At 51.7% G+C, this 124,627-nt stretch overlaps 3 protein-coding genes and 1 long non-coding RNA gene across 9 annotated transcripts; 1 reads left to right on the plus strand and 3 right to left on the minus strand.

Annotated features, from left to right (window-relative positions):
* Nucleotides 1–19,877: 19,877 nt before the first annotated feature.
* MYOM3 (myomesin 3) lies at nt 19,878–68,142 on the minus strand. 4 transcript variants are annotated; one of them, XM_053208940.1, is made up of 38 exons: nt 67,649–68,142; nt 66,368–66,449; nt 63,889–64,070; nt 63,247–63,327; nt 62,496–62,655; nt 61,592–61,749; nt 57,366–57,461; nt 55,655–55,743; nt 53,614–53,658; nt 53,008–53,148; nt 51,682–51,843; nt 50,886–51,027; nt 50,128–50,327; nt 49,084–49,137; nt 48,572–48,699; nt 45,742–45,925; nt 44,174–44,348; nt 40,960–41,081; nt 40,365–40,552; nt 39,978–40,104; nt 38,783–38,961; nt 35,724–35,838; nt 34,583–34,739; nt 33,772–33,881; nt 32,499–32,543; nt 31,430–31,566; nt 29,409–29,553; nt 29,236–29,295; nt 28,759–28,826; nt 27,856–27,966; nt 26,020–26,107; nt 25,445–25,483; nt 25,087–25,195; nt 23,746–23,909; nt 23,477–23,513; nt 23,265–23,287; nt 22,493–22,548; nt 19,878–21,297 (listed from the first exon to the last, which is right to left on the minus strand). In XM_053208940.1, the coding sequence occupies exons 3-38, from the start codon at nt 64,050–64,052 to the stop codon at nt 21,004–21,006; spliced, it is 4,353 nt and encodes a 1,450-aa protein (XP_053064915.1). In that variant the 5' UTR covers nt 64,053–64,070; nt 66,368–66,449; nt 67,649–68,142; the 3' UTR covers nt 19,878–21,003. The 4 variants fall into 4 exon arrangements, with proteins under 4 accessions (XP_053064915.1, XP_026915886.1, XP_026915887.1 ...); XM_027060085.2 differs by lacking the exon at nt 66,368–66,449 and having other exon boundaries at nt 67,649–68,141; XM_027060086.2 differs by lacking the exons at nt 61,592–61,749; nt 62,496–62,655; nt 63,247–63,327; ... (1 more) ...; nt 66,368–66,449; nt 67,649–68,142 and adding an exon at nt 59,754–59,805.
* A 1,560-nt stretch (nt 68,143–69,702) lies between these two features.
* IL22RA1 (interleukin 22 receptor subunit alpha 1) lies at nt 69,703–90,112 on the minus strand. 2 transcript variants are annotated; one of them, XR_008293005.1, is made up of 8 exons: nt 89,832–90,112; nt 86,613–86,745; nt 85,531–85,709; nt 83,694–83,869; nt 79,504–79,642; nt 75,355–75,476; nt 73,282–74,345; nt 69,703–72,594 (listed from the first exon to the last, which is right to left on the minus strand). XR_008293005.1 is itself a non-coding variant. In XM_027060084.2 (7 exons), exons 1-7 carry the CDS (start codon nt 89,872–89,874, stop codon nt 73,392–73,394), a joined length of 1,746 nt encoding a protein of 581 aa, XP_026915885.2. In that variant the 5' UTR covers nt 89,875–90,112; the 3' UTR covers nt 69,703–73,391. The 2 variants fall into 2 exon arrangements, 1 of the variants encoding a protein (XP_026915885.2); XM_027060084.2 differs by having other exon boundaries at nt 69,703–74,345.
* Nucleotides 90,113–99,152: 9,040 nt separating this feature from the next.
* On the minus strand, nt 99,153–114,558 carry IFNLR1 (interferon lambda receptor 1). 2 transcript variants are annotated; one of them, XM_053208982.1, is made up of 7 exons: nt 114,356–114,558; nt 114,131–114,274; nt 106,632–106,816; nt 104,115–104,257; nt 101,905–102,064; nt 101,451–101,584; nt 99,153–100,473 (listed from the first exon to the last, which is right to left on the minus strand). In XM_053208982.1, the coding sequence occupies exons 1-7, from the start codon at nt 114,376–114,378 to the stop codon at nt 99,703–99,705; spliced, it is 1,560 nt and encodes a 519-aa protein (XP_053064957.1). In that variant the 5' UTR covers nt 114,379–114,558; the 3' UTR covers nt 99,153–99,702. The 2 variants fall into 2 exon arrangements, with proteins under 2 accessions (XP_053064957.1, XP_053064959.1); XM_053208984.1 differs by having other exon boundaries at nt 99,154–100,473; nt 114,131–114,254.
* A 2,121-nt stretch (nt 114,559–116,679) lies between these two features.
* LOC128312966 (uncharacterized) lies at nt 116,680–121,132 on the plus strand. Its single transcript, XR_008293006.1, has 3 exons — nt 116,680–117,462; nt 119,281–119,410; nt 120,152–121,132. It is a non-coding gene; the product is annotated as an uncharacterized LOC128312966 (long non-coding RNA).
* The last annotated feature ends 3,495 nt before the right edge of the window (nt 121,133–124,627 follow it).

Raw genomic sequence — 124,627 nt, forward strand, 5'->3', positions numbered from 1 at the left:
ATGAATCTAAAAAAAGTTTTCCTTTAGCAGTCCTGCAAATGGATCTATCAACCAGGGTATAAATTGATGGCAGAGACAGGGAAGGATATATGGAATTGTGCTGTAGTGCTGTGAATAATATTTCACAAAACCCATAAAAACTCGGCAGGAACTTACAACTCTATGAGTGCTTTTGAAGGTCTTTGTTTGTTTGTTTGTTTGTTTGTGTTTTTGCTTTCTTTTTTAATGATAAGGGTAAGCCAGGGTTATTTTTTATGGGTCTTCTGACAAGAGGGCATGAGCTCAGATTAATTTACCTGTTGGAGTTTCTGCAATATTTATTAGCCAACGGGAAGCAATTTAGGCCATTTGATATTCGTCATGGCAAGTATTTTGGCTAAACTTGTCTTTAAGGAAAAAAAATTAAATTTCTTCTGAACTCTGAGGATCATAGGGACAATATAACCTATGTTGAATCACAAAGAATTTTGAGATTTTTGGAAACAATCTTCTGGGACGCCTGGGTGGCTCAGTCGGTTAGACTTCGGCTCAGGTCACGATCTCACGGTTCATGGGTTTGGGTCCCACATCAGGCTCTGTGCTGACAGCTCAGAGCCTGGAGCCTGCTTTGGATTCTGTGTCTCCCTCTCTCTCTGCCCCTCCCCTGTTTGTTCTCTCTCTCTCTCTCTCTCTCTCTCAAAAATAAATAAAACATTAAAAAAAATTTTATTTATTTATTTATTTTTTAATTTTTTTTTCAACGTTTATTTATTTTTGGGACAGAGAGAGACAGAGCATGAACAGGGGAGGGTCAGAGAGAGAGGGAGACACAGAATCGGAAACAGGCTCCAGGCTCTGAGCCATCAGCCCAGAGCCTGACGCGGGGCTCGAACTCACGGACCGCGAGATCGTGACCTGGCTGAAGTCGGACGCTTAGCCGACTGCGCCACCCAGGCGCCCCTAAAAAAAATTTTAAAACAATCTTCCAAGTGCAATGAGTACCTCTATTACTTGAAATGGAGAGGGTTGGTCTCCTGTAGGCGTTAATATTAAAAAAAATCTTAATAACAAAGGCAGAGACAATATTTGTACATAGGAGGGCTTTAATTCTTCTGGGGGAAAAAAACCCCACCTCATTTAATTATGAAAGAGATTGATAGGAATCCGCCTTAGGAAATTGAATAAATGTCATTTGGAGGTGCAGGAAGGGACCAAGAGGCATTATCTCTATGGGCTTAGCCTCATCGTGGGTTTGGCAGATGGGTAATAAAAAGTCTAGTCCAGTCCGATACAAAAACTGCAGACTCTTGTCCAATTTAAAGTTTCTCTTTTCCCAGGCTTGCAATCCTGCAGAGTGGGCAAGGATGTCTGGTAGGCATCTTCTCTCTTTCGTCTCCCACTTCCTTCCTGTTCGCTGGCTGCTGGTTTGGGTCTCTGTATGGTTGGAGCAGGGAGGGGGGAAGGTCTTTCATCTGGAGTTGGTGCCTTTGGGCGGAAGTCCAAAGAGAACTGTCTTGCGAGGTGATTTTGTGGACATTGTTTGAGGTTCTCCATCTACAGTTCCGTGGAGAGGAGAACGCCCCCTCTGGCTCGCCACCCCAGCTTGGCTTCCATGTTTGATAGTCCAATATCCAGCCTCTTTCTGCCAATGACACCTGGTTCTGGCAGGAAACTCTGTCGGTCAGATTTCCTTTTGGGCACCTCGCCCCTGGCAGTCCCCTTGGGGTCTGCCCATGGAAAGCATGCCCCTTTACCCTGCTGTACGTTAAATTTCTCTCCTTGGAGATCAATACTTTGTCAGCTTCTTTTCTGTCCTTCTAAGGACAGCCTGTGTTAGCGTTTGTGATGCCAGTTAACGATTTATTGTGTCTTAGCACGAAACCCACCCTTTAACGCCCTGCTTTGTGTTACTGAAGCCGGAACCCTGCAACTATTTCTCCTTTGCTGGTGGCCATCATGTGAAGCCTTGTCTGTAGAGCATACTGGAGGGACACTGCCGGGGGAAGGGGACTTCTCGTCCCGATTCCTGTGTTCTTCTTTTCTTGCTCCTGTGATGCATAATGGGCAGCAGTGTTTAGTGGCCACTGGCGTGTGGGACAACCAGGGCTGCTTATGCCTAGTGAGTTTTAGAGTCACCTCCGTGGGCTTCCCAGTGAGTTTCAGGGGCATCTTAAGTGAGTTCTATTGGCACCTAGCAGGCAGCTTCCCAATGGTTCTTCTCGACAAGTAGTTTCCCCCCGGGGTTTTGTTGATGCTCAAGAGGGCAGATTTCCACTTGCCAGCCCCGGCCTGTGTCACGTCAACGAACTTCTCTGCCATCTAGTGGGCCAAGCCACATCTTCTCCAATGGGGTCTGAATCTCTTTCAAATTCGATCATTACCTATAGTAATGCCGGTCTCCTAGGTCAGCTCTTGTTTCATTCTTTCGAGTTCTCTTTACCACTTAGTTACTAACCCCCTGTTATTACTTACTGAGCTTTCCCTGTTCAAATTACTGTGTGGCTTCTGTCTCCTGACCAGACCCTGACTAATACATTTGTCTATTTCCTCCTGATCTTTGGTAATTTTTTGTATATTCTGAATCTTAATGCTATGTTATATATCTGTCATGTATCTTTCCCCAGACTCTCATTTATATAAAAAGTACACATACGTATAATTTAATTTTTTTTTAATTTATTTTTTATTTTTAAAAATTTACATCCAAATTAGTTAGCATGTAGTGCAACAATGATTTCAGGAGTAGATTCCTTAGTGCCCCTTCCCCATTTAGCCCATCCCCCCTCCCACAACCCCTCCAGTAACCCTCAGTTTGTTCTCCATATTTATGAGTCTCTTCTGTTTGGTCCCCCTCCCTGTTTTTATATTCTTTTTGTTTCCCTTCCCTTATGTTCATCTGTTTTGTCTCTTAAAGTCCTCAGATAAGTGAAGTCATATGATTTTTGTCTTTCTCCAACTAATTTTGCTTAGCATAATACCCTCCAGTTCCATCCACGTAGTTGCAAATGGCAAGATTTCATTCTTTTTGATTGCCGAGTAATACTCCATTGTATGTATATCCCACATCTTCTTTATCCATTCATCCATCGGTGGACATTTGGGCTCTTTCCATACTTTGGCTATTGTTGATAGTGCGGCTATAAACATGGGGGTGCATGTGTCCCTTCGAAACAGCACACCTGTATCCCATGGATCAATGCCTAGTAGTGCAATTGCTGGGTTGTAGGGTAGTTCTATTTTTAGTTTTTTGAGGAACCTCCATACTGTCTTCCAGAGTGGCTGCACGAGCTTGCATTCCCACCAACAACGCAAAAGAGATCCTCTTTCTCCGCATCCTCGCCAACATCTGTTGTTGCTTGAGTTGTTAGTGTTTATAATTTACTTATTTATTTATTTCAACGTTTATTTATTTTTGGGACAGAGAGAGACAGAGCATGAACAGGGGAGGGGCAGAGAGAGAGGGAGACACAGAATCGGAAACAGGCTCCAGGCTCTGAGCCATCAGCCCAGAGCCCGACGCGGGGCTCGAACTCACGGACCGCGAGATCGTGACCTGGCTGAAGTCGGACGCTTAACCGACTGCGCCACCCAGGCGCCCCAGTAGTGTTTATGATTTAATTCTTAACTGTAGAGACAACTCTTGTGTATCTTCCTACCCTAAGTCAAGAAGTACAACATTGTAAGCACCCCAAAATTCCTCAGCATGCCCCCTCCCATTCACAATTCCGTCTTGCTCTCCCTCCCTCCCGCTCCAGACAACTACTACCTGTATTTATTTATTTATTTAAAGGTTTATTTATTTATTTGTTTTGAGAGAGTATGCACACGACTGTGTATGTGACCTGCGTGCGAGGGTGGGGGAGGGGCAGAGAGAGAGAGAGAGAGAGAGAGAGAGAGAGAGAGAGAATCCTAAGCAGGCTCCATGCTTGGAGGAGAACCTGACATAGGGCTCAGTCTCACGAACTGTGAGATCATGGCCTGAGCCAAAATCAAGAGTCAGACACCGAACTGACTGAGCCACCCAGGCGCCCCTGGCCTGACTTTTATAATGATAATATCCTTGCTTTTCTCTGTCGCTTTAGTACATGTTTGCATCCTCAAACGATGTAATCATGTCTATTTTTAATCCTCTATGAACACCGTCTTACTCGATGTGTTCTTCTATAACTTCTGTTTGTGAATTCATTGGCCTCATTGTGTATAGCTCTAACTAGTTTTTTTATGTTGCTGTAGAGTATTTCATCGTGTGAATAGATAACATAGAGTGTATCCGTTTTACTGGTGGTGGACCACAGCCTTGTCCACAGTTTTTGGCTGTTAGGAACTATGCAACTAGGAATGTTTTTGAACAGGTCTCCAGGTATGGCTGGGAAAGCTTTTCTACAGTACATACTTAGAAGTGGAGTCAAAGGAATAGAATATCTTCAACTTCATAAGATAATTCCTCTTTTCCAAACTGGTTGCACCAGTTTACATTTCCACCAAAAAAGTAGGTGACATTTCTCTTCCTCTACAACCACACCAATACTTGTTATTACCAGATTAAATTTTGTTGTTGTTGTTATTATTATTATTATTATTATTATATTTTTGGCTATTTTGGAAAGTATGTAAATAGTATCTCATGGTTTTAACTGGCATTGCTCTGATTACTAATGAGACTGAGACCCTTTTAATGTGTTTATTGGCCATTTGTATTGCCTTTTTGTGTGTGTGTGACATTGTATGAAAAGCTCTTACCTATTTTTCTCCTGGGGTTGTCTGTCATTTTCGTATTGATTTGTGGGATGTATTCATTTATTCTGTGTCCTAGTCTTTGGTGTGTTTTTTTTGTATTTCAAACACCTTTTTCACCTGTGGCTTGTCTTTTCACTCCCTGTATTATACGATTTGACAAACAGAAGCTTTACATTTTAGTGTTATCAGATTTATCCATTTTTTTCTTTATGGCTATTGCTCCTTGTGTGTTTTTTAAAGGAATCCTTCATGACCCTGAGGTCATGAAGATATTCTTTCTAAAATCTTTTTCTTTTTTTAAAGGTTTTATTTTTAAGTTGTCTTTACCGCCAGCATAGGGCTCAAATTCACAACCCCGAGATTGAGAGTCATATGCTCTACCAACTGAGCTAGCCAGCTAGCCAGGAACTAAAATCCTTATACTGTTTATTTTTCATACTTAGACTTTTTATGAATGCCGTACAGACAGTCAATTGTCTAGCACCATTTATTGAAAGACTGTCTTCCCACTGATGTGGGTTGTCACTTTGTCATCTATTAAGGCTATATGGAAGTTCAAGTATGTTTCCAGGCTCTATAATCTGTTCCATTGATATGTTTGTCTGTTCATGTAGCATCAGTTTGTAAATTTTCATTTTCTTATCTTTTTCTTAAAGTATGGTTTATACCCAACGCAGGGCTCAAACTCACAACCCTGAGATCGAGAGCCACATGTTCTACCAACTGAGCCAGCCAGGTGCCCCCAAATGGATTTTTGTATATGTATTTTCTATCCAGAGACTTTGCTAAACTTTCTGATTGACTTGAGTAGTTTATTGGAGGTCATTTTGAATTTTCTATGTATTTACAATGTAGACAAATAGACCAATGGAATGGTTTAGAGATCCCAGAAACAGACCTAAGCTTTTATGGACCCTTGATATATGACAGGATTGACAATTTCCAGTCCTTATAACTCCTATTTCCCTGTTCTGCCTAATTGGCTTACTGCGTTAGCTAAGACCTTCAGTACATCGCTGAAAGGAAATGGTCATCCTGGGCCTCTTGGCCTTCTTCCTGATCTCAAACTTTTCACCGTTGCATATGATTTATGCTGTGGGTTGTGTTTTAAAATAGATATCCACAATCAGATTAAACAAATTGCCTTTTATCATAGTCTGCTAAGAATTTTTACCGTGAAAAGATGTTGACTTTTACCAAATGTATTTTCTGCACCTATTGAGATGATCATATGACCCCCCCCTCCCAACACACACACACAAACTTACTACTTTTTGTACTTCTAGTGCCTAGTAGAGGGCCTGGCACAGAGTGGATATTGAGAAAAATGATATTTGAGTGAAGTAATGAAATACTTGCTGAATAAATTAGGGGACTTGCGACAAGTAAGTAACAGAGCCTTAAGATCTAGGATTTTGGATTTTTAGTCCCAATATACTTTTTCAACCCCTACCCCCGTCACCACGATTTTCCCGAGGCCTCTCATATCAACCTCCCAGCTGGGAAAAATTGTTAGAAAGGTGACTTTCTAACATGGTCTTAATACTGTGCTCAAAAACCAGTCTAGCCTCAGGAGTCATGATACTAAGCTTACCATGGATGATTGGCAAGGCTTTCCTGCTCATATGGTTGCTGTATTTCACTGCAATCTACTTGGTGACTATGAGATCGATGACAGTTGGTGACCCCAAGAAGCTTTATGTCTTCACAGAGAATCTGAAGTTATTTACATAGAGTGTGGGACCTCATGAGGCACGCGGAAAATTATTAATTAAGGAACAATCGGTAAATGACTTTTTAGAAATGGCTAAATTACTTGTAGTTCATTGTGTTTTATGGAAAGATCATCTGGGTTACTTTTCCATTTGTGCCTCAACCCCTGCAGTTTATGATTAGGTTAGATTTTGGATGTAAAGTCGCCAGTTATATTTATCTCGGCATATTTCCTTTACCACAAGCCGTGCTGTCACTCAAGGCTCCTCTGTGCTCATGGTACTAGGGCCAGTCAGTTGGCCTAGAACTTGGCCGTAGATACTGTGGATGCCCAACTCATGTTCTGGGCCCAACGTGGAGATGATCTGTAAACCATTACTGCAGGATAAATGGCTTCCTATTTCCCCCACGCCTGAAGATGCCCTCAGGCCTCGGGAACTTGCTTGGCTTGTGCACAGGAATACTAGAAATGGTGGAGAGTTAGTGCCCAAGATGAGGGATGCCCTGGTTAATAAGGGATGGAGTTGGGATGAATACCCCAGCCTTGCCCTTTGGGTGGACAACTCTGTGTGCTACGTAGTCTCTCAGAGGATCTCTCAGAGGGTCCCCGGGTCGGTCCCCACCTGGCCACAGCAGCAACCTGCTCCTTAACGCACCCTTTCTTGGCTTCCTCCCTTCCCTCTCTCACTTGCCCACTCCCCTACTGGTGCTTCCTGCCATCACCTCTCAACTAAACCACTTATACCCAAATTCTTGTCTCAGGGGCTGCCTTTGAGGGAACTCAAACTAAGACAAACGTCGTTTGGTCCTTTCCTTCTGCCACTCATGAAACTGCATTGGCTCCTTCCCATCCACCGAGTAGAGTCCAAACTCTGCTCCCTGGGGTTGGATGCCATTTGTGATTGGCCACCTAATGTCGCTTTCAACACTCACGCACCCCATTCTCCAGTTCAACCGCTGATCCCTACCCATGCTGTGCGTGTGCCCATCTATGTGCCGGAGCTTTCTCTTATTCCTCGAGGGATGCCTTTTAATCACCTGCCAGTGTTCTCTTCTCTGTCCCGCTGGACCAGCACATAGTAGGTATGAAAAGGATTTGTAGAACAAATCCGTTAACGATTGAGATGTCATTTTTAGCCCGTTAGACTACTAAACTATTACAGAGTTTGATAATAACAATGATTGGTTATTGGTGTTGGGATGTACATATATCCTGTGCTGCAGTAGGGGTATAAATTCGTAACTCTTTCTTAAAGGACATGCGGCAGTATCCGTCAGAAATGTAAATATGCCTAACATTCAACACAACCGTTCCAGAAATACTTTATCCTGCAGAAATACTCTATTCCTTAGAAATATTGCACGTGAGCCCAATGGTGTGTGAATGAGGGTCACACACCGTGTCTATCATCATGGTTTGTAAAGATGAAAAAATAAGAAGCTGCCTAAGTGTCACTGATAAAAGAATGGCTGTACATTGTTGAGTTCATGGTATAAAATACTCTACCTCAGTTAAAAAGGATGAGGAACGGTCATTAAAAATCTTTGACACTTATGTTCAAAAAGCAAGTAGAAGATGCATAGCATGATTCTATTTATATAAAAAGAAAGGTACACATGGGCATATTTATATATATATACACATATATATAACATGGGTATATTATATATATGTATATATTATATATTTATATGAATGTACAAAAAGACTGGACAGATACACTCCAAACTGTTAACAGCGTTTACCTCTGGCAAGGGAAGTCTTGCGTGTGTGACCCTGGACAGGGGATTGAAGGGGAGACTTCTGCTTTGAATTTTAGGCATTTTTGTTCTGTTTGCATTTTTTACAGCAAGAACATAGTTTTTCCATTTACAGTTACAGCAGCGGGCCTATAACCTATCTCTTTTAGCCAAGACCCTTGGTGGGACGAAAAAAGATCTCCACTCAGATCCCCTTTGCAAACATTCTAGTAACCAGAGCTTCTGCTAAGCAAACAAATGGTATTTACTTGTGGAAGGATAATAGTCTTTATCTCTAAAATGCATTTCGATCTGCCTAGATGGTTTATTGTGAATAAACCCGGGATTTATGGGTTTACGAGGGCATAGCTTGGTGGAAAATGTTACCCATGCTGTGTAATTAATGGGTCATAAAAAGAAGATGCTGCATAACCAATATGCTCCCTCACGTAAGTGATGGCACGTGCAATTGCTTAATTGCTTAAGCCTTACATGTGAAATCCAAATCACAATGTGTGCCTTGTGGGAGAGGAAGAATTTATGGGGAGCTATGGAGGTGGTCTCAGACTTCTCCAAGGAAGGGATGTTTTGCCAATGTCTTTCAACTGCTGTAGACTTTGAAATAGTAGTGTTTGGTCCTGAGTAGGCTCTGCGGTGCATGTGAATCTGATTTATAAATCGGCAGATGGAAGTTGGATAACATCAGCAAATAAATGCACTTTAAGGTCACGGAGCTTGGGAGAATAATCTGGGCTGAGGGCATGGATAGGAGAGAGAAGATCTTAGACCACCGGGATAGCCTCTAACCTGGTCTCCTGGCCTCAGGGCTCTTGACCTCTCCCCAACTCATTCTCCACTGCCTGACGTCACCCTTTGAAACTTGGCAGTAGTTTGCCAACACCTTCGGAATAAATACAAAATCCTCACCATGCAAACAGGCTTCTGGTGACTTCTTGGGCTCAACTCCTGGTGCTTACCCCTTGTGTGCCAGTGGCCCCGCTAGCCTGGCCTCCCTCAACTGCCAGAGAGCCTCTCTCTGGCGTTGCCTCTGCCCGCAGGATCCTTCCCCTGGGACATTCTCTGTGTGGCTGGCATCTCTCATGTTTCAAGTCTCAGTTCCAATGTCACCCTCTCGAGACTTGCCTTGATAGGCAACCTAAAATAGCTCCCTTCTCGGCCCCAGTCTCTCATCGCCACACCGCTTTCACAGGCTGCTATCTGAAATGGTTGTGGCTTTTGGACAGATTTTTTTTTTATTGTGGTAAACTCTATATAACATCAAATTTACCATTTTCATCACTTTTAAGTCACAGTTCATGGGCGTCATATGTAACATTCACAGTGTTATGTAACCCAACACCACTATTTCCAGAACTGTTTTCATCCTCCCCAGCGGAAACTCTGCACCCCATAAACAATAACTTCCCATTTCCTCCTCCTCCCAAGTCTCTGGCCACCTCTAGCCCACTTTTTGATTTTACGATTGCCTATTCTAGGTTCCTCCTGTAAGTGGAGTCATCCAATACTTGTCCTAGCTTACAAGACTCATCTATGTTGTAACAGGTGTCAGAATTTCCTTCCTTTCAAAGCTTGAAGAATATTCCATTGTATGGATAGACCATATCCTGTTTATCCATTCACCTGTTGACGGGCACTCGGGTTCTCTCTACCTTTCAGGTGTCATGAATACTGCTGCTATGAGGCGTACAGGTGTCTGTTTGAGTCCTTGTTTTCTATTGTCTTGGGTATCTACTCAGGAGTGGAATTGGCGGTTTATTATTGTTTATTTGTTCACTTGTTCATTGTCTCCTTTCCACTAGAATACAGACCCCCCCCTCCCCCCCACTGCCCGGAACAGTGCCTGACCCACAGGAGGAGTTTAATACATATTTTCAAAAGGGACATATTTCTCAGGTAAACTGAACAGGGAATCATAATCATCACCTACTTCATAGAGCTGTTAAGAGGATGAAATGTAGACACTCACGTCCTAGCACAGGGCCCCAGCACCTTGTCACAGTTCGGGGTATGGTGGCTGTAAATGAACACTTCACAGCTTAAGTTCCTGACCTTCATAACTGCTATTTTGGCTCCGATTTATCTTCCCGTGGCCAGCAAAGTGTTTTTTTTTTTTTTTTTTTTGACATTCTCCAGCTGCCCAATGCCATGAAGGCACTAAACATCACAAGGATCAAGATCTCGCCCCTGTCCTCAAGCAGCTTATAATCTAATTAAACTCAGAATATAGCCTTAAAAGCGGGCACTGGAGGAAACGTTTCGTGGAGCGAAGCGGCTTGTGTTTCAAATCGAATCCAATTAGTTTCATAATTGACGTGACCTGGGAGTCCTATCCAAAATGGGTGAAAAGAAACCGAGAACGAAAAGTCGCCCCCGTGTTTATACGCTTCTGCCGTGTATGATGATCCCAGCAGGACCTGAAGTTCTGGGCTAGAAGCGGGCACCCGCCCTTCAGGTTTTCTCTTCACCTGTTGCGTGTCGGGGGGCAGGAAGCTGCTTAAACGTTCGCCAGCCTATACTCTCATTTCATGCTTCTTGGAATTGTAATATGTGAATCTTTGGGGGCAAGTGGAGAGAGGAAGGAAAAGGACGCGGGAGCTGTTAGTAATGGACTTGAAACAAATATCAAACCACCAGAGGGTTCTTATTAAGTGCTGGCTATGTGCTTCTTACAGTGCAGTGAGAATAGGGGTGGGGGCAGAGGGGAGTTAATTTACTGTCACTTTGTCCTCACAGAGGTTATAGTCAGGAAGGGGCAGGTAGAACTCCTGGCTGAGAAACCCCCACCAGACAGAGTCGTAAGTGCTGAGAGATAAGGGGGTTACGGGTACAAACTTAGACTGTCAAGATGGAAGGGCTCATTGAAATAACGAGCTTGTCCCTCATTTTAGAGGGGAGAAACCGAGACTCAGAGAGGGTAAGTGATTTGCTTAAGGCCACACAGCTAGATGATGTCAAAGGGAAGACTTGAAACTCGGGTCCCCCAACTTCTCCACCACAGGGTTTTTTTCTGTTGCGCCACCGATGACTCAGTGGAACAGTCAAGCTCGGCCGTGTCCAAGTTCTGTAACATGAGCCATATATAGAATTCTAAAATTTTAATGTGGCCACATTAAAAAAAATTACAAAGAGACAGGCAATTTTCATAATATTTTGTTTAACCCAATGTACTTGAAATATTATCATTTCATGTACAAACAATATACAATTATTAAATGAGATATTTTATAATCTCATTGTACTAAGTCTGAGAGATTGATGTATGCTTTACGTTTTAGTGCATCTTTATTTGGACGAGCCACATGCCAAGTGTATCATAGCCACATGTGGTGAGTGGCTGTTGTGTTGGCCAGGGTTAGCTAGCTATTTGAATTTGCTGATTGATGTGTGACGTTTTCAGGGGAAACATTGAAGAATGTGGAAGGCGTTATGTAGACATCAAGGTGTATAGACGAAAGAGTCTTAAAGTTGGCAGCCTGGGGTTTGGATCTCGATTTAACCTCTGAGGAGCGATGTAGACTCTTGGCAAATCACTGAACCTCCTTGATCTCCCTTTCCCTAATTGGTTTCTACGCGTCAAAGGGCAATTGTAAAGATCTGTTGAGCAGCATATACGACATATACATGAAAATTATTCGCTAGTATGGCATCTGGTACTCAGAGTATTATTTTTATTCCCCTAGAATACAAACGATTTTGGAATGCTGTCATGTGGTGAAACAATTTGATCAAGCCTCTTTAGTATCCTGTGAAATCAGTCCAGAAGCAAGTGGGAAGCAACTAAAGATGTCACAGGATGTTGAGCTGGAAAAGCCAGCTCATCCGGTCAAAGTCAGGAGGTGGCAATCTCTCTGAGTCCCCGGTCTGTTTGCCTCCTGGGCCCAACATCTGACCCCCAGATGACAGCCTGTGGAGTTACCACGGTCAGGGAGATCTGAGCTCTTGGGCCGGCAAACCGAATGCTTTTGTAATCTGCTATGTTAACATAGTCACTTAAATTTAGGATGCAGAATTAGATGGGGAAAGTTCTGCTAGAAGCTGAACTGCCTGAGAGCACAGTCCCAAGCCATTCTCCGATACCGGAGAGCACCCCGGTTATCCAGGTAGGTAAGCATGTTTTCATCACCACTTGGCCCATGAAAATACTGAGTTCTGGAAATTCAGAAAATATTGAGTTCCGCGGTGATTAGGCCAAAACAAACAAGCTGAGATTTGAAGCCAGGTAGCCTGCCCCGGAGGCTGCGTTAGGGACCAGAGATGGGTATTAGAGAAATACTAGATAAACTGAATGTGGCGAGTGGCCTTCCCTTCTTCTGAAAGCAATCTGGAGGCACCGCTTTAGTTTTATTTTCTCTTTTTTGACTTTTAATTAATTAATGAATTCTTTTTTTACCCTAAATGTAACTTATCGCCAAGTTAGCTAACATACAGTGTATACAGAGTGCTTTTGGCTTCGGGAGTAGGTTCCCAGGATTCAATGCTTCCATACAACACCCCGTGCTCATCCCAACAGGTGCCCTCCTCAATGCCCATCACCCATTTCCCCCTCTCGCCCGCACCCCCATCCACTCTTAGTTTGTTCTCTGTATTTAAGAGTCTCTTATGGTTTGCCTCCCTCTCTCTTTGAAACTATTTTTTTCCCCTTCCCTTCCCCCATGGTCTTCTGTTAAGTTTCTCGAATTCCACATATGAGTGAAAACATATGGTGTCTCCCTTTCTCTGACTGACTTATTTCACTTAGCATAATACCCTCCGGTTCCATCCACGTTGTTGCAAATGGCAGGATTTCGTTCTTTCTCATCGCTGAGTCGTATTCCGTCGTATATGTAAACAACATCGTCTTTATCCATTCATCAGTCGATGGACATTTGGGCTCTTTCCATAATTTGGCTATTGTCGATAACGCTGCAATACACATTGGGGTACGTGTGGAGGTACCACTATAAATGGGTCTGTTTTTAGTTCGTTAGTGGCTACCCGTATACCTCTAAAGATAGGTTTGTGTGGTTATTTCTCAATGTATTAATTTTAGACATTCCTATTGACTTCCCATTGTGGGTTATACAACCTCCTTTCCTTCCTTCTCGTTCTTGTGTTGATGCATTACATGCATTTAAGCTTCATAAACCTCTTTCCTTTTCCTCCAGCTTTCCGCGGTTACCTTTGGCTTCCAGTAAACAGAGTTTACATATCATCGTCGTGTAAGTAGAGCCCAGTAATGTTCTGACATGGCATTTCCTCCTCTATTAACTTAATGCCCCCGGAGTCAATTTCAAAAGGATTCCTCTTTCATACACATCGCCAATTGTTTAAAATCATGACATGTTTTACTTTTGGATTATGTCTTTCCCATACCATTTCTTCCCCCTGGCATTTCTGAGCCTCTGTTTTCTTGTTGGGAGCAGCTAGTAAAGATTACTAATCTTTTTTGAGCAATGACATGCTACACACATTACTGAGTGCTCTACACGTAATAATTTAATCCTTGCAGGTACCCAAAGGGGAAGGTGTGAGAGGCCTGAGAAAATTGAAACTTAAAAGCTTAAGTTACGGGAAACTGAAACCTAACCAAGCTTAACCAGCTTGTTCCGCTTCTGTACAATTGCTTGGCGCGCCCATGTATTCCTGATCAATCATTATTGCCTGGCACATCCGTATATTCTTGATCAACCATTGTTACTTGGCACATCCGTGTACTCCTGATCAATCATTGTTGCTTGGCACATCCGTGTATTCCTGATCAATCATTGTGATACCCGTACCCCCGGTTGTGGTCTGACCTAAAGGCAGGAACCAATCGAATACTGTTAAGTGTCCAACTTTAAACACCAACCAATCGCAGCTCTGTAACTGTGGAAAATTCCTGATTTCCCCATGACTTGTTTGTACCTGTCTATAAAAGGGGTGTAAAAACCTCTCTCAGGGCCTCTTGGCGTCACCGGCAACGGGGGTGCAGAGGTCCAGGTTCGAACCTGCAATAAATGACCCTTGCTGCTTAGCTTTGACTCTGGACTCTGGTGGTTCGTTTTTGGGGGTCTCTTAGACTCTGGGCGTTTCAGGTGCAAGAACGTCCCCATTTTACAGATGAGGAAAGTGAACCACAAAGACGTTAAGAGATGGAGCTGGGATTTAATGCAGACGGCCTGGCTTTATATGCCTAACGCTACACTCTTCTCAAGGGACACATGCCACTGTCACCACCTCCCTACTCCATTCTCGCCCCCTACTCCTTCTGTGACTTGCTTCCTTGTCTTAATCTAGATCTGTTTGCTTGCATTTAGACCATGTCTTTCTTGTCCAAGTATTACAGCTTATTTCAAATAGACATCTTTGGGAGTCCATTGCTTTGTTTCCCATACCTGCAGAAGAGGTCCATGTAGGTCCTGGAAGTGAGTTTGGAGACTTTCGGTCAGGGAATTCTGGTTTCTGGATACTGGGTGCATAGTTTACAAAAGAGGGATGTCACAGGCTCTGTGTGGCCATGTTCCCTTGGCTCAAAGGACTCCTTGACCCATAGAGAAGGGTGTAGCCAGCAGAGGGTCAGAGTAGTCACTAAAAAAGCATGGGGCCCACAAAGGAGACCCTCTTGCCTGGGTCTAAGGCCAATACTTTTTTCCCCAAGAGGTTTTTAACAGCTTTGGAAAATAAACCTATCCTCAAAGCTCAGTGATTCACTACCACTGAAATGATTCAAGAGAATGTACCCTAAGTTCTGACTGTCCAGTTGTGGGTGGCCATTTGAGGTCAGACCTGCTAGACAATCTCTCCAGCGCCAAGGCAAAGGGTGCCCAACCCGATCCCAAATCTGTGTTGCAGATCGAAAGGCAGATGTCAGAAATCCCTGGGGCATTTCCCAGAAGGAAGGGCTGCCCTGAGAGGCATGTCCTCTTGGCCATGTGGGCTCATCACCTAGAAGGGGCTACTGAAGACTGAAGAAAGGCCAGCAAGTCACAATGAGGAGCTGCACTTACGGTATGCCCAAGGAAGCTCTAACTAGACTGATGCTCCTGCAGACGGCAGCTATTAACTTCTGCTCTGTGTACCTCGTCCCCACCCCCCCGCCCCCCATTTACCTGAAGCCCTGGAGAATAAGCAAAAACAGGCAGATCCAGGAAAGAAGTTAACACTTGGAAGAAACGAGTGACACAGGATGAGTTTCTAATTATTTTATGGCTTTCAGCATACTGCAGTCAGCACGCTTCAAGGATGGCTAACATCCTTGCCTGGGTGGCTGAAGTCAGTTGACTTCAGCTCAACTCATAGTCTTGTGGTTTGTGGGTTTGAGCCCCACATCGAGCTCTGTGCTGACAGCTCGGAGCCTGGTGCCTGCTTAGGATTCAGTATGTCCTTCCCTCTCTGCCCCTCCCTTGCTGCACTCTGTCTCTCTCAAAAATAGATAGACATTGAAAAACAAAGCCCACAAAAACCCAGCTACCATCTCCTTGGATAGCCATCTGTTAAACGGCATTTCCCACGCGGGCAGGCTCCTTGTCTGGTTTGTTCATCACCGTATTGATAGCACCTAGCACATCGCCTGGAGTGAAATAGCTGCTCAATAAAAACATATGTTGGCTGATCAACTAACTTCTAACCTGTGCCCCTGAGGGGAAGGCCCTGGGTACCATCACTGTTTGCTGGCTTGCATTCTTGCCGTGTGGCTAGTCTGTTTTTGATCCAATAACTTATGCTCTTTGACCAAGCGATTCCTCTTCTAGAATCTGTCTTAAATCTTTTAGAGATGTAGGCAAAGATTTATACATAAGGATGTCCATCCGAATTTTATTTATAAGAGGGAAAATTGAAACAGTTTCCATGAAATGGAAATATGGGAATGACACATAACTACATGATGGATAAACACAAATATGGGGTTTTAGAGTGCTTTTTGATAATGTGAAAAAATCCTCACAACGTAATGGCATATGAAAAGCCCAGGATGTAAAATCATAAGATTTCCCAACTCTGTTAAGACTAGCAGGAAAGATACCAAAAAAATATTAACAAATGGTATGTGAATTGGGAAGGCTTTCATCTCTAAGGAACTCAAATCCTGATGTATGGTGCCTTAAACACAGAGGAGTTTATTTTTCTCTTATAAGCGGTCTAGAGGTTTGAGGAAGTGGAGTTAGCAGTGTGGTGATGTTAGGTATGGCATCCTGTGATTTTTTTTTTTTTCTTTATGGTCACAAGATGGCTGCCACAGCTCCAGGCATCACGTCTACATTTGAGGCAGGCAGGAAGAAGGGGAGTAGCCTGGTGCCTGCAGTCTCTGTCCCTTTTATCAGGTACATCTAGAACCCATTGAGGTGCCCCAGCAGATTTTTGCTTAGGTCTCTTTGACCAGAATTGGGTCCTGTGGCTGTCCCCCATCTACAAGGAAGCCCGGGACGGGGAATATTTAGCTTCCAAGTCTCCAGAGTGGAGGCTGCAATGGGGAAGGAGTAAGGATATCTGTTATGTTAATAAACAGTGTCTTTTACGCTGCTTATTTCTGGTTGGTGGGCTTATGGACCTTTTTACTTCTTTTCGTGGTTCTTTTATGTCTTGTCCAACTTTTCAATGACCAGCCTTTATAATTTTTATCATTGTCAAAAAATACAACAGACGCTACTTTAGAAATCCCTTGTGTGTACAGAAAGCATCTGTATTGTCATCAGTCACAAACGTGCAGAAGCAACTGTTGAATTCTGTGGGAGCTGGGCTGACCCATCTATTGTCCCCCCCGGCAGACTGTGACCCGCCACCCCCCTTTCCCTCCTCCAAATTAGACACTGTGCTAGTTACTCGGCAAGCATCCCTTCACCTAATGCTCACAGCAGCCACCTTTTCCAGAGGAGATGCAGGAAGGTTAAATAATTAAGTCACACAGACTAAAGCAAAGCTGGGTCTCAGAAGATGGCACCGAGCTTTAATTTTGTATGTTCCTGCCACGCCGCAAGCTCAGTAAAGATTGTGTTGAATGAATGCAGAGCAGATGAATCATGGGCATGTGCAATTTTTTAAAAAGATGTTTAATGTTTATTTTTGAGAGAGAGAGAGAGAGCACGAGCAGGGGAGGGGCAGAGAGAGAGAGGGAGACATAGAATCCGGAGCAGGCTCCGGGCTCTGAGCTGTCAGCACAGAGCCTGACATGGGGCGCAAACCCACAGACCGTGAGATCGTGACCTGAGCGGAAGTCGGAGGCTTAACCAGCTGAGCCACCCAGGCGCCCCTGGATGTGCAATTTTTTTCAATTACAGCTATTACTTGATAATTATTTCTTGTAGTGCATCTATGTTATCACTAGCTCTAGCGTGATCGAAAAATAACGGGCTGTTACAAACTGCCTGCAAGAGAGGAGCTCTGCTCATTACCCTGTATTGAATACCCTTGCCTGAATAGCTGGATAAATAACTTGGTATGACTCCAGGTGAAAAGTCAGCTGAGGATTTATTTCTCGTGGAGGCTTTAAAGATTTTTATCATGACACATTTCAAACATAAACAAAAGTAGAGAGAATGGGAATTGAACTGCATGTGCCTAGCACCCAACTTCAAGAATCATCGTTTTGCCAACTTTTTCATTTATCTTCCTCCTTCTACTTACAACAAGACAAAACTGGAGGATTTTATTTTATTTTTTAGTTTTAGTTTTAGTTTTTACTTTTTTAAAACTTACATCCAAATTAGTTAGCCTATAGTGCAACAATGATTTCAGGAGTAGATTCCTTAGTGCCCCTTACCCATTTAGCCCATCCCCCCTCCCACAGCCCCTCCAGGAATCCTCAGTTTGTTCGCCATATTTATGAGTCTCTTCTGTTTTGTCCCCCTTCCTGTTTTTATATTGTTTCCCTTCCCTTATGTTCATCTGTTTTGTCTCTTAAAGTCCTCATATGAGTGAAGCCATATGATTTTTGTCTTTCTCTAATTTCACTAAGTATAATACCCTCTAGTTCCATCCACGTAGTTGCAAATGGCAAGATTTCATTCTTTTTGATTGCCGAGTAATACTCCATTGTATATATATCCCACATCTTCTTTATCCATTCATCCATCGATGGATATTTGGGCTGTTTCCATACTTTGGCTATTGTTGATAGTGTGGCTATAAACACGGGGGTGCATGTGTCCTTTCGAAACAGCACACCCATATCCCGTGGATCAATGCCTAGTAGTGCAATTGCTGGGTCGTAGGGTAGTTCTATTTTTAGTTTTTCAAGGAACCTCCAGACTGTTTTCCAGAGTCGCTGCACCAGCTTGCATTCCCCAAAACCGGAGTATTTTAAAGCAAACCCAAAGGTTCATTTTATCATGAACATGTCTATAATTGGAATACAAAGGCTTCTGGGTGACCTCGTGTTTCTCTTTCTTTAGATCTGCTCACATAGGAAGCAGTGACATGAATCTCAGCCAGCCTAATGACATTGAAGGGGCCCAGGAGGGACACATTCCTTCCAGGCTGTGCAATTTGCTTTCCCTCCAACCCAGGCCACTCCTTTGCTGAAACTCCTCTGGCCTCAAGATTTATACTTTTCTCAAATGCTGAAAATATCTGGCTTCCTCTAGCTAGAGACATCTGGGGAGTGTGGCTTCTGAAAGTATTTTTGGCATGAAAATGTCACCCAAGTTGCTGGAAGTGATTTGGAAATTTTAAGGTATTGAAAGCATCTGACTGGTGTGGTGGCTGAGGCCGAGTGGGGAGAGGTTAATTGTAATAATGGGCAGTCATTTCTCTTTAGGGCCCTTGCTGCCTATGCTCTCCCTGTTTACAGCTCTTAAAAATAAAAGTTTTTTTAATGTTTATTTTTGAGAGAGAGAGAGAGAGAGAGAGAGAGAGAGGGAATGAGCAGGGGAGGGGCAGAGAGAAAGGGAGACAGAGTTCCAGGCTCCAGGCTCTGAGCTGTCCGCACAGAGCCCGACGTGGGGCTCGAACTCACGAACCGCGAGATCATGATTGGAGCCAAAGTCGGGCGCTTAACCGACAGAGCCACCCAGGTGCCCCTGAAGCATGGTGTGCGTGTGACCATCGTGATCTCCGCCTACCTCCTCCCTGTGTTGGGCTGATCTCGTGAAGGAGTGCTTTGTGTCATGACCCAGTACATACATAAGCAAATGCGAGGCTGTCACAGCTCTAAGCAGAAAGTGCATGGACACTGTGCTTTCTGATTTCTTTGAAGCAGGTGACATTTTGCAGTGACACGTGAAAGAACCCAAGTCCCCTCTCCAAGTACAAGAGTGGGAGCAGGGGCTAGCATACAGCCTTCTTTTCCACCAGTCACGGGGAAAGCAAAGCCAAAGGGAGTTAAGTTCTGGGAGGTAATACAACTCTTAGTGTCAGCCAGAAGGCCTTCAAAAGTGATCTTTCAGCTTTCTCGTGTTACAGATGGGACGCAGAGAGAGGCCCAGAGAAAGGGAAAGAATCGCCCAAGGGCACATGGCGAGCCTGTGGTTTCAAGCCTGGGCGTGTTTGCCTCCAAGATCCGCACAATCCCGATACTCGTTCCCAGCCAGGGACAGTCGCGTTCCCCCCACACCCCGTTCCCCCCGGCTCCCCTTGCCGAACACCCGTTCTGATCGCACCACGGAGCCTGGAATGCGAGTCTCTGGGGGGGTATAAGTTAAGCCACCTGCGTGCATGTGTAGGTAGTGGATGGAGGGGTGATTCGTTTCATCCTGAACTTCAGAAGCCATTTCAGAAATCGGAGGCGGGAGTTATCTCCTGCTGTTGGGAGTGCTGATGATTTTTATTTTCTCCTCTATCATTTTCAGGGTTTTTCCAAAATATTACAACAAGCATCTATCATTTTATAAACCCCACTCCCTCCACATCTCATTTTTAAAAAAGAAGGAGATTGGAGCGCGGCGACACGACCGGCTCTGTGCTGAGGTCCAGCCGACAAGGCCAACCAGTATGGGCCGCGCCAGGCAGAGGCCCCAAGCTGGAGGAGGTCCCGAGGTTCTCCACCTCTCCAGCCTGGAGGCCAAGGCCACCGAGGCAGCGTCATCCTGAAATGTCCTCCTCTCAATACCGTGGCCAAATTGGACTCACTTTCCAGTGTCCAACTCCAATTCCGCTAGTCCTGTGAAGGTGTTTTAAAGCCCACCTTCCCCCACTGGGACGAACACCTATCTCCCTCCTCTGACCTCTGGGGGCACTTTCTTTGGATCTGTTTTGTCATCCTTCTCTGCCTTGTCCTGGAGTCTTTTATATCCAGGTCTGTCTCTCCTGCTGGGCTAAAGCCTCGAGGGCAGGGCCTGCATCTCAACTATCTTTGTGTTTCCTGGGATATTCTCAGCCTGGCACATAGGGACCTCAGAAGAGTGTTTGTTGAACTTCAGTGAATTGAAACTATAGACCCCTAAGGGGGGACGTGGCGATCTATGGGTTTATGGCAGGACTCATGAACCTTGGCACCACTGTCCTTTGGGGTCTGATAATTCTATGTGGGGGGGGGGGGGCGGCTGTGGTTTAGCAGCGTCCTTGGCCTCTACCTACTAGATGCCAACAGACGCCCCCGGTTGTGACAACCATAAAGCGTTTTCATAAACAATCCCTCGGAGTAGGAGTTCCCATTTAGCAGATGAGATAGGCAAGGTGCACGGCGAGTTTGGACTTGGAGTGGGGTCTTGTGTGTAATTCTCCACTCCAAGTCCAGTGCCCATCTCGCTACCCCGAGACCCCTCGGGACCCCAGCAAGGTCTTGGCCTCTGCGCTTTAGTGTACCCACCGCACTCTCACCCCCCGTCCTGGGTTCCACCCTGTCCCCTTCCCCCCTGCCCGGCCCAGGGGCCTGTGCCAGGCTGTGACCCACAGGTTGACCCTCCCGGGCCATGCACACTAGGCCTCAGGCTGTGTCTGAACACGCTCTCTCATTGTCTCTAGCACCTTGGCCTCCTCCCCATGTTTAAACACGCTGATGGTGACCTGGCCCGTCTCGGAGCCATACTTGTTCTTGACGAAGACGCCGTAACGCCCACTGTCCTCACTGTTGACTCTTTCGATGGTGATGGTGACCTCTGACCCCTTCACCACCATGTGGTAGCGGTCAAGGAAGGTGACAGGCTGGTCGTTCTTCAGCCAAGAGATTTCAGGGGTGGGGTCTCCCGAGATGACACAGGTCAGGCACAGGGTCTGGCGGAAAGCACAGGAAGGGAACACTCAGTCTGGCCTCCCCATACTAACACTTGGCGTTCATCTTCACTAACCACCCCCCCCCACCAGAGAGCTCCCAGTACGTTTCTCTTGGTGATAAATGTGTTACATGTGTTCTCTTGTGATCCTTAAAAGGACAACAGTAAAATGGGAGAGGCAATGTATTTTAATTCCGCATCCTTCATCCCTCAAGTTTTCTACAGGCACATTTACTTGTTAGAATTTCAGACCATTGTTACCCTAGCAAATCTGCCCCAGATTGGCCTGAATTTTGCTTTATTGTTTTTTGTTGCATATCTGCCGTTAGGATTTTACCATGTAAAGAAGACTATACTGCTTTAATACAAAGATTTATGAATTGGCTTTGAAACTTCTTTTTGTTTTTAAATGTTTATTTGTTTATTTTGGGGGGGGAGAGGGAGAGAGAGAGAGAGAGAGAGAGAGAGAGAGAGGGAGAGAATGAATCAGCGTGGGACTTGATGTCTCAACTTTGAGACCATGACCTGAGGCAGAATCAGGAATTGGACACTCACTCAGCCAGGCGCCCCTGAAATTCCTTGAACAAGCTCTAACACAGAGCGCTACAGTTTAACAGTCAAACACTCAGTGGGGAGCTGGGCACACATGCAGACTCTGAATCTCAGCCCTGCCCCTTCGAGCCGTGTAACCTTAGGAGAGTCCCTTAACCTCTCTGGGCTTCAGTTTCCTCAGCTACAAAGAGGGACTAGGAATAATCCCGTTTCATGTGGTTGCCTTGATGGTTAAACAGACTGAAGTACGTGCACGTAACGGAACAGTGCGTGGCACAAAGTAAGCACCATGCAAACATTAATGATCATTTTCTAGAACACTAGACTTGGGTATTTTCAGGTCTAGAGGGGTTTTTAGGGATCATCAAGTAGAACTATGGAAACGGAAGTTCACTGACAGAAGGCTGTGACGCCCAGGGCCACCCAGAGAGGTGGGGTGAGCACCCCCACGGGCCCGACACTAGGCTCAGTGTCTCTCCTTTATACTACACGTGCCCAGTGACTGTGGTCACTCGGCCAGACTCGGGTGGATCCGGCTCCTTCGGCTCTTGAATCCACGGTGCTACCTTGTATCAAGATCTGTAATGGATATGAGAGGGGGCATAGCGTGGGACTGCGGGCCACAGGCGGGGGCTGGTCAGTACCTTATCTTCCATGATGGTGGCTACATCTGGCAAGCCCCTCACCACCTTGGCACGATCTGGAAGGGAAAAGAGAGACCCTCGGTGATGAATGCTTTCCTGCCAGCCGCTTCCCGGGATCAGGTTCCATTTTAAGCAATGTTTCTTTTCTCTATTTTCATCATTTCGGGTAGAAATCTTTAAGTCTGTATTACGTGTTTCTTTGCCTTCACAAACAGAAGACAGGGACACGCTGTGCTTCTGTTACTGACTTGAAGTCACCCTTATGACCGGTGGTGCCTGAAGGTGACAGTGAGGTGCCCCTCCCCCTCCAGAACTGGGGCGGAGGAACGGGCCGGCCGGGGTCACCTGATGAAGGTAACGTGTGTGGACTTGGTGGTGGCATCCTTGCTGCTCAGAGGCCAATTCACGTCCCTCTGGGGTTGGGGCTGTGTCCTGGGCTGCAGGAGGCCCCAGTGCCCCAACAGGCAGAACCAGCTTCGGCTTTAAGGCCGTCCCCTCCCCAGCCCTCACCCCTCACCCGGAAAGCCTGCCCAGCCTCCCTCCTGTCTATCCCTGCCTTTCAGGCCCCGGCTGCTGCACCTGCTCAGTCCACACCCACACATCAGGCGTCCATGGACCCCTTATCCATCCATCTTCCGTCGTGTCCCTGCCGCCCACAGCCACACAGACCCCATGGGGAGCTGGGACCTCAGAGCCCTGCCAGGAGGCACGAACTCACGGGAAGCTGCCCCAAACTCAGACGTGAAAATAACAGAAATACGAGTGGACTTACTCTTCTCGATGATGGCCAAGGCTCTGAAAAACAGAAATGGGGAAAAGGCTTGAGTTCCATTTGTTAAAGGACAGGCTTGCCCGGGGTGGGGGTGAGGGGGCGATGAGGGAAAGGCAGAGCTGGCTGAGGCTCCCAGGAAGGGGTCCTGTACCCAGCTTGTGCCAGACCCCAAGGGGCCGATGGTTCACACAAGAAATGCAGGGGGCACTTACTTCAGCCTCTGGTGCTCAGCCAAGGCGTCGTCAAAAGCTGCCAGAAGGAAAGAGAGGGAGGTGGGGGTGGGGGGGAGCGTCAGAGCCTCGGCCCCTGTGACCTGCAGGTTACAGGGCTTAGCGCTGCCTGTTCCTCCACCGTCTTCCCATCCCTGTGTTCTCTCGGGGCAGTGCCAGGATTGGGTGGCGAGATGGGAGTCCCCTGCCCCCAAAAGACCACAGGATTTTCTAAACAGGTTTCTCTGCAGACAGACGGATGGACAGCTCACCTTGTCCCGAGAGATCAGTTGAGAGCTGCCGGGTATCCTTCCCGGCGGCTATCTCCAGGGTGTATTTGCCCTTGTCTGAGTCCTTGGGGTCCAGGATGTGGAGCCAGATCTCATCCAGGGTGGTGCCAGCCCTCACCCGATCACCACTCTCCAGGCGTTTTTCTCTGGATATGAGGGCAAAGAAATGTTGAACACAGCTCAGCCCGTCAGTGCTGCCCTGCTCGTCAGTGCTGGCTGGCTAGGGGTCTACAGGCAACCCCCCCCCCCCCCCCCCGCTCCCGCAAACTCCTCTCCTGGGGTTTTGTTTCCAGATCTGTGGGCTGACCATCATTCATTCATTCATTTGTTCATTCATTCATTCAGCAAATTCATGGCACATCAACCATGTTCCAGTGCTGAGTCTGTATTTGTGATATGTCCTTCAGCCTGGGACCTTAAAGAAACGGGGCTCTGGGGTCAGTGATTCCCACGTCCTCCACCCCCGGGGATCACTTCCTCACCTCTTCATTTTCCTCAGCTTAAACCCTCCCAGCGTGTCTTCCCACCATCATCCTTCCCTAGTCCTTAAAAACCACATCGACTCCTTCCCTTCTTTACTTGTATTTCATTCCTGGAGATGCCCGGTCCATGTCCTCAATGTTGTGTTGCAGAAGTGACACCTGTGGACCTGGTCACAGGGCTCAGAAACTCTGGCTAGGAAAGGAGCCCTTGGCTTTGACTCTCACTCATTTGACAAACTTGACCAAGTCAGTCTAGCCTTCTCCATAGGATGAGTGCAGCAATGTCTGCTCCGCAAGGCTGAGGCATGCAAATGGTAAGCAGCACCGGGAAAATAATGCTCTCAAACTGTCTGCAGTCCCTTAGCTCCCGGCTGAGTTTCTGTGGGTAACTTACCCACCCTGCCTTCTGGCCCTGGCACGCAGTCCGTTGTCAGCCCCACACATCCCTCTGCCTGCACCTATCCCCTCAGCCTGGCTGCCTGAGTTTGCTAAGGCTGCAAAGACCCACAAAGGCGCCGTGACCCACCCGACCATCTGGTCCTCCCTCATTCTGCATCCTTCCAAGATGCTTCTCTAAGACAATGATGCTTCTGTGGCCATGGATGTGCTAGAAAAATGGGTTTACCACCAGGGTTCCTACCTTCCCTGGGGAACCTCCCTTCTGTACCTTTCATTGCTCTTCCCTATCCCTGATTCTCTGTGCACAGCGTGACTAGTGAGAGACCCTGTCTCTGCCAACCCCGTGGGATTGGGCTCTGGGACAGATGCTGTCTGTCTTCCCCCACCCTCTACTCCCCCACCCCCAGAGCTGGGCTAGGGCTCTAGGGAAAGGCCAACTTACTTGTGGAACCAGGTGGTTTTCATGTACTGGATATTGTAGTACTTGACCTTGCTGAAGATCCGGATCCCCTCTTCAGTCCCCTGGATTTTCAGCGGGGTTGCAGAGAGGGCTGGGGAGGCAAAGGAGAAGGCCAAGGCCCTTTGGGCAGCACATCTGGGTGCCAGCCAGCTCCCCCCCCCGCCCCTGCTCTACACGTGCGGCGGGGGAAATGCAGCATTGTGAGGAGGTACGAACTTCTCCGTCGATCTTTGAGGTTGGAAACTAAACCCATGCCTGGCAGCCAAGGCTGGCTGGAGGTGCGTTGGAGGCTATTTGGCATCAGGACAGGGCTGAAAAAAGGGTGGGGGGGCTTGCTTACCACCAATCCTGCCCAGCTCAGTGTAGATGGCATCCAGGGCTGGAGGGAGACAGAGAGATGGTCAGCTGACATAGGGTCCTTCGAGGGATGTGCCAGGGGTAGGCATGTCCCTGGGAAAGCCTGGTGGACCTCATAAACAGCTCAGGGTACAGGGAGCTCCACAGGATGTCCCCTCACTGGCTTGGGTCTGGGGCACTCACTGATTGATGGGACGGGGGGCACCACGGATGGAGGACAAATAGGGCAGCCTGACAATTTTCTTGGAGGCTGAGTCAACCAGCCTGATGGTTGACTGAGCCTGGGGCTCGGTAAGGGGTGTGGAGGGGTGAACTCCGGCTTCAGGTCTTGAAGCCTAGGCTCACGGCGGTATGCTGCAGAGAACCCAGATTTCGGTATCGCAGACCAGGTCCCTGCCACCCGCCCGCTGTGCAGCCTTGGGCAGGTCCCTTAGCTTCTCTATTGCCCCAAGTGATATGGTGATCTCATAAATTTTACCCTACAGGTCGTATCACATCTTGTGGTTCTGTGTGATCCCTGGGTCCTCCTGGCCCATCTCTCACATCGCCAGCTCCTACCTTCACCTGTGAGGTCCAGTATGGTGTCATCCTCCCCTCGATTGTCAGAAACCGTTGCTCTATAAATTCCCTTGTCCTCTTTGGACAGCTGGAAAGAAGCATGAGAGCATGAGGGTATTGGCATAGGTTCTGGAAGGAGTGCCAATCAGCCTGGGCTCCAGGCCTGCCCCTAACTCTCTGTGTGATCGCAGGCAAAAACTCTTCTTCTCTCTGGGCCTCAGTTTACCCATCTGGAATGGGTGATTTCTAAGGTTTCTTCTACCTCTGGAGCTCTTTGATTCCAAGTTTAGGGCTGGTCTGGGCCGGGGGGCAGGTAGCGGGAGGTGGGGGGGAACTGAGGGCAGAAGCAGACACCCCACCTTTAGATTCACAGGCAGCTGCACCGAGAAGGACATGAGGACCTCTCTTTGCAGGGTTACCTGAGCTGCCCTGCTCCCTGGAGGCCCCGGCTGGAGGGACCCCTCTGCCCTTCTCCAGAAGGAAGCGTGCTATCTTTTGGCCAGGACAAGGGGCTCCTTTCTGGCGCGTGCTCGTCAACCCCAAATGAAGCCCGAACTGACACTCAGCAAAGCAAGAGCCTGGGTTGGGCTCCTGAAGCAAGGTCCAGCTGTCACAAGTGACCTCTCCTTGCACAGCATCTCCTTCGGGCCCTGGGAGAACTATCTGCTTCCCTGCCCTCCCTCAAAGGGTCTCTCCCACTCTGACCATCTCTCCATAGTGTGTTTTGAGGCAGAATCCAAGGCAGAGACAACCCTTAACCTGGGGATTGGAGAGCTGAACCCCAACAGACCTCTCCTGCTTGGCCCCCTCCTCCCCCACTGGAGGCTCCAAAGTCCCAGCCAAACCGGGGGCGGGGGAGGGTGATCGTGTCTTTGCACTTAACCCCTCGGAGCCTCCATTTACTCGCCTGTGAGATGGTGGCATAATCCTCGCCCTGGCCATGGGCTGTCGCTACAAAGGGCGGTAACTCTTTGGAAGCCAGAAAGCCAAAGATAATCCAACCGATTATTACAACAAGCCTCGCGAGCTACGAAGCGCCTACTTGCCACCGAGCCCTGTGCCAGGAGCTTGCGCTGTGGCGACAAAGGCCGGTTGTGGCATCATCCCGGCTGGGATTTGGGGGAAGACCCTGAAGTCATTGTTCCCTTCCTGGTCAGCAAACTCACATTTGCTCCAGTCCTCCGTGGCACCCCGTGAGGCTGCAGAAACCAGCCTTAGGGCAGAGAAGCATCGAAGGTTTGAGCACAGGCCTTGTGTTTCCATCTTAACCAGGCCACCCACCCTCTGAAGGCCAAGTGGGCTGGAGAACGAAGCCTCAGGCCTGCTCTGCTCTGCCCAGACCCGCCTCACATAGCGATCGCCTTCCGGCCCTGAATCCTACACTCTTGGTCTTTGACTGAGCGTCCCTTCTGACCCATTCGTGTTACAGACGAACGCTGAGCTCAGAGGACAATGACTAGCCCAAGGTCACACCGCTAGTGGCGGGGCCACTAGTGGCGGGGCCAGAAATGCAATCCAAACAAAAGGAAATATTAGTATCGCTGTTCCTGCCTTTACTTAAAATGTTTCTATTTTCCCCTCCATGGACTTTTTTTTTCCTTGCATTAATTTTGGTTCAAAAAATACTGCGTGAAATGTTATTTATCTTGATTGCTGAGTTTTTAGTGCCCCTTAAATTCTGCGCTCGAAGTGAGTGTCTCACTGGCCTCATCCTGGTCCCAGCCCCGCTCCTGACTCCGTGCCCAGTGCTCTTGACTGCGTGCCCAGTGCTCCTGACTCCGGTGCCCAGTGCTCCTGGTGCTGCCTGGAGGGTGTGAGACCTGGGGTTGCACTTACTTCCTCGATGCACAGGATTCCCACTCCAGTCTGTGGGTCGTACTGACCGTCCGGTGTCTCTTTCTTCTGGAAGAACCACTGGAAGCAGGTTTCCTTCTTGGTGTTGGTTGCCTGAAGAAGGCAGGGAATGAAGAGACTCTCTCAGGCTTTCTCTTTTTAAGTAAGAACTCAACTCATCAGATCTCTCCCTCTCTTTTTTTTTCCTACAAACTTGCGTCTCCCTCACCCCCATACTCGCTCGTAGCTAATTCCTTCTTAGATCTCAACTAGTCCTTCCTTCACACCGCATGTCCTCTGCTCGTTCCACATTCTGGATTTGATCTCTTCTCTCCTCTATGTTTCCTTGTAAGCGTCTGTGCGTCTTACAGATCCTACCCTTCTCCGGGCATCTAAAGAGGCCGCAGGGTGCTGAGAAGGAGCACCACCCTTGGAGTCAGACTGCGTTAAAACCACGCTCCAGACTTCACCTCCAACCCCGTGGTCTTGAGCTGTTTCTCTACTTGTTCTCCGACCCACGCCTGTCTCACAGATGATTGTGAGGCAGATGGGTGTTGAGCACAGGGTCTGGCAAGGCTACTAACAAACATTAGGGAATCCCCCTCCATATATAGACCCCTCACTTGCTCCTGGCCCCCCTGGCCCCACAGAACCCCTTCCTGGAACAGCTGGGAGATCTAGCTGAAGGCTGATGGGACCCCCACTAATTTGGCTCCTGGGGCTCTTCCAGGGAGTAGCTTTGTTTTCTAGTTACATTGGTCCTCCTGGGGCTACTTCTCCTTGGGATCAGCCAAGCACAGGAATTTGGGAAAGTGGCAAGGACAGCCACCGGGCTGGGGGGGACGAGCCACATGCTCCCCGCACTGGGGAGGGGGGGCAGGGCTGGAGGCAGGGGCGGGGATTTGCCTTGCATGTCAGCAGCACTTGGCAGTCCTCCGTGACCTTCCACTGCAAGGGCTCCTCGAAATAGGGACCTGCGAGCACAAAACAAACACGCCCACCGTCAGAGCTCCAGGCTCCGCCAGGGCGCCACCTGGTGGTGAGATGGGGGGCAGCCCGCGGGGGAGGGGCAGCTAGAGACCACAGGTCCCTCAGATTCTGCCGCCACCAAGGCAGGGACGGAGGTGAGGCAGGAGAGGTGCCTGGTGCGCCAAATTTAAGGAGGTGTCACTCTCAGGGTTGGGCTTGACCCTCAGGGGTGTTGCTCTGTGTCTTGTTCTTGCACCGGGACAGAGCTGCATTGAATTGCAGTGGCCCTCCCTCGGACCCAGTGGGGCTGAGGGACCTGTTAGCCCACCCGTCCCGCAGGTCCCTAGCAGGTCCCCAGCACTGACCGCTGGCTTGGTGGCCACGGCCTCTGAATTTCACCCCAGCAGTTCTTACCCTGTTTTCTCTTCCAGTCTCTCTTCTTAGCGTCCGCTTTCCGCAGAAGTTTGTCAAAATCTGTGAACACATCGGGAGGAAGAGTTGTGAGCCGGGAGGAGCGTGGGGATGGACACAGGCCCCGGAGCTGAGAGGCCAGGTTGGGCGTGTGGGGCGGGCAGGGCGCCGCTGACCGTCATCCACCAGTGCCAGGGTGATCTGGTTTTTGGCTTTTCCATCCTGGAGCTGAGCAGTATAGGATCCTTTGTCATCCTCCGACAAGTTCTGGATGATCACTTCCACCAGGCCCTTCGCTCGGTCAAAATTGATTTTGCGGTTCTGGGGAGAATAAAGCCGGAGAATCTTTTTCCTATCCCAGGGAATTGGTACTGTGGGACACAAATCAGGGCGTACCTGGACTTGAAGGGGTGGGGGGTGCCATATGTGCAGAGTTAGATGCCTTCAGAGACTGGGGAGGAGGCCCTGGGTAACTCTGCTTCTCCTATAGACCCGGGCTGTGTCACACCGGCCCCGGGAACACCCTGGGGCCCAGCGGGCACAGGAGAGTCTTGGGTACTTGAGTTAACGGCAATTAATAATAAGCCCAAACCCCCTGTGCCACATTTTCTACAAATCCCCATACAAGTTTAAAGGATAACATAAAAAATGCCTGTGTGCTTGCTACCCAGAATTAACACTCATTTACATTTTGTCACGTTCTAACAGTTTTTAAAAGTTTTATTTTCCACATTTAGGACTGTCTTCTCTCTGGACTTATTTGTATGTATGATTTGAGGGAGCCATCTAGTTTTATTTTTTTTATAATTTTTTTAATGTCTATTTATGTTTTTGAGAGAGAAAGAGACAGAGGGTGAGTAGGGGAGAGGCAGAGAGAGAGGGAGACACAGAATCTGAAGCAGGCTCCAGGCTCTGAGCTGTCAGCACAGAGCCGGATGCGGGGCTCAAACTCACGGAGTGTGAGATCATGGCCTGAGCGGAAGTCGGACGCTTAACCACTGAGCCGCCCAGGGGCTTCCCCCGCCCTTTCTTCTAAGTTTATTTTGAGAGACAGCAAATGCAAGCAGGGGAGGGGCAGACAGAGAGAGAAGCAGAAGCAGGCCCTGCACACTGTAAGTGTAGAGTCCCACTCTACACGCGGAGCTCGATCTCACGAATAGTTTCATTTTTTTGTAGGGACAACCAATAGTCCCAATGCCATGCACTCAAGAGGGCAGACTTTTTCACACTTCCTCTACCATGTGCCAAGGTCGCTGTTAATCTTTGTGTAGAACTTTCATGTCTATTTTCTCGTTTGCTTCTTCTGATCCCGGGACAACCAGCCCCGTTGTACAGATACAGAAACGGAGGCACAGAGAGGTGCAGAGGCCTGCCCAAGGGCACACAGCCCACAGGTAGGAGTCCCGACATCCAGCCCTGAGCAGATTCTCCTCTGTCAGAACCAGTGCTCCTTTCTGTAACACATATTGTCTGATGCCCACTTTGCCATCTGAAAATGCAATTTGCAAACAATATGGCAGCATGATCGAATCTCTCCTGAGACTGAAATTGCCATGTTTGTAAAAACAGTTGACTGTGGGCAACTCATGCTTCAATCTAATACAATCTATCGACAGGCATGATTTTTTTTTATACCACAACTGTAACGCGAAGAAGAAATAAAAATCATATGCATTTCAATAGTAGATGCTCAGTGATAATCTGTCTTGTTGCACTGATTTATGATGAACTGGTTTGAATTTAAGAGAAGTTCGGTAAAGCAAAAAGATCAAAAGCCATTTTGTACAAAAAAGAACAGGAAAATGAACGAAAGAGTGTAGGGTCAGGTGGCTAACGGAGTAACTTGTCTATTCGGTGTATATTAAAACTGCACAAATACTTTGTATCACAAGGTGAGGGTCTAGGTTCAGAGAACTGTAAGCGTGAATGTAGGTTTTTAATCTTAAGAATGTCTAGTAGGACAGTCAAAAGTTGTGGGGGGGGGGGGGGATGGAGAGTCTTTATCCGTGGGAGTGTTTCTCGCACTGGCGGGCCCTAGCCACCAGGTGTCCCCACCCCCATCTCATCGCTGTGACAAAGCATGTGGCCGTTCCTGAAATGTCCACTAGGGGGTGCTGTTGGCCCTGCCAGACGCCGCGTCCCGGACGGGAGGGGAGGGGGGGGGCACCTCCCCTAAGAAGTCTGAGCCCCCGGTTACCGGTGAGCTGAAGATCTCCTTCTCGTTGAAGATTAGATGCAGCTCAGCGGCGGGAGATAATTTTTCCACTTCCAGCCACAGGCGCACCTCTCCTTGCTCGAGGATGTCAACGTTCCAGCCAGAGATCAGCTTGATCACTGGAAGGCGGAGGACACGAAGGGGGTGGGTGGGGCACCCGGTGGGGCACCCGTCTCCCCTCTCCACTCCCGACCAGCCCCACCGTGAGCACACCCTGGCCATTTAACAGGCAAAGCGCTTCAAGAGTCTGAGGGCCACGCCGCTGGGATGGGGGTCCGGGAACGGTTTCCACATTCAGTCCCTCTAGATGCAATTCATCTCAGAGAAGCGTCCCATCTCCCTAGGGATCTGAGGCCACGGTTCTCACCCTGGCCGGGCACTGGATCCCTGAGGATTTTTTAAATTTTTTTTTTTTAATTTTTTTTAACCTTTATTTATTTTTGAGACAGAGAGAGACAGAGCATGAATGGGGGAGGGGCAGAGAGAGAGGGAGACACAGAATCGGAAGCAGGCTCCAGGCTCTGAGCCATCAGCCCAGAGCCCGACGCGGGGCTCGAACTCACGGACCGCGAGATCATGACCTGAGCTGCAGTCGGACGCTTAACCGACCCGAGCCACCCAGGCGCCCCACCCTGAGGATTTTTAAAAAGGCGAATGTCTGGCTCCAGCCCCAGAGGTTCTGATTTGTCTAGGGCACGGCCTGGACACTGGGGCTTTAAAAGTTATCAGGGTGACTCCCAGGTGCACCCAGGTGTGTGACCCCTGCTCCGGGGAACACACGCTACTGCTAAGCAACGGAAGGGGGCAGAGGTTGAGATGATCCAAAGTCCACAGGACGGAAGAGCCAATTATAACAATTACAAGAGGACGAAGCCATCTATTCTGCCCTCCTTTGCATTCCCTTCCCGCCCTGCTGGCCGCCCTTTTCTCCTTTGCGGACCGCAGACTCCCCGGGCCTCTAACCCTGCAGCCCCGTGATGCTCCTGTCCTCTGTCCCCTCTGCTGGGCCCCAGTCAGCTCTGCTCCAGACACCCCCGAGGGCCCAGCCTACCTGGGTTTCTGATCTCATGGCTCAACTTCTTCAGCTTGTTCAACTCTGGGACCGGGAGGCGCAAGGAGAAACAAAACAAGGAGAGTGAAGTGCCCGGGGCCAGTGGGTTCATGGGAGCCATCCTATAGCGTCCCGTGCTGGGTGAAAGTCCCAAGAGACCCCCCCCCCCCCACCCCCAGCCTGGAGTCACTCGCTACACAGGAGGTGAGGGTGAGGGACAGTGTTGTAGGCCACCTGAGGCATGCTACCTCCTCGGGGAAGTTTTACCCTGTGCCGGGCTCCGCGTGCCCTCACCCGTCCTCACACAGCGCTGTGGGGTGAGCACTACTGTCCCCTCTGACCGCTACAGGCCCACTGGTGGCCGGGGTGGGGCCCACACTTCATTTTCCCTTGTAAGCCCCAGAGCCCTGAGTATGCTGAGTCTCGATTCATGGCAAAGTGAAAACCAAATAAAATGAAAACCAGAAACGTGGCTTTAGTTTGCAGACCGTCAATCACCTGACTGTATCCGCATAACATTGTTTCTGCTGGGACAGCCCCGGGGATTATAATCTCCCTTTGCAGATGAGCCAACCGAGGTCCAGAGAGGCGACGTGGCTTGCTCCACATCAAGCAGCCGGCAGATTATGGAAGTGGACTCGGAACCTGAGCCTGTGTGGCTTCTGCATCGTAACAAAATCAGAGGGCCTCACGAGCAAGCACTCAGCCGGGGAGACGGCGGCCTGTCGCCCCTCATACTCTGGGGACAGCGGAGCCGGAGTCTTGTCCGTCAACAGCACTGGCTCCAGTTCTGTCTAAGCCATCAAACGTGGCTGACCCTTGAGACACAGCATCCCCTCTCTGGTTTGCCACAGTCCCCGCTGCTCCCTATTGTCCTGGTTCCTCAGACCAGCGGCCATTTGCAATTTGCCCTCACCCTGCACTGTGGTATTTCTGGGGCGACAGAAGGAGGTGAAATAATTCTGGTACCTTTGCTTTTTATCAAAAGTAGAAAAGGGAAAGAGAGACAAGAAGAACGTGAACTCTGCCGAGCAGGGATTTTTGACTGTTGAGTTCGCAGTGCCCAGGACAGTGTCTGGAGTATGGCAGGTGCTCCACAGATACTCGTCAATGGACTGGCTGACTGAATGGGTGGGTGACGGCCTACTTCTCCGGAAATCGCTGCTTTATCAGTTTTTGTTGCTCCTTGCCAGCCTCTGGGGACATTTGTGTTCGGGACTCTTGATGTGGGCCTGTCTCTCTGGGGGAGGTGGCAGTGGGGCAGGGGCATTACCTTCCTCAGTCAGCGTGTGGCTGGCCGAGATGTCTTCGTCAGCATCGGTGACCACTACTGAGTAGGTGCCCAAATCCTCAAGGCCAGGCTCTTTCAGGATGACCTTGGACCTGGTGGAGAGAGGAGAGCAGAGACTCGGTGAGGAGCCTTGTGCCCTGGAGGCCTGAGAACTGCAGGCCCGGCACCCCAGCCCCACCCCTGGCCACGCCTCCTTACACACACACACACACACACACACACACACACACACACACCCCGGAGTGCCCTGCCCAGGGTAGCTCTGGCCTGGCACCTTCAATGGCCCCGTTAGCCAGGCTCTCTGGCACAGGGTCTTCCTACTGGCCACACTGCCCTCTCTCTTGCCCCCCAGGGCTCAAGCCATCATCTGGACAGGGCCGAAGCCAGAGCTGCTGGGGGTGGGCGAGTGAGACATGGGGACATTTGACCTCTGGTCCCAACCCCTCTTTTTACACGTGAGGACGCTGAGCCCAGAGAACTTTCGAGAGCAAGCCGTTGGCACCCAGGCTAGAAACCACGTGCTTAGCGTCTCCTTGGCAGCGCAATTCCTTGCAGAAGAAGAATCTTTAGTGAATGTTGCCATTTTTGCCCTTAAATGCATCGTCCCCTCATTTCTACCTAAGGTGGCAGCCGGCGTCCTTGGTGAGAGACCAAGCAGCCCCAGCCAGGCCCACTATCGTGAGTCCCCCCCCCCCCCCCCCCCCCCGTGGCCTTGCCCCTGAACTTCTCCCCACTCACCTGACAGCCTTTGGGACCTGTGGACTAGTTACACCGCCCCTCTGCCCTCACTTACTTGTTAGCTTTCTCCTCGATCTTGACCCTCTGGGGGTCTGGCGGGCCCTTGTAGTCCTTGGACCACTGAAACTCTGACGAGTCAGGGGCCTCGGGGGCTTCGAAAGCCAAGTAGATAAAGCCCTCTTCATCCACACCAACCTCGATCTCTCGGGCATCTGAGGGCAGGACCCAAGGCAGGGCACCAGACGTTGAGAAGCAATAAACCCAAGTCACTCGCCTTCCTGCTTAACCCTTTCCACGGCTGCCCATTTGCGCTCGAATAAAATGATAAACCCCAGTCTCCTTGCCCGGGTCTCCAAGGCCTTGTGTGATCAGCTCCCTCTCAGCTCTAATGTCACACCTCCTCAGAGAGGCCCTCCCTGACCACCCTGGCTAAAGTAAGCCCCGCCCCACCCCATCCCCCTGTTCATTTCCTTTACAGCACTTACCACCCCTTTAAGTCATCACCTTCGCATAATCCTTTCCTTGTTTACATCCGTCCGGCCCCTCCCCCATGCTAGGGCAGGGGCCCTGTGTCCCCAGTGCAGTGTGGGCATCACCAAATATTTGTGGAATGAACGGAGAATTGAAAGACTGGAAAAAGAATGTGGCTTATAGGCCGCAGAGATAAGTGACTCCGTCATGTGCTAGCTGCGCGACCGAACCGGTTAACTTCTGAGCCACGGCAGAGTCAGTTGTGAGTGGGGGCAATGATCCCTCGCCCAGGGGCCTGTTGGGAGGGCCGGGCCGTGTGAGGACCTAGCGTAGCACCTGGCGTGTGTGGCAGGAGGGGACCTCGGGAGCTGTGGTTGCAAGAGCGACAAAGCCTCGTGTGGTATCTGGGATGGAGCTGGGTGTTAAATATCCACGAGGAGTTTTGGGAGTTTATGCATACGGCACGTGAAAGAATGGAAAACCCCATCGAATAGGAAGCAAACATATGTTCGTATCTTGGGGTCCCACAGAAATGAGCAGGAGTGGGGAGTGGGCGAGAAACGGGCAAGAAGGAAAGGCGGAGCCGGATGATGTGCAGGGTGGCGGTGGGAGGGGGGCCCTTCCTGCCGCACATCTGCATGCTCCTCCTGACCCTCCGCTCACCTCTGCCTGTCCCTGATGGCACAGCCCGGCCTCGTGGTGCCCGCGCCTCCCCCTGCCCTTACCTGGCTTGTCTTCCAGGAGTATGGGGTCGGTGGGCATGGATGGCTGTCCCGGACCCGCTGAATTCACGGCCTGAACCTGGAACCTGTACCTCTTTCCCGCCTGCAAGTCAGAGACCTGGGGGAGGTGGAGGGGTGGGCCAGGGTGAGCACTGAGGACAGCAAAGACTCGCCCTGGGGTGGGGGGCAGGCCAGGAGCACCCCACTCTCCCGAGTCCCAGTCTGCAGTGGCTTCCTGCACTGGGATTACTTCCCATGCCTGTGGCACGTGGAATTCTGCCCACTTAACTCATCACCCGCCTCAACAAGAAAGCACCCCATCTCTTCTCCATCCATCACCCCAGAGAGAAGCCTGGGGATCATCTTTGACATCTTTCTCTTGAGCCCTACACTTCTCATCACTGAGTTCACACTTCCCCAACATTTCTTGAACGTGGCTACTCTTCTCCACGTCCCAGCCGTGGCCCTGATTGAGGCTTTATTTCTCCTCACCTGGATTAGTCCAACAGTTCCCTGAATGGTGTCCCTGACTCTAGATCCTTCTTCCCAGACTTCCCCTCTGCCAGTCCTTCCAAGATGCCGGTCTGATCATGCTTAGCATGCTTAGCGCAACATCTTCCTAATCTGGCCCTAGCCTTCTGTGTCTTCTGTGTTCTTGCCGTTCCGTGTGGCCCCTTCACTCCATGACTCCTTCCGGGTGCCCAGATTCACCTGATCGGTTTCCCGTTTCACGTCTTCCTGCCTTTGTCCTTGCTGAGCCCTGTGCCTGCAAAGCCCTCCCCTTGTTCTTGGTCTAGCCAACGCCAATTCATCCTTGACCACTCAGCTCAGCTCAGGCAGATTTGAGGACTCCAGGAAGGGTCTCTTACCTTCCTCCTTGGAACTCCCAGAATCCCTTTGGGCCTCCCCCTCAATCATACAATACACGGTAAGGTAACTGCTTGCTGCCCAGAGACCGCGGCTTATTTCGCTCTTTACGTCTAGGATCCGGTTCCAGACCTGGCACTAAGAAGGCACCAAGAGGTGTTCAGGAAAAGGCCAACCACCCACAATGCAAAAATGGTGCCAAGTCACCAGGGCCTGCCCAGCCTGGCCTGGGCCAAGCTACGTGGGGAGGCAGAAGGACCGTCCCTCTCGTGTGGCTCTCTGGGACCAGCTGTTCGGCGCTGGCCGACTCTACTGCAGGGGGCCTGACCCCGTGGGGCAGAAACTGCAGAATCGCAGAGCATTCCACTGGCCAAGGCCTGTCCTCCCCGCTCGTTTCCAGTGGCCTTACGGTTATTGTTTCAAAATGAAAGGTTTTAACTGTTTTGATTCTAAAAGAAAGACACACTTGCTGGGAAAATATTAAAGCAATAGAGAAGAATGTAAAATGAAGGGTTAAGCTCTCTTGACAGTCCCATCCCCAGACGACCAGAAATAACAATTTTTTTTTCCCCAAAACAAATCTGGCTTTACTTTCCAGCGGAAGCCGATCCTAGATCTAACACTGCACAAGGTTTCTTGGACGATGACCAGAGAGAAGTCCCTTTACACTGCCTCGCTTTGCCAGAGAATCCCCATGGAAGGCTTCGCCAATCTGCATGTTGTCCTCGTGCTGGGACCATTGCTCATCTTCTCTGACGGTCCCAATTTTAGTATAGGTGCTGCCCAAGCGAGCACCAGAAATAACAACTCTGTAACACTCCGTTTGGGCTTTGATATGCACATAAACCATGTAGAAACACGACAGGCGCCACGTTTGTTAGTTTCGCATTCTTTCCACATTGTTTGGGGCATCGTGAACGTGCCTTCCTCTCTCTTGGTGCTAACTGATGGGACGCTAATGTGTGGTCTTGAAAAGTGAGCTGGGGAAGACACATTCCTCCTTTCCCTAGAGCTCCAGAAAATAGAATCTAGTCCACGTCACAGGACTATCCTCACAAATGTTCCTCAAACACAGGCGGCCCCGGGGGGACTTGGTGGCTGCAGAGATGGGCGCTGGGTGTGTGGAAACAGCCTCAGGCACCGGGAAGTCTGGGATTCTGACGGATTGTCTAAGGCAGTGATTTGTGCCCACTGAGAACGCTTCCTTGACACTTTGTTTTCTGGCCTGTCCAATATTGGCCAGTTGGTGGAAGTTCCAATGACCATCACAGGTGAATAAAACCAATGATTCTGCTAGATTTCTTATTTATCCAAAAAGTTTAGAGTTTGTTTCTCATTTAAATTAGGAAATACTGGGGCGCCTGGGTGGCTCAGTCGGCTAGGCATCCCACTTTGGCTTAGGTCATGATCTTGCGGTCTGTGGGTTCGAGGCCTGCCTCGGGCTCTGTGCTGACAGCTCAGAAGCCTGGAGCCTGCTTTGGATGCTGTGTCTCCCTCTCTCTGCCCCTCCCCCATGTGCACTCTGTCTACGAAAAATAAACATTAAAAAAAAGAGAAATATATATCTATGTATATGTTTGTTAATGTATAATATTATATATATACATAGTATGTTATTGAACATATATTCTACTTTGTATTCTGCTTTTCTTAGCCACAGATGATGGATCTATTTTCAGTACATACATGTAGGTACACCTCATTTTTTGTACTATTGTCACTCCTTAAACTATCATCGCCTTTCTACTACCTGGCACAGGATTACACGCTAAGGATACACTGATTGATTTAAGCAAACCCCCTACCAATGGACATTTAAGTTGTTTCCAACTTTTGCCTGTATAGGTCTTTGTGCACTTGCTTAATTATTTCTCTGCAATCCAATCCCAGGGCAGAATTCCTGGCTCAAGGGAAAAGGCCTATCCAATGCTGACATACCTAGATGACTGTGAGTGAGGGTTTAGGGAGGAGTCTGCCCAGCTTGGAGCAGTTTAAGGCAACCAGCCAGCGGGTCAGACTGCCAACTTGCTGTGTGACCCTGGGTATGCCACTCCCCGTCTCTGGTCCTGTGCTGACATTAAGTGAGAGCAGTGATCTCTGAGGGTCATCCCAGCTCCGGCGTTCTGTAGTCCTGCTATGTTCAGTGGCAGGGAAGGCTCGGGGTGGGGCAGGGGGTGAAGGGGCAGGGGACTCACCCTCAGGTGGGTGCCAGAGATGCGGTCTGGGGTGACTGGCTGCCACTGTTCAGAGCCTTCTTCCTGGACACTGACGAGGTAGCCTGTGACCGGCCCAGCCCCGGTGTAAAGGGGGGGCTCCCACTTCAGCATCAGGGAGGCAGCCCGCACCTCAAACGCCTGCACGTCATACGGGGGGCCTGTGGGAGGTGGGGTAGAGGAGGAGTCGGCCAGCCAGCCAGCTAGGCAGCGAGCCGGGCGGTCTGTCATCAACCTTGTCAATCTGGAAGCGCCTGCTCTGGGCATAGTGGGGACCTGGTAGGACTTGGCTTTGTGACAAACTTGGTCTTGGTCTGGGCCTGAGAGAGCGTTAACTTTCCAAAATGTGCTCAGCATCACTTCTTCCGGAAGCATCCACGATCTTCTCCCTCCCTATCCCAGGCAGCAGTAACCCTTCTAATGTCTTTGCTATTTCAGTGATTAGTGTAGGGGCTACGGCATGACCCCCAGAGTCAGATCCCCGGGGTTCGGGCCCCAGCTTCAGGCTTTGGGGCCTCTGCTCAAGTTCCTCAACCCCTATGTTCCTGTCTCCTCATCTATAAAATACAGATAATGGCAATTATTATAATCTAGTGTTGCTGTGAGCATGAATGGCATGACTTGTGGGATCTGTCCACACATGGTAAGGACCCAATAAATATCAGTTGTTCATAATTACTGTCTAAAGCATCACGCATACTAATTATCTACCATTTAGTTAAAAATAAAAACCAGCACTGAGCTGAACAGCATGATGGAAGGTTGCGATCCTTCCTTCCTGGGGAGGAGGTGGGGGCTCATCTGAGAGAAAGTTAACGGGGTTGTGGGGAACGGCGTGCAGGGTGTCAGTCACCTTAACAGCGTGCTCCTGGGGTCTGACATTGGCCTGCGGCCAAAATCAGAGCTCAGATGGTGTGCTGAGCTAGGGGATAGTTCATGCGGAGGGTGCAGAGCCAGTTGATGGCCAAGGTCAGGGGTCCTCTAAGGTAAGGTTAAGACTGTCTGTGTCAGAGATTATAGGGTTTGTTGGTGGAAGGGACCAGGGGTCTGAGGTCTGGGGCCAACAGAGCAAGCTTGGATGCACAGAAAGCTTGGTGACACCCATCCCATCTACTGGTTGGATTTGGGGGACGGGGTGAAGGCAGGTGCTGGGCTTCGGCATCTTTAGACCCCTCACCTGGTTGGGGCATCGTCCACTCTTTGCACTCAAACAGGCTGCTGGGCGCCGACAGCTCGCCAACACCTGCCCAGTTTGCCGCCCGGGCACGGAACTCATAGAAGTGGCCTTCACGAAGGTTACTGATCTTGAAGAGCAGAAACAGACAGTGAAAGCCAAGGCTGAGGCAAAAGGGAAAGGGGTGTGGCAGGGGCAGCACGGAGGTCAGAGCAGGAAGTCCCTGGGGCCTTAAACAAGGTTGGTCAAGTGAGTCTGCATTTGAAAATTAGCCAGATTATTGAGTCCAGGGAACCTGAGGCCTTCTTGGCTTCAGGACCTCTAACAGTGACCTCTGGTCTCCACCGGCACAGGCCAGGACACGAGGCGGTGGCCACATTCCAGGCTTACCTTGCAGACCCGGGTGGGGATGGGCTGCTGGTTGACCGGGTGCCAGTCCAGCTCCTCTGAGTCGTGCTGGTCCAGGAAGTAGCCCAGGATCTTGCCGCCTCCACGACGCTTGGGGGGCTTCCACCCAATGACCATGTCATTTTTCCCACAGCTCAGGAGCGCGAAATCATATGGGGCAGATGGCGTGGCTACGGGGAGGAGGGAGGTGAGGACAGCCGCTTCCTTAGGGGCGGCCACATTGGGCAGTGGGGCCCGAGGGAGCCAACATGCGTCCTCCAGTGGATGCCCACCTTACTTTGGGGTACTAATTTAGCCAACAGCATTTGCCGGTAATCCTGACTCCACTCCCTAAAGGGCAGCTGGGCCTCAGAGCTGGTGAGACCTTTGCCCCATGGCCTCAGGCCATTGTCATTTCCTCCCCAAAGGAAAGGCAGGGAGGTGCTCGGGGGTCAGCTTTAGTTCCCCTCAGAGGACTTATGCCCCCTTGGTCTCTGGGACTAGACCCTCCAAGATGTGGTCGATAAGCCCCCACTCTCTGCCCCACTCAGGGCTGCCCCCAGGAGACATGCAGACTGGACCTGCCCTTTGGACTTACCCAGAGCCTGCTTGACCCTGATGGGTTCGGTGGTCGCTGAGCTCTCACCTACCCCAGCCTCGCTGACTGATCGGACACAAAACTCGTACTCTTTCCCTGTCCTCAGCCCAGGGACCGTAAACCTGGAAGAGAAATGTGTAAGCTTTCAGGGAGGGTCAAACAACTTGCAGATGTCCCTGAACTTTCTAGAACAATCTTGTGGGCTAAGTGGCCACCAGAGGTAGGATTTGAGGTTTTGGGCCAGTTCTTTGTTTGTTTTTTTTTTAATTTTTTAAAGTTTATTTTATTTTATTAAAAAATTTTTTTCAATGTTTATTTTTGAGAGAGAGAGAGACAGAGTGTGAATGGGGGAAAGGCAGAGAGAGAGGGAGACACAGAAGCTAAAACAGTCTCCTGGCTCTGAGCTGTCAGCACAGAGCCTAACGCGGGGCTTGAACTCACGAACTGTGACATCATGACCTGAGCCAAAGTTGGACGCTTAACTGACTGAGTCATCCAGGTGCCCCTTAAGCATACTTTTTATTGATTTTGAGAGAGAGGCAGAGAGAGCGAGTGGGAGGGGGTAGAGAGAGAGGGAGAGAAAGGATCCCAAATAGGCTCCGCACTGTTAGCACAGAACCCAATGCAGGGCTCGAACCCACGGATTGTGAGATCACGACCTGAGCCGAAATCAAGAGTCGGACGCTTAACTTACTGAGCCACCCCGGCTCCCCTAGGGCCAGTTCATGCCTAAAGATTATTGCCTCTGCCTCCAGAGTGATGCCCGCACCCTGGATGGTGAGTTATTGAGATTTTTAAAGGTTGGAGGAAGGTGGTCAAAAGGTACAAACTTCCAGTTATAAAGTAAATCAGTACTCGGGATGTAATACACAATGTGGGGACCACAGTTATTACCACTGTGTGATATACAGGAAAGTTGTTAAGAGAGTAGGTCCTAAGAGTTCTCATCACAACGAGAAAAATGATTTTTCTTTTTATTGTACCTATAGAAGATGATGGATGTTAACTAAGCCTATGGTGGCAATCATTTCATAACATACGTAAATAAAACCACCATGCTGTCTACCTTGAACTTACACAGACAGTCACGTATGTCTGTTATCTCTCAATAAAACTGGGGGAAAAAAAGATGTTAAAGGGTGTGGCTCTTCCGGAGTCCACCATTAAAATGCAGGATATGCTGGGAAAGCTACCCCCCGAAGGCCCAGGCAGCCAACCCCTGAACTGTGCTATCTGGTGTATGTCCAGGACTTTGGGCCTCGTCCTTGAAATACAGCAGTGGTTCATATTATCTGCATGGATTCTGTGATTCTAAAACACAGAATCCTTTCAAAGACCCAGAAAGAGAATTGTCATCTAGAGACATACATCCAGAGACACTCTGGTTTAGACAAAAATGCCCCTTCCTGATAAAACCCAAATGGCAGACCCCTTTTTCTATCTTTCCACTTATCGACCGTTTCCTGTAGCAAATCTTGCTCTACAGGGAGCTTCTCTCAGTCAGCTGTCCCCGATGAGACCTGAGGACCTCAGTCAAGTGTTGACAGCTGACACAGCAGTAAGTTCCCTGCTCAGGGACATGCATGTCTCATGGGGAGCACACCTCAATGAGAGGGATGGAGCATGGAGGGGGGGATGTTGCTCAGGGAGCACCTGATCAGGGGAGGCTGGGGGTGGCTCCCAGGACCAGCCCCTGCTGACAACAGATGGTGACCATGACAGCAATGACGGCAGCCACGCACGCAGGTCTAGCCCTGGCTTTCCCTATAATCTACGTAATCGCAGGCTCTTGTCACAGCACCCTCAGAGGAAGGTACTGTTCTTACCCCTGTTTTGGAGGTACGGATGAAGTTGAATGTCAGAATGTGGAGGGGCCCTTACGGATCAAAGGGTCCAGTTTCTGCACTTTCCCGGTGGGGAGGGCCTCCCCCAGAAGGAAAGAGGAGAGCCAAGGGCACCCGGCCAATTAGAAACACCACCTGGACCATAGCCCAGGCCTCCTGAGTCCCAGAGCAGAGCCTGCCCATTCGTTAGTCATCCGTTAGGACATTCAGACATGGAGCATACAATGAGCCGGGTTCTGTGGGGCCCGGCGGTATGGCAGACCGGACCCCCACAGTCCAGCGGGGCTCCCTTTATGCCATCACACAAGGCAGCACTCCTGGGCAGTGGTGGTTAGCCTCTTTCCAGCCATGACATATGTAACCGTCAGCACGCACACGTGTGATGAGTTCTCTGGACGTTCCAGAAGAGTGTGCCACCCCTCATGTGTGACGTGTGTCCCAGATGTGCCAATACCTTGAGTAACTCTCTCACCGCCCTTGCCTCCCCTCAGGGAAGCACATCAAATGCAAGTTGAAGGAGAGATATTATTCTAGGGACAATCTGGTCACATTTGTCAAAAATCTGATGATTCTCCAACTTGGGAAGTTTTAGCCATAATGAATTATGAGTGACCCCTCACAGCTGACCACGAGATACCAAAGACTTGTGGGGGTCCCAGGTCCTGTCCCTTTTTCTGGGTAATATAATCAAGGGGCTGGTGGCCAAGGGGAGCCCAGCCAGGTGTGCTCAGAGCCCCCAGGCAGTCATCTGATGGAAAAGGAGGGGAGCCCCTGACCCCACAGAACCTCAAAACCGACAGAAGTCAGGAGCTCAGAAGCTTCGAGGTTCACTGCGACTGCCAGGACCAGGGCCACCGAGTGAGGAGGGAGCCTCCGCGGAGAGGAGAGTCTGGTCCTACCTGCCCAGATGATGGATGAGGAACCCAGCCTCAGAAGAACGAGTACCATGCCCGAGCACCAGGCAAGTGAGGGGTGCGTGCAGAATCCGAACCCAGGCCTCCCGGGCTGCACCCTCTGCCTCTCTCTGTCTCTAAGCTCCCGGACAGACGAGACCCAGTCTGTCACCTCTGCAGGCAGCAAGCCCTCAGCCAGCGTTTGCTGAGTAAGAGCCCATCCGGTCAAGTTCCAGTTTTCCACTACTAGCTAAGGGACTTTGACAAGTTACTTAAGAGCTCTATGCCTCAGTTTCTTCATCTGCATAGTGATGAGAAAAACAACAGTCCTAAACTCGGGGCATTGCAGTTAGAATGAACTGACCTAATATAGGAAAAGAGCTTGGAATAGTGCCCAGCGCCCAGTGCCATATTGTGAAACAGCAGGTGCCACAGTCCTTATGGCCCCTCCTTGCAGGAAGGCTGGGGCAAACTCACTTGTTGCCCTGGATGGGTTTGTTGTTAACCGTTTGCCACTCAGATGATCCTGCCTCCCGGGAGTAGATGTAATAGCCCAGGAGCTCTGGGTGGCCTTTCACCGGGTCCCAGGTCAGGGACACAGAGGTCTGCGTGTCTCGGAACGCTTGAACTTGAGCTGGAGGAGGCAGAGTAGCTAAAAAACAGAAACGTGGGTGATGTGATGCTGCGGGGGAGGGGAGGGATGTGGGGAAAGGCTGGGAGGAGCCCCCACCACAATCAAGAGTAGCAGGGGGGTGGCAGTCATGCCCTGGGGCTTTGGGTATTCCCTCCTGGGCTCAGGGGCAGCCCCAGACTATTATTCTCAAGTTCCCTCCCTTACCTCCAAACATCTCTGCTTTCTCATGAAAGCCTCCATTCATTAATCCTTAGTCTCCGTTCCCTCCCTCCCTCACCACTGTCTCTCTCTTTGGCGTGCGTGCGTGCGTGTGTGTGTGTGTGTGTGTGTGTGTGTGTCTTCTCATTTGGTATAATAATTTAACTTTTACAATACAGACAAATGCTTTTTTTTCTTCCTCCCTTCCCTCCCCTTCTCCCCTCTTTTTCTCTCCTCGCCTTTTCTGAACTATGCAGGAACTTTGCCCTGACACTGCCTTCTGGTCCAGAGACTGCCCACATCTGATCACAAACCGCTCACTGGCCAGACTCTGAATCATGTCTACATGTTAACTGGGTCACGATTAAAGAAAAACACCACTTGTCCACCAATCCATCCATACTTGCTATGAGTGTGTGTGTGTGTGTGTGTGTGTATACACACACACACACACACACACACACACACACACACACACATATATATATACTTCCTAAATTAGTGAAACACATCAAATCTAGGACTTTGCTATCTTCCCCAAAGGGGCCCTGCAGCACTTCAGGCTTTTCTTGGATAGGGCGTGCTGCAGCTGGGTTCCTTAAAGGGCTAGTCAGTCGCGACAGCTGCAGGGAACCTTCTGATCTTATCAAAACCAAAGAACCCCAGAATCCGGGGGCCTCAGAAGAGGGAGGGGCCCTGCGAGGTTGGGACCAGGATGGAGACGCAGCTGGGAGACTCTGAAAGGGGCCGGAGGCGGGAGCGGTACCCAGGCTTTCAGAACACCAGGTTTGGCAGGTGAGGACGCCAAGGCTTGCGGCTAGGAAATGACTTGCCCAGGCCCGTGCTGTGTTGCTGATGAGAGGCGCCCTACCTGGGGAGCCAGAGCTTGGAGTGGGACAGTGTTAGAACTGAGGGACCACTTGTTCACACTCAGCTCCTGTGCTGGACCAGCTGGATTCTGCAACCTGTGAATTGCTGATCTGGAAAAAGTCTCCATACTCTCACGAGCTCCCCACCCAGAGAAACGTTGATCCCTGATGTTCTGAGATCAGGGCTGAGATCATGCTGCTTGTCAGCTTCGTGATAGGCAGAAGGGGTCAGGGACAGGGACCCTGGAGCATGGCTTTGTCTCTGCAGCGGTGGAGTCCCCGCTCTGGATGCTGACGGCCTGGCCTGGCTTGGTCTGCCCCCCTCTCCTGCATCACATGGGTACCTGGCTTCCCCTTCAAGGCGATGGGCTCGCTGGGCTCCGATGGATCACTCATGCCATACTGGTTTATTGATCGCACTCTGAAGACATAGGACTTCCCTTTCTCCAGATCCAAAAGGGCGAATCTTGGAGATTTCACAGGAGTTTCTGAGCTGATGGCCTCCCAGGTGCCACTACCTATGACCGACTGTGACAAAGGAAAGAAACCCACATTAGTTAAGCAGTTGCTTGGGACCGGGCTCTGTGCCCACACAGCTCTCATTAACTTCTAACCCCCGGCCCAGGCTGCCCCTGAACACTGAGTTCTGGATCCCTTATCCCCTCAACATCTCTGCCTGGATGCCTACTGAGCATCTGACCTTCAACATGTCTAGAACTTGACTCTGGATCTTGCCCCCAAACCCGCCCATATTTGGTTGGTGGGACCCATCCTTCTAATTGCTCAGGCCCAAATCCCTGAAGCCATTCTAGGCTCCTTCCCTCTGACCCTCACGTCCCAAATAGGCTCTATCAACAAATTCAGTTGGCTCCCCCTTCAGAATCTATCCAGAAACCAACATGGTGTATCACCTTATTGACCCCTGCTACAGCCTCGATCCAAGCCATCAACATCATCATCATCATCATCACCACCATCATCTCTCACCTGAGCTACGTCACTCTTTTCTCTAAATGACAATCAGAAGGATCCTTTCAGAACACAAGTCAGATCACATCCCCATCTGTCCATCTGACATCTCCCTCAGGGTGGAAGCTTCTTCATGGCCTGACCCCTGCTACCCATCTGGCCACATCCACTTCTCCCTTCTCCCTGAGCCTCCCTGATCTTCCGGATGGCAACAGACCCAACTCTTGCCTCTGGGCCTTTGCACTTGCTGGTGTCTTTGCCTGGGATGTTCTTCCCTCCAGAAATCTCTGCTAGTCTCCTCATTTCTTTTAGGCTTTTATTCAAAACTCACCTTCTCAGAGAGGACTCCCCAGCTCCCCATCCAAAAAGTCAGCCAACCCTCCCCCAAATACTTCAACCCCTCTCCCTGCTGTCTTTCTCCCTAGCACCTACCACTAGTTAATGTGCTAAGTATTTTCCTGATTTATCTTCTTTACCGCCCATCCTGCACCCCCTACTCGAATCTCAGCTCCACGAGCCAGGGGTTTGTCTGTTTTATCCACTGCCAAACCCCCAGGGCCCAGAACAGCACTGGTACATGGGAGGTGCTCAATCTATGTTTGTGGGACCAACAAGTGAGGCAATGAATACATTCTCACAATAACCCTGCAAGGTACGTGTTAATTTCCCCACCAATGAGAAAACTTGGGTTCAGGGAGTTTTGGTCACTTGACTGAAAGTCACGCATCTAATAACTGGTGAGTTTGGTATTTAAGCTCAGGTGTGGGTGCCTCCAACCTGCTTCCTCTTCACAGCATAAGGCTCCCAAAAGGCAGCCATAGATGCTGCGTCTCTGGGCAGATAAAGGGTGAAGGGCTGAGGGGGGCGGCAGGTGAGTAAGACGCCCAGAGGCCACTACCGCTGGGTATGGCAGTTAAAACCCGGAAGCACTGGGGGAGCTCACTGACCCTGCCCTCTCTGTGCTTTCCCCTCCCAAGGCCCACCTGCCTGTCAGTAGTCCAGAACCCAGCTAGGGGAAAGAAAATCACAATAAAAACCAGGCAATGTTGCTGAGCACCTACTGTGGGCCAGGTTCTATTCTAGTCCTCATGTACTTTAATTAATTTGATCCTCATATTGGTTCTCTAAGGTGCGTACGGTTATTAGCTCTCTTTTATGGAAGAAGAAACTGAGGCACAGAGAGACTAACTAACTTGCCCAAGGTCACACAGCTAGTAAGTAACAGAGACCAGATTTGAACCCAGGCAATCTGACCCCAACATTTGAACCATCACATGGCTGGAGCCTCACAAAGCAAGTCCTCAACGATGCATGGCTTTCCTATGTGGGAAAGACAGGATCACCCGTGCGCATGCAAAGAGAGGCCCATTTGAACAACCCGAACTTTCGCTAACCCTGTGCTGTCCCCCTACTACGTGCCGGGCCGTGTGCAGCAAGTAATGAGAAGGTAACTCTGGTCTCTTCCTTCGGGGGAGTCGGAGTCAAGAACGTGTCCCCAGGACGTGTCTACAGGCCCAGAGCTGCGGGCCCAGCTGTGTGCTGCGTCTTATTTCACCCTCTGTTTGATGCCGGAGGAAACTGAGGCTCAGGGAGCTCAGGAAACTGGCTCACACAGCAGAAGTCAGGATTTGAGTTGATCTTAACACCACGCTGTTTTCCACTCTGCCAGCTGCCTCCCCTCCACTGTGAAATCCACTCCCGATGAGCTGCCCGCATCCCCAGACACCTGCCCCCACTTTGTCTGGCTGAGAACTGCCTCCAGCGTTACCCGCCCCCGCCCCCCCTGCTGAGTGAGTGCGGCTGGCCGTGACCCTGGCTCCAGGGTACCCTCCCCGTGTGGCCCTGGCCAGGAAGAGGGGCTTGACTGGATGTGTGACTCCATGCCAGCCAGACTTGGGGGCGGGGAGCTACCCCGGAAATGGTGGATTGTACTTCTGTTATTGTGGTCTGTGTCCCTTAATTCTGTGTATTTCCATGAACGGCCTCGGGAGCTGCCGCCAGTAACTGGCCTGGGAGGGCTGAGGTCACCTCAAAAGGTCTGCCCCGGTGTAGGGCCAATCTCAGCCCTTCCAGGCAGGGATTCCCTTCTAGGGGACACTGCCTGTGGTCTCTCGGTGCTCCTCCCAGCTCCCCCACACCTCCCCGGGTGACAGCATGCCTACTCTTCAGCCTAGCCTGGGGCTGGGGCCCTTGGAGTCTCCATACCTTCTCCAGAGAGTATGTCAGTGGGGCTTTGCCCCGAGGCCTTGGCTCATCCCAGCCCAGAACCACGTAGGCATCACGGATCTCACTGGCGTGGACATTGGTCGGAGGTAAGGGGATGGTCACAAAGTCTGGAATCAGAGTCATCAAGGGGCGGAGATGGGTGGGCCGTCAGAGACCCCTCGTTTCACAGAGGAGGAAACGGGCCCAGAGAGGGGTAGAAACTTGCTCCAGGTCACCCAGCAAGGCCAGGCACAGCCAGGGCGAGAAGCCAGGTCTCCCAATATCCTCCCCAGGACTTTCCCCAACGTGCTACCTCCTCTACAAGGGGCACAGCAAGATGGGCCACCGTCACCTGAGAACATTGGCCTCCTCCGACTGGACCTCACCGCCCTCCCCTCCCCACACCCCACACGTGGACAGCTTCTGCCTCTCTGCCAGTTTGTGTCCCAGAGTTTCCAGAACCAAAAGGAAGCTGGAATCGTGAGGCAAAGGGTTAGGAGGTTCACACGTACCTTCAAAATCATCTGTGCTGACCGTGATCTTGTTTCCCAGGTCAAAGGGGATCTCTAGGGTGGAGAATGGAGCACGTTGGGGAATGGAACATGTTGGGGGAGAAGTAGGGGGTGCAGAGGTTGTGTGTGGCGGGGGGCTAGGGCAGGAGAGGTCAGGGCAGGACCTGCCAACCCTGGGAGCTGATTCCTCGCCCTGTTCCCAGTCCTGGCTTCTGAGCTCCTCCCTGTTTGACCTCAAGCAGGTGCTGTCTGACCCCCAGACTCTCAGGGGTCTAAAGCAGAACACTGCTGTTCTAGACCCTGAGAGGTGCTCTGTCTTCTTGGGGCAAATGGGGACAGAAGGGAAGTAATGTGTCTGGGGTCGGATGCCTAGGGCACGGCGGAGCTGGAGGCAAACCCAAGTCAGACTGACCCCTCAAGGCTGGAAGGGCAGTGGGGGGGCCCCCACCACATGCCCCCAGGCTGACAGCTCCTGAAGCAGGGCTGTTTTCCTCCTTCAGATTAAGGGCATGTGAAGAAGGTGTTGTGGTCCTTCCTCAGTTTAGCATCTCCTGTGGGCAGATTCATGTTCCTTCCATCAGACTAGCTATACCTTCCCCTTTGGGCTAGGGCTTCCTGAGGACAGCACTGCACTTCCTCCAACAGCCTAGGGGTTTCTGAGACTGTGTCTCCTCCAACAGCCTAGGGGTTCCTGAGACTGTGTCTCCTCCATCAGACTAGCAGTTCCTGAGACTGTGTCTCCCCCATCAGACTAGGGGTTCCTGAGACTGTGTCTCCTCCATCAGACTAGCGGTTCCTGAGACTGTGTCTCCCCCATCAGACTAGCGGTTCCTGAGACTGTGTCTCCTCCATCAGACTAGCGGTTCCTGAGACTGTGTCTCCCCCATCAGACTAGCAGTTCCTGAGGGCTGTGTCATGTCTCCCCCTACCCACCTTGGAACAGGGCTTGGAATGGGGGCTGTGCCACCTGTGTCCTGCATGAGGCAGTCCTCACTATGCCCTGACTGATGCTCTAGAATGTCCCTTCAGGGCCTCTGTACCCACCTTTCTTTCTCCGGGCTTCGTCATGGTCGCCCATGACAACCAGTTCTGAAGCCTTGGAGGGGAGGCTGGCGCCCGCTCTGCTGACGGCTCTCACCCGGAACCGATAGCTCTGGCCTTCGATGAGGCCTTGGATAGGGCACCGGCAGGTCCCACTGGGGGCCTCGTGGCAGGGCACCCACTGCCCAGACTCGCCCTGGCACCTGTGGGAGAGAGGCCTCAGCTCCAGCCCCAGCCCATGACTCAACCTTCCCGGTGTGAGCCCCTCCGGAGGCCACTTCTCCACCCCAGACTGCCGGCCCAGCTCACTGCTGCCGGTTCCAGTCCCGCTGTCCGTTCAAAAACCTGGCTCCAACCTCGGGCCCCCAGGAGGACTCGCCACCACCCTCGACACCCTCGACAGCCAGTGCCTCCGTGCAGATTTCCCGTGTGCCTGGAGGTGCACTGCACCCTCACAGCCCTCGGTGTCAGGTGGGATTCCCTTCGCCCTACAGACGGGGGATCCACTCTGGGCTCAGACAGTGGGACAAGCCGTGAGTCATGTGGCTCGGGAGTGGCAGTTAGGATTTCACCCAAGGGCTGTCCCCAGATTTGGAGGCATGGACACCCCTCCCTAGCCCCTAAATTATGCAACCTGGTCTACCTCCTGCCCTGCTCCGAGGCCAAGCATGGGGCTCCCTCTTTCCTGTGGCCCCCACTCTTGTTGTCACAACCAGGCAGAGGTGTCCCTGGGGGCTCTGCCACTCAGGAGGCTGACTCACCGCTCGATGGAGTAGCCGGTGATGGGGCTGCCCCGGGTGTCGCTGGGCGGGGTCCAGGTCAGGATGAGGCAGTCTCTGTTCACATTCAGGCAGCGGACGTTCAGAGGGGAGCCTGGGGCCCCCGGCTTCTCGGCTGCCGCATCTGAAACCCAGAGAGGAGGGTTGGGGGGGCGAGGGGAAGACGGGGAAGGTTCTTCTAGTCCGCGTCTACTCGGCAACTGACCCCTCCCCCTCCCGTCCAACAACCTCTTCCGCTTGAACCCTCCAGGGCTCGATTTTGGTTTTGAGGACCAGGACCTGCATCATGATGGTCTCCTCCTTTTGAACAACAGCATCTGGGGGGCTGTGGGAGTGCCAATTACTAGGGGCCCATTCTACTCCAGGCCCCTGAAGGATCAGTGTAATTAATCCCTGAGCCCGGGGGCATGCCCCCATTTTGTGGACGGGGAAACTGAGCCTCAGAGAGATAAAGTGATTTGCCCGAGGCTACCCAGCTAGTGAAGCGGCAAAGCCAGGATCTGAAACCAGATCGAAGACCAAGAGGCAGAACTCACCAGGCGCTAGAGTCATTCTAGCCCATGCTCAGCCCTCCCTCCACAGCTCCCACTGAGTCTGAGACTCAGCTGTGTCCTAGGGTCACAGGATGTAACAGGGATTCTTAGAGACTCTCACTCAACACCCCTACTTATAACAGGGAAACTGAGACCCCAAGAGGGTGCAAAACTCACCTAAGGTCCCACAGCCAATTTGGTCTCTGGGCTCCAGCTACGCTTCCTACCCGCCAAGCCCCTCTCACCTCTCACAAACACGTAGGTGCTCTGATCCTGGGGCCCGAAGGGCGAAGGCACCTGGACGGTATAGAGCCCCTCATCCTCCTTGTAGGCACAGGACACCTTCAGGAATGCCTGGCGGTCTGCGTAGAGGATCTGTCGGCGACCCGAGGGTCTCAGTAGTCTCCCTGAGGAGGGGAGGGGTCCAGTGTGGGCTCTGGCCTCATCTGGGAACCGTTAGGTGGTCTGGGGGTTTAGGCAGAGGCATGGCTGATGTGACTGGAGTGGCTGTAGCCTGTGGCTTGGCTGGGGACTTGGGGAGGGGGTGGTGGCCTCCAGGGCTCTGCCAAGCTAGCCCTGAACTCTCCTCTGTCTTGGGAGCAGGGCAGGGTCCAGGGAAGGGGCCAGTGGGAATGGGAGTTTAGGGAAGCGGTCGGCGGCTCAGTGAGGCGTTGGAGGTGCTGTGAGGAAACAGGAACAGGAGAGACGGGGCCCTTTGTGAGGCCGGTGTCTCTGCGGGGCAGCTGGGGGCTCATTGTGTGTGTTGGGGGCTCAGTGGGTGGGAGCTGGAGGCTCATTGAGGGAGCCGGGGTGTCCGTGAGGAGGGCAGAGGACTCGCTGAGGGGGGTAGGGTCAGTGAAGGGAGCGGGGACTCAGTTGTGTGACCGTAATGAGAGGGAAGGGGCTTCAGCGAAGGCACTCTGGGGCTCAGGGAGGGCGTCTGGCCCCGAGGCCACACTGTAGGGCCATCCTGCTCTCCATGCCTCCCTCCTGTCAGGACCTCTGTTCTAGAAGATATACAGGTTTGGGAAGACATCTCAGCCTTATTGCAACTGTTTCTCAGGGCTTCCTGTGGCTTCCCCACCCTTCCGACCCCCTGCCATCAGCAGGTGCAATCTCCCTAGGGGGGCTTGCTGGGGGCTGTTCTCCTTGACCTGTGGCTGCAGGCCTGGTCACAGGTGGGGAAGGAGGTCCTGCCATCCTTCTCCTCTCTGGCTGTCAACGGGAGTGGCTATGACTGTGCTTCAGCTTCCTCCCTCCTCCTACATGAAGAGTCCCTTGAATTCAGGCACATCTGCCCATTCCTGCCCTGGCACCCAGCACGGGGCCTGGCACCCACAGGTGCTTGCTGACCCTCTGTAGGGTGACCAGATCTGAATCCACCTGCCCTCTGCTCCTGCTTTCTTCTCCCTCTTCAGCACTCATTACTCAGCGTGTACTTGGGCAGGGGCATAGCTCAATTCCTCTCTCCCCTGACCCAGGGACCAGTGTTGGGGTGGAGCCACGGCTCTAGCCCCTCTCTGGCTTCCACCGCTGCCTCTGAAGGCTGGAGACCAGGACGGCGTCCTCACCATCTCGGTACCACTGGATGTTCTGCTCAGCTTCTAACACATCATCCGAAAATAAGCAGCACAGGGAGAAGGGTTCCTTCTCTCGGGCAAAGACCGGCTTCAGCACCGATGTGAATTCCACGCTGGGGCCAAACATCAGTCCTGGGGTGGGAACAGAAGTGAGGTCAGCAGCCTTCTGAGGCCACCCGCCTAGCCCGGGACATCCCACTCCTCTGGGTCAGGATTCACAGTCTCCGAGGTGGTCTTAACGAGGAAAGAGAGGCCCGGTCCTGGAGGGTGGTGGAGGTGGGGCAGAGATTTCTCTAGGTGGGATCAGATGAAGCAAAATAGTAACTGGCCAGAGTCATGTCCATTTGTCTGTTTGGCTTTGCCTTTCTCACTCAGCTTTGGCCCCTGGACAGCTCGGCAGCTGGGGGCAGCACCTGGGGACAACGCACCCCACCCCCCCCCACCAAGTCAATGTGCAAGTATGAACAGCTCATATGCAATGACATGCCTTTGTGGGCAATGGGTGGCTAATTGTCTAAAGGGGGCTTTGGAAGGTCTGACGAGGAGCCCAGACCCCCCCCCACCCCCCGAAGGCCGTCCCACCCTGAGCCTCCTTACTTTTAAAGATCTCCGAATCGAAGCCAGCATCCTTCCCCACGTAGGCTGAAAGTCCAAGGCAAATGGAGTTTGAGAAGGTTCAGACCTCACATTCCTACTAGATTAGAGGTGTGGGTTTGGGTGTGGGTTTGAGTCCTCCTGGTGGGAGGACCCACCTCCTGGTGGGTCCATCTTTGGCTGCTGGAAGTTCCTTCACCCCTGGGCCTCTATATGGGCCTCTATTCCTTTCTTGGTAGAAGGCAGACAGTGGTTCCTAGCTGGTGGTCCTGGGGTTCTGAATAAGTGAGTTCACATAAACCAAGCCCTCAGCCAGAGCCTGACACATAGCTGGTGCCCAATAAATGGTGGCTTTTTCATCCTCTGCCCAAACCCACTGCCAGGATCACACAGTATTCATCGAAGCCAAGTCTGGTCGGACTGGGATTTCTGGTGCAGTTGGGGACAGTCTGCAGGGGAAGGACAGTGCTCAGAGAGCCATGTGGGGGCTCAAGGGTGAACTCCAAGGTGATGTGACACAGACCACCAGAGGAGAGTAACAGCTCTTGTTCATGTGGGGTGTCTCACGTGCCACATATTAACTCATTACATCCTCACGACACCCTGTCTGTTGATGCCGTTATCATCCCCTCATACAGATGAGGAAACTGAGGTGTAATCACCCCGCAAGTACCCCGGAAGCCTGACGCCATGAGGCGACTGGTCCCCGGTAAGGCCCTTCCTGAGTGAGTCCTGGAGAGCGTCAGGAGGCTGCCCAAAGTCACACAAAGTCAGCGACAGACTCAGGATTAGAACCCAGAGCTCCTACCCCCCAACCCAGGGTCTTCTATCAGTTGCTATGGAGATGACAGCCGGGAAGGGGGTGGGAATGACCGTGAACAGGTGCTCCTAGTAGGTGTCTGGCTGGAGTCTGGGGGCCAAGAAGCTGAGTGGATCCTAGGGTTGCTGGCCTTGAGGGAGGGAGGGTTGGGGGTCTGGAAGAAGCGATGGGAAGGATGGGTGGACAGAGGGAGGCAGGGCCCTGATGCCTGACCTTGGCTTGACTCTAGGCACAGCCTATAAGGACAGCTCAGATTCTGCAGCCAGCCAGACTGGCAGAGGGGACAATTGCCACCCAAGATCTATTTGGGGAACAGGGCAGAGGGGTGGAGAGGGCTGTGAAGGACAGTTTAACAAGGTCTGGTGAGAGGCAGGGAGGGGGACTGGACTCCAGCCTGTCTACTGACCAGGGAGTGTGTGTGTGTGTGTGTGTGCGTATGTGTGTGCACGCACATGCTCACACATGCAGCCTCTCTCTCAGGGCCCTGAAGGCAAGGCAGCATTCTCCTGGGCCCAGAGCTGTGGCTTCCTGGGTACATGCTGCCCTGGTCATGGGGTGGGGGACACAGAGTTATCCCTTCCCAAAGCCTCCTACACGCCACGCTTTACCCATACCGTCGCATTTAATCAGCCTAAGCACCTGAGCCAGGTAGAAGGCGTCCCCTTTACAGGCCCGGCGGCTCAGAGAAGTGGAGTGAGGTGGCCCAGGCTCACTCAGCCAGTCAGTGGCAGAGCCAGCATATGGACGCGGGTCTGGCTGACTCCTGAGTGTCTCCCCTGCTTTACGCTGTGATTTCAGACGCCCCCGGGGGAATCTCCAGGATTGGGAATCACACCAATTGGGAACTGCACAACTGGGAAATATGCACCAGCACCCAGATGGGGCAGTGAGGTCAAGAGGCGAGTTGGTAGGGCTCAGCCTTTCCCCCTGAGGAGAGCTGGCAGGGCCAGGCCACTCTTCCAGGGGTCCTGAGTTAGATCCGGACCCGAGTCCCAGCTAACAAGATGAGCACGCTCTTTGGACACTGTGCAGTCTGAGGGAGGCGACTCTCACTTGCTCTGAAGGCCCCAGGGAAGCGAGTCTCTGTGGCTGCCCAGGTCACCTGATCCCAGGTGACCCCCGTGTCAAGGGCCCTTCCTCAATCTGACCACAGACACATGTCCTCGTCTGCTCATCCTGGGTTTGCTGTGCGCCAGCCTGGCCGGCTGGAATGGGAATACTTACTTCGGACGAGGACCTTGGCGAAGGAGGAGGCCTGGCCGTATGCATTCTTCACCTTCACTGTGTAGGTGGCTGCGTCCTCAATGGTGCATCTGAAAAGGAGAGAAGACACCCCCCCGCCCCAAGATTGCTGGGCTCCATCGGAAACTCAAGTCCCCATGTATGGGTAGGAAAGGCGGGGATTAACACGAAGCCCTCGCAGGGGAGACTTTAGGCTTTAGTTCAGGCCCCACCTCTGAAAAGCTATGTGCCTTTGGGCTAGCCACTGCCCTTTGGCATGTCTCAATGTCCTTCTCTGAAAAACTAGGGACATAACACCAGCCTAGTCCACCTCAGGTGAAAATATGATCGTTATTACTGACTGTGTAAGATCAGAGAGGTTAAGTGACTTGCTCAGAGTCACACAGCACCCAGAATTCAACCCAGCTTCAAGGTGACAAGCTCTCTTACAAGGCATAGTCTCCTGCCCTGTCAACACCTCCAAATCAGAATCCTGGAGCAGCAGCAGGGCACGGACTTGCCCAGGGCATACTGCCAGTCGGTGCCAGAACTGGGCCAGATGCCCAGGTGTTCTCAATCTCAGGCCTGGGTCTCATCACCAGTCAGGCCAACCCTGTCTGGTTCCCAGCGGAGCTTGGGCTGGCTCCATTCCAGAGCCACGTGGTGACAGAGTCATCGGTAGGACGTGGCACATCTGGTCCCATAAGCAAGCCGAGGGCTCCTGGGTGTCCCCGCTCTTACCCTGGCTGCACGGGGCAGGAATCCCTCTTGCGTCTGGAACCAGTCCCACCTGCCCCTCCACGCAACCCCAGCCCTGCATGCCTTCCCTGACTGTACAGCCCCCGGGGCACGTCCCTTTGTGGCACTGAGTGGTCAGACATTTACGTCCACGCATCCCCACTTTGCTTCTGCAGGGTAGGATCGATGTCCTGTCCACAGTCGTGTCTCTGAAGTCCAAGTTGGCTGAGATGGAGGGACTGGCGTACTGGAAAGAACCCAGGTGGAGAGAACGGCCTCCAACCCGGGCCCTGCCCTGCACGAGCCGTGCGAGATCCCTGACCCTTGGAGCCTGGGTTTCCTGTCCCGTAACATGGACATAACAATGCCTCCCTGCAAGAACAGCGGTGGGCATTATCAATTGTATGCGCACAAACCTAGCGCAGGGCTCAGCACCGGAGGCCACCACGGGGCAGCTCGTGTGAGCACTGTAGCGCTTGCTCTGGGGAGGACTGTGCTCAAATCCCCCGACGGACTCCCTCCATGCACGCTGCGTCTCCCTTTAAAACCATGCTTACGGCTCACCATCTCCTGATCGGCCCATCTAACTGCTTCCTCTTGTACTCGTGCGTGCGCGTGCACGTGCGTGCGTGCGGGGACGTGTGATTTCCCTCCTCCAGCAAGGTGCGCCCCCAGCATTCCTAGCTCCTCACTCAGTCCTTCCGGCTGGCCCCTGTCTCCACGTTACTTCTCGTGTATTCCAGGCATCAGAATTACGCGGGACTGTCTGCCAAATACCAATCCCCAGGCCCCACTCCAGATTAAGACGTCCTTAATCTGCCTCCTGGGAGGCAAGAGGAGGGTCCCTCCCGCGAATCAGTGTTTTCACAAGCACCCCAGGTTCTTCCGAAGGTGAGGCCGACTCAGAAATCCTGCTCTGGCTTCGGTGCTGGTGAGGTCTGGGGGTCATGGGTCTCTCTAGAGCTCACAGTCTCACCTCCTGATCTCCAGCGTCAGCAGCCCATAGTTGTTGGTGATTCGGTACTTTCCGGCGGGGAAGAGGCGGGGATCGATTCGCATGTCGTTTTTGTACCTGTGGAGACACGGTGGTCTGTGGCAGGCTGGGTGGCTCTGAGCGGGAAGGATCTGGAGCCTCTCAGACCTGGATTCCAACCTCAGCTTTGTGCTCTTTACTTGCTTATGTGACCCGAGGCATCACTTTCACTGCACGGAACCTCAGTTGTCCTCATCTGTGAAATGGGAGTAATGAGAGCACTGACCCTCAAACGGGAGAAGATATGTAAAGCTTTTCTCCTGGGCCCTGGGTACTGTAGATGCTCCTGGGAAGCAGAGAAGAGGGAACCTGTAATTAGGGGTAGCTTCCCCTTCCCCTACCAGAGGTACCCCCGGGGACCTGGGCCCAGCTTTTTCCTCCTCTCTGAGGGTGTTGCCAAGGAAAGTGCCCCCATTTCTGCCTCCCTCATCAACCTCTCAGGATGGCAATTCTGTACTTGGCGGTCATTATAATCACCTGAGAGAGCTTTGAAAATCTCCATGCCCAGTTTCTGAACACGAGGCTTTGGGAATTCGTATCAGGAGCTGCTCATTGGTCTCCAATAGCCGTTCCCCCTTATTCTAAAGGAACAGGATTCACCCCTGGGCCACCCAGTGTGTGACATATTTCCTACCCTCTCTTTCCACTAGGTGTGGCCATGTGACTAAGTCCTGTCAACAGGAAGGAAGTACAAGTGTCACATGGCTGCTACCGATGACCGTTTGTCCCCTTTTCTGTCATTTTCCCCTCTGTCCTACGCCAAGAACGTGGCCCAGGTGGCCGGCATCTCGCATTGGGAAAGACTGGGGCTGCCGGAGTCCCTGAGGGAATCTGTGAGCAAAGTCGCCATGGCCGCCCCACCCTGTCTACATCAGGCTCGCAGGTGAAAGAAAAATAAACTTCTTATGTCAGCCATTAAAAAAAATCTCCATGCCCAGGCTGCATCTCAGATCACTCTGGAGTCAGAATTTCTGGGGTGGGGCCCAGGCCAGAAGTAGTCTTTCAACTCCCCACGTGACTGCCAAGGGTGGCCCAGCGGATTGCCCCAGCCCACTGCACCCTGGACACGGCCCTTGTTTTCTGTGGACTCTGGTGTCTTGTTCTCCCTGCTGTGGGCACTGGACTGTGAGGTGGCCTCGCCTCTGTCCACAGCCCGTTGCAGGGGTTTGGAGGCCTAAGGGGTCAGGGCTGGCAAGTGAAAGTCTGTGAAGGCTGGGAGGCCTGGGTTCTTGACACAGCTGGCTGTGTGACCTTGGGCAAGTCAGTCTCCCTCTCTGGGTCTCTGGGTCAAGAGGCTGCTGCATGGACAGTCAGCCCCCGTGGTGGTTGAGCTTGAAGAGCAGGCTGAAGCCGAGAGAGGGCGCCCCAGCCACAGTCCGACGCCTTCCTGGGACCTGGCTACCCCCGCACCCTGTTTGTGCCCATGGCAACCAAACAGTGCCACACCCACACCCCATCACACAGCCCCTGGGCTGCACCCTCTTCTGAAAGGAGCCCAACTAAGTTTCCTTTGGGGAGAGCAGTGCCTAATCTCGGTACCCAATCTTTTTCCACCTCTCCTCAGCCTGGGGGCCAAAGTCAGGTTCGCCCACCCCCACCTATCAGGAACTTTCCAGACACCTCGGCCCGGCCAGCTTCCATCTTTCCCAGAAAAAATAAAAAAAGCAGCAGCTGCAGCTCTGGGCAAGGCCTGGACAGCCAGAGACCTCAGCGCTCATCTTGCCCTCTCTGGGCTCTGGGCTCCTGCCTGAACGACAGGCCCTCGAAGGCATGGGCTGTGCAGATCTCACTGTAAATGGCAGCCAGTCATAAAACAGCATTAAGTGAGACAACAGAGGCCAGGCGCCCAGCCCGGAGCCTGGCTCAGAGAGGCCCTCATAAAAGAGCGAGATTTTTATTCTTTCTCTAAATGTTCTTTCTTCGCATATTTTGGTATTGGATTTTACTTTTTAAGGCTGCTTGCTTGGCCTGGGAGACGGAGTCTGGTATCAGATAGAATCATGGCCAGGGCCCATGTCTGCAGAGTTAACATGGCTAGACTGGGCTTTGCCTAACTTGTCCTGCTGGTGCCCCTGCATTCAGGAAGTGCTCAATGATTGCTGAATGAATGTACTTGCCTGACCAACCCAGTGTGCCAGGATCTTCCTCTTGAGCTGGGGGCTGGGTGTCTGCTGGGGCCTGGACAGAGCCCCGGAGGCCAGTCCCAGGACAGTGAGTGGCCCTGCCCAAAGTGATCGATGATGAAAAACCAGACCCCCCAAACCAGGAGCACCAGGGGCCACCCGAGTCCCTCCTGCTGGAGGTGGGCCTGGCCTTGCTTCCAGCACTTACCACGCTCAGCTCCCTGTTGTGGCAACATTGCTGGCAGGGGTGGAAATGAGTCCCTTTCCTGAGAAGCTCCCACGGAATGCCTTAGATATGGGCCTAAGTGCCAGGGCAGGGCAGGGCTTGGCTGCCAGGCAGGGCAGCTGAGGTACTGAACCCCCCCCTCCTTAGCCCAGGCCAGCTGGCGGGAGCCGTCCTCCTACCTGACCAGCCACTTACAGGCAGGGACTGCCTCGGTCCCCACAGAAATCCAGCACTCAACACGAATTCTAGCCCCTGGCACACTTTTTTGAATGAATGTCATCTGGCCATGACCAGCCCCAATGCCAACTCCCTTAACGCCTTTCTTGATTGGTCCTGGCCCAAGGGCTTCCCATTTCTCTGACTTCCGAGGAATTATTTGTGCTTCAAGGGAAAATAACAATTGCAAGGATGACTTTCCTACTCTCTAAGCCGACTGGGAGGAGGCTGGGAGGAGATCTGAGTTTGAATTCTGACTTAAACTGGCTGTGTGACCTTAGGAGTAGACAAGTCACATTACCTCTCTGAGCTGCGGGTGGCCACAGGGCTCAAAAGAGAAGAAAGTGCTGGGTCAGTAAAAATGGGTTCAAGTATAAGATGTTGCTGTTTCCTTTGTGATCCCTGTCATTTGTGTGCTTATCCCCTCTCTCCTACTAGACCATGGTGTATTCACCCTCAAGATCTGGCTTATGTGTTGCCTCCTCTGAGAAGACTTCCCGGATCCTCAGGAGGAGGGGGGATGGGGGAGGCAGCCACTTCATCACCTTTATCTTTACTCTTATTTCAAATTACACCCATGAATGCACTTCTCTCTGAGTTGACATTTCTCTTCTGGGCTGAAAGTTCTTTGAGGGAAGACTGTGTGTGGTTCGGGCCTGGGGCAGATTATGCTCCTGGTAACTATTTGTTGAAATCCTTTCCTTCTCCCCCAGAATGTCTGACTCCCTGCCGAAAGACCCAGGGGGAGCTCAGTAAACAGTGGCTCAGCTGCGTGAATGATCCCTCCGGTTAGGACTGAGGGCCCCCAAGCTGCCACGCCCACCTCCGCCTCCGCCACGCCCACCTCCACCTCCACCACGCCCAGTCCGAGGACACCTCCCACCTCCCCGCCCCTCCCTCTGCCAGCAAGGCCTAGACTGTAGCTCTGCTATGGTTACAGTCCCAGGAAGGGCATCTTCTGCTTTCCCAGCACCTTTCAAGTTCTGAGGGCTTCCACGTAGCTGTGGCATTAGATCCTCACCACATGCAGGCTGGGCAGGAGGCCTTCAACCCATTTTACAGAACAGGAAACTGAAGCAGGACCAGAGAGGTTGTGGTGTGACCAAGACCACCCACTGAGTTAGTAGAGAGAGCTGGGTCTGGACACAGGGCTCTCACTCCAGGTCTGAGCTCCTGGGGTGGGGGGGGGGCTGCCCTCCCCGCCTCCCCTCCTGCTCCTCTGCCCCCTGCCCTGCCTCCTGCCGTCATCCTCCTACCCCTGAGACGCCCAGCTCAGAGCAGCTGCCTTCTCATGCCACCAGAATCATATTTTTACAAGTGCTGGCTCCCCGGTGGCCCAGTCTTCCTGCCCCAGGCTGGCTGGGAGGAGGCTAAGAATAACTCGGCCTGAGCCTCCCAGCAGCTGCTGCTCTCTGGGGGGTGGGCGGAGCTCAGGGTCTGTGGGGCTGGGTTCTTCTCAGGCAGCAAGAAGTTCTGGGGGAGGAAGTTCGCTCCTGGGAGAGAGGTGCTGGGCTGTAAAGAACTCACGCTCGCTCGTTTAGCCCTGGAGGCTTGGAGCACGGGGGCAGGGTGAGGACCCCTTCTCTCCTGCCCCAGTGGCTTACCAGGTGACCTGGGGTGGAGGCGAGGCCTGGACAGTGCAGGTCAGCAGAACTGTGGTGTGCTCCCAGACGGCATGGGAGCGCAGAGGGATCCAGAACCAGGGCCCCCGGCCGGAACACAGCTCTCTCAGCTCCTTGGCCTCCCGGACCTTCTCCTCCGTCTGGAGGCGGGAAGGGATCTGTGACTCTCATGAGCCAGGGGATCACATCTCCCCCATCTTTGCTGTCACCTTTCCCCCTGACACTCAGGCTCTGGAGTCACACCCACATGGACTGGAGCCCCCCAGGCACAGGCAGCTGAGAGGCAAGGTGGCACAGAGGGCAGGGGCCTTGGAACAGCTGGCCTGGGGTCAAGGCCAGATTCTGCCACTTCCTACCTGTGAGACCATAGGCAAGTCCTCAGTTTACTCATCTGTAAAATGTGGATGATAACAATATCCCCCCACCTTTCTGTGGGGTTGTAGTGAGGATGAAATGAGCTAATACGTGAAAAAACATGGGCACGGAGAAAGCCCATGTATGTATTAGCTGTGGCTCTCTTGCCCTGGGGAGGGGGCACGGAGAGTGGCTTCAGCTCCCTGATGTTTGTCAGGAATAGTGTGTCCTGAGGCTCTTCTGTGTTCTCGGCACTGGCAAGGTCACTGGACAAGCTTAGTCTTGTTCAATGGCCACCCCCACCCCGAGAGTTGATACACCACATACATCCGTTTCACGGATGAGAAAACCGAGGCTCAGCGAGGGGAAGCTGCTTGCCCAGGGTCACACAGCTGGAGGGCTGGGACGCCAGGATTCAAACTGGGTCCAAGACCAGGGCCTGGACTCTTTCCTGAATGTTCAGCTGCCTCTGGAGAAGGGGGTAGATGAGGTGGGCGGCCCGTGATGGGGTGCAGGTCCCAGGACTCCTCACCCGTCGTCTCAGTGCCTTTCGGTCGCGTCTCTGGCGCAGCAGCCACTGGGTCCGAAGGAAGGCAATCTCCGTCCTCTCCCAGTCATTGCCGAAGCCCACCCGCTTCTGCCCTCGCTCCTCCAGCTCCACCGCAGAGGTCTGGCGCCTCAGCTGGGCCTCCCTGTGTGGCAGAGGCCATCAGGGGCCGAGGGCCCGGGGTTCGTGGGGGCACCCCAGCCAGGGCCACCCGTCCTCCCCCACACCTGGCATCACCAGCTGCTCTTTAAGCTTCTTGAGGACAAGAGCGGCTTTTAATCCTCTCTTGCCCCCCAAATACCCGAAATGGGCCCTGCTTACAGTAGGTGCATAATAAGTACTACGGATACCATTTACAAGGCTCTTTCACAAATTTTTGTTCCTTTTGTCTTCATGACGACCAAGTGGGCAGGAATAGTCCCCCTATTTTACAGAGCAGGGACCTGAGACTTGGTGACTCAGCCAGTACCAGGACCCAGGCCTTCTGGCCCAGGACAGCCTCCCGCTGTTCTCAGGTGAAGCCTCGTGGTGAAGTGGGGACCCCCACCCTCTCCACTGGGGATGGTCCCTCACTACTGCCTGTGGACCCATCCGGAGTGTGGTCTGAGCTCTTGCGCTAGACGTGGAACTTTGGGCAGATTCTTTAAGTCCAGTGTGGCAGTGTAGTGGAGGCAGGGGACTGGCCAGGATGGCCCATTCTCAGCCCAGTGTTCGCCGCAAAGGTCACCTGACTTACCAAGATGTCTCTGAGGAGGCTGTCAGAGCCAGGGCTGCTGCGAGGGCGTAGTCTGCGGCGGTGAACTGAAACTCTTCCTCGCTGTCGTGGGAAAGGGGAGTTAATGGCGCCTGCAGGATTGCCTAGGGATCTGGCTGGGGCATCCCTGAGATTAGAGCTGCATCTACCTACCCCTGTCTCAGTACACTAGCAGGCATGGCTGTGCCTCCCCACTGGCTGATCTCTACAAAGCAGGGCTGTGCCTCCCCCCTCAGACTGGGACCTCCAAAAGGCAGGGCTGTACCTCCCCCCTCAGACTGGCATCTCCATAAAGTAGGGCTGTACCTCCCCCCTCAGACTGGCATCTCCATAAAGCAGGGCTGTGCCTCCCCCCTCAGACTGGCATCTCCGTAAAGTAGGGCTGTACCTCCCCCCTCAGACTGGCATCTCCATAAAGCAGGGACTGTACCTCCCCCCTCAGACTGGGATCTGCATAAAGCAGGGGCTGTGCCTCCCCCCTCAGACTGGGATCTCCAAAAGGCAGGGCTGTACCTCCCCCCTCAGACTGGCATCTCCATAAAGCAGGGCTGTGCCCCCCCGCCTCAGACTGGGGACCCCTAGCGGGTAGGGCAATGGCTGGGGTGGGGTTCCTGATGATCCCACCTGGTGCGGAAGGTTCTCCTCCGCACTGAGGAACCCATGTGTAGGTGGTGCTGCCGCTCCTCCTTGTGCGCCTCCTCCTGGCGGTGCTCCAGCCGGTGGACGACCTCCACGGCCTGGGGGGGCCGGGGCTCCCCCACATTTCCGGGGCTGTGGGGCAGAGTCATGGCTGCGAGAGCAACAACCTGTGGAACCAAGGTGTGCGGTCACACCACCAGGCATCTGCCCGTCCCTTCCCCATGTGGTCATCCCAGCATCCCTGGGGGGGGGTGGTTTGTGGGGTGGGGGTTCATGCTCCAGTGGGCAGAGCGGGGCATGGAGGCCGGGGCGGGGCAGGGACCTGGCTAACGGGACAGCGGCAGGCTTCACACCCTGAGCCTGCCTAACGTCCCGCATGCAGCTGAGCGAGTGCAGCCCCGCGTTGCGAGCAGCCCCTGGCTTCTAGCTGCAGCCCAGCCTTAGTCTCTCCCGTGACCTGCGCCGAGCCCTCCCTTCTCTGGGCCTCAGTTTCTCAGGTGATGAGCGATCAGACACTGTGATGTCTGAGGGCTGTGCTATGACTCAAGATGGGCAGATGTCCTCACTCTTCCTACCTGTGCCCGCTCAGCCCCACTTTGCCTGCACTGGCGGCCTGGCCTCTCTTGGAGAAACCTCTTCCTCCTGGCCTTCCTAGCCCCACTCAGGCTTCACAGCCCAAGTGGAAAATGCTTCCATTGGCACATTGGTCGCGCGCGGAAACTCTGGGGCGCAGTCCCGCTTCTCATGCCAGTTTCCAAGTGTGTCCCCTTGGGTGAGACTGTGTGACGTGGTTTTCTCATCTGGAAAATGGGTCGACTGGCCTCCCGGGGTGGTTGTCAAGGTTGGATGAGTGCTTGGAGCGTAGTAATTCCCATGTAAATGTTAGACATCAGCATTAGTTTTCTAAGAATCCCTGCTGAAAAACTATAGGCCACCTAGAATTTTCCCTACTCTAATCCTTGTTATGCTTTTCTATCTCCACTCCAGTTTAGCTCTGATTCAAAGATGCCTCCTCCTCCTATTTAATGACTTCCTATTTATACATCTTGACTCTTCAACAAGATTATAAGTGAATTAAAAGTAATAGTGAGAGGCGCCTGGGTGGCTCAGTGGGTTAAGCCTCCAACTCTTGATCTCGGCTCAGGTCACGATCTCTTGGTTCGTGAGATCAAGCCTGGGTCAAGTTCTGCGCTGACAGTGCAGAGCCTGCTTGGGATTCTTTTTCTCCCTCTCTCTCTGCCCTTCCTCTGCTTGCCCGTGCGCACTCCCTCTCTCTCTCTCTCTCTCTCTCTCTCTCTCTCTTGCTCGCTCTCAAAATAAATAAACATTAAGCAAAAAAAAGTGACACAGTGTTTACTGTGTGCTGTCCCATTGTCACCCCATTTTTTAAAATAACTTTTTTAACGTTTATATTTATTTTTGAGACAGTGAGAGACAGAGCGTGAGCAGGGGTGGGGCAGAGAGAGAGAAGGAGACACAGAATCCGAAGCAGGCTCCAGGCTCTGAGCTGTCAGCACGTGGGGCTCGAATTCGTCAACCGCGAGATCATGACCTGAGCCGAAGTCTGATGCTCAACCGACTGAGCCACCCAGGCGCCCTGCATTATTACCCCATTTTACAGATGAGGAGGGAAAGTGCTTGCTCAAGGTCACCCAGCTGGTGGTGGGGCCATGACTGGCACCCAACTCTGAGCTCTCTTGACCTCTATGTCATGTGTCTACTCAAGGCCAGGCCTTGGCTGTGGCAGGGGACACAGCGGGCCGCACACGGCCTTTCTTCTTGTAAGGGGATCACAACCGAGGGATCCCCCTTTTGCATTCTCGAGGCTCAGGTCTGGGCCACAGGTGGTGGCTGGTAGGGTTGGATCATATCGGTGTGGAGGAACCTGTGGATCAGGGAGCGAATCCATGGGTATGGAGAGGCAGGCAGGGAGAGGAGGAGGCCCATGAGCGAGCTGACTTTGGATTCTCGCGCCAAGTTCTCTCCCAGATCTGGGCCTCGGTGTCACCACCGGGTCTCTGGGTCTCTGAGGGCCCCTCTGATGCTGAAGCTCTAGGATGCTTGGTGGAATCCCTGGTGCCTTCCATACCTCCTCCAGGGGGGAATTCTGGCGGGCAGGCCACTGACCTGGGAGGGTCCTTGCCGGGCTTAGGCCTGAAGTCACCCGTGGCTCCAGCCTCCCCGGGGGGCCTCCCGGCAGTGGTGGAATGTGTGTGTATGCCGGATTCTGACCTGGGTGGGAACATGGTGCCTGGGAGACCACTTCTCTAGGTCCATAACCCGGGAGATGGGCCGCCGGCCTCATCGGAGCTCCGTGGCCCGAGGGGCCGGTTATGGGGAGTCAGGGGGGCTCAGGCTGCTGAGGGGCGATCTTAGTGGACCTTTACTCCTCTAGTTCTGAAAAGCTCGTTCCCTTTCAGTGTCTGGATTACTGCAGAATGTCAGTCAGGACCAAGGGCCGCACCGAAACTTCCTTGGCCTCCTGCAGGTGGCCTCAGCAGGACGTCACGGGACCGTCACCCCTTCAGCTTCCCATCTGGCCCCTCCTGAGGAAAAGGGTCTGCTGGCACCCAGAGGATGGCTGGCCCTGCTCGTTCTGCCCCTCCTTCCTCACAGCCCCAGAGGAGAGCTCTGGGTACCACCCAAGGAGGGACACCCTCCCCCCCCCTTCCCCCCGCCACCACCAGCTTTTCTGGGACACCGTGGCCCTGGCCCTAGCAGCTGAGGAACGTTCCCTGGCGTCAGCTGCTGGCTCCCTTCCTCGGATGCTCTGTTCCTGATTAGCACCGTGCAGGGGTGTGTGTGTGTGTGTGTGTGTGTGTGACTGGCACTCATCCTTGACCTCCTGGGCCTCCCGCAACCAGACCCCCGGCTTTAGTGGATGAGGCATCAGTTCTTTTTAAAGCACTGACTGAGGCTTGGGATTAAGAAGCAGTGGGAGGGCAGCGCCACGAGTGCCTGGCGGGGAGGGGTCGGCGGGGTGTGGGCCCGCAGGGAACCCCCACCCCCACCCCGCCCTCCCCCGGGGGCGCAAGGCCTGGGCTCTTGGTCCCGCAGCACGGCCTCCCCTTTTCTCCCCAGCCCCCGTCTGCTTTCCCTCCAGGCCGTCTGACAGGCAATGCGGCCTCTGCCCCTTTCTCAGGAGGGAAAGAGAAGGACACAGAGGCTGAGGGACTCACGGAACCTGATGGCAGAAAGCTGGGTCCTCTGAGTGGGCCGCGCTCCACCAGCTCCCCAGTCCAGAATTCTGACCCTGCCGCTGAGTAGCTGGGGCCACCCCTTCCCGGTCTGGGCCTCGGGCTCCTGCCAGTGAGCCCAGGCTGGACGCGTGCCCTCCTGGCCCTGAAATTCAGGCCTTGAGGGCTTACTCCCTTTCCCTGCCCGCCCGGTGGGCCAAGCAGGCCTCCGCCAGCGCTGCTCCGGCTTCGCGGGACCTGCCAGCGCGCCCGGCCCCTTCCACTTGTCAGGCATCCGCGACGGTCTCTTTTCCAGCTTTCACATCACAGAGAGCTCAGGCCAGAGGACCGAGGGCCACGCAGGACAGTGAGAGGGGGCAGGGGTCTCCAGAATCCCCTCCCATTTTTACTCGGAGTGCTGCCTAAGTACGTGTGTACTTTCCAAATCCTCCAGGGTCCTTTCCCAACACACACACACACACACACACACCCCACTTGCTAATGGAAAGCTGAGGGTCTTACTTTCTGAAGGCGTCCCTCCCCACCTCTGATCCCTGGAGTTAACTCACAGAAGCAGCTGTGCCCACTTAGGCGTCTCTGGCGAGAAGATTCCAGAGGATGAGAGGGACCTCGGTTCCTTCTTGCCCTGGGCTCAGCGGGGACTGGCAGAAGAATGTGATCTTGGAGCCTGCATGGGCCTTAAATATAGCAGTGCTGAGACAGTTGATGACAATGGATGGGAACTATGGGGGGGGGGGGGTACAGAGAGGAGGGGCCGTCCCATCAGGCCAGCGCTGCTCAGGCGGCAGCAACAGGTGGAGCTGTCCCCACCCCCACCCCAGCCTCCGCACACAGCTCCTGCCCTCTGCGTGATCCCTTCTGCCCAGTTCTAGCCCCCACCGCCTAAGTGCGGTAGAAAGAAGGTAACAGCTCTGGCCTGGTCACGGGAAAAGCAGATAAGGGGTGGGGCTGCTGGGGGCTCCGACTGGTGCCTCCGACTGGGGGAAGACCCCCAGCTTCTCCGATCTGATCCCCCTGGGAAAAGTGGACACGGTGAGACTGGACACCAGTCATGAAGACAGTGGAAGGAATGTGACCTGAAGCGGGTGTTTCGAGCTTGTACGTTATCACTGGCCGGAATGGAGGCATGTGGCCTCTCATGCCAGCAGCTACTGGCCCGGCCCTGCCCAGCCACGGTCAGTGGGGATGGGGCAAGGCCCGGGAGGGAGAGGAGGGGGAAGCTACCTCTTCCTGCACCGTCCAAGTCTCTCAGGCTTCCAGAGTGGCCACGACAGGACCCGTCTTTCCAGCCTTTGGCACACCCCTCCTGTACCTCGGTTCTTTCCCCCACGTTCATTCACACCCACCCTTCGCCAGGCAGAAGGGAACAACACCATGATGTGAAGGAATGGAGGGAAATTTAATCTAGGCAGGGAGACAGGCAGTTAGAGCAGGGGGTGAATCGGGAAGGTACACCCGAGCCAGGTCTCAGGGGTTAAGCAGTTTTGAGGAAGCGGGTGCCGGCTCCGTTCCAGAGAGCACAGTTTCCCACCCTGGCCTCCTCCCGGGACCTCAGGGCGGGGTGGGGGGGGGAGGGCAGCAACACTACATCTGTCACTTTTCCTAGCGTCTCAGGGACTACTCATGTGAAAGGGGAGAGAGAGAGAGACAGAATGCAACTGAGCTCTTTAGCTACCATGTTAATCTCCTGCCTTATTTGAAAACCCCTTTCTAGGGGCGCCTGGGTGGCTCAGTCGGTTAAGCACCCGACTTTGGCTCAGGTCATGATCTTGCAGTCTGAGTTTGAGCCCCGCGTCGGGCTCTGTGCGGACAGCTCGGAGCCTGGAGCCTGCTTCAAAATTCTATGTCTCCCTCTCTCTCTGCTCCTCCCCTGCTCATGCTCTGTCTCTCTCTCCTTAAAAAATAAAAACATTGAAAACCCCTTTCTAAGTATGCCTGTGTCCCCCCTTCCTCCCTGGCTGCAGTGTTAAAAGCATCTTTTGTGGGGAGAACATTTGGTGGCTCTCTTCCATCTTGTACTCAGTCAACCTCAGACGGCCTTCCCAAGACCCACATGTATACATTCTCCGTGAGGTGTGAGAGTGAATCGGACGTACAGCAGGGGCGGTGTGGGCTTCTAGGCCAGCAGGAGACAGGCATTTAAACTGCTCCTGGAACCCCCTTCCCCCCAAGGCAGCCTGTGGACCAGGTGGCTGTAGGACCTTAGGGAAGTCAGTTAACCATTCTGGTTCTGTTGCCTATACAGTGGCGTCAACTATGCTGGCCTTGCAGTGTGACTGAGAAGGTTCCGGTAGGGAAGGTGGAGCCGGCAGCACGGTGACTGGCACCCACAGAGGCCTGTGAAACAGGAACTCCACTGATAACTCCACAGCAGTCGGAATGTGGGAGCTCACCCTCCTTCCGTGTGTGGGATTCCCATTCACCCCAGTGATGCCCTCACCCCTCGCGGGGATGTCACCTCAGGGAGAGTCGGATGTGCCTTGAAGTGCACACAGCCAACCCCGCAGGTCACAAGGCTGAGCAGAGGTGAGGCTTGGAATTACATAAACCTGGGTTTGTTTGCTTGTTTATTATTTTAAAAACCGTTTATTTATTTTTGAGAGAGAGAGAGAGAGACAGAGCATGAGCAGGAGAGGGGTAGAGAGAGAGGGAGACCCAGAATCTGAAACAGGCTCCAGGCTCCGAGCTGTCAGCACACAGCCCGACGCGGGGCTCGAACTCACAAGCTGTGAGATCATGACCTGAGCCGAAATCAGACGCTTAACCGACTGAGCCCCCCAGGCGCCCCTAAACCTTGGTTTAAATCCCGACCTCTGGCACCTGCACTCACTCATGGAGGAACCCTGGCCTCCTCTCTGGGCAATACTTATCCTGCAGAATGATTGTAAGAGTCAAACGAGGTTAAAATGCATACGTTGCCCGATAAAGTACCTGGCTGGCGGCCAGTGCCCCTCCATATTTCCTTCTCTCCTTTCCTTCTCATCTTCCCCCTTTTTTTGCGTTCCCCGGATGTATGAACATTAAGGACAGCCGTTTAAATGCGCCCAGCAGCCACCCTGAACTTCCATAGCACTTTTTCAGACCACAGCCAAACTGTGGTTTTTGGGGGGGATGGCTTCACCTGGTGGCCAAGCAGAGTGCTGTCTGGCCCCATGCTTTCTCTCACCACCTCCTTTCTGCCTGCTTGTCTCCCATCCCTCCCTCTGTTGTTCTCCTCCCCACCCCCTCAGTTAATTCCAGGTACTGTTCTTGTCATACTTTCGGTCTAAGCGTATCTTCCTTATGCCGCTTCCTCCTTAGAGTGGGAAAGGAAAACGGGCTCAAGCAGCCCAGGGGCTGAGCAGGGGGCTAGGGTCTCAGGGCTGTGACCCACCAGCAACAGCAGGTGAGGCCACTCCTGTCTCTGTCCCACTTTCTGGAAGCTGGGGTGGGGACAGCGACAGGGGACAAGCCTTGGCCCTGACATGTGGTCATAACATCCTTGTTCAGGCTGACCTGGGAGGGGCACAGAGGGATCCAGCCTCGGGGACCCCAGAGGGGTCCAGTCCCAGGGGCCCTATTCTCTGGGTAGGAGACTCAGGCAACCCCTGTATGTTCCTGGGGCCGGGGGCCTTGAGAGGCCAGAGGTCTGCGGACTTCACAGGTGCATGTGCTACCCGAGTAGCCTGGACCCCCACCTCCACCCAGGGGATGGGTGACTCCAGGGAGGTGATTTGAGGCTGTGGACAGGGAAACTGGTGGTGTGAGGGCATTGTTCCCTCCACCTGCCCGAGAGGAATCGCCGAAGGTGTTTATTAGAAATAGATGCCCCAGGAGCGGTGGATTTAGCAGGGCTGGGGTGGGGCTGGGGAAGCTGTGTTTACTCCTGGGCCGGGCTCTGCTGTGAACACTGGGCTAGATGGGGCCAGGCTATGGGGAGTCCTGGTAATGGGGTCAGGGCCTAGGACACTCAGGGATGCCAGTGCCTCATCCCAGCTCCAGGGGGCCTCAGACACTCTGCCTTCTAGCTGCTTCCAGCCCTATCTGCAGGTCTGGGCTGCCTGCTTGGGAGACCAGAGACCTGGTGCCTGTCCCTCAGTGGGGACAGGGCATCCTGAGGAGGGTCACAGGGCTCAGAGCCATTCATCTCTCTCCTCAGGCACTCAGATGCCACCCTCCGAGAGTCAGGGAGTAGTTGGGACATCTGTCTGTCACCCTGAGTTGCTTAGAGACCTTCACAGCCCGGTGAGTCAGAAGAGGTGTTTACGGCCTAAAAAAATCATCTCTGTGACTCCTCAACCCTCTTACCTGGTGAGAACACTCAAGCTGTTTCTCATTACTGAACAAGGTGAAGAGAGTCAACCTTTGGCCAAGTTCACCTCAAGGGACAGAAAGCAGACTTGTTTGCAGTGTGGGGGGAGGGGAACAATCATTGGGGCCACCTCAGCAGCTGCTGAGAGAGCGGGCTGGGGTCATCAGGAGGGTGGCCCACCCCTCTGTTATGGAGATATTGGGTCTAGACCAGTGACCCTGAAGATGTTAAATATTAATTACAAACAGATAAGAGCACCAGCACCTGGTGCTGTGTTGTGGGGGGGGTGGTGAGGAAGAGGAGGGGAGACATATCTGGGTACAGAGCAGAGAGGACACTATATTTGGGAAGGTCATGCTCAGGCAACCCGACTTTGGCCCTGTTTCTCAGAAATATTCAGAACGGGCTTCGGGACAGGAGGGTGATGACAGGTCCTGGCCCCTTAAGGACCCCATTGGGGCCCCCTTCTTTAATCCCCGTGAGTCTCATCTCTGAGCATCCAAACCAGTGTGGAAAGTTCCTTCTCGTGATGAGGATGAAAAGCACTAGGTTTGAGCTCCATCTAAGTCATGGTGCCCCTCCCCGAGTCCCTTCTCTCTGGGCCTCGGTTATCTTATCACAGGGCTCATCTGAGAGGGAAATGGGACAAAGGACGTGCCAGCCCCCTGCGGCATGAGCAAGGAGCCCTTTCCTTACGTAGGAGCAGGAGCAGGAACGGCCGTGGGGGCAGAAGGGCAAGAGAGATGTTCACCGCCTCTGGTGAGCTGTCCTCTGGGAACGGCACCCCCACCCTTAAACAACTTCCTCCTACAACCTCAGCCAGAAGGTTCCCTTTGTCTTCAGACCCTGTTTCCTTCCACCTCCCCCAGATAGCCCAGCCCCTCTGGCCTGGCCCAGAGCAATCCTGAGAAGATCAGGGTGATGTGAGCCCATGAGAAAATGCCCAGCGTGAAGCCACATCCTGGGGGCGGGGGGGGGGGGGGGGGCGTGTTACTCACTGTAAAACATCACAACAGGACATTTCCTGGGCACTGTGCATGTGCCAGGCACAATTAAGTACTTTATAGACATTTCGTTAATTAATTTCATCCTCGCCACACCGCCGTGAAGTAGGTGTTATTATCTCCACCTTACAGATGAAGAAACTGAGGTTTCGAGTAGTGATTCATTTGCTTGAAGTCAGACAGCCGGTAAGTGGTAAGGCTGGAATTTGAACCCAGATGAGCTAAGTTTCCAAAGCTGTCAAGTAAGTGCACTTTGTTGTTGTGTCTACTTCAGGGACCACATGACCCCATGTTCCTTACAAACCCTGCTCTCAAAACAGGGTCTGAACCCTCGTCGTCCGCCGGCAGGAAAGGCTTGTGTGTGTCCTCCCTCCCTGGGACCTGCATTCCAGCGGAGGGGGGAAGCCCCCCGGCAGGGGGATGAAATTGAGATGGTGTGATTTCAGGCAGTAGCCGGGTGGGAATGAGCCCCGGGCCGCGCCCCTCCCTCGCGCCACCTCGGCAGAGTGCAGGTTGTTCTGGTTCTGCCCAGCCTGCTATGAGGCGTCCTTCCCAGACTCAGTTTCTCAGGATAGGGGAACCACAGAGGAAGTAGAGACCTCACTCTCTGTCCAACTCGTTTACGAATCTGGCCAGGAACGGGATGGGGAACTTGGTGTCCAGCATCTTAGGAGAGGGGGGCGCTGGATCTCCGTGAAGCCTCCTGCGTTAACTCCCCACACTGCTTCTCCCCTCAGGGCTCTGCTTGCACACGCTCATTTGCATACGATGCATACCCAGAACTCCCCGGCTGCAGTCCTTATCATGCTGTTTTGCTCCAACCATAGCTCACCCATGGCAGGGGCCCCGTGTCCTTCTTTCCTTTGGTTCTTTCAAGGGCACTCACCTGCGGCCGGGCTGCATAGTGTGCAGCATGGTCGGGTGTGGGAGTGACAGCCAGTGATGGGAGGTAGGGCGGGGACAGGGAGGAAGCCCCAGACCCGCCCTGTTCTCTGCTCAGGCCTCCCACTGCACGGTCAGGGCCAGGTCTCTGAAGAGAGAGTCCAGTTCTGTGGGCTGCTTCAGGTCTGATGCCTGAGGGGCCGGGCTCTGGGCCTCAGTCTCAGATACAGGCTCCTCGTCCTTGGGACACACGAGGGACTCCAGCAGGCCCCAGGGACTTGGTTCCTGGTCTGTGGGGGAACAGGGGAGGGAAGGAGTGTTCAAAGGGAGGGATACAGGGTGGCCCTCGATCTGGACAGAGGAGAGGAGGGGGAGCTGGCCCTTCAGGTACGACGGTGTCCCTAGTTCCCCTCTGTGTAGCACACTGGGGTCAGGTACTCTGTCCGTGTGAACTCCCAGATGCTGGTGGAAGGAATTTGCTTCCTGGGGGTCCCCCATATCCAAGGAGGTCATCCCTTGCAGAGAAAGGCCATCGGGGATATACCTTCCAGCTGGTGCCTCTTTCTGAAGCTGACATTTAGGCCTGAGGTGTTTGGGACTAGAGAGTGTCACAGGTGGGGAGTCTTTGCCAGAACCTTCTACACACATCCCATAGGAAGAAGGCCAGCTGTCTGGAGTGGTCTGAGGAGTGTAGGAGGGGGGCTGGACCTCAGAGATGGCCTGTGCCATGTATGATGGAGGTTTAGCTTCGGGGGTTACTTGAGGTGCATAGGGTGGGGGCCTAACTTCCGGGGAAGCCTGGGGCACACAGGACAGTGGAGAGAGTGCCTGGTGAGGCGGCACTCCAGAGGGCCGGAGGACGGAAATGTCTGGCTGCCCGAGGTAGGTGATCTCAGACAGGCTGTGCAGTGGTGGGGCTCCCGGGGGCTCCCTGGGCCCGGAGACCTTGACTTGAGAGTACTGGACGGGCTGGGCCAGACTGTTGGGGCTGCTCAGGTCAAAGACAGGGATCAGCACGTGCTCCTGGATGAACCGCAGAGGCTGGAAGGTCAGGACTCGCTGGACGTTCTGTGCAGGGACGACAACAGTCTACCTGTTAGGGCACGTTCTCAGCTCCCTGAGGGTGCTGTGGATGGTTGGGGTCCTCCAAGGAGAGGCAGAGGGGATGGGGTAGACCACCTGAGGCACCATTCAAAATGCACGTGCCGCACACCCCCTTGGCTTTCCAGAGATTTCTCTGAATGCTGGGCCTCTGTGAAGGGACAGGGCTCCCAGTTGAGGCTTTAGTGGAGGGCCACTTCTAAAGTCTAGGCTATCTGAAGGAAAGAGAGCGGGGCTGTGCTTTCTCGAGGAAGTAGGTAACTCACATTGGGGGTTACCTTGGGGGTATGCTCTCGAGGTGGTGGCCCACACTGTTCGTCACTCACGAGTCCCCAAGGGCCTGATATAGGGGGCCGGGTGCAAAAGGATGGGGGAGAAGGGGAGGCAGGGGAGTTCTACAGGAAACGGCTCATCTGGGCTTTGACATTGCGAAATGTCCTCAAGTCCTCTGTCCCTCGCATAAACGAGAGCCGGCTCCTAGAGCCCCAGACCCATCAGGTTGGGCCTCTGCAGCAGGACCTGTGGCTTTAACAGAGAGCCGGCACTGGCCGCCATATTGGGGCGTGACTTGGGGGGCTTACATAGGGCCTAGAAGCCCTGGCTACACTGGCCGGGATTCCAGGGAGGCCCATTTTGACAGGATGTGAGCTCTAGGGCTCCCCAGAGTGCCCACCTGCTGTCAGCCCCTTGTAGCTGCCTGCTTTCCTAGGTTACCTTCCTGGATGTGGATGCTTTCAAGTCACATGGGTTTTCTTTACCAAGCCCACTGTCCCCCGTCGCCAACCCTTCTCCAATACACCCTGCTGGGCCATGTCTTTGTCGGCTTTATGTTGGAGAAGAGAAAGGAAGTCTAATTTTCTGCGCTATGTGCTTCTCCCTCCCCTTCAGGGAGAGCCAGGGGTCCCTGGGTCCATGCCCCTGCTGCTTTGGGGTCCCCCCTGGACCCCTCCTTCCGGCCCCAGGCGCAACTGCTCACCAGGGAGTTGGGAGGCGGAGGTGGCTTGGTGACATATCTGTAGCTCAGGTAGCAGAGCCCTGCGACGAGGAAGCCCATGGAGAACAGGAAGGCGCCCGAGAAGGAGTATGTCCACGTCCGATCTGGGGGGGGGGGGGGTGGGCAAAGGGGCCAGAGCAGGAAGACTGAGGCTGGGATCTGGTCTGGGCCGGATCCCATGTGGACGCTGCAGGCTGGGTGCTTTCCCTGCCCTGCCCTCTTGGGCCAGGCTTGGGAAGGTCTCTCCTACTCCCAACGTGTGCAGGGCGGGGTCAAGAGCACAAGAAGGGGGCCACATACTAGATGCCTAAGTATCCAGAATTTATAAATCATTCTGACACTAAGTAAAATATGTTGTATGCTCCCACCCCGACGAATATATTTTTCATAACAACCTGGCTCAGCGCAGAGCCTGCTTGGGATTCTCTCTCTCTCTCTCTCTCTCTCTCCCTCTCGCTCTCTCAAATAAAAAATAAATTAAAAAAATACATAACAACCTGGAAGGCTAGGTTTGAATTTTGGATTCTTAGATTCCTTGGGAGTCCCCGTGCTGAAATGTGGGGGTGCAGGGAGAGCCTGTCACAGGCCCCTGACCCACCCTAGCTCTATCCCTCTCTGGCAGGGGCCTTGTGCACATGGATGTGGACTCCCCAGCCCACACAGCTAAGCTCATCCATGTGCCCCCCCCCCCAAACAAATAGCCACAAACAAACGGCCATCCTTTGGGCTAAGGGTCTGCACATCAACAGCGTCTCCTCTTGGGAGGAAGGACGCAAGGAACAGATCCACTAGACTGGACACAGGCTCGCTCAGGGCATTTGTACAGGGGAGTTTGGGGTCCCAGGTACTCAGAGTGTGGTCTAGGAGGTCACAGGCTCCGGGGGAGAATCTGTGCATTTGGACCTAAGGACTCTTCACCTTGTGGGGAGGGTCATGGCCAGAGTATGGCCAGAGCAGAGCCTTCTAAAGTGACCTCTGTTGCCTGGGTCTGAGGACAGCCCTACCTCCCTAGCAGGGCGCTGGGGGCAGAGGCAGAGGGGGTTGTGTGGGGGGAGGTGGCAATGGGAGGGGCCTGTCCTCTGTGTCTCCCTACAAAGGTAATGGGCTGGGTGTTTGGGAAGCTCTTGTTCAGGAGGGAGCCCGGGAGGGCACCGCCCTTTCTAAAAGGGAAAGAGAAGGACGACTAAGGGCTTTAATGTAGAGCCTTCTCCCAGTGGTCCCGCATCTTTGAGACTGATGCTGCCAGTTCTTGGCCTGACACACTTCCTGTCACCAGCCCAGGTGGGACCGGTAGGGGGCGTGATAAGAAAGCAATAGTTGGGGTTTTGCGAAAACTGGTGATTTGTGTTCTCCAGGGGTTTTGACCCTCCAGGCCACCCTCCTTCCATTCCCCCATGTGGTGGGATGCTGATTGCTAGCTGTCAGTGACCTTGACAATTGCTGTGAACCCTGGGAATCCCTGGAGCCTCCACTTCTAGCCCACTTCTCGCCCTTCCCCAGCTCTGACTGTTGACCTCTCTGGGTCAGCTTCCCACCTCAGTGATAACCCTGTCCCCTGTCACACGGTATTCCTCTTGGTGCTCTGGAATGTGGGGTGTTAGAGGTCTGGCTCAGCCACTGACATGCTGAGAATCCTTCTCTCTGCTGCATGACCCTCTCTGGTCTACTATTTATTTTTATTTTTATTAAAAAACTTTTTTTTCACACTTACTCATTTTTGAGAGACAGAGCATGAGTAGGGGAGGGGCAGAGAGAGAGGGAGACACAGAATCCAGAGCCGGCTCCAGGCTCTGAGCTGTCAGCACAGAGCCCAACGCGGGGCTTGAACTGACGGACTGTGAGATCATGACCTGAGCTGAAGTCGGACGCTCAACCGACTGAGCCACCCAGGCGCCCCTCTGGTCTACTATTTATTAAGAATAGGAGCCAGCAATTACTGAACTCTTACTATATGCACGGTGTGGGTGCTCTGCCTGTGACATCCTACCAAACATTGAGGGCCAGAGATGCTCCTTTCTTAGGGATAATGAAGCTGAGTCTCAGAAAGGCTAAGTGACTTGGCCAAGGGCACACAGCTGCTCGGAGGAGAACCAGGATTGTCATGTTCAACTACAAAGCTCTCCTCATAAGCACTACACAAGGATGCCTTAAGTTTCCCCATCTGTAAAAATTGGATATGGGGTGAAATGACCCCTAGAGTCCTTTCCAGCATCAAGATGCTCAGATGTTGCTCTGTGACCCTCCCAGACATCCTGAGAAGTAAAGTAGAAATTCTGGACTCTGGGATAAGACAGGCTGCGTGATACGGGGTCAAGGGCAGGACATATCACTCTGAAATGGAAATAAGAGACATAAATGTGCAGTAGAGAGGCCTAGCCAAAAACAAAATTGCAAAGTGCTGGTTAGAGCCCAGGCTTCAAGATTAGATGAACTGACCAGCTGTGCAGTTGCTGGTAAGTTGCTTAGCCTCTCTGAGCCAGAGTTCCGCCTCTGTGAAATGGGGGTGAGGCTACCCAACCCACAAGATTGTTATAAAGATTAAATGGGATAATGCATGTAAAGCATTTCACATAGTGCTTGGCAATGGAGTGGGTACTTAACAAATGGCGGGAATTGTTGTTAATATACTTAATTTTGAAGGATAAGGTGACTTCTAGATGTCAGGAAGAAATAGCCGATAAGAAATGTGACTTATGTAAAAGTACCTACGGTCTTAGAAAAAAAATAAAAGGTATCACATCATGAGCTAGACCGTGTAAGGACAAGCCAATAGAAGGATAAGGGTAGAGGGGGCTGCACATTGGCAGAAAGTGGGGTGGGGCAGAAAGAGTCACAAATCATATACATGCTCCCAGCTTGGTGCCTGTACAGTCGGTTTCCTTTTCTAGCTCTGCTCTTGCCAAGTTCTATTCTGGTGTCCCCGTGGCCCTTCCCCAGGAAAGGCATGCCCCGCGCAAGTGGCCAGTGCTGGCCTTTCGACCAGGCATCTTTTCCCCCGAAAATTAATGCACTGGGACTTGGGTGGAGACAATCAGTCTCTTGTGCATTCTTGGGGCGACTGGTGAGTTGAGTTTCTGAACAACACCGGGGAGGAGAGCTTCCCCGAGGATGATTCTACCCAGCTACAGGCATGCCCTACGGCCCAGCCTCTGGCAGCTGCCTCGCCTCCTCATTAGCACAGAAATCACCTACTGACATCATGAATCTGAACCTGATGACTAAGGAGGAGACTCTTTTTCCAAATCCATCCGACCCCCTCCTATCACTTTCATCTTCTCAACTTGCACCGTCTCCCTGAGCCAATGACTCAAAACGATTTCTATAGTAGCGTGGTGGTGAGAACATGGTCTCCTGAATTCAGCCTTGTTCTATCCCTCACCACCTGTGTGCCCTTGTGCAGGTTACTTAACCAGTCTGAACTTTAGTGTCTTCAGTAAGACTGGGTGACAATCGTACCTGTCTCATAGGTAGCTCATGAGGATTGTGGTTAGTGGTTCCTGGTCCCTGGCTAGCACTGCAGAATAGCTAGTTCTTGGGGTGCCTGGGTGGCCCTGTCAGTTAGGCGTCCGACTTCAGCTCAGGTCATGATCTCATGGTTTGTGGGTTTGAGCCCCGCATCAGGCTCTGTGCTGACAGCTCAGAGCCTGGAGCCTGCTTCGGATTCTGTGTCTCCTTCTCTCTGCCCCTTCCTCACTTGTGCTTTGTCTCTCTCTGTCTTTCAAAAAAAAAAAAATTAAAAAGAAAAGAAATGCTAGTTCTTATCACTGTTACTCTTCTTTGACTTTGGAAGATACTGAGGGAACTTTTTATCATCTCTGCTTTCCCTTCTGCAGATTATTTCCCAGTATATCTCACCTGGGTTAGTATTACTGTGGATTTGCCAGGGTATATACAAAGCTGGTCAGAGAGAGGATATCCAGCAGGTTGAAGGGTAGGGATTAAACACGTTTAATGACAGCCCATCAGCTAACTCAACGATGGATAAACAAACATTGACTTTGTCAATACGCTAATAATCCTTCTGTAGTTTTTGGTGGGCCACCAGACCTCACCTTGGTTAGAGGGGAGAAAGCACAGAGTCAAGATTCGAATTCAGGAGTCCCACCTCCCTCTGGCTCCAGTTGAACTTACCTGGCAAGGTCTTCACTCGGCACATGTAGGGGTCGCTCTCTCTGACCAAGGCTGGAACAAAAATCCTGATGGCTCCAAGGAACTCTGTGTCGGGGGTCAGGCCAATGAACTCGTATTCCCTCTGCTTGCCTCCAAGGTGCTGAATTTGATAGAGAACGCAGAGTGACTCCTTGTACACACTAGTGTCCGTATGGGGCCCAAGCAAGCCTGTGCACCCCTCTGCCTGGGTTACTGCACTCAGTATGGTCCACCAGCTACCCACACCAAAAGCTGGTGGTTGGTCCGCAATGCTCCATTCCTATTCCCCTACCCTCTGCTTTATCTGCAAACCCAATCGGTCACCGAGCAACACGTGCTTTCACTAGAACAGGGTCTGGCCCATGAAGCACTCTCTAGGCTAGCTACTGTTACCATCACCGCCTCCACCAACATCACCATTATCTCCTTCTCCTAGATTTTCTCCTCCTCCTCTTCCTCCTTCTTTGTCAAGTATCAAAAACCCTTGAGTATCCGTCCCTCTCTTGCCTTCCTCATTGCTTCTGCCTTAATTGGGCCTCAAAAGCTAAGAATTTTCTTCTTCGTTCTTTGCCTTTCAGCTACATCTTCCCCTTTGCAGGCATGTGGAGGCCAGGGTTTAGGGTTATTTTTATGTTTATTTTTGGAGGGGCGTGTAAGTGCGTGAAGGAGTATACAAACGGATTTTACAACTCACTGTTTTGTGCAACTCATACGGTTGAAATTGCACACGTTAAATATCGTGTGATACAAGTCCAGCAAGTCGCCAAGGCCCAAGATTCCTCCTTCCCCAGATTTTTTTTACTGCCGCTATCGGCACAGAGCCCGACGCGGGCTGTACTCACAGACCGGAAGATCATGACCTGAGCCGAAGCCGGACGCTTAACCGACTGAGCCACCCAGGCGCCCCATCTCATTCACTTTCGTATTCGATCTCTCTTCTTTTTGCTCCCAGTAATTTACAGCTTCTTTGGACTAACCCTCCCTAAAGCATCAACTGTAAACTCTGGCCAAAATAAAAACCACCTGTAGGCATTAGAGAGTAATCAAAAGCAGGCAGATACTGGAGAAAGCAGAAAAGGAAAAGGCATTAGGTGGATTTGTCATTTTTTAAAATGTCTTTTAGCTTGCGGTGTGGTTTAAACCTAAATAGAAACCTTGTAATCTTACTGGTTTGAATAATAATAAGAGAGAGTTGTGGGCAATCAGAACAGCTAAAAGTGAGGGGAGAGACCGCAGAGAGGACTGGTCCATAGAGAGGCAGGAGGCCCAAGTTCTGAGTGTAAACCTGGCCCAAATCCCCAGCTGGCCCCTAAAGTGAGTAGGATAAACTCCAAGCAGTCCAGGTAAAGGTCAAAGAATGGGACTGACATTTTGGAGTTTGAAGCCCAGCCAAATTACCTGCCTGCTAAAATAAAACAGAACAAGTCAATTACTCTTTGGAAGAAAAGAACAGAATCCAGAGCCCCCCCAGTATACCATTCACAACACCCAGGATACATTCTAACATTGTTAGGCAGGCAGAGTAAGAGAAAATGTGATCCATACTCAGGAGAGAAGATGATCAGTGGTAACCTCCTCCAAGATGACGCAAATCTGGCATTAACAGGCAATGATTTTCAAGCAGCTAGTAGAAATACGCTCAAGGAAGTGAAAGAAAATGTGCTAAAACTGAGTGACTAGGAAGTCTCACCAGAAGAGAAACTATGAAAATTGGAAACTTTAGAACTGAAAAATACAATATTTGAAATAAGAATCGCACTGGAGTGTTCTTAATAGCAGATGGGAGGTGACAAAAGAGTCAGAGAACTCAAAAACAGATCAATAGGGTAAGGAGAATTAGCGTGATGGTCACACAACTTTTTGCATGTATTAAAAGCCATTGAGTTGTACACTTTAAAAGGAAGGATTTTATGGTATGTGAATTATATCTCAAGGCAAAGGGCCAAGATGGTCAGAATGCTGTCTTCAAGAGATGTACTTTAAATATGAGACAGTGAAATTGACAATAAATGGAGGTAAAAGGATATACGAGGGAGATTAAGTATACGAAAGCTGGAGAGGCTATATGAGTAACAGGTGAAGAAGACTTCAATACAAAGAATCATACTGGGGAGAAAAGGACATTTCATAATGATAAAAGGGTCAATTTAGGCCCCAATGAGGCCGTAACGATCAGAACTGTGTATGTGTTTGATAACGGAGTTTCATGCACACAATGCCTGGCCAGATTGCACAGAGTTAAAGGGGAAATAGACAAATGGGTGGAGGTTTTATTTTTTTGTTTATTAAAAAAAATATTTTTAAAATCTTTATTTTTGAGAGAGACAGACAGAGCATGAGCAGGGGAGGAACAGAGAGGGAGGGAGACACAGAATCCGAAACAGGCCCTAGGCTCTGAACTGTCAGCACAGGGCCCGACACGGGGCTCGAACTCACGAAGCACGAAAGCCTGACCTGAGCCAAAGTTGGACGCTTAACTCACTGAGCCACCCAGGCACCCCTGGGTGGAGATTTGAATACTCTCAGCAATTAAAAGAACAGTAGACCTTCCCCAATCAGGGAAGACATACAGCATGTAACACTATCAGCTGCCTTTATCTGATATATTTATAGAGCATTCTACCAAGCAATGGTAAGATACACATTCTTTTCAAGCACACAGGGATCACTCACCCAGATGGGCCATATGCTGAGCCAGAAAACAAGTTTCCATACATTTAAAAGGACCGCAAACACACAGAGTATGTTCTCTGGCCACAAACTGAATTAAGTTGTAAGATATAAAGTAAAAACCCAAATATCTCCCCACAAGGAGCGTGATAAGGACTCTTCCTGCTCAGTAATCTCTAACTGCTCCCCTGACTGTGGAAATAAATAGAACGTCTCTGTCCACCACCCAGGTTTACCTCCCGTGGCTCGTCTACCTCAGTGGTTGTCCCGCTTCAGGGTGGGTAAGAAGCACTTGGGTTGTTCCCTGAAAATTCAGATCCCAGACAGGCAAGTACAGAATTTCAGTGAGTAGATTGGAAGGAGGCTGCATTTTAAATAAATATTGCAGGAGAGTCTGATGCCATCGATTGGGGGCCACGTTTTGAGAAACAGCCCCCGCACTCCAGCCAAACCAGACAATTTGGCGCTTGTCAGTAGGGCTTTAAGTTTTCTTGCTTCTGTCTCCGGTCATGGTGGGGCAGCCTAGGCCAGTGAAGGGAAAATGTGGGCTCTGAACAGAGCTGGATAGGAATCCTGACTATGCTATTATTTGCTGAACAATCCTGAGTGAGTGCCTGAAACTCTCTGAGCCTCTGTTTTCTCGTTCAGAAAATGGAGATAATAGCACCTACCTCCTAAAGTTATGGTAAAGACTAAGGGACATCAGAAGCATGCATTACTTGGCACATCTCAGAAATTGGCATTGGCACCAGAAAGTTCTGGGAGTTTTTCCAGAACTCTCTGAGCTGCCATTTCCCCCCTCCCCTCCCCACCCCTGCTCCACCACACACGATACCCTTATTTTCCTCTTTCTATAGCTATCTGAATTCTTGTTTTTGCTCCTTCTTCATCTACTAGGTTATAAACATCTTGGGTGCAACAATAGTCATTCAATGGAATTATGGACTCGTGGCACCTGCTGGGAGAAAATAACACGTGTTTCCTGGATATAAAAGAAATACCTTGTATGCGATTTGACCCTTTGTACCCTTGCTTTCCACCTTTCCTTGTTCGTGATCTTAAGACACTGCCTGTATCCAGTTACTGAAAATAGAGGAGAACCAGCAAAAAGAACTGCAGCAGTGGAAATAGATTCCAGCATTTTCCAAAGCGGACACCTGAAGATGTTAATAGAGGTTGCTCTCCAGGATGTTATAAGGCATTAGGCAAAAGATAAAGTTAAAAAAAATCATGCAAAGTAAAAAGAGCTTCTCTGGTCAAGAGATTTGAGAGAAGTTGTATTCAATGAATTAAAACTGAAGACTTGGCTTTGCAGGACTTGTCAGAGACTTTAGTGCTATTGTGTATGTGATCTACAAGAAGGAGGGCTGTGTTTCAGAGAATGCTAAAAAATACATATATATAGAAGACACATCTCCTTTCTACTTAAAGCGATGCAGATCTAATTGAGAGGGAAATGAGTTTCCAAGGCAGGGAAGGACCAGGGAGACATATACACTTACCATCTGGTAGGTGTGGTTGACCTGGAGCTCTAAGTGGTAGGACAGGTCGGGGAAGACGTCCTCCAGGGTTAGCCGGTGACCATCCCCTGTGTGGATAGGCGTGGTGCTGGGACGGACAATCATCTGGATGGATCTCACCTTGGGGATACAGGTCACATTGGGTGGTTTGATGGTAGCTAGAAAGGGGAGAAGGAAACGCAAAAAAGAAAGGGCTAGAACCAGCCAGTAGTGTCTGAGACTGCCCCGGACCCTCGGACGGGACTGACTGCTTCCCTCCTCCTCCCACCCCAACCCCAGCTATGCTCTGAAAGCATCAGCTACACAAACTCGTGAGAAGACAAAAGTTCTGCAAGCAACTGGTGTTTGGGGTTGGGGTTGGCAAAAGGGTGCCCAGGGGTGAGTGGGAAGCACCCAGGGAGAGGTACAGTGGCCCCCTAGATTAACCATGACCTTACCCCTGCCTTCTCAATCCCCACCTCGCGTCTGGCCAGGGCACCCTTCCCCAAGTCTATCGGCTATGACAGCTTTGGGGACTGATGGCTCAACTACATAACCTAAATAATGTTTGGGGGGCCTCAAATTATTGATTCGGCCTCAAAGGCCAGACCTAAGACTTCAATCTCGTTCAAGACAAAATTTTCCCAATAACCAAGTAACCCTTAGGGGTTTACAGACCTCTTTAAGAATTTGATGAACGCTATGGAACTTCTCTTCCCCAAAATGTACCTACAGATACAGATATTTTCCGCTCGATTTTAGGCATTCATGAACCCTACTCCTCCTGAAGCTAACTTATAAAAATCCCTCAAGGGTCCATTGAGCCACCAAGATCAAAAACATCTGAACTAGAAGAATGTGAACTTCAGTTTTGTTTATAAAAAAACTGAGTTAAAAATCCTCAAAAAGGGAATGAGGGAAGTGAATGAAGACTACCTCCATCGAATAGATCATTTTGCAGCCATGAGATGTCCATGTCGTGGAAAAATGCTTAACAACACGGGCAAACGTTCCTGATAGCATTCTATGAAAAACACCTACCAACCAGGTTACGAAAGAGTAGAAAGGGTCCCTAGCAACTATGTTTATGTTTAAGTGTTCAGATTCTTTTGGGCTACTTTCATTTTTGTTTGTGGATTTCTATATTTTCCAGATTTTCTGCAGTAAATACGTATTAATTGGACAAGCCAAGAAAAAATAACTTGTTTAATTTTACTTTTTAATTTTCTTGGACAGCCACACGGCTGTTAAGTCAGTAAGTGAACATCACCACCTGCTTAACTTGTGTGGGGAGTTTGGCAACTCCTACTCCATTCATTCATTCATTCATTCATCAGTTATGTGTTAATTCCCACGTGCCAGGCCCTATGCCAAGGACCGAGAATACAGGGGATTCCACGCCTCCACATGGAGTCTGTGTTTCACTGGGGAAGGCAGATGCTATACACGTAAGCAAACGGTGACATGAGCTGTCGAGACAATGAACAGTTGACTGTGGCAGAGAATAACAGGTGGCGATGTAGTGAAATGAGGTCACTGGGGCCGTGAGTGGGGATGCCCACTTCGGAGGTGATATTGAGGCAGAGACCAAGACTGAGGACCGGAAAAGAGTCCAGGCCAGAGTAGGGCGCTGAGTTAGGAGGCCTTGGTTGTAGTCAAGAGGCGAGGTGAAGGCGACTGACCTCGGGAGGTCGGGATGGAGCTGGAGGAAGATGAACAGTGCACATGGGATGCTCTGTAGTTGCGGCTACCTTCCCTAAAAGCCACGTCTCTAACGGCCCCCCAGAGCCCTCCTGGGCCGTCCCCCTCCCCTTCCCTGCAGTGAGGGGCGCCCACTCACTGTGATACAGGGAGCTGAACCGGTCGGTCATCTTGGTGGCCGACGGGCCTCCAGCGCTGATAGCAGTTACGCGGGCATAGTAGTGCTCCATGGGATTGCCCGTCTCCAAGGTCAGGTTGCAGGATTTCCGGGTGATCCGTTGGCAGCCCTCCTTTGCCAGCCACTCTCTCTCTCCGTACCTGGAGGCGAGGGAGGGACCGGGGCACACGTTCAATGAGCGGGCCTGGCACTGGGCCCGTGGTTTATTAATAATGATAACGATATCTAGTATTTACTTCGCGTGTTCTGTGTCCCAGGCCCCTTATGCGGATGATCTGTGAGTCCTCACGGTGATCCCGTGAGGCTCATATATCATTCTCTCGCCTTTTCGAATAAGGAAGCTGAGGCTTAAAGAGGCAATATCTGGGCAGGTGTTTGGAGCTTACGCCTGGGGAGCCGGGATTTGAACTCAGCCAGCCCGAGTTCATATTCTGGGCTTGTCGTCACCAAAAGCCTTTGAGGAAGGCGCTGTTATCCCCGTTTGACAGATGAGGGATCTGAGGCGCAGAGAGGGGAAGTGACTTGCCGCGGGATAAAGCAGCAGGACCGGCAATGGAACCCGGGTTTGCAGACCCCTGAGCCCACGTCAACCTCCTCCCCTGCATGGGAAGGGAGACAGGCAGGAATGAGGGCACGGGCTCGAGGGGGTGGGCGTGACTTTCTGTTGAGCTAGTCTCACTGATGAGAATAAAACAATTATTTTCCAGGCATCAGTGTTCATGGGTCTATCTTAATTAATCTACCTAACAATCCGTGATGAAGGTCCTCTCACTTTACGGATGGGACAGAGGCTTGGTGCCCATCGCCCAAGGTGATAAAGGCGAGAGCCGGCCAGTCTGACCCCGGAGCCTGGAATTTTAACAATCACCATATTCTCCCTTTGCAAAAGAAACCACAAAGCAGCAAAGCTCTATCTGGCAGGCGGTGGTGCAGGCTGTATAACATCGGGTGGGGGTGCGGGGACATACCGCACAGGGGGATTTTCTCGGAAGGGTCGGTTTCAGAGCAGAATCAAAAGAGGTCATGTGGAGAGGGAAGCCTACTTTTTATACTCAACACTGTAGACCGTGTCTGGGGCGCTCTCCGGCCTGCTGTCCCACGTCAGGATGTTTTCGAAGTTGCTGGACTGGAATTTTACGTGTTGAAGAAGGTCCGAGGTGTCCTCAGCCACGTGAGCTGCAGGAAGCGGGGGAGCAGCGTGAGGAGATGGGCACGAGGACCCTGCCTCCAGCCTTCCAACAAGCCGTCCGATGAGGGGGTCCTGCTCACCAGAGACTCCGCAAGGGACCATCACCGCCCTCCTTCACTTCTTTTTCTATTCTTTACTGAGCTGCCTTTATTGTTGTTATTATTATTTACGATTATATTCAGTATTCATTATACATTATTATATTTACTATTTTCATTCTTCACATCCCCTAAAATTCGCCGTTTTATTTTACTAAAAACATTTTTTTTAACGTTTATTTATTTTCGAGACGATGCAGAGAGACAGAGTGCAAGCCCCGGAGGGGCACACAGAGGGAGACACAGAATCCGAAGCAGGCTCCAGGCCCCGAGCCGTCAGCCCAGAGCCCGATGAGGGGCTCGAGCTCACGAACTGTGACATCATGACCTGAGCCGAAATCAAGAGTCAGTCGCTTAACTGCCTGAGCCACCCAGGCACCCCTCAGAGACGTTTCTTCGCTCAGGGTCATAGTTAGTATATGACAGAGCCTGCAGGACTCATCAGAGTGCTAGACTGGTCATGGGGGGATACAGGAGGGCAAGGAGGGGACAGCAAAGGGCCAGAGCCCCAAGAAGAGGACCAGGGAGGGACCACTGCCCCTGAAGCAATTTTTACTATAAATGAGAGCCTTCACTTCCAAAGCTCTTCTCTCAGCCCTCCACGCTTGGTCTGTGGAAAGGAAGAGGGGTGCAAGAAAATGGCAGCCAGAACTGACAGCTGGCTCTGAGCGTGCTCAGAAGGGCCTGGTTGGCTGGGGTGGGAAATAAACAGGTGCGGACCCACTTGCACCAAGGCCTTGGGGCCTTGTGTACATATGTGTCTTTGATGTGTGTGTGCCTCCACCCACCCTGGACGTGACCATGACCACAACAGACCCAAGGAGTGGGTTGTTATTTAGTCCCCACTCTGAGTCTACATACGATATTTCTGCAAGAGGGGTTCATGGGCTTAGGAGGCACCTGAGAGGGTGGGAAAGAGGGTTAGGACAAACCTGACCCTGCTGTGCATCCACTGGCAAGGTCTAAGGACGCATTCCTCTTTGAACCTGGGTTGGTCAGTCCCAGCAGCTATAGAGATCTTTGTGTTCCAGGTTTCTTGGAGCTCTCAGAACAAGGCCTAGGGGTCTGGGGGTGCAGGGGGTGTCTTACTGCTTCTAGCCAATGTGGCGGCTATGCTATTGGGCCCCAAGGTGTGGCTGACATCTTGTTTGGATCTGAGTCTGGGCAGAATTGGGGTCTATTCTGGAGGGAGTGAGCGATCCTGGATTCAGGGCTGGGTCTTAAGTTGAGGGAGGGAGTCCAATTTGAAGTCAGAACTGAATGGTGGCTTCTGGTGGGGTGGTAAAGGTAGGGCAAGGTGGTAAAGGAGAGAGCGAGGGTGGATTTGAGAGAAGGTCAGGGTCTGTCTGGGGTGTCTAAGGCACCCCTCGTTAGGGGCTACAGTGGAAAGGTTGCTGGCTGGGGTCAGTATGCTGGTGGGCTAGTTGGGTTGGGGGGGAGCCTCCTGGCTGAGGCTGAGACTTGCTTGGGAGGTGAGGGGCCCAGGCTGGGAGGAGGTTGGTACCATTTTTCAGGAGGGAACTGAAGTTGGCTTCCAGAAATGAGGTGGATGGACCTTGGCTGGATTCTTCTTTTAGGGGGGATTGAGGGCTAACAGGATCTCTCCTCTCCTCCTACCTCACTCATTTCTTTTTCTCCTCAACTCCATCATGCGTTCCCCAACCTGTGTTGTGTCTGCACTTCCTGGGTGAAAGTCTACATTGTGAAATCCTGGACACCCATGTGTTGTCTAGAAACTGACAGACCAGTAGCCTCTAGAAAAGGAAGTTCCCACGTTTGCTTGGAAAAACAATTTTATGTCAACAAGTCGGAAGCTAAGGAAAAATGAACAAACGAAAACAATTCAAAATATTCTGGAATCAGCCTCAGAATGCTAGCGCAGAGGAGACCTGGGTCCCGGAGAACCTTCTTGGCTCTGAACAACTCCTAAGACTGTTTCCCTTCGGTCCCCATCTGAAAGGGTCAGGAGCTTGTAAGACTTCCAATCAGAATGGAGTCTTCGGGGGAGGCAACAAGTCTTCCTCACTCATCAAGGGCGCGGCGTGTTGGGAATACCCATCTTGATGCCGGAGTTGGACAGACTGGAGGGGCCCAGGCGGCAGCCGGAAACACTGTGGATCCCACCAGCTTACGCAGGGGACAGGGGACAGCAGCAGAGGGGGCTGGGAAGCCCCGGCTCTTTATGGGCTTTATCCTGCACTTGAGCCAGAAAGGGCCCTGCAGGGACCCTCCCTCCTGCTCTTCAGTCAGCACTATGCATTCACTTCCTGGGAAAGTTCCCTGAATTGTACTACCCCTCTCCTGGAGCAGAGACACAATCTGGGATCTCACACATCTTTTTGAAATTTCTCTATAACGGTAAATCAAGAAACCGATTTTATTGGGTTTGGAAACCATGCCTTCTAGTTCTGTTGTCAAAGGATGTTTTAAGACCCGTTAACGTGGCAGGCCTGGCCGTTGTGGGACAAAGCGCTCTCTGGGATCTAGAGTGAGGGGCCGGAAGAGCCCCCCCAGCCCCAGAGGTGAGGAGGGAAACAATGGCCGCACTCGAGTTTTGTCCCTCTGTTGTTCTCCCACCTCCCCTTGTTGGGCCAGTGAAAGCCAGAAGCAGAGGAAGGGACCATACAGCTATCAGAATGATTCGAGTGGTCCAAGGAGGTCTGCCTCCCTCGGGCCAATTCTCTAACCACTGAGGTGAGGGGATCTGGCACCCCCAGTTCAGACAGCTGGCTGCATCCCTGAGTTTAGAGGTTAGTTGAGTCTCCAGAAGAACCCAGGGTCTGAAGGGCCCTCGCATCCTCTCCCCAGTACCCTGAGGTTTCCCCCAGTTCTCCAGGGAAACTTATCATCCAGTTCAGCCCTAGTGGAGAGGAAACCGAAACTGGCTGGGATGGGGGAAAAGACCCCGATCAACCCTCCCGGGTGTCGGGGGAGGTGGGGGGGGGGGATCTGACCACAGGGTGATGGGCACTCACCGGCCAGGGATCCCGCGGCCAGGATGGTCAGTAGCGTCCTCATGGGGCCGGGCTCAGGGCCCTCTTTTGGCCTCCGCTCTGAGCAGAGCACGGTTGGAAGACTGAGAGGCTTTGCCGCCTTGGCATCGGGCTCCACCCAGGTGCAGGGGTGGGGAAAGATGGGAGGGTGGGGCCAGAGCAGGGGGAACGAGGTGCAAAGGTGTCTGGTCTGTAAGCTTCAGAATTCCAGGTCCTGGGCGGGATCCGAGGGAGTTCCTTTCCTAGTTGCAGAGAACAGTAATAGCGACAGGCCAGCTTGTTTATCTGGTCTGGTGGCTGATTCAACCCAGGCTGTTCAGTGCTTTATCAGGAAGCTAAGAGACAAAAAAAAAAAAAAAAAAAAAAAAAAAAAAAAAAAAAAAGGCAAAAATAATCCATGACACGTAGCCCCATCGGACAGCAATTTGGCACTGTGTCTCAAAAACCTGCAACATGTGGGTAACTTTTGCCCCAGAAATTTCCTTCTCAGGAATTTATCCTGAGGGCAATCACTGGAGCAGACAAGGAAGGGAACGGGAAATATGTTCCAGAATGTTCCTGGTGGCAAAGGAAAAGCTGTGACTCCTTGGCTTTGTTCTGGCAGGAGGAGACAGAGGAAACCATTTTCTCCTTGTTGCTGGGCCTCAGGGAGGCTGGAGGGACCTGGATGCTGTTCAGGGTGGACCTGATCAGAGATCTGTGCTCCTGGGAAGAGTTTGGCTCTCCCCGGCCACACAGCCGCAGGCCGAGGCCCAGAGCAGGAGAGCTGGCTCCTAAGGCAGCCAGTGGAAGCATCCAGAAGCCTATGGCTTCTATCACAGTCGTAGGCTGTGATACCCAGCAATCTGTATTTAAGTTTTTCTTAAAAACAATTGTTAGAATTGTTTCCTTTCTATCAGCTTTGAGTCTTTGGTAAAGTTTATTTGCCAAAAGAGCCAAATCTCAGCAATGTGGGACTATCTAGACTTCATTTCTAATAGGAAATAGTAGAAAAGAAAGAAAGAAAGAAAGAAAGAAAGAGGAAGAGCCTCCATATGCCCCACAGTAGAGGGCTTTCTAAACGAATAATGATATGTCCAAAAACGCAAGTTGAGCACAACCTCACATGTGAATGGTGCTGCAGAAAATGTTTGGCGGCTGAAGATTCCCCATATTTTGTCAAATGGGAGCGAGCATGGCCTATACTATGTACGACACAAGCCTGGTTAAAACAAATACACACAGAGAGGGGGAGAAAGTCTTAAATGATATGATTGTAATATGGAAATATTAATGGAATTATCTCTGGGTGGGAGTAGAATTAGAGGTGATTCTTATTCTCTTTCCTTTGCTTATCTGCACTTCCTAAAGTGCTTATAGGCAAGATATTTTTTTTTTTTATATTAAGGAAAAGAAAGGCTACTGAGCAAAACAAAAAGACATTAAAGAAATGCGTTGAGCTAGGCTGTACCCACCTTCTGCAATTCCCTTTCCTCTCTCTTGGCCAGACTCCCTCTTCTTCAAAGCCAGCTGGGATGGTTTCCTTTCCTGCAAGATGCTCTTGACAAGTTTAGCCCCCAGCAGGTTCACTTTAAAAAAAAAAAAATTATTTATTTATTTGAAGAGAGAGAGAGGGAGGAGCAGAGAGAGAGAGAGAGAGAGAGAGAGAGAGAGAATCCCAAGCGCAGAGCGTGACATGGGGCTCGAACCCATAAACTGTGATATTATGACCAGAACCGAAGTCACGAGTCAGATGCTTAACCGACTGAGCCACCCAGGCACCCCAACCACAGGCTCACTTTAAAGGTCCCTTTAGGGCTCTGATTCTGCACATTGGCATTGTCCAGTGTTATTCTTCAGGTGTGCTCCTGTTTAAGACTGGAAAGGACAAGGGGCACCTGGGTGGCTCAGTTGGTCAAATGTCAGACTTTGGTCACAATCTCATGGTTCATGGGCTTGAGTCCCATGTCGGGCTCTGTGCTGACAGCTCAGAGCCTGGAGCCTGCTTTGGATTCTGTGTCTCCCTCTCTCCCTGCCCCTCCCCTGCTCATGCTCTCTCTCTCAAAAAAGAATAAACATTAAAAAAAAAAAAAAAGACTGGAAAGGACAACTCAGGTCAGGGCAAGGTGAGACATTAGCACCATCTTTGAAAAACCCTAACTGTAACCCTAACCCTAACCTGTTGCGTGAATAAGAGTCTCCTTTTATGTAACAGGAAAACGGGGGTGGGGAGGGGAAGTGGGAACACATATTAAGGAGACAAATTCTTTTGATTTAAGGAAATAGCTTTCAGTACGGTGGTGTGGCTGATTTTAGGATGGGCTGCTCTTGGTTGCTGGCGGTATTCAGTGAATGGCTGTGACCACTGGTAGATATTTCATAATAATTCCATTCTTTGGTCTTTAAAATTCAATGGCTCTTGTCTTCCCAGTGAGGGAGAAAACCTTCTGAATGCAAAGAGATCTTCCACGTGGCTGAGTATAGAGCAACTATCCAACATTAAATTGGCCTTTAAAAAAAAAAAAAATTAATGGGGCGCCTGGGTGGCTCAGTTGGTTGAGCGGCCGACTTCGGCTCAGGTCATGATCTCGCGGTCCGTGAGTTCCAGCCCCGCGTCGGGCTCTGTGCTGACAGCTCGGAGCCTGGAGCCTGTTTCAGATTCTGTGTCTCCTTCTCTCTCTGACCCTCCCCCATTCATGCTCTGTCTCTCTCTGTCCCAAAAATAAATAAACTTAAAATAAAAAAAAAAAATTAATGTTTATTTATTTTTGAGAGAGAGAGAGAGAGAGAGAGAGAGAGAGAGTGCCAGGGAGGGGCAGAGAAAGAGGGAGACACAGAATCTAAAGCAGACTCCAGGCACTGAGTTGTCAGCACAGAACCCGATGCGGGCCTTGAACCCACGAACCATGAGACCCTGACCTGAGCCGACGTCGGACACTTAACCAACTGAGCCACCCAGGCGCCCCTAAATTGACCTTTATAGCAGCAGATTCACCCTGCTGGTTCTCTCTGGTTCAGCTTGCCAGAAAAACGCATTCGTTTGCTTTCTAATAAATTTCTCCAATGCACCTTGCATCGTCTTGCCTCTGAGCCTTTATCCAAGCTGTGCTGCTGCCTGGAATACACTTCCCACCCGCCTTTTTTCCTAATTCTGGCTCATTCTTCAGACCTCTTCTCAAATTCTCTTCCTCCAGGAAGCCTTCCCTGTGTGAGCCTCTCACCAGGTTGGGTTAGGAGCCCCAGTTGTGTTCCCCTGGCCTCCTGAATCTCACCCGTCCTCATGTATATCACACTGTAGGATTAGTTTCCTGCTGTTGCCAACCGTGGGGACAAAAGGTGTAATTTGCTCCCCTTGATCTCTCAGTGGATCAGCCGAGAGGAAATAGCCGGTAATATTTTCTCAATGAAAAAAAAAAAAAGCACATCTTAAAATGACAAATACTCAGGAATGTGAAGTGCCTGCTTCCGTGCTTCTTCCCTTCTTCCCTTCCCTTCCCTTCTTTCAACACCCAGGGATGCCGGAACCAGTTCTGCAGAAGCAAGAGCATCAGAGGGCAGAGGGCTGGGGGAGGGGGGAGTGCTGTTCCCTTGGTTGATGACTCAGCAGTCAGAGAGCCTGAAGGGGGTCCCTGATCCTTCATGGCGGGGAAGAACGAGGTAGGTGCAAAGCCCTGGTGACCTACCCCCAAGCCTCTTCTTAGAGAAAAGCCTGAGAATCAGACTCACTTTGCAGTCCGTGGCTCCAAGTCTCAGCTGTGTCGACTGGGGACATTGACTTAGTGTCCCAGGTCGGGAGCCTGGGTCTGGTCCCAACCTTGCGCCTGACTCTAGGTGACCTTAGTGGGCCTTGTCCCCTCTCTGGGCCTCAGTTTCTCTGTCAGTGAGGAGGCTTGGCCCAGAAGGCCTCTAAGAGCTCTTGGAATTTGAATGGCCCCCGTTTCTATGTCATTAAGGGGTTGGAAACCCAAGAATTCCATTCATGGCTACTGCCAGTGACACACGCACACATTCAGCCCAGTGTTTATTGACTCTCCTTATAATTTCAGCTGTCTCTCGGGGTGAGGAATTCTAAAAGCTCATTACCTGCTTAGAAGACCATGCTTCTGCATAAAAACAAGATCTGTGTAAAAGACCTCTCTGACCTCAGCCGTAGCAATCTCTTACTCGACACATCCCCAAAGGCAAGGGAATTAAAAGCAAAAATGAATTACTGGGACCTTATGAAGATAAAAAGCTTCTGCACAGCAAAGGAAACAACCAACAAAACTAAAAGGCAACCAACGGAATGGGAAAAGATATTTGCAAATGACATATCGGACAAAGGGCTAGTATCCAAAATCTATAAAGAGCTCACCAAACTCCACACCCGAAAAACAAACAACCCAGTGAAGAAATGGGCAGAAAACATGCATAGACACTTCTCTAAAGAAGACATCCGGATGGCCAACAGGCACATGAAAAGATGCTCAACGTCGCTCCTCGTCAGGGAAATACAAATCAAAACCACACTCAGATATCAGCTCACGCCAGTCAGAGTGGCCAAAATGAACAAATCAGGAGACTATAGATGCTGGCGAGGATGTGGAGAAACGGGAACCCTCTTGCACTGTTGGTGGGAATGCAAACTGGTGCAGCCACTCTGGAAAACAGTGTGGAGGTTCCTCAGAAAATTAAAAACAGACCTACCCTATGACCCAGCAATAGCACTGCTAGGAATTTACCCAAGGGATACAGGAGTGCTGATGCATAGGGGCACTTGTACCCCAATGTTTATAGCAGCACTCTCAACAATAGCCAAATTATGGAAAGAGCCTAAATGTCCATCAACTGATGAATGGATAAAGAAATTGTGGTTTATATACACAATGGAGTACTACGTGGCAATGAGAAAGAATGAAACATGGCCCTTTGTAGCAACGTGGATGGAACTGGAAAGTGTGATGCTAAGTGAAATAAGCCATACAGAGAAAGACAGATACCATATGTGTTCACTCTCATGTGGATCCTGAGAAACTTAACAGAAACCCATGGGGGAGGGGAAGGAAAAAAAAAAAAGAGGTTAGAGTGGGAGAGAGCCAAAGCATAAGAGACTCTTAAAAACTGAGAACAAACTGAGGGTTGATGGGGGGTGGGAGGGAGGGGAGGGTGGGTGATGGGTATTGAGGAGGGCACCTTTTGGGATGAGCACTGGGTGTTGTATGGAAACCAATTTGACAATAAATTTCATATATTGGAAAAAAAAACTCGTAGTATTGTACACTTTAACAAGTGAATTTTACTAATGTAGATTATAATGTAATAAAGCTGACTGAAAAAAATTAAAAAAAAAAATAAGATCTGTGTCTCAAGCTAGAACTGGGGGACCAGTTTCACACACGCCGTGGCAGCCAGGAAGTGAACAGAATGTGGGCTTTGGGCAGACAGACCCCAGTTCCAATCGCAGCTCTGAACCTGAGGTGTGCAGGTAGGTCTGTAGACCGTTTCTGAGGAGGGGCTCTCACGTGTCTCCTCTGTTGCAGAAAGAGGAACCAAAGACCAAGGGAAGTCCTTTAAAAACCTTTACAAAAACCTGGACCCCTGGGTGTGTGGGCATGGGGATGGCTGCAGTGATACACATTCCCTCAGGGTCTGAGTTGCCCATAGCTGGGCCCCGGGGATGGACGGGAGCCAGGGTTTATAACTTCTCATCTCGGCAGCTCACCTGGATGCCTCATTCTTGTTTCTTCTGCACACGGTGCTTTCCTGCTCCTTGGAGAGGGAAACAGGGCCATCGCAGGTTGGAATTTACATGTTCTACACCCAGGCAGCCCAGACTTCTGAATTCCCCGGAAAGGGACTTGTTGGATCAGCTCAGCGTGGGTCTAGCACCTGCCCTGGCACTGGTAAATGGTGACAATCTGCAGGTACCGTGCTCGCCAGTTACCAAGTGGCCTTGGGACAGTCACTGGAAGCTGGGAGCTTCTCCTCGGCAGAGATCTACTGGAATGAGTTCGGGTTTGCAAGGCCAGCCACAGAGGATGTTCTGTATCCTTCCACGGACCACTGTTGCAATAGGGTGTGATGTCAGGGTGGTGGACACAGCTTGGGCCTGACTGTAGCTAGCGGTGTGAGTGTCCCGCCCCTGCCCCACGGCATTCACCTTTCTCATGCACTCAGCTTGATGGCTTCCAACTGCACATGTCTATGACTTGTGGGAGAGAGTGGCCCTCTGTATAGGGTTGATGGGCATGGTGAATACATTCCCAGGTCCTGCTCCTGCAGAACAAATCTGCAGAGTTCCATACTGAACTCCCAAAGCCCTCCAGGGGGACTGAGTCCCAACTGCCCAGAACAGTGACCTATCTGGTTATGTACCTGAACAGGCTGCTTTCCTTCCCTGCCTGGCTTCCCACTCCCCTCTTGGTGCTTTCTGGAATCCCAGAACTGCCTCTTATTCCCAAATTCCAGTGTCTGGGGCAGCTGCTGGGGACCCCAACCCAAGATCCTTGTGGGATGAGTGGTGAGGACCCTTTGAGAAATAATAGCAGTACATCTCCATTCAATCCAGCCATTTTCTCTAAAAACAGTAGATACCAAAGACCATTAGGGGATTATTTAAATGTGATATAAACCTAGAACATCAGAAATAGATACAAACACCTAGGTCCAATACATAATCTCAGTGCGCTAAAAATGTTGGGGCACCTGGGCGGCTCAGTTAAGCATGCAATCCTTGATTTTGGCTCCGGTCACGATCCCAGGGTCTTGGCATGGAGCCCTGCGTCAGACTCTCTGTTAAGCAGGGAGCCTGCTTAAGATTCTCCCTCTCCCTCTGCCCCTCTCCCCTGCTTGCACTCTCTCTCTCTCTCTCTTCCAAATACAATTTTAAACAATTATTTAACAAATTTTTATTCGCTTAAAAAAATAAAGAATTACAATGTGGCTTTAGCATAAGGCGTCTCCCCCATAACCTTCAACCGAGGCCGCGGCCCCGGGGCTCACTCTATGCACTGCCCGGCCGCCCTGTTCATGAGGGCTCTGTAAACAGTTGAGTGCTGAGCATGCCCAACAAATTATTATACTGAACATCATGCTCTCTCCTAACGCTTCCTACGGCTTTTTGTTGATGACTTAATGACTCTAAAAGAGCTGGCATTGAGAATTACTAAAAAAGCTCGGCCTATCTCAGAAATGAAACTCGGAAAACAATGCTTGAAAAAATAACAAGGCTTAAAAACACACGCGCGCACACACACAACAGCAAGGTTAAAGGAAAGGGATCGAATGGTTCCTTCTCAGAAGCCCAAGGCAATACTGATGATGGCTTTTGGTTTTTTGAAGTTACCTCCATGAAGCAGCTGGGTCTCAGAAAGAACGTCAGTTAGCAACCGTCTGGGCATTTTCCTGAAGACTTGGCCCTGAGCCACAGCCTTCCCTAGCTCTGTGGCTTTCAGTGTGTTTTCCCTCCTCTGTGCTCAGGGATGTGGACAAGCCCTAACTCCTGCAGAAATGCATACGTGTGGGTGCGTGCATGTGCACGTATGTGGGAGCCCCAGCAGTGGTGAAGGCCTCTTGCCAGTTCAGTGCCCCTCGGAAATCCTTGCTGAGACTGACGTGGCCAAGGGCACAGGGGTTGGCCTAGCTGGCCAGAGACCAAAGAGCTCATCTATAGTAAGAGCACATTTCTTTGTTTGAAACAAAAGACAGGTATTCAATCAAACAAGCAGTGTGCTAACTTTTTCTTTAGCAGGGGAACCCCCTCCCCACCGAGCACAGCCTCTCACGGAAGGCCATGGGGTGGAGCGGGACACTGGGAGACTGCTCTGGCTGTCGTGGGGGTCCAGTAGTCCCTGGCAGCCTCCGCCCATGAAACCCAAGACTGTTTGGAAGCGTGGTTGGAGAACCCCTAGACCAGATTCCCTTTTCCGGATCCTTCATTTAATGTCGTGCCTTCTTGTTGCCTTCAGAACAACAAGCTTGTGTGGGTGGAATGGCTACAAAGATGCTTTTTTCACAGACGTCCAAACGTAAGTTCTGGCTACACGGCAGGGCCCAGGTCTCGGAGCCACGATTGTCGGGATGCTCAGCCACAAAATGACAAAAAGCTTGGTCCCTATAGGCGAACGCTCAGCTATGCTCGCCCGTACCCTGGTGGGTATAGGTTAACAAGGCAGTTGTTTGAGAACACCCGTCGCTACCCCCCGGGGAAGGCTAGTCACCTTGTAGGAGGGCTGACAACACTGACTCCATCTTTGGCTCTCCATCTTGTTCATGTCTGCTCCACGACCTTCCTCAGGACTATGTGTCCCGGGCCCTCGGAGATTAATAGATATATCTTAGAAATGCCCACCAAGGCCGGGATGGGGGGCGGCTTGTTTTAGCCTCCCACGAATCCGTTAGAGAGAACATAGTCTTTCTCTTTCCTGATGCACAGGATCTAGTTAAAGGCTAGCTGTCAACCAGGGGCACGCAAGCCCTTTGAGGTGCAGGCGAACCCTCTGATCTCACTACAACGCCCTTCTGAGTGTCCCCTGGCCCCTTCAAACCTGCAAGCTGAGGTCTGGATTTTGCAGAGAATCCCGATGCAGCTGCGTGGCTTATCCTCCCCCCAACAACGCCCCCTCCCCCCGCCACACCCCATCAGTAAATTACCCTGAACAAAACTCTGTGAAAACTGCACGGAGTCGCCTGCTGCGTTTCCTGGCCTCAAAGCGCCATCTCGGTTTGGGGGATACTTTACCGTCTCTCTGCCACCTTCTAACATACCTGCTTCCAGGAGACACCGAGTCTCATAATTGGAAGGGAAAATGGGACTTCTTTATAACCAGAGGTCTAAAGTGCGGTCTAAAACAGGGATCACAGACCCAGGAGTCCAGTTCTCTGACGGGTCGTTACCCCACCCCCAACAAATCAGACCCCTTGGAGGGTGGATCCCTTGGTTCTTTCTTTTCTGGGAAAGGGGAGAGCGATCCGGGTCCTTGTTGGCTGGGCTCGGACTTCTGAGAGTGAGGTTTCCTGACCAGGAGGAGAGAGGAAGTGAAGGTGGAGGGCAGGAGGTAGACGAAGGGGAGACCAGAGAAAAGTGAATGCTGCTAGTCAAAGTCACGTGACTGGTAAATGGCACGGCTGGGATTTGAAGCCAGGTCTGTCTGATAATAAAAGCTGCGGAGGGGCGCCCGGTTGGCTTCGTTGGTTAAGCGTCCGACTCTTGATTTGAGCTCAGGTCATGATCTCACAGCTCGTGAGTGTGAGCCCCGGGTCAGACTCTGTGCTGACCGCACAGAACCTGCTTGGGATTCTCTCTCTCCCTCTCTCTTTGCCCCTCCACTGCTCATGCTCTCTCTCTCTCTCTCAAAAAAAAAAAAAAAAAAAAAAAAAAAAAAAGCTGTGTTAATTCTGTAAGTCAGAGACTATCCCCTGCTTACTGGGTTTTGAGGCCCACGCTAGAGGACGCATGAACCAGGAGGCTGAGACTCAGGGGAGGCGGGAGCTCAGCAGGTGCCGGAGAAAGGTATGACACTCATAAAGATGTGCTCCAAACCTCCCTCCCCCCAGATCCAGATGGTCCCTTGTGGTATCAGCCCTTGGTTGTCTACTGTGACCTGACCTTTGACATTGTCCAGAGATGCTTTCTCTAACTGCCCCGTCACCCCAAAGGCAGTGGGGTGATGTGACAGCCAGTCAGCCTCTGACCTCGGCCCATTCTTGTCCTCACCCTTCTTAGAGCTCGGCCAGAAGCCGGCGAGTCAAAGGATGGGGTGGCTGCTGCGGCTGGGGTTTCTAAAGTGCCGTAAGAGCCCTCTATGGACTCAGGCAGGATGCGCCCAGGCTCTCAAGTCCAGGTGGCGTCTTGGGTCCTTGGAAAGCTTAGACTTGGAGGGATGCTGAAGAAAGCTTACCTGGCCATGTAATGCCCTAGTGTCCCGCCTCTGACTTCAGCCTTCTGGAGGCTCTCAGCCCTCCAGTCGCCAGTAACGTCACCCTCGATTTCTGATTCCCTCTCCCCTCCTCCTCCTTCTTCTTCCCCCTCCTCCTCCTCTTCCTCCTCAGGGCTGCTGTCCCAGCAAAAGGTCAGTGTGTGAAGAGAAACTGGGGGCTCCCCAGGGACCAGATTCAGCCCTGGTGATGAAAAGCAGCTGGTCCAGGAGGAAAGGTTGTCTTTCAGGGGATCTTCCAGGAAACTCAGGTCCTGGGAGAATTCGTGGAGGAGGAGAGGCTCCTGACACCCATCCCCACCTGGCCCTTGGCCCGGTCCCTTCTTGGCTAAACAACAAGACTCAGGCTCATCCCGGGGAGAGGAGCCCCCGGTGCTGGCCCCGCTTCTGTCTGAAGCATCCACAGCCGAGGAGCCTTCGGCCTGGCTGGGAGGAGTCCAGGTGCCCCCCACCTCCGAGTGCCCCAGGGTCCGGTGGTTCTGCCCCAGGAAGGGCGGTGGTTCAATGTAGGGCTGGAAGCTGACACCGTCATCTGTGTCCTCCTCATCGTCCTTCTCCTCCTCAGCACTGTCCTCCTCTGATCCTGCCTGGACGGTGGCTGGGGTCCTGACACTAGGGCTCGGCCTGACCCTTCTGGTCAGTTCCTTTTGGGGACAGAAGATCAAGGCATCTGGGGACTCAGGGCCACAGGGCTGAAAGGTTGCCACGGGGCGTCTGTGTCCAGTAAAGTCCTGATTTGGGGAGGGGAGAAAAGAAGGGAAAATTTAGGCTTTCCTGAAGCCTGGGTCCCCCCGGAAACAGACCCCGAGACAAAGATTCAAATGTAAATAGTTCTTTTGGGAAGTGATCCCAGGAAACACTAGCAAGGGAGTAGGAAATTTCAGTAGGGCTGGGGAGAGCCGCCCATAAGAGGGTATCATCAGGCAAGTTACCCCTGGGGTAACTGAGCTGGGGGCTCAGGGCACCATCGGGTGAGGGGCGGGGCGGGGTGCAGAAATGTCTAACACAGACGTTGTCATTCAGTTGGGATTTCCCTGCGGGTCCCAGCGCCAGGGACTTTGAAACCACTCCTGTGTGGCCAAGACACTCAGAATCCATCCTCAAAGCCATCCTGACCCAAGTGCCCACCACACCTCACCTATGGCCCAGCCACCCTCAGCAGACCCTCATTTGAACAAATTGGACCCATCTGACCTCTCCAGGCATCCCCCCTGCCCCAACTGGCCCACAGCCTTAAGGAAGTGAGGCAGCAGGCAAGGGAGGGGATCCCAGGGTCAGCCAAGGCAAGACTCACCCTTGGTTAAACCGTGAACTAAGTGTTGGGACCCTTCTAAGATTTCCCCTTTTGATACCACCCTCTCCCCTTCCCCCTTCTGGGCATCTCTCCTGAGTCCCAAGGCTGGTGGCCCTGCTCTCAGTACCTGACAAACCTGATGAAGTTATTTCACTATGGAGACTGAAGGCACTGCTCCCTCCCATTTGAATTTTGGCGAAATTCAATTCAAATTGAATATTTGCCATTTGAATTTGGCGCCAAAGGAATGAATTACTAATGGTGGAAATTTAAACACAAAGACAGGAGATGTTCGCGGTGTGGACTATCTTGATAGTCTGGTCTGTCCGTCTGACCTATGGTCTAAGTCCAGCCCCATTTCCTTACTCTTAAACAAACCTCCCCCTCTGTTGCACATGCCCAGATTTGCCATACCAGGGCCCATGGCATCTTTGCCTGCTGAAACCAGGGGTTGTCTGTGAACCTCCTCCAGATCACATGGCCTATGGCAATGACCAACAGCAGTGGAAGCAGAAGCAGCAGCAACCCCAGGAATACCCAGTTGGCTCCTAAGGAAGGAAGAACAAGAACCACAGAAACAATGACCATGGCTGTCATCTATCAAGTGCACCTGTGCAGCGGGCCTTGCATACATTATCCCACGTGATCCTCATAAGAATATACCGACCCTACAGATTATGGAAGCCAAGATTCAGAGAGGTTATGTAAGCTACCCAAAGACACACAGCGGGTATGGTGAAGCTGCGATTTTAATTGAGGTGACTCTATCTCTAGACCCATGCTCTTGACCACCTTATGATAAAGATAGTCTGTCCCGGGGTGGGGGGGTGGGGTGGGAAACCTCACTTCTGTACCACTTTGCACTCACCTGGGGCCCCCAGGAAGAAGCAGGTAGGCTTAGAGAACCCACTGTACTTAGGATCACCAAAGGTGTAGATGGTTCTGGCACTGAGGCAGTAGGGTCCACTGGTGTCTGGCTGCAGGGGGATCTGGACTGGCTGGCCACGGGGAGTGGCTGGAAATCGTGTCTGTTCAGAGAGAGAACAGGGGTGGGCAGACCTGCTGTGGGGATGGGCTCTGCACAACCGGGACAGGGTGGGGCTGGCAAGATACTGCCGTGCACATCTTTCCCTGCGTTCAAGTTTAAGCATTAAGGGAGCACCTCCCAGCATCATCTGGCTTCTTTTCCACCGAGTCCTGAGGTACAGATGGTCTGAGCTCAGAAGCAGCCCTGCCACTCAAGGTGCCCCTTGTGTGCCACCCCCCAGGGCCTGCGGGTCCCTCTTTGAAGGGCAGATTCCGCAGGCTGCCTGCGCTCGGAGCCTCACGGTGTATTTGGGGGTAGGGAGCATGATTCAGCCATCACAGACCCGGAAAACGCTAGGCCTTCCCTGCCCAGTCTGGTGTGGGTCACATGTGGTGACTAGCACTTGAAGTGTGACTCGTCCAAACTGAGATGCGCTCCAACTATAAAATACACACGGGCTTCCAAAGACTGGGTGCAGGGCGCCTGGGTGGCTCAGTCGGTTTAGCATCTGACTTCGGCTCAGGTCATGATCTCACGGCTCGTGAGTTTGAGCCCCACGTCGGGCTCTGTGCTGACAGCCCGGAGCCTGGAGTCCGCTTCAGATGCTGTGTCTCCTTCTGTCTCTGCCCCTCCTCTACTCACATTGTGTCTCTCTGTCTCTCTGTCTCTCTCTGTCTCTCTCTCAAAAATAAACCTTAAAAAAACCTCAAAGACTAGGTGCAAAAAGTATGTAAAACATGCCAACAGTTTTCACATTATTTACATGTTGAAATGATAACATTTTATGGGATGAGATAAGTTATTAAAATGAAATGAACTTGGTTTTCTTCATTTAATGAGGAACATTTAAAATGACACATGTGGTTCACATTATATTTTTTAAATTGTTTAAAATTTTATTTGTTTATTTGTTTGTTTGTTTATTTATTTATTTATTTATTTATTGAGAGAGAAAGAAGGCAGAAGTGAGCAAGGGGCAGAGAGAGAGAGAGAGAGAGAGAGAGAGAGAGAAGTGGGACTTGTGCTCACCCGATGTGGGACTTGAACTCATGAACCGCGAGATCATGACCTGAGCGAAAGTCAGACACTTAACAACTGAGTCACCCGGGCACCCACTCACATTCTACCTCTATTGGACGGGGGTGGTCTAGAATGTTTGAGTTGTTCTTGAAGAAAAAAAAAAATTTTAATCTTTGTTTATTTTTGAGAGAGAGAGAGAGAGCGCGCGCGCGCGCGCAAGTGGGGGAGGGTCATATGCAGAGTGTCAGGAGTGTGAATGCTGGTTCAGCAAGACAGAAAGAACAAAAACAGGGGACAGTAAACTACACGGGTCAAATGTGGCTTGCCACCATTTTTGTACACGGCGTTTTCCTAGAACACAGCTATGCCCATTTATAGACCTAGTGTCTATGGCTCCTTCTGTGCAGTAGACATGGAGTTGACTAGCTGTGAAAGCCCACATGACTCTCAAATTCAAAAACATTTGCTATCTGGCTCTTGACGGGAAAAGTTGGCCGACCTCTGCCATCAATAAACATGTGCAGACAGGCACATGTTCGTATGTGAGAAACGAGTCTGGAGCTGGGTATTTGTGGTAGTCTCTGGGTACTTTTAGTTTTCTTCCTAGAGCGTATCTGTACTTTCTGATTTTTTGGTAATGAATCCAGGGGCTTGGCAAGCAGGCTTCCTAGTGCCTCTCATGCTTCCATCAGATATCATTGGGAAAAAAGGATTTCACAATTAAAAATGAAATATATATATGTATATTGGGTAGAAAAACTGTGCTGTTACCACCTATAATGCGAAGGGGCAGGATACCCTGTACTTGGCCTCTTAGGGGGAAAAGGGCAGGGGTGGGCTGCAGGCCAATCGTGCTGCACAGAGTCAGGGAGTGACTGCCAGGGGTGGGGGTATGCGGGGAAGGCTTCCTGGAGTTGGTGTGCAGAAAGCAGGCAGGGAGGGTGAGAGGCACTGGGTTTTGGTGGGGCGGTAGGGGCCGGGGCCGGGGGGGGGGTGGTTTCCAGCCAGAGGACAGGAAAGAGGCTTCCTACCTTATTCTTTGTTCCCTCCTTCCAGAAATCCACCTCGTACTTCAGATCCGGTGGGGGCATGCAGTGTGGCAGCTGATATGTGGCATTGATGCTCAGGATCTCCTCCTTCCGGGTGACTACCAGGACGGGTGGGGCTGGCTCCACTGGCAGAAATAGAACCGGACCTGTCAGCATCTATCCCCCTGTCCCCAGGCAGGTCTGCTCCCCCACCCTCCAACCCCCCGCTCCCCCAAGCCCCGCCCCCAGCCCAGAGACCGCTCCTAGAAGGGGAAAAATGGCTCTAGTGTTTGCATCAAGAGCCTTCAAGCCATTTGGTTGAAGTCTTGCAGTGACCTTGGAAGGGAGCTACCACTATTCCCATCTTACAGAAGAGGCAAACTGAGGCTCGGAGAGGTCAAATGAACAGGCCAAGCTCACAGCTAACCTGCCTTTCCTCATGCTGTCCCTTGCACCTGGGCGCCCTTCCCGTATCGCTGGGCTGTCAGAATCTTGCCCACTTGGTGCCATATCACCACAGAGCAGCTGCAAACAACACACACGCATTATCTCGGTTCTGTGGGTCCGAGTCCAGTGGACTCCGATTACATATTAAGCCCTGGGCAGGGAGCTGGAGGGAACGGGGATCTTGACCTCCAGGAGCTGGAGGAAATTCAGGGGAAATGAAGTATGCAAACTACCGAAACTCAAGCGAGAAAATGACCAGGGCCACAGCCAAGGGCAGGAAGAGGCAGGAAAGGTCATTCCGGCATGGAGTGTGCTACGGGAGAATCAGGAGAGCTTTAGGGAGGCGGAGGCAAAGCCAACATTAATACTACTTACAAAAGTAACCTCCTCGACGCCTCTTTCCTTCTAATCTCTTATTCCTGTCCATCCTGTCCGTCCGTCCATCCACCTGTTCATCCTTCGCTCTTCCAGCCTGTCTGCCCGCTCGCCTTCCCACCCTTCCTTCCTTCCTTCCTCTTCCTTTATACTGTCTTCCTGCCTTCAGTCTAGCCCACCACCTGCTCTCCTGCCATTCAGCCTCCCCATCCATCCATTCTTCTTCACTTTCCATACATCTTTCCTTCTTGTCTGTCCCCCCTCCCTTGTTCCCCTTTCCTCCTGTCCTTCCGTCCCTTCCCAGGCAGCCAGTCAACCTTCTATTTGCTTCCATCTAGCCCGTGACCCGTCCACCTGCCTTTCCTTCCTGTTCTCCATCTTTCCCATCCACACATACTTCCTTCCTGGTGAGCCATGTAGCCTTCTTCCTTCCCCTCCTCCACCGTGTCCTCTGCGCCCCCTCCATGCGTCCTTTCTTCTTACCCATCCGTCCTTCTACCCTTTTCATCCATCCACCCAGCCAGCTTGTACCCAAGTCAGTTCTTCTTCCTTCGTACTCTCCCTCCCTGCCACCCTTCATTCAAGCCCTTCCTCCTCTCCATCGGAGCCTTAATTTGCTCGCAAGTATTTTGAGAAGGCTGGGCAGCAAGTTACAGATCTCAGCTCCGTGAGGATATTGTCTGAGTATTTATCTTCTCCTTCTTACCACCCCGCCTCACTCTTGGTCTGGTTCAAATACCGTGTTCAAGACTAGAAAGACCCACATTCACATTCCACCTCCATCCCTTATTAACTGTGTGTCCTGGCAATTTCCTTAACTTCTGTGAATCTTACTTATTATTTTTTTTTAAATGGGGCAATGAAAATGAACCCCACAGGTCTGTCGTTAGGATTAGAAATAAAATATACTGGGAAGAGAAAAGTGCTCTTCTCACTGTTTGTTTGTTTTTATGACATGTATTTATTTATTTTTGAGAGACAGACCACGAACGGGGGAGGGGCAGAGAGACAGGGAGACACAGGATCCGAAACAGGCTCCAGGCTCTGAGCTGTCAGCACAGAGCCCATTGAGGGGCTCGAACCCGTGAACTGTGAGATCATGGCCTGAGCAGAGGTCGGACACTTTACTCGTTGAGCCACCCAGGCACCCCAACACTGGTGATTTCTGAATGTGGTACACATGGGGGATGATTTCCTCTCTATTTCTATTTTCTTTGCCCCCCCACCCCCAATTTCTACACTGTACAGGAGTTACTTTTGCAACTGGCATTTAAAAAAAATTGTTTCTTTTTTTTTTTCAACGTTTATTTTATTTTTTGGGACAGAGAGAGACAGAGCATGAACGGGGGAGGGGCAGAGAGAGAGGGAGACACAAAATCGGAAACAGGCTCCAGGCTCCGAGCCATCAGCCCAGAGCCTGACGCGGGGCTCGAACTCACGGACCACGAGATCGTGACCTGGCTGAAGTCGGACGCTTAACCGACTGCGTCACCCAGGCGCCCCTAAAAAAAATTGTTTCTTAAAGAGAACTTGAACATAAAAATAGCACCAAGCATATGCCGGCAGAACTCCCCTGACACCCTGCCACGATGCCAGGCTACGTGGGGCTGCCTCTGCTTTGCAGAAGTGGAGACAGTGGCTGGGACAGCAGGGCCTGGACAGGGAGCCTCCCACCTGGTCCCTTAGCCACAGACCTACCGTCAAAAAGGTAATCCAGGTACTTGGACTCCACCGGGGGGGACCTGGAGCCGGCAGAAACTGCCCACACACGCCCCTTGAACTTGTTGTACAGGTCTTGTTTCTCCAGGCACATCAGAGAACAGGCCAGCTCTTTGGTTCCCGCACACTGTTTCACTTTTCGCCACCGTCTGGGGGTCGGAGCGCTGAGGGAGGAGACGGGAGAGCGTGGGCTGCAGACTCAGCCTCTGGGGCCAGGGAGCTTGGAGAACACCGGCTCCCTTGTCCCTTCATCCGCCTGATCGTCCACCCGTCTGCCCTATCAGCCAGCCACGGGCTGGGACAGAATGAGAACAGTCCGGTTAGGAGCTCAGGCTCTAGAGAGAAGCACGCGGTGGGATCCCGGCTGCGTCCCTCACTAGCTCCGGGGCCCCCGGCAGGCCAGCCTCCCTCCTCCTCCTCCTCCTCCTCCTCCTCCTCCTCCTCCTCCTCCTGCCTCCCCAGGGCTGCATGGTGCCTGCCATCACTGGTACCAGCATCCACTGCCCACGTTCTTCTCCGCTCAGGCCTTGTGGGCCACCTGCTGTGTGCCAGGCATCGTGCTGGATGCTGCATGGCTGTCAGCGGGGACCCGCAGGCCTGTGATGCGCGTGTTCTGAGAACACGGGGGTCCAAAGAAGGGACCAGCACCCCGGGCATTATTCCTGGGGAACTGGCAATGCCGGGCAGGTCCTGCCCTCGGGAACGTGACGGGGAAGGGGTGAGAGACAATCATCACATCACTGAGGTAAATCCGGGAGCAGGTAGGTGCAGTGACAAGGGGGAATGGCATGGCAGGTGGTAGGGGGGAGGGGTCGGGGGGAACTCCTTTCCACAGGTGGCTCAGGAAAGGCCAGGAAGGTAATATTGAGGCCGCAATGGCAAAGCAGCCGGGTGAAGGCCTGGGGGAAGGAAGTGTCCAGAAAAAAGCAAGGAGGCCAGCGGGGCTCAAGGCCAGTGGGTGAGACGGGGAGAGGTGTGGGCACAGGGGTGGGTGGGAAGAGCAGGCAGGGCCTTTCCATCTTGCCAAGGAGCTTGGATTTTATTTCAAGTGTGCTAGGAAGCCACTGGAAAGTTCTGAACAGGGGGGGCTGAGGTGACCTAATTTCTGTTTTTGAGAGATCAACCTCTGGTTTATCAACCAGCTGGGAGGCCGCAGCAGCGGTCTAAGAGAAAACAGAGGTGAGGTGGCAGGAATGGGCTGGACTGGGGTTATATTTTGGAGGTAAGGCCAACAGGACTTGCTCGTGGACTGGATGTGGAACATGAGGCAGGGAGAAACCAGAGCGACTCCTGGGTTTGGGAACTGAACGACCCGTGAGTGGAGGAGGCTAGATGGGGGCAGCAGAGAGGACGGATTTTTGGAAAGAACTCCTGTTTTGTTTCTTGGTGGAGCTACAGTATATAAACGTTAACAATAAAATGAAACCTGGTCTAGTTATGTTCAATTTTTTTATGTGTATTTATTTTTTGAGAGAGAGAGAGAGAGAGAGAGAGAGAGACAGAGCACGAGTGGGGGAGGGGCAGAGAGAGAGAGAGGGAGACACAGAACCCAAAACAGGCCCCAGGCTCCGAGCTGCAGAGCCCGACGCGGGGCTCGAACCCATGAACCGTGAGATCATGACCTGAGCCGAAATCAAGAGTCAGACACTCCACCAACTGAATCACCCAGGCGCCCCTATATTAACATGAGACAAAATATAAACTTCAAAGTCCAAAGAAATACTAAAGGGAAAAAGAATCACCACATAATGAAAAATTATTCCGTTTACCGGGATGATATGAAAAACACTCTCCCTGGGGCGCCTGGGTGGCTCAGTCGGTTGAACGTCTGACTCTTGATCTCGGCTCAGGTCATGATCTCATGGGTCGTGGGACTGAGCCCCGTGTCTGGCTCCACGCTGAGCATGGAGGCTGCTTAAGGTTCTCTCCCTGCCCCTCCCCCACTCACACTTTGTCTCTCTCAAACTAAATAAATAAACATTAAAAAAAAATTCTCCCTGAGTATTATGCTAAGTGAAATAAGTCAGTCAGAGAAAGATCGATACCATATGTTTTCACTCACATGTGGATCCTGAGAAACTTAACAGAAGACCAGGGGGGAGGGGAAGGGGAAAAAAAAGTTACAAACAGAGAAGGAAGGAGGCAAACCATAAGAGACTCTTAAATACGGAGAACAAACTGAGGGTTGATGGGGGGCGAGGAAGTGGGGGATGGGCATCGAGGAGGGCACCTGTGGGGATGAGCACTGGGTGTTGGATGGACACCAATTTAACAATAAATTATATATTAAAAAAAAATTCTCCCTTATATGTGCCTGCTAAATAGATACACCCTCTAGACAGCAAAACCAGACAAAACTACAGGAAGAAACAGAAAAACCACAATTATAATAAGAAATGTTTAATATGCCTCACTCAGTAATTGAAGATTGGACAAGTAAAAACAATTATTAAATACGTAAAGCACAAAAAAAAAGAACAACGTGATTATCAAAGTTGGCTTAATGAACATAAATAGGACTGAAAAAATTGGTTGAGCCACACGTGAACCAACAGCAAATTATTATTTTTTAAAAATTTTTATTTATTTTTGAGACAGAGAGAGACAGAGCATGAGCAAGGGAGGGGGGGGTGGGGGAGACACAGAATCTGAAGCAGGCTCCAGGCTCCCAGCTGTCAGCAGAGAGCCTGATGCGGGGCTCGAACTCATGAACCATGAGATCATGACCTGAGCTGAAGTCAGACGCTCAGCCGACTGAGCCACCCAGGTGCCCCAAACCATCAGCAAATTATTAACCGAAATATTAATACATAGTCCTATTGGCTTAGGGCCCCACCCTTATGACCGCATTTGATCTTAATTTCTTCTTGAAAGGCCCTATCTCCACATACAATCACGTGGGGGGTTAGAGCTTCAGGCTATGAATATGAGGGTATACAATTCAGTCCGTAACAGAGCTATTATGAATTACAGTGCTATGAATGTTCATGTACAAGTCTTTGTATGGACATGTTTTCATTTCTTTTAAATAAAGCTTTAGGAGTAGAATCTGGGAGATTTGGTAACTGAAGGGGAAACTTGACAAGAAACTGTCAAGCTGATTTCCAAAGTGACTGTACATTCCCACCAACAATGCAGGAGAGTTCTAGTTCCTCCACAAGCTTGTCAACACTTAGTATTGTCAGTCCTTTTAATTTTAGCCATTCTAGTTGGTGTGTGGTTGCGTTTCATTGTAGCTTTAATTTGCCTTTCCCTAATGACTAAGGTTGTCGAACATCTTTTCATGTGTTTATTGGCCACTCCTTATTGGCCACTCGTGCACTTTTTTGTGAAATGATTATTCCAGTTTTTTTCAGGTGATTTGTCTTCTTATTGAGATGCAGGAGTTCTTTATCTATTTTGGATACTAGTCTTTTTCCAGTGTATATATTGTAAACATCTTTTTCTCAGTGGCTGGATTTTTTTCATTTTCCTTAAGCTTTTTTTTTTTTAAAGACTAAAAGTTTTAAATTTGATGAAATCCAGTTTATTAGATATTATGGACTAAATTGCATTCCCCCCCAATTCAAATGCCAAAGCCCTAACCCCCGATGACTGTATAGGCTTTTGGAGATGGGGACTTTAAAAAGGTGATTAAGGGACGCCTGGGTGGCTCAGTCAGTTGAGCGTCTGACTTTGGCTCAGGTCATGATCTCACAGTTTGTGAGTTTGAGCCCCGCATCGGGCTCTGTGCTGCCAGCTCAGAGCCTGGAGCCTGCTTCAGATTCTGTGTCTCCCTCTGTCTCTACCCCTCCTCCACTCGTTCACTCTCTCTCAAAAATAAGAAACATTAAAATTTTTTAAATAAAAAGATAATTAAGATTGAATGTGGTCATAAGGGTGGGACCCTAAACCAACCGGACTTAATAGTTAAAAAAATTTTTTTTTAATGTTTATTTATTTTTGAGAGAAAGACAGAGCATGAGTGGGGAGGAGCAGAGAGAGAGGGAGACACAGAATCCAAAACAGGCTCCAGGCTCTGAGCGGTCAGCACACAACCCGACGCGGGGCTCGAACTCACAAATCGCGAGATCATGACCTGAGCGGAAGTCAGATGTTTAACTGACTGAGCCACTCAGGCACCCTGGACTTATAGTCTTTAAAGAAGAGAAAAGGCTACCAGGCATACTCTCACACGGAGAAAAGGTCATGTGAGAACAGAGAGGAGGCGACCGTTTTCCACGGCCAAGGAGAGACGCTTCAGGAGAAAGCAAACCTGCTGATACCTCGATCTTGGACTTCCAGCCTCCAAAACTGAGAGAAAATAAATTTCTGTTGTTTAAACCACTCAGGCTATAGTATTTTGTCATGGTAGTCCTAGCAGACTAATACAGATTTTGGTACCAGAAATCAGGTGCTAATGTAAGAAATAGCTAGAAATGTGAAAGTGGCTTTGCCCCTGGGTTTGGGTAGAGGTGGGAAAGATTTTCAGGTGCGTGCTAGAAAATGCCTAGAGTGCCTTGAAGAGACCATTGGTAGGACTATGGAGCCAAAGGTGGTTCTGGGGAGAGCTCAGATGCAAAGGAGGAACGTCTTACTGGAAACTGGGGGAAAGGCGATCGTTGTTATAAAGTGGCAGAGACTTGGCTGAATTGTGTTTTGGTGTTTTGTGGGAAATAGAAGTTGAAAGTGATGAACTTAGATATTTAGCTGAGGAGATTTCTTTCTTTCTTTTTTTTTTTAGAGAGAGAATAAGTGGGGAAGGGGCAGAGGGAGGGAGAGAGAAAGAGAGAGAGGGAGAGAAGGGGGGGAGGGAGAGAGAGAGAGAGAGAGAGAGAGAGAGAGAGAGAGAATCTTAAGTAGGATCCACACTCAGTGCAGAGCCCAATGCAGATTCAATCTCACAACCCTGGGATCATGACCTGAGCAGAAATCAAGAGACAGATGCTCAACTGACTGAGACATCCAGGCGCCCCAGCTGAGGAGATTTCTAAGCAAAGTGTTGAAGATGTGGCCGGATTTCTCCTTACTGCTTATGGTAAACGGAGAGAGGAAGACAGGCACATAGAAGGGACTGTTAAGCAAAAAGAAACCAGAAGTAGAAAATTCTCAGCCTATGCATATGGCAAAAAATTACAAAGAATGTTCTAGAAGGAACACCATGGGTGTGGTTGAAAACTCATTTCATAAGGAGATCATGGATGGGGCTTGCTGATTTAATCACCCATCTCAGCAGAAGCCAGGAACAGAGGTGGAATTATAGTTATCTATCTACACATTTCACACTCAACCAAAAAAATCTAAAGCAATAGCTAAGTAGTGATCAGCACAGCTAACATACACATCATGTCCTTTAAAACCATTTTCTAGGGGTGCCTGGGTGGCTCAGTCGGTTAAGCATCCGACTTCGGCTCAGGTCATGCTCTCGCAGTCTGTGAGTTCGAGCCCCGCATCGGGCTCTGTGCTGACAGCTCAGAGCCTGGAGCCTGTTTCAGATTCTGTGTCTCCCTCTCTCTCTCTCACCCTCCCCTGTTCATGCTCTGTCTCTCTCTGTCTCAAAAATAAATAAAACGTTAAAAAAAAATTTAAAAAAAAAAACCATTTTCTACTAAGTGGACAAATGGCTGATTCTGGTTTTAGGTCAGGAATTGTGCAAATGATCCTGGAACATCTTGTTATAACAGCAATAATCAAAACTACCAGAGTCAAATTAAAAGGACTCTGGAGCCAACCTGAAAAGATGTTTTGCTGGCCAGAGATGGGACAATTCAAGTTTTCATGAGTAGACAGGTTGCAATGGATTGAAACCATCAGATATGTTTAAGCACTCGAGTTCATAACGATTAAAAAAAAAAATTGATCACCTTTGGGAGATGAAAAGGAATTCAATTCGTGATCTTGAAAACTTGAGGAAAAAAAAAAAAATGAAGGATATGTCCCATCTCGCCCATCTGAAGAGCACCACTGAATATCACATACTACAGGAGAGGAAGCATGTCTTTGTAAAATAATTCCAACTAATCCATGAAAAAAAAAATGATACAATTAGAATATCATCATTTTAGAATCCTCACAGGTGTTTAAAAGCGTCAAGGGGAAGGAAAACATCATAAAGTCCAGAGGATGGACTTTCAACCCTAATCAGTTTATTCTGGCTCCACTATTCCCAGCTATGGGGCTTTGAGCAAAATATCCTCTTGCAGAAGGCCTCGGCTGCTCCCTCCTCACAGGGCTGTGTGTCAGTAAAGACACTTAATGTGCCGACACAGTACATGTTAGGTGTTTTCGGCCTCCTGATATATTTCTGTACAGTTCTTTTTTTTTTTTTTTTTTTTTTAAGTTTACTTACTTATTTTGAGAGAGAGCGCACACGAGCAGGGGAGAGGCAGAGAGAGAGGGAGAGAGGATCCCAAGCAGGCTCTGCACTGCCAGCTCAGGGCCCAACGCAGGGCTCGAACTCACAGACCTGAGCCGAACTCATGACCTGAGCCGAAACCAAGAGTCGAATGCTTAAGTGACTGAGCCCCCCACGCGCCCCCGCCTTACAGTTCTTTTTTTTTGAAAGCTTGCTGGCCCGTGTGCCCTTTTGCAAGGCAGGCCCCCATCGCTCGTGTCTGGACGCTACAGAAGGAGGGACCATGACAGAACAGGAAGCGCACGAGCTTTGGGGTCGGAGGGACTTGGCTGTTCCTTCTGGCTCCATCCTTGGTTTCCTGGGGTAAGTCACAGCACCTCTCTGAGCTCAGGCTCCTCGCCTCTAAGATGCGGGAAATGCAGGCATGCCTGGGGATCCAGGGAGCAAAAAGTGAACTCCTCACGCGAGACCTTAGCGCTCAGCCTGGCACAGGCGGGTCCCGCGTCCACAGCGCTCACCTCCCCCTTCCTGCTTCCTCCTCCTCGCCAATCCTAGAGGAGTCCTCCTGCCTCTCTGCTTGTATCACCTTGCCCTCCTCAAGTGACCGCAAGGTTCTTGAGGAAAGAACCTCAAGTGACTCCCATCTGGGTGCAAAGATGGCAAATTTGCTTCCACTTTCAGATTCCTCTGGGTTGGCAGTGGCTGCCTTGGCTGCCTGGGCTGCCTGTTGGGCAGGACCTCAAGTCGCCGTAGGGGGAAGGTTGTGGAGCGACGCCTAACACAGGCTCTGCAGGAGATACGTGTGCCCTCCCTTGTCAGCTGGCACAACTCCAAGCACCTCCCCCAGGCCCTGGAGAATTCTACCACTGGGCCCTCGTAGCTCTCCTCAAGCCGTGTTCTGACTCTTCTCAGAGATCGTCCCCACCCCCTGCGGGCCCATCACCTGTGCCCTGTGCCCTAGTCGACATCATTCTCGCCGCCAGACCTTTATCTCATCCTCTCCAGGTAGCTGCCCATGCTATCTCCCCCGGGACACAGGGAACCGGGAAGACGGCCACACCCCGCAGCGGGCCCACACAAGCCCCTCCAGCCTCGGCCCACCTCCTCAGTCTCCCCGAACGCCAGACTGGAGGCTCCCCTCTACCTTTGGTAGGCCACAAAATAGGTCACGTTCTGGGAGTAGCCAGGCCCTGGGAGCCATGTCAGGTACACACTGAAGTTCCGGGAGAGCAGCGTCACGTTCTGAGGAGGAGCCAGATGGGGCCTCCCTGTGGGAGAGAAAGAGGTCCTGAAGCCTGGAGCTCCTGGCTGCTCTTGACGTGGGCCATTTGGAGCTGACCAGTGGCGGGCTGGGCAGTCAGGCGCTCACAGAGTTTGAGAACCAGGAGTCATCCGGGGTGGCTAGAGCACAGGGGGCATGGTGTCGGCTGGGAGCCCAGGGTCAGGATTCCAATCACGGCCTGGCCACGGACCGGCTGTATTGCAGGCCCTTCCCCTCCGTAGGCCTCAGTGGCCGCTCTGTCCTATGGACAGGAAGCTCCTGCCCCTTCTGGCACATGAGGGTTTCAGAAGCACACCCTCTGAAACCCCAGAAGCAGGACAGGAGCCACCTACTGGATTTCCTGGACTCCAGGAGGGAACAGGGTCTCAGGAGCAGGGGCTCAGCTCTGTTCGTAGCCATGTCCCCAGAGGCTGTCTGCAACGGTCCCGGGCTCAGAGTAGGTGCACAATAAATATTTGTTGACTGAATGACTACTGTGATCATTTGGACTAGTCCAAAGGCCGCCCAACGGGTCTCCCTGCTTCTAATCTTGCCCATTGTCCACAGAGCAAGCAGCAAGGGTTAAGATGAAAGTCAGATCATGTGGCGTTTCTGCTTTAAACCCTCAACTGGCTTTCACTTCATTCAAGGTTAAACCCAAAGTCTTTATAATCCTCCACAAGATTTACCTAATCCCAGCCACCGCTCTCCCCGTGCTCGCTGCTCTCCAGCCACACTGGCCTCTCTGCTGTTTCTGGAGCCTGCCAGGCACCCTCTTCCTCCAGGCCTTTCCACAAGCTGTTCCCTCCGCCTAGACTGTTCTCCCCCTGGATCCCTAGCAGGCTCGCTCCTTTGCTTCCTTCACATCTCTGCCCAGATGTCACTGTCCCAGTGACACTTTCCCCTACCACCCTTAACTGGCTTCTGCTTCCCCTCTTCGGCACCTCTTCTTCACTGCTAACCCTCATCTTCTGAAATATACACCTGATGACACCTCTTCCCAGTTCTACGCCCTTCCCTCACCCTTAGAAAAATGTCCACGCTCCTTAGTGAGGTACATGACCGGCCATCTTGTCAACCTCTCCCCAGTCGGCTCACTAGGCTCCAGCCAACCTTGTTTCTTGTCCTTCTCAAACTACTGCGTTCTCTTGGGTACCTCTGAACCCAGGGGTCTTCGACTGCCTGGTGTTTGTTCACCTTCTAATTTTTTTTCACCATCTAATCCTTTAAAGACTTGATTCCAAAGTCACTTCCCTCGGGGAGTCTTTCCTGATATCTCTAAGAAATGGTAGTGGTGACTGATGGTGGGACACATCTGACTGATGATGATGACCGCAGCTAATGTGCTTTGCATCCTAACTATGTGCCAGGAACTACGCTAAGTACATTGGTTGCATTTCTTTGAATCCTCCCCACATCCCTAGGATGTAGGTACTAACTGTGACCATCACATTACACATGAGGAAACAGGCCTTCTCAGGTAATAAGCTGTAGAATCAGAATTCACATCCAGGCCTAGCCAACCCCAAATTCTGAGCTCCTGATCATACTTCCTCCTCTACGTTCTCGTGGGGCCTGTTCAGCTTTATTCTTCCAACATCTGTGAACCGCTATTGGCCAATGACATCTGTGCCACGAGTTTCACAGGGGAACACAATTCCATTCCTGCCCTTTAGAAGCTCGTGGACCCAAGGGAGAATTCAGCGCCCTGAAGTGTCACACGGGCCATGATGGAAATCCATACAGGTTACAGAATGGCATCAGGGTGGAGGGTGGTTGTACCGATGGCTCTCAGCATGGCTCCCCGCTTCTGGTCTTTTAACCCAAATGTGGGTACCTGCTTCCACCCCATCCTGTGATCTTTGGCAGGAACTGGGTCACTGGGGTACAGGTGCTATCATTGTTCCCAGCTTTCCGGCTGGTGACCAGCAGAGGCCAAAGTCTATCTGCAATCAGCTTATAAGGTATCCTTTTTTTTTTTTTTTTTTTCAGCTTATAAGGTATCTTGTGGGCAGGACAGGCCCAAAGTCTGAACTTGGCCACAGTGGAGAAATAGCCACGACAGTAGTTACCTTATTTACTGAGCCTTCAAAGGGTGGGAGGCCCTGGTCTGGCACTTTATCCACAAAGCCTCATTCAACCCTCAGGACGAACCAGCCTATAGGGTAGGTGCCATTCTCCTTCTGTGCAGGGGCACTAGATTCACAGACAGACAGTAGGCAATAGGCCTGAGGCTACACAGCCAGTTTGCGTGGGGGCCAGGATCTGAACCTGGATCTGGCTGACGTTCACCCTAAACTATCACACAGTTTGTGTTGGGTACATTAAGTGTTCCTCCGGTAAAAGTAGCGTTAGGCCCAGATGGGAAAACTATTGAGTTTGACAGCGAAACAGGGGGACAGAGGACCCCCACCCCTCACACACAGGTACACTGTCCCTTACCAGCTGCAACAACAGTCACTGCGCAGAGGTGCCAGGGGCTGGGGCATCCCTGAGCTGACCCAGGTGGACGGACGGTCCTGCTCTAGCCACCCACCCCACGGCCAAAGCTGGACGAGCTTGCTTCAGCCTTAGCCTTCTCTTCAGGGGTCTCACCTGCGTTTCCTTCCTGGGCCATTCCCCTCAGTGCCCTGGGCCTCAGCTTCCCCGTCTGAAAAGGGAGAAAATAGACCCTACCTCATAGAAGGGTTGGGTTGTTTCGCTTTAAATAGGGTAATGTGCCCAGCACAAAGAAGTCTTAGTATTAATTATCAGTATTAGCTTGTGCCCCAGGGCCCTTCTGGGTCTTAAATTGTTAGCGGAAGACTAGGAAGTCTAAGACTGGGGGCAATATTGGGACCTTCTCCTGATTGGTTGGGGTTTGGCGGGTGGGTCCTATCCTGGGGTGTTTTGTACCCTGCCACCTTATTTACCAGTGGGAGCGCAGAAAAAAAGGTGGCTTTCGTTAGAGTAACAGCAGCACACAGACAGACTAAGCCAGAGCTCCCTCCCCTCAGGTCTGGGTGGAACTTCTGAAACCGCGCAGGGGGAAAGGATGGCGGCTCCGGGGGAGGGCAGGGCACTCCCCTGAACTTCCCCGGGTACCGAGGATCCAGCGTCCTGTGAATGCAGAGGACAGGGCTCTCGGGGAAACCTGAAACAGCACTCTGTAGATCAATGCAGCTGCGTTTTAAACTGCCACCGTCTTTTCCTGTTCACCTGGAGCTGGATTGGCAGTAGGAATCTGGGTCTCTTTCCTCCCGGAAAGCAATTGCAAAGACTCGGTGTGTCGAGTTCCAAGCCCCCGTGTAGAAGAAAAGGGGCGGTGGGTGGGCAGGGCGGATTCGCATCCCCTCCTCTGGCGGCGGCCGGGCTGAGGCCACTTCCCTCCTTCCGGGAGCTCCGCCGCCCAGGGCAGGCGCCCCGCGGCCCACCCCCCGCCCGCCCCGCGGCCCCCCGCCCTTACCTTGAGTGGACTGCAGCAGGCACAGGAGCAGGGGGACCCACCGGCCGAGCCCCGCCAGGCCGGCTCCTGCGCCGCCCGCCGGGCGCCGCCAGGTCCCCGCTCCGGCCCCGCCGGCAGGTGGTTGCGGACGCCAGCCAATGGGAGGCCGAGCCGCGGGCCCCGCCCCCGCGGGCCGGGACTCGGCGGGGGCTTCCCCGGGGGCAGCCCCGCCGCCGCGAGCTAGGCGGCCGGCCGGCTCCCCGCGCCACCGCGGCTCAAAGACGGCTGGAACCTCCTCCGGGTCTGCGTGGCGGTTTGCTCCGCCGCATGCTGGGGGTGGCGGATCAGTAAAGCCATGCCTGGGGGGAGGGGAGGAGAAGGGATGATGACCGACGGCCACAGTTAGGGGTTCCAGTACGGGAGCTGAGTCAAACAGCACGAAGAGTTCAGGGCCAGTTCAACAGCACAGCCTCAGACACCATTGGCGGTGTCCGAGCGTGTTTTATGTGCCGGGTACTAAGCCAAGCACTTCCCGCACGTTAGCTACTTTCATCCCCCCCCCCCCCCCCCACGAGAATCTGGTGGGTCAGTCCTGTGACTCTCTGCCTTCTTCACAAGGGGGTGGCAGCCTCGAGAGAGCCGAGGGCCTACTTCCGGAGAAAGCTGGGGCCTCCGACACCAAAGCCTATGGTGTGTTATCAGTCACCCCGACAGTAATAGCTTCCGAGCGATGGAAACAGCCTCACCGCAGAACTGTCTACCGTCATTAAAAAGGAGGCTGCCGAGGGATATGTCACGGCTCGGCGAAGTTGGCAACGTCCTCGAGAGGCAGAAAAGCAGCTAGCAAAATATGGTCCCATTAAAAAAAAAAATATGTGGGGGCGCCTGGGTGGCTCAGTCGGTTGAGCGTCTGACTTCGGCTCAGGTCATGATCTCACGGTCCGTGAGTTCGAGCCCCGCGTCGGGCTCTGTGCTGACACCTCAGAGCCTGGAGCCTGCTTCAGATTCTGTGTCTCCCTCTCTCTCTGACCCTCCCCCCATTCATGCTCTGTCTCTCTCTGTCTCAAAAATAAATAAACATTAAAAAATTAAAAAAAAAATATGTGTGTGCATAGGCATGGATAACAGATTGAGGATATACACCGATATGTGGGTGGTTGTTAACTTCTGGGTGGTGAGGATATAAATATATATAATGCATCACACATATCTAATATACATATGTGTATATTATACAGATTATATGTATACATATTATACACATGTGTGTATACAGATATGTATATTATATACGTGTGGTGTGTATTATATATGTATTATGTATATTGTTATAATATAATACATGTATATGTACATGTATATATATGCAATACATATGTATTATATAATCTATAATATATAACATACATATTATATATTCTGTAATATATATGTATTCTATATTATACACATGTATTTTAAGTTTCTTCTTTCTGCTCATGTTTAGTTTCTAAGCTTTTCAATAATTTGTATGTATCTCTTTTCCGACAAGATTCTAAAGGTGATCATTGCTCTCCTTTATTAAATGTTATCTTCTTCTCTTTCTCTTTTCATTTTTTCTATTTCCCAGTACTTCCAAGGAGGTATTGCCTCCTCTTTACAGAAGAGGAAACTGCCATTTTGAGGACCCAGAGAGCTTATGCAGGTGCTGGGTTCTGGATTCGGCACCCGGCCTGACTGCATGGCCACCCTGCCTTCGGGTAATTGCTTTGTCCACTCTGTGGGTATCCGTGACAGGCTGAGTGACCATTGGTGGGCTATGATAAAGCCGGTGAACGAGGAGCAGATACAGAGCACAGAGAGTCCTGCTGCAGGTGCCAGCTCTCAACCTGTATCCCGGCAGTTCTCGGTTGAGAGAATGCATTTTCACAGAACTGGGTGCGTCCAAAAGTGGCCCTGAGTTTGGCCCTGGGTGAAAACATTCAGGAATCTCAGGATAGTTCTGAGATTCGCATCTATGATATCAGCTCAGTCAGCACTATTTAAATTTATTTATTTATTTTTGAGAGAGAGAGAGAGACGGAGAGACGGAGAGTAGGGGATGGGTAGTGAGAGAGGGAAAGAGACAAGCAGGCTCTGTGCTCTCAGCGCTGGGTCCGACATGGGGCTCCATCCCATGACCTCAGCCAAAATGGAGAGTTGGACGCTCAACTGACTGAGCCACCCAGGTGCCCCTCAGTCAGCACTACTTGACAGGGGCTTACAGGGACCATGTTTGGACCTCAAAGACAAGGAAGATGGAAGAACTCCCGCCCCCCCCCCCCCCCCCCCCGCAACCAACTTCGTCCAACCCACTGCAGCTCTTTCAGGCCAAGAATCCCAGTGAACTGGGAGCAGGTTGGCAGTGGGGACAGGGCACTGGGGAAATGTCTTCATCTGCCACCTGCTCCACCCACTTGGCTTGTGTGAATCTGGCACCTGTTTTTTGTTTTGCTTTTCAGTAGGCTTCAAGCCCAGCACAGAGCCCAGTGCGGGGCTTGAACTCACGACCCTGAGATCAAGACCTGAGCCGAGATCGAGAGTCAGACGCTTAGCTGACTGAGCCACCCAGGGGGGCCCCGATGGCACCTGTTCTTTTTGACAAAACCTGCCACGTGCTTGTTCTCCCCTGCCCCTTTCCCCCATACCCTATAATCTCAAGCTAGGAAACCGTACGTCTGGATGACATTCTGAATCAACATGAAAGAACATTTTGTGACCATAAAGGTCAGGTTAGTTACGTCTCTCAAAACCTTAAAGGAAGTCATCTTGGATGCAGGTCAGAAAAATCTCAGCCAGTTACCACAACCTAGTGTCTACGCAGGTCCCCAGTGTGCCGCTCCAGTACCTTTCCACTATCCCCAGTATTGCTCGTAAATCCATTCTGGTATAAAACGAGTATACTTCTACTGAGCTCTCTTTATCTAAAACGGCATTCAATACCCTTAATATTTATTTGAATCCTTGCTGTGCAACAGCCTCTGCAGTTTACATATATTGTGGTGTTTAATCCTCACGACAACCCCACGAGGTGGGTATTTGTATCCCTTTTAACAGACGGAACTCTGAGAGGTTACGTCGCTTACCCAGGATCACACAGCTGATTAGTGATGGGGCTAGGATTTGAACCTTGGTCTGGCCGTCCTCAAAGCCCATGGGTTTCAACTTCTGCTATTTATCCTCCAGATGGTTAAGGGCAGACAAAAATGAAATTCCCCGATCTTGATCACTTCCTGATTTGCAAAGATCACAGCACTAAACTGGGAGGTCAGCTGGAAAATGTTTAACAAGTGGGTCTGGGGGGGCGGGGAACAGGAGGAAGCCCCGTGTCGGTTTCTGGGGTGACTCTCTCCATGACAAGTTCAACGTGAGGTCACCGAACACGGAGTTGTGAAGAAATGCACCCAATTGGTTCTTCTGAGCCTACGTAGGCCTGCATTTCTACACTGGGAAAGAACCATCACTGAGCTTCTCCATGGTTAGAACAAAGCACATCCCAAGCCCTAAGTGGGGAATAAGGCTTACGTTCCACAGCACGAGGCTCAAGATGTCTTACACACGATCAAGTTTACAATGTGGCCTCCACCTTCCCTTTGACCCTCTCTTCCAATTCTCTAGGCTCCAGCTACACAGAGTGTTCTGCTGGTTTCTCTCCCCCATTCTCTCCCTCCCTCCCTCCCTCCCTCCCTTCCTCTCCCTTCTGACTGTGTGTCTCGCCTCCTGGGGTTTTCCCTTCCCAGGTTGCTCTTCCCCCTTGTCCCCTAGTCAGTGCCTGTTGCTGCTTCCTGTCTCAGCCCCTAAGTCACTTTCTCAGGGCGCTTTCTTCACTTCCTGACTTTGGTTTCTTCCCAGTCCCCACATATGTCTCCTTCGTCGTACTTAATCACCATTTCACGGAAATCATATTTGTGCCTCGACTCTCTCTCTTCCTGAGTACATCCTCAGGACCTGGCACAGGATAGGTAAGACCCACGCACCTTCAACATCTGGGGCTCAAACACAATTCTGCATGCTCCAAACAACCCAGCTTCCCTCCTGGTTCTTGGCAGGAAGCCACTCACTTAAATGTTTACTAAGCTGAACTTGACATTGACTCATACTTACAAGACCTCAGTATCTCTTTTGAAAGTATGACTTCACAGTCATGTTTCTGTCCACAAGTGGGATTTTATAATCATGCCTCTTCCACAGACTCTGAGAATAACGTGTATAAAACCACACTGCTGTACGAGGATTCCCAGCCTCTCCCTCTCCTGCCTGGGCCAGCAAGGGGCCCAGCGAGACTGGATCAATAAACACTGGGAAAGGCAGGAGAGGAGGGAAAAGTTAAGAGCCAACGGGGGCTTAGGCGTTTGGAGAAGAAAGGAGCAAGTTTAGGGAACAGAGGCTGCGAAGATGAGACATATGAAGGGAGAGGTGGAGAAAATGGATTTTGGAACTTTTTGTTCTGTGTTAGGACTGGAATCCCTTGTGGCATTTTTCCCCCCAGTTGCATGACTTAATGACTATATTCAACACTGTATGCTTCTTTTTTTTAATAATTTTTAAATGTTTATTTATTTGAGAGAGAGAGAGAGAGAGAGAGAGAGAGAGAGAATGAGCAGGGGAGGGCAGAGAGGGAGACACAGGATCCCAAGGGGTTCCAGGCTCTGAGCTGTCAGCACAGAGCTGGAACTCACCAACCCCGAGATCATGACCTGAGCCAAAGTCGGACGCTTAACTGAGCCACCCAGGCGCCCCAAACATCGTACACTTCTAAAGAGTGAATTTTGTAGTAGGCGAATTCTGTCTCCATTGAAGAGAGGGGGGTTGCTAAGGGCACAGACAGGTGGAGCCAGGATTTGAACCTAGGCAGCCTGGAAACATATGGCAGCCTGGAAAGAGCCTAGGATTACCCAGCTTGACACAGCCCTTCGCCTGGGGCCCCTTCCCTTCCAGCCTCAGCCGCTCCTGCTGCTCCCTCTGGGCCTGGACCGGAGGGGGACTGCGGGGAGGCGCGGCCACCCGGCGGGGCGGGGCGGGGCGGGGCTGGGGACGCAGAGGCTTGGGAGAGGAGGGGCAGGGCGGCGCTGGCCGGGAACCCCTTCTCCCTTTCCCGTAAGAGCAGCCTGGCTCTTTCCAAACCTGCCTCAGTCTGCTCCTTCCAGGCCTGGGAAGGCCCCCAGGCGCTTGAGAGCGGCTCCCAGGTGTGCTGACCGCCGGGCGTGCAGAGACGGCCGGGCACCTGCCGGGACCCGGCCCCAGGCCCGCCTGCTTCTTCTGGGAAAGCGGGGGCGGCCGCGGGGAACCTGTCGCCCCGCAGCCACGCACCCCTGCCCGGGAGCCTCTGCTCACCTCCCCCATCCTTCATCTCAGTGGGGTCTCCGTTCTTGTGCTGGTCCTCCTGGGCCTGCCACGTGCTACATCCTCCGGGGGGGGGGGGGCGGGGGGGCTCCTGACTCCCTCCCTTTCTTCCTTTTGGTCTTTCTCGAATCTCTTTTTAATGGTGAATTTTTGATTACACAAGCGATAGGTGGATACACTTTCCTCTTCACACGTTCTCCTATCTCCCCCCAATCACACCCAACCCACTGCTATTGCCAGTTTTTTTGGGGGGGGGGAGCGGATTTTTCCAAGTCTTTTCTCACGGACCCCGGGAACACATGATCCTGTGCCTCGGTCTGTGTGGCTTTATATACCTTGTTTCATACCCTCATTCTGCTACTTGTTTCTGGCCCTTTTCAGCCGACAACACTCCATGGAGAATTTTCCCCACTGTACCACCCCCCCCCCCCCGCCCCCTTCTTAAAGTATTCTATGGGTCAGATGTGTCACATTTAATCCTTCTCCAGTTGGTGGATATTTAGGAAGTTCTTAATTTTTGAAGATGACAAAACGCCTCAATGATCACCTCTGCGACCACCCCGTCTACACTCCGGCTGGTGTTTCTCTGGGGTAGATACTACTGAGATGTGGATCTGCTGGGTCACAGGATGCATTTGAAAATTTAGCAGGTACTGCAAATTGCTCTCTGAAGTGGCTAAACCAATCTAACTCCTACCAGTAGGACACATGAACATATCCCTTTCCCAACATCCTGGCCAACCTTTGACCTCTTCAAACTTAAAAATGTATTGCCAAAAGTGTGTTCTCACTGTTGTGCTAATTTGCATTTCCGTGGGTGCTTCCTGTAAGTTCCAGGTTGCTCAGGAATTGGGGGTAGGTGATCTGAACACCAGACACACCCTGTCACCTGCTGTGTGACCTTGGGCACACCTAGTCACTTCTCTGGTCCTGGGCACACTCATATACACCATCTCTCTGAGGCCCCTCTTCCTCTCTGCCTGAGAACCTTGGTCATCAACTTTCTCTTGGCTTCCCTGCATCCCTCTCTCTGACAGCTAAGGTTTCTTGGTCCCCAGGGAGTCCCTCTGCCCTTTCCAACCCCCTGCTCCCACCCTGCCAGGGCTCTGAAATGCTTGAGTAAGGCACCGTGTTCAGAAGTTCCCCACTGGAATACACACGTGTCCCCACCAGTGGACACATCTTCAACTTGCCCAATGTTCACGGAATAGCGTTCTGGAGGGGACATTCTGACCAGCTCTGCTACTTGTTTCTGGCCCTTTTCAGCCGACAACACTCCATGGAGAATTTTCCCCACTGTACCACCCCCCCCCCGCCCCCTTCTTAAAGTATTCTATGGGTCAGATGTGTCTGGCAACAGGGGCAGGACGCCAGATGGAAAGGGCTTTATTTATTTATTTTTTCCTTTATAAAACTTTATTTTTTTAATTTATTTTTGAGAGAGAGAGAGAGCATGAGCAGGGGAGGGGCAGAGAGAGACGGAAACACAGACTCTGAAGCAGGCTCCGAGCAGGCACAGAGGCCGATGCGGGGCTCGAGCTCGTGAACCGCGAGATCATGACCTGAGCCTAAGTCAGGCGCTCAACTGACTGAGC

Source organism: Acinonyx jubatus, chromosome C1, assembly GCF_027475565.1.
Source record: "Acinonyx jubatus isolate Ajub_Pintada_27869175 chromosome C1, VMU_Ajub_asm_v1.0, whole genome shotgun sequence".
In the NCBI taxonomy this organism is placed as follows: Eukaryota; Metazoa; Chordata; class Mammalia; order Carnivora; family Felidae; genus Acinonyx; species Acinonyx jubatus.

What these genes read in the sequence shown, in the direction of transcription:
- IFNLR1 (XM_053208982.1), bottom strand. Translation starts at nt 114,378, where the DNA reads ATGACTCCTGGTTCTCAAACTCT. An exon ending in CCTGGATTACCTTTTTGACG is followed by an intron (nt 104,258 to 106,631) that starts GTAGGTCTGTGG and finishes TATTTCTGCCAG; the next exon opens with TGGAGCCAGCCCCACCCGTC. An exon ending in AGGAGGGAACAAAGAATAAG is followed by an intron (nt 102,065 to 104,114) that starts GTAGGAAGCCTC and finishes CTCTCTGAACAG; the next exon opens with ACACGATTTCCAGCCACTCC.
- IL22RA1 (XM_027060084.2), bottom strand. Translation starts at nt 89,874, where the DNA reads ATGAGGACGCTACTGACCATCCTGGCCGCGGGATCCCTGGCCG. An exon ending in GGCCGCGGGATCCCTGGCCG is followed by an intron (nt 86,746 to 89,831) that starts GTGAGTGCCCAT and finishes CGCTTCCTGCAG; the next exon opens with CTCACGTGGCTGAGGACACC. An exon ending in CCGAGTGAAGACCTTGCCAG is followed by an intron (nt 75,477 to 79,503) that starts GTAAGTTCAACT and finishes CCCCCCCCCCAG; the next exon opens with ATCGGACGTGGACATACTCC.
- MYOM3 (XM_053208940.1), bottom strand. Translation starts at nt 64,052, where the DNA reads ATGACTCTGCCCCACAGCCCCGGAAATGTGGGGGAGCCCCGGCCCCCC. An exon ending in TCTCTGGCACCCACCTGAGG is followed by an intron (nt 35,839 to 38,782) that starts GTGAGTCCCCTG and finishes CACCTCCCCCAG; the next exon opens with GTCTCTGACTTGCAGGCGGG. An exon ending in TGAGCTGGGCAGGATTGGTG is followed by an intron (nt 25,196 to 25,444) that starts GTAAGCAAGCCC and finishes TTGCCTCCCCAG; the next exon opens with CCCTCTCTGCAACCCCGCTG.